Source organism: Dipodomys merriami, unplaced genomic scaffold, assembly GCF_024711535.1.
Source record: "Dipodomys merriami isolate MVZ:Mamm:240054 unplaced genomic scaffold, mDipMer1.0.p SCAF_151, whole genome shotgun sequence".
Lineage (NCBI taxonomy): Eukaryota > Metazoa > Chordata > Mammalia > Rodentia > Heteromyidae > Dipodomys > Dipodomys merriami.
In genome coordinates, this window is record NW_027202838.1 from 650,844 (window position 1) to 795,022 (window position 144,179).

A 144,179-nucleotide genomic window follows, 5' to 3' on the forward strand; every position below is an offset into this window, starting at 1 on the left:
GCGACTAGGTAGAGAATTCAGGTGACAAAGGCAAGAATATAAATCCCTGTTCAGTTAATAGGTAGACAGGTATAGACATTGGATGGGCAGGCTTCTTACTTCTACTGACCTCCCGGCTCAGGTTAATTTTGAAAGGGCAGGCACAAAGTAGCTGATGTGACATCATCTCCTCTTACTCCTTTCCACGTTCCCTTGTTCCCTAGACTGGCTGAGTCTAGGTGCTCGTTGCTGGGATGGCTTGTCCCAGTTGGTATTCAAGATTTGAACTCAAGGCCTGGGCACTGTCCCTGAGCGCTTCCGTTCAAGGCTAGCACTCTACCACACTGAGTTATAGTACCACTTGCAGAGTTTAGCTGGGAGATGGAGTCTTAGGGATTTTTTAGCCCGAGCTGGCTTTGAACTGAAATCTTTGCCACAAAAGCCCTTTATTATTTTCAATTAAAGCAACATGGAGATCAAGTAGAATAAGTAGAGCTTACCTGGTTCTTATCAAGAATTGACCAACAAATATTCTGAAATGACAAAACTCATTAGATGTGATGAAAATTTTAGCATAGATATGCCCAGTATTTTAGAACCATTTAGTCAGTAGTAGAATACACAACACAAAACAAAAAAGGCAAAACTTAAAACCTAAAATTTCAACTTGCTCACGGGTATATGGAATAATTAATTTATCTGGAATTTTTGCAAAATGCATTAAACAATACTTTATACCCAAAATTGCCTGCTTTTTTTTTTAATTTTTTTTTTATTTTTATTTTTTTAATTTAATTTTATTTTATTTTTCTCAGATCAAAATTGCCTGTTTAGCCACTAATTCAGGAAAATATTGAACAGTTTTTGCTCCCACAGAATCATAGCATTAATAGTTAGCCTTTGAAGCAAGGCAGTGGTATAATTGGCCGTCACTCCATAAGTCCTGACTGCCTCAACTAAATCCTTAAGCTGGAAGTAGGAAACCGGCTCAAGAATTCTCTCATTAGTAATGGGATTTTCAAAAACTGGAAAAGCGGCTGCTAACGGCGACCAGGTGCTGCCTTTTATAAAGTGACTCTTCCCTGCCGGCGGGCACGGCAGGGGGGCCGACGGGTGAGGGGCAGCTCCGTTTCCTCTCCCTGGCTGCTGCGGTACTCCCACCCCTAGGGGGCGCCACCCTCCATATCTGTCTGCCACGTGCTCCGCCGCAGCCTCTTCTAACTCTTCACTATCAGCTGGATCGAGCTGTTCTCCCTCCTCCTCTAACATTTCTTCCTCTGAGTCACTCACAAGATTACTATATTCTTGGTCCCGCCCTTCCACATGTAGGGCTGAGAACCGGTTTGCTTTTAAAGAAGGGCACGGAGGTCTCCTTGAGACCCCCTCCCTAAAACCCTTCTCCTTTTGTGAGGGCTGCAGCCCCTCTCGCTTCAATTCTTTAGGATCCTTCTGTCTTTTTTCCCTTTTTCTTTTAGGCCTCTTTTCCTCCCCATTACTGTATACTGACTCTGATAGACTATCCTGTTGCTGCGTTAGTACTTTGCGTCCTTCCTGGATTAAATCAAACCCTCCCTCCTCGAGGCAAGTGCGCACCATCAAAAAGACAAGCCACAAGGGAAGAAGCAATGCAAGCAACCAATAAATATCTAAATCTACAGTGAACAGCATACCGGGGGATGTTTACCAACGTCTCCTCTCCGCGTGTTGAGTTCTGGCTCCAATTCGGCCTCTCGCGCGGGTCCCGTCCCAGGTTCGTTCCCGGGTTTCGGCACCAGTTGTAGTGACCGCCTACTCGACCAGCGAGGAAAAACGACCACCACTCCAGGAGTCTTCTCAGATCACGCTTTATTGGAGAGCCTTTTAGTTGTAGGAGAGCTTGGGCGCGAGAGAGCGTGCACCTGAAATACAGCCGCTTATATAGGGAATTCGAACACGGGTCTTTTCTATTGTTGGTCGCCTGCCTTTTACCGTCACCAGGTGTCATGGGATTGGCTGGGGACACTACCTTGCTCGCGCACGGGCACAGCCCAGGCGTCCCGCCAAGCACCGTCTGGAGTGGTAATCCTCAAAACTGCAAGGGAGTGGGCGGAGTCTCGCCTCGGCTCCCTACAGTAATGCTGGCTTAATGTTTATGTATTCATTTAGTTTTTCTTTGCTATTAAAAGTTTTCAGTTCTCCATCAAATGTGAATGCTAGCTTTGCCGGGTAGATCAGTCTGGGTTGGCAGTTATTGGCTCTCAGGGCTCGTATGGTGCTTTCCCAGGCTTTTCTTGCATTCATTGTTTGTGTGGAGAGATCTGCAGTAATTCTTATTTTTTTCCCATTGTAGTATAGCTCCTTCTTCATTTTTGCTGCATGCAGGATTGTTTCCTTATTATTCAGATCTATCATTTTTACTATAATGTGTCTAGAAGTGTTTCTCCTGGGGTCTTGCTTGTTGGGTGTTCGATAAGCTTTTGTGATGTAGTTAAGATGGTCGTTTTTGAGGTGGGGAAAATTTTCATTGATTATATTGTTAAATAGGTGGTGCATTCCCTTGCTCTGGAATTCCTCACCTTCGTCCACTCCAATTATGCGAAGGTTAAATTTTTTAGCATTATCTGCTTGCTCTTGAATATCCCTTTGGTTTAATTTGAGTAATTTTTCCATATCTGTCACTTTTTGGTCCAGTTGGTGTATTCTGTCTTCTGTATCTGACACTCGACCTTCCATTTCATTCACTCTGTTGACAGTGGCTTCTATTGTGGTTTGCATGGAGGAAATGGATCCCTTTATGGATTCAATGTTGGTTCTCAGAGTACTGATCTCATCTCTCAATGAGGTATGCATTACCTCTAATTTGGCGTTTATCTCACTTCTTACTGAGGTTTGTGCAGCTTCTATTTTTGCATGCATCTCTTGTTTGATACCCTGTATCTCTTTGGATAGTTCATCCTTGTGCTCTTTCAATTTCTGATAAATTTCTCGCTTTATTTCTTGAGTCATTGCCTCCAGCAACCCTTGGAAGTAGCCTTTGTCTTCCATTCCTGCTTTGCTCCCACTGGGGCTCTCCCCTGTGTGGCTGCTGGCTTTTGAGGTGAGCTTGCTGTCCTGGGTGGTAGTAAACCTTGTGATTTTTCTCTGTGATTTTCGCATGGAGGTTCAGGAGACTGCTCTTCAATTTTGTTTTGGTGTGTCTGTCTTTGCTTGGTTGCTGATTCTGTATTGGTAGAGAGAGTCTGTGCCTGATCTGGGTTCTGTTGGGAGCCTATTTCCAGCTGCTATTCTGACTTACTTAGGATTCTCAGCTCTCTGCTGTAGATTGCTGGCAGTTCCCGCCTTTGGAAGGGTTGAGCAGCCTAGACTGCTTGTGTTTGCTCCTACGGGTGCTCTTGTGAAGAACAGATGCTCTGGATGCACTCTCCCAAATGCTGGAGTCTGCTATGGGCTCCTGATGTGTTTTTGTTTGTTTGTTTTGGGCTGGTTGTGGGCTTGAACTCTAGGTTTGGGTGCTGTCCCTCAGCTTTTCAGCTCAAGGCTGGCACCCTACCGTTTGAGCCACAGCACCACTTCTGACCCTTTTTGCTTTTGTGATGCTGAGGAATCAGATCCAGGGCCTCATACATCCAAGACTATCACTCTATTGCTGAGCCGCCTTAACAGTCTGAGCTCCTGCTTACTATCAGGTGCTGGCAGCCTGTGTTGCCCAATTCCCAGTCTAGGGTATATGGGTGGAGTTTTGGTGGGGTTTGGGCTTCTCTTGTCCTGGGCCTCCAGGTCTTTTGTTGTCACAGGCGTGCTTCCCCGGGGAGTGTTGTTTCCTGGCTTTCTCCCCTCTGTTGAGGCGTATGCTCAGCTTTTTACTTCAATTGGGAGGAGTTGGTTGTGTTGTTCAGGCGCCGGATCCCCGGGCCTGGTTCCGGCCCCAGCCTGGAGCGCGCTTGTTAGGCCTGTGCTGATGTGTATACCACCTAGGTTATGCAGCCTGGAGCGCACTCGTTAGGCCTGTGCTGATGTGTATACCACCTAGGTTATACAGCCTGGGGGACACAGTTCAAATTTCTTCTACTGTTGGTAGTCTTGACCCAGGGGCGCTGTTCCTGGCTTGGGCATTTAAGCTCCCTTCCAGGGGTGCTCTTGCTCTAGCCTGGCCAGCTGAGTGTGCTCCACGGGCTGGTGGAGCTCTCAAACAGTTCCCAGTTTTAGTGGGTCCTGTGGTCCGGGTGTTGGGGTAGGGAGTCTAGGTCAGGGTCTGGGGATTCCCTCCAGCTCTGGTCTCCCTTGAGGGATACACTTCCCCTGTGGGGTACTCACCCTGGAGCTGGTTGTTTCTGTGTGGTGTAGGTCGTCAGTTGTTGTTGCAATCCGGGCTGGGTTGGGCGGTGGTGGCTCTGTGTGATTCTTTTCTGTCTCTGCCTCTGTCGAAGCTGTCGGGTCAAGAGTGTCCCCGCTCAGACAGCTTCTTCGCGGTACCTCTGGGGCCCGAGTGGCCCCACCGGGTCGTTGCGATCGTGATCGGGCGGGCGGGTGGGTGGTCTGCAGACAGTTCCCTTTGCGCGCTGCTGGCGGTTTTGGCGGGATGGAACCTCTCTGCTCGGGTGGAGAGTGCCGGGTGGTTGCGATCGGGATCGGGCGGGCGCGCTGCTGGTGCCGAGCGGCTTTGGCGGGATGGAGCCTCTCTGCTCAGGTGGAGAGTGAGGGGTGGGGGTGGGATCCTCGTGGAGACTCCCGGCTGGTAGGCTTCTCTGTTCCTGGCGATCCGCTGTTCTGTAAACCAGTACCTGGTGATCTGAAAGCGGCCCCCTGTGTCTCTGCTGTGTCTCTTGGGGCTCCCGCAGCCCCCGCCGGGCCGGCTGGCCGGCGGCTTGGCGCACTGCCGCGCGGCCAGTAAAGGTTGGGGGAGGGGTCTTCGCTTTTCTTCTGAAATTCTTCTTTTCCTCTGTTTCTTTTTTGTTATTCTCCGCCTCTGGTTTTTCTCTGAGTGTTCGTCTTTTTGTTGTTGTCGGTCTCTTGGGGAGATTAAGCATTGGAGCTCGAACTCTCTTTTTGGTTGGAGAGAGCTGTGGCGTTTCCCTACTGCCCCGTCGCCATCTTGGTCCCCCCTCTCAAAGCTCTTTCTTAAGAGTGTTTGACGACTCCAATATCTGATGAGTGTCTTAAAAATATGACTAACCAGAGTTAAGTGCTACCCTGAAACCCCTCTTATGGAGGCTAGTAGACAAGCCATAAGCAAATATAAAAGTATTGGGGGTTTCACAAAGTCACTCCAGCAAAAGGAATTGTAAGAAATTTACAAGAAGCTTAGGCACGGCTAGAACAGAAGGAATGTATGGCAGTTGCTGAGATAACTACTTAGGAGAAAGAACTTCCTGGTACTCTCATTTACTAAGAGACTTGCTAGATCTAGGCCTCCGTAACCTTATAATTAAGGCCTTTATAGAAATAAGGTAATGGTGAGATGGTGACAAACGTCAAAACCCATTATATTTCTTAGAGATAAGCCGGAAACAAGTGCCTTTCAGGCGACCAGCTGGTGACCACCTAAGAATAAAGCCCTGCAGCAAGATTGTGTAAACTTTTGCCCCTTTTCTTATGAAGACTTCTGTTATAAAAGTTTGTTATCCTCTGCATTAAATCGCACTCAGCATCCACTCCTAATGTGTGTGAGTTGTCTGTTTGCCATCTCCCCATCCTATTCCAGGTTCCTCCCCTAGGTATCCTCCATCGTCCCGACAGAACCCGGTCCGCGGCACTGTGAAGCCCATATGATATGACCAATTTGTACCTTTGGCTTTTCTCCTAGGGATGCTGATCTTGTGGTTTTCCTAAATAAATATCTAACAACTTGACAAATCAGGCAGGGCCTTTGACAATTTTCTCTACTCTTCTCTAGAAACTTCTTGCTCAAAACCTTTGTGTGGTCCTGGATGCTTCATGGCTTCTGACTGTAACCCTAGTTACTCAGGAGGCTGAGATCTGAGGATCTCTGTTCAAAGCCAGCCTGGGCAGACAAAGCTGACAGACTCCTATCCACAACAAACTAGCAAACACTGGAAGAGGAGATTTGGTTCAAGTGGTAGAGATCTGCCTTGAGGGAAAAAATCAAGCAGGGTTATAAGACCCTGAGTTCAAGCCCCATTACTGGTACACACAAGCAAAAGTAAAAATAAACCTTTGTGTGGTCTCTCCATCCTTATAAGAACTAGAAGTTCTGCCTCAGCCAGCCTTTCCCTGGCCAGCTACCTAAAATATTCACTTCCTCTCCAGTTCCTGGATTTCTCCTCAGAGCAGGTCTGTTTGGACCTCCCTCTGGATAGTGTGAGCTCCAAGCTCACACTCGATTCTATAGCATCCTTATTTCTAATTTATTTATTTATTTATGTTTTGGGTCCTGAACTCTGGGCCTGGGCACTGTCCCTCAGCTCTTCAGCTCAAGGCTACTGCTCTACCACTTGAGCCACAGCGTCACTTCTGGCTTTTTGCTTTATGTGGTGCTGAGGAATCGAACCCAGGGCTTCATGCATGCAAGGCAAGCACTCTACCACTGAGCCGCCTTCCCAGCCCTGAGCATCCTTATTTCTAGCAGAACTACCTTACCTTTATTGAGAATCAGAAAACTAGAGCTCCTTCTGGGCAGAGGAGTTTGCAGCCCAAGTAATGCTTAGACCTGAAAATTTTAGCTCATATACCTCCCAACCATGGGAAGGTAAACTGAGGACCTTTCCAGGCTAGGCACATTGTAATTATTCAGTAATTACTGCTTGAGCAAAGGAAAGCAATCAAGGACAAGGAAGGAAACTATTTGGAGTCTCCTCTTCTAGCTCCCTGGAGGATTCTGAAGGAAATTGGAGTTGAAGTATACTTTGTTTTGTTTTTCTCTTCCCAGAGTCAATCGTTGATCAAAACTGTATACCAGCCGAGTCTGTCCACAATAGGGAATCTGCCCTACTGACACAGCTTTAATCTCAGCCCTCTTCCATCACTTTTGCAATCTAGGATGCACCAAGCAAGGGTAGGGGCTTCTAGGACTTTATCCTCTTCCCAGAAACAAGACTACTTTCAGGGTGAAATTGAGCTGACCACTGACTCAAACTGAAACTGAACCAGAACTGATCCTTTCAGACTGAGCCTTCCTATCAGGGATAATATATAAAGGGATAATATATAAGAAAGAGTTGCCTGGCTGTGGTGGCTCACACAAATAATCCTAGCTGAAGTCTGAGGACTGGGGCTTTAAGTCAGTGCCTGGGCCCTGTCCATGAGCTCTAGGCTAGTACTCTACCACTTGGGCCACAGCACCACTTCCAGCTTTTTCTGTTTAGTAGTTTAGTAGTTTATTAGAGATAAGAGTTTCATGGACTTTTCTGCCTGGCTGGCTGTGAACCACAATCCTCAGATCTCAGCCTCCTGAGTAGCTAGGATTATAGGCATGTGCCACCCGTGATAGACTGGGCCTCATCTTTCTAATGTCACCTACCCTCATTCTCTTTCTTACTCAGAACCAGCCATACACCCCCTTCCTCCTGGTCCTGAGTTCAAGCTCTGAGACTTTCACCCTAGCTATTGCCTCTGCCTGATAATTTTATCATATTGCCCCAAAGGCTGGTTCTCTCATATCCTACAGGTCTTGGCTCTTCAACACCTCTTTACAGAGACCCTTTGTATAGGTGGCGTTTGAAAAGGTTTGTGAATTATTGCCTACCTTTTTAAAAATCTCAATGCTGGTATTCTATCACTTGAGCCACAATTCCTACTTGTGACTTCTTGCTAATAAATGGGCAATAAGAATTTCACAAATGCTTTTGCACAGGCTGACTTTGAACTATGATCCTAAGATCTTAGTGTTCTTAGTAGTTAGGATTCCAGGTGTAAGCCCCCAGCAATTGACTCACAAGGACCATTTTAAGCCCTCTCACCTGTACTGTTTATCTTGCTATGGTTGTTTCATATATTTGTTTATTTCTTGTCACGAGGCTTCCCCAAATAGATGATCAGTTGTGCCTTGTTTGCTCCTAGCCTACATTGTGGGCAATTCATGCCTTGCATGTATCTGATGAATGATGAATCATTCCTCCTAATGACCCCATGCTACTTCCTTTTTTTATTATTATTTTTTTGTGGTCATTGGCCTTGAACTCACCATCCCTGAGGTTTTTCCTCAAGGCTAGCACTCAACAACTTGAGCCACAGCTCTACTTCCAGCTTCCTTGGTGGTTAACTGGAGGTAAGAGTCTCATAGACACCCAGCACTGGTGGCTCACACTCGCAACCCTAGTTACTCAGGAGGCTAAGATCTGAGGATCGTGGTTCCAAGGCAGCCCAGGCAGGAAAATTCATGAGACTCTTATCTCTGATTATTCACAAAAGATCCAGAAGTGGCTCTGTAGTTCCAGTGGTAGCATGCTATCCTAAAGCTTGGGACAGTGCCTATGTCCGAAATTTAAGGCCAAGGCTGACAAAAAAAGGAGAAGGAGGAGGAGGAGGAGGAGAAGGAGGAGGAGGAGGAGGAGGAGGAGGAGGAGGAGGAGGCGGCTGCGGCAGCTGCTCACAGGCATTCCTGCCCACACTAGCTTCATATTGTGATCCTCAGATCTCAGCCTCCTGAGTAGCTAGGATATAAACATGAGCCACCAATGTCCAGGTCCCATTTTATGTTTTTATTTTAATAAACTGCTTATTTACAGACTATGTCTTTAGTTTTCCATCTTATTTCCAGTAACTGGAAAAGTCAACTAGAGGTCTGTAACAGGTACAGCCCTTCAAACATCCTGGTAGGGATATGAGAACCTTTCATACAAGGTGTCCTTACCTTGGCTTTTTTAGGGACTTTCAATGCTATGCCATTCATCATGGAACCCAAGCTGAGGAAGCCAAAGTCTTGAGCCAAGGTTGTAAAAGAAGAATAGATCCACAGTCTAGAGGTGCTGGTTTATTTATTGATTGATAATTGATTGATTAATTGTGTGTGTGTGTGTGTGTGTGTGTGTGTGTGTGTGTGTGTGTGTGTGTGTGTTGGTACTGGGGCTTGCTCTCTTGCATTGCTTTTCTGATCAAATATGGTATTCAACGACTTGAGCCACCATTCCATTTTTGGCTTTTTTGCTAAGTGGTTGATTGGATATGAGTCTCATAGGCTATTTTGTTCAGACTGACTTCAAACCACAATCCTCAATCTCAGTCTCTTGAGTTGCTTGAAAAGTAGGCATGATCTACCAGTGCCTGGCTTGTTTTTTTAATATTTTTAATAACCTCCTGATTCACAGACTGGGTCTCTAGTTTCCCATCTCATCATCAGAAATCTTTAGCCATCATATAATCATCATGTAATGATGATTATAATGGTGTGATTTCCAGAATGTCAACAGAGAGATCTGCTTAGCCAAAAGCAAAGCCTGAAAATCATAAGTATGATCTTCTGGCAAAGATCCAGGAGGAAGGAGGAGGAATTGGAATGCAAGGGTTTAAGAACAATGTCTGTGAACTCTGGAGGAAATGAAGGCTCAGAAGAGGGATGTGACTTCTCACAGTCCCTCTGGTGGCAAGAGGAGCCTACATGCCCTGCACCCCAGGACATAGCATGCCTGTCAGGCATTCATTTAACTCCTTGGAGGCCTCCAACAGGGAAGTGGCATTTATCAGAAGCTCTAAAATTACTTGCACTCTGCCAGATGCCAGAGGTAGCAGGCTCAAATACCATATTGTCTATCCCAGGCTTATTGCCTTATGTTTGGCCTAGTTGTCATAACAGCATTGCAATAGATTCCTGGGATCAGAGACTGAATGACTCAGTCAAAATTGGAGGGAGTGACAGTCAACACCAATGATAGCAAGGGAGTGCAGAGCCAGGGCAGGAAGCTAGGGAGGATGGTAGATCTGTAAAAAGGACAAGAAGAGAGATGGAGTCAGGTGCTTGTGGCTCATGCCTGTAATTCTAGCTACTAAGGAGGCTGAGATAAGAGGATCATGGTTTGAAGTCAGCCTAGGAAGAAAAATCCAAGAGGTTCTTACATCCAGTTACCCATCAAAAAAATGGAAATGGAGCTGTGGCTCAAGTGGCAAAGCCTTGAGTGAAAAATTCAAGTGAGGTAGATGCTGGTGGCTCACTCCTGTAATCCTAGCTTCTCAGGAGGCTGAAATCTGAAGATCATAGTTCAAATCCAACCCAAGGAGGAAAGTTTGTGGGACTAATTTTTTGTGGTGTTGGGTGAGGAGAGGTGGGTGTTGGTGGAGAGTCAGTCTTGAGGCTTGAACTCAGTGCCTGGGAGCTTTTCTTGAGCTCTTTTGCTTAAGGCTAGCATTCCACCACTTTGAGCCACAACAACACTTCTGGTTTTCTGGTGGTTAATTGTAGATAAGAGTCTCATGGAATTTCCTGTCTAGACAAGCTTTGAACCAAGAACTTAATATCTCAGCCCCCTGAGTAGCTAGGATTACAGTCATGAGCTATGAGACTCTTTATTTCAACTACCAAAAAGCTGGAAGTACAGATATGACTCAAGTGGTAGAGTGCTAGCCTTAAGCATAAAATGCTCAAGGCCAGTGCCCAGGTTCTGAGTTCAAGCCCCAGGACAAATGTACACACACACACACACACACACACACACACACACACACACACACACACACACACACACACACACACACACACACACAGATGGATCCATTAATCACTAGAGCAATGAAGGCCATTAAGAGAATATTCATTCTCCTGTTTAGCACCCTAGGACCTTGCAGAACCATCTAGAACTGAGTACAGAGTTCCTCCTGCCTCCTCCCCTTTTGCCTTTCTCCCTTGGATTTGGTTGCTGGCAGTTTCTGAAGCTCCATTCCCAGGCCTTTAGGAGACCCTTCTTTCAGTTCTGTCAGAAAGGGTTCCCAGGCAGCCACCTCCTCTACACCCCCCCATTTGAGTGTGGGCACTCATGCTGGGACTGGAATTCTGGACCTAGGCACTGTCCCTGAGCTTTTGTACTCAAGGTTAACACTCTATTACTTGAGTCACAGCTCTGCTTTCAGCTTTTTAATAATTGGAGATAAGAGTCTCATGGACTTTATTTCCCTGGCTGGCTTCACACTATGACCCTTGGGCCACATTCAGTCTCCTGAGTAGTTAAATATACAGGTAATACCTGCACCCAGCATAAATACCTTTCTATCTATCTATCTATCTATCTATCTATCTATCTATCTATCTATCTATCTATCTATCTATCTATCTATCTATCTATCTATCTAACTATCTATCTAATCTACCTACCTACCTATCTATTGCTGGTACTAAGGCCTGAACTCAGAACGGGGGTGGGGGGGGTGGGGGTGGGGAACTATTCCTTAGCTTTTTTGATAAAGGCTGGCACTCTAACTCTTGAGCCACACCTCCACTTTCAGCTTATTGGTGATTACTTAGAGATGAGTTTCACACTATTCAGGTGTCAGTGGCTCAAGCCTATAATCCTAGATACTCAGGAGGCTGAGATCTGAGGTTCTCGGTTCAAAGCCAGTCTGGGCAGAAAAGTTTTCTTTTCTATCTCCAATTAATCCTGAAAAGCCTAGAAGTGGTGCTGTGTCTCAGAGTGCTAGCTTTGAGCAAAAGAGATCATGACTAGCACCCAGACCCTGAGTTCAACCCACAAGACTACCAAAAACAGAGAGTTTACAGATATTTTGCTCAGGCTTACTTTGAAGCCTGATCCTCATATCTCAGCCTCCTGAGCAGCTAGGATTATACAAAGGGCCCCTCTTATAGAGATTCTACCTCATATCACCTTGTCCTTGAGCAATCCTGTATGCAAGCCCCTACACTTCATCTCATAATGGCTTTCAGCAGTTAAGCATGTGGGCCCCTGGGTATCACACTGTGGCCCATCACCCCTGGAAGACTTGTACATGAACACTGGACTGATTGGACCCCAGAGGTGTTTGTCAGAATGGACATCCAGTCAGAAGTGTTAAAGGTTTCATGGAGAGCTGGTATAGACTGCATGGAATCTCTGATTGGGTAGAGACTGATGTGGCACACAGGTTTTCCAATGATCTTTAGAGTCACCATGCTCTCTCCCAGAGACAGCTTATCAATTCCTGCACAATGCACTCCAGGTGGTACCTTCCCTTACAACTGCTTTGGTCTAGTGGGAGGTTTCCTCATCTAGTTCTTCAATAAATACTGGCCATTTTACTTTCCCTCTGTGTCCATGGATTTTTTTCTTTAAAACCATAGAAAAAAAGGAACCTGATTCAAATATTGTAGTTTTTCACTTTCTTTTCCATAAAATTCCTGCTTGTTTCAAGTGCCACTGGAGAAAGCAAACAAGTCATTCCCTGTCATCAAAATGCCATTCTAAGCCTGACGTTGTTGGCTCATACCTGTAATCCTGACTACTCAGAAGGCTGAGATCTGAGGATTGTGGTTCAAAACTAGCCAGGGCAAGAAAATCTATGAGACTCTTATCTCCAATTAACCAGGAGAAAACACAAAGTGGAGCTTTGGCTCAAGCAGTGGAGCACTAGCCTTGAGCACAAAAGCTAAGGAACAGCATCCAAACCCTGAGTTCAAGCCCCAAGACTGGCATGTGCATGCGCACGCGCGCTGAAGAGCTTGAGGGACAGTGCCCAGGCCCAGAGTTCAAGCCCCACAACCGAACCCCCCCCCAAAAAAGAACATTCAGGCATATGTCAGGGCCCAATCAAGCCAGGCACATCACCTGTCTCCTCTGGAATGCTTGGGAAGTTCATTTCTAGCCTTGAGCTGAAGAGCTGAGGGACAGTGCCCAGGCCCAGAGTTCAAGCCCCACAACCGAACCCCCCCCCAAAAAAAAGAACATTCAGGCATATGTCAGGGCCCAATCAAGCCAGGCACATCACCTGTCTCCTCTGGAATGCTTGGGAAGTTCATTTCTAGCCTCCAACTCAGAGTGACTCTTCTACTGCCATCCAGATGCTGGACAGTGTCTGCCTGAGTCAGGATGAGTTCTTTCTTTCCTCTTCCAAAGATGCTGATGTTCATTAAAGCTGGTGGGCACTTGTTGAAATGCCTTAGCTTGGGGTGATTTCTATTCCGAAAGTTCACTGGATTTGGGTTGCCGCTGATGTCCAGGAACTGCCACACGTGATTTTGAGCAGGTGACTTTGAAAGACAGCTGGGCCTGCTTTGTCACTGAGTTGTAGTCTGCTGTTTGCCTCTCATGACTGTAGGTCAGCCCATGGGGAGGAAGAGCAGCTGTGGGCCTACTGGCCATTCCATAATCCAAGATACTACATGGACCTCTGAGACTGGCCATCCACAGAGCTACAGGCACTCTTGTCTGGTCATGGTAGGTATGTTTCTTCTTCCTTTTCTTTTCTCTTTCTTTCTTTCTTTCCTTCCTTCCTTCCTTCTTTCCTTCCTTCCCTCCTGGTACCCAGTTTTTATGTTTCTTAAGTCAAATAATGTCACTTTCTGAACCCCAGTCTTCAAGAGCTGTTTCAAAGCTGGGCATCGGTGGCTCAGGCCTGTAATCCTAGCTACTCAGGAGGCTGAGATCTGAGGATCGCAGTTCAAAGCCAGCCTGGGCAGGAAAGTCTGTGAGAGTCTTATCTCCAATAAACCACTAGAAAACCAGAAGTGGCGCTGTGGCTCAAGTGGTAGTGCACTTGCCTTGAGGTGAAGAGAGCAGGGACAGCGCCCAAGCCCAGAGTTCAAGCTCCAGACCGAGCAAAACAAAACAAAAAAATCTCTTACTTTCAATTCTTGCTCTGTCCTTCCCTTAGGACAGGGTGGAGATTACAGGAAACAGTAAAAATCTAGGAGTTTCAGAATAAAAGCCAAAGTCCCTACCAAAGCTTACAGGCCTCACCTTGGCTAGTGGTTCTCAAACTCATCGAGAGGGCTTGTTTGAAGCAGGAACCACTGGGCCCTAGCCCCTGACTCAGCAGGCCTGGGCTGGACCCACTACTGTGTATTTTTTTTTCAAGTGTTTGAAGATTATTTATTTTTTGCTGGTCCTGGCACCTGAACTCTGGGTCTGGGCGCTGTCCCTCAGCATTTCAGCTCAAGGCTAGCACTCTACCACTTGAGCCACAGCACTACTTCTCGCTTTTTTTTCTGCTTATGTGGTGCTGAGGAATCAAACCCAGGGCCTGATGTATGCAAGGCAAGCGCTCTACCACTGAGCCACCTTCCCAGCTCTACTAATGTGTATTTCTAGCAAGTTCCTGGATGACCTCACTGCTGCTGGGTGAAGACCACATTTTGTAGCTCACTGCTCTGCACAGGCTGGCCACTAGCTTGTCCTACAGTAAGCATCTCCGCTAGTCCCCTCCACTGGCTATGCTACATCCACACTGGTCTACTGACTCTAAAACAGGCTAGAAACCCTCACACTTTGAGGTCATGACCCTGGCTGATTCTTGGGCCTGGATGCCTTGCTTTGATTTCTTCTAAGTCACCTTACCAAATGAGGTTTTTGTAAATTCCTACTTTCTTGCAAATTGCCAACCCTCTTCCCTGGTAGTCCCTCATTTCTACTTTTTTTACATTATTTATTTATGTAAATATGTATGTGTGTATTTTCTCTAGATGCCCCCCACATACACACACTGAAGTATAAACATTCAAAAACAAAGTTTTGGCTGGGAATGTGGCTTAGTGGTAGAGTGCTTGCCTAACATGCATGAAGCCCTGGGCTCAATTCCTCAGTTCCATATAAACAGAAAAAGCCAAAGGTGGTGCTGTGGCTCATGTGGTAGGGTGCTAGCCTTGAGCAAAAGTTCAGGGACAGTGCCCAGGCCCTGAGTTCAAGCCCCAGGACTGGTAAAAAAAAAAAAAAAAGCTTTTCTTTTTCTCATTGCTATGTTTACAGTGTCTAATAAATACAACATGAAAGACCCCCGACTTCGGGTGTCCCCCATATCAGGACCTCCCTGCCCCAAGCACCAGTCAGACGACACCAGATGCAAAAGGCAAGAGGGTTTTATTTGGGCATGCCCAGGTTCCCAGGTGCACGTGACCTCGAGATCCACAAGGTTCGGGTCAGTGGCTGGGAACCCCGAGCAGTCCCGGGGATGGTCCTTTTATGGGACCCCTCAGTCCCTTACAGTAGAGCCCGCGCTTTTTCAGCCAGTAAATTTAAAGTGTTACAACCTGGTCTGCACGCAGGCAGCCAATCCTTTTAAAACAAATCATATGTTTTGGCCAATCACTGTTCGAGGGGGTCCCTCGGTGTACCTGCCGAGTTGTGTGTCTCCGGCCCTTGGTATGAGGAAGTGACCTTTGTCAGCACCTGTCGTTCGCTCACACCAGGGGGCTGACTGCGGGGTGGGATTAGTTAATAGGGTGTGGACTTATTGATTAACTGGTGAGGTTAGTTATCAAAGGGGGAGTGTGGGGATAATATAATTTTCTTAGCAAAGCATGTTACAGAAGCCAGAAATAGCTTGGTTAGATACAAAACTCTGTTCCCCTACAAAGAGGCTCAGGGCCTGGTTGGTTAGGGAGGGGGTCTTTCAAACAGAAATAACAGAATGAGCCAGGCACTAATATATTCATTATTAAAGTCCCTGAAGACATCATGCCCAAAAACTTTTCCATTTTTTGTTTTGTTTTGTTTTTTTGCTGGTTGTGGGGTCTGAACTCTGGGCCTGGGCGCTGTCCCTCAGCTCTTCAGCTCAAGGCTAGCGCTCTACCACTGGAGCCACAGCGCCACTTCCAGCTTTTTCTGTGTATGTGGTGCTGAGGAATCGAACCCAGGGCCTCATGCTTGCAAGGCAAGCGCTCTACCACTGAGCCACCTTCCCAGCCCAACTTCTCCATTTTTATTTAAAGCATGCACTTACATATATGAGAATTTCACAGCTCAACACTTCAAGTATGATAAACTCAGAAACCCACACTAACACACATTGTAATTGTTAAAGAAAGAGAACCTCCAAAGACACACAAGAGATCCTCAATGAGATTATGACCAGTTTTTCATCAGAAATCCAGGAAGCCAACAGACAGCAAGGGCAAGAGATTTACAGTGCTAGGGCTGGGATGTAGCTCAGTGGCAAAGCGCTTATCTAGCAAGTGCAACGTCCTGGGTTTGATCCCCAGTACCAAAAAAGAAAAGTCGAAAAAAATGCAGTTAAAAAAAGAAAGTTGATTTTGGGCTGGGAAGGTGGCTCAGTGGTAGAGTGCTTGCCTTGCATGCATGAGGCCCTGGGTTCGATTCCTCAGCACCACATAAGCAGAAAAAGCCAGAAGTGGCGCAGTGGCTCAAGTGGTAGAGTGCTAGCCTTGAGCTGAAGAGCTGAGGGACAGTGCCCAGGCCCAGAGCTCAGGCCCCATGACTGGCAAAAAAAAAAAAAAAAAAAAAAGATTTACAGTGCTAAAAGTAAAAGATTATCAACCAACCTTTCTAAAAGCAGAAAAGCTGGGCACCAGTGGCTCATGGCTGTAAGCCTAACAACTCAAGAGGCTGAGATCTGAGGATTAAGTTTGAACTCAGCTTGGGCAGAAAAATCCCCATGAGACGCTTATCTCCAAATAACCACTCAAAAATGGGAAGTGGCTTCCGTGGTAGAGCACTAGGCTTGAGTACCAAGAGGATCAAGGACAGTGTCCAAGCCCACAGTTCAAGCCCCACAACTGACAAAAATAAATAAAAATAAAATAAATAAAAGGAGAAAGTCTTCTCTTCAAAAATGACATATGAGCTGAGTACCAGTGGCTGGGACCTGTCATCCTAGCTACTCATGATGCTGAATTCTGCCAGATTAGTCAGAAAATCCAGGAGATCTCCAATAACCAGCAAAATGCCAAATGGGAGGTGTGGCTCAACTGATAGAGCAATAGGGGAAAAAAATCCAAACAAAGCTGGAAACTGGTGCTAGCTACTCAGAAGGCTGAGATAATAGAATGATCAGAAAACCAGTCTGGACAGGAAAGTCTACAAGACTTTTGTTAGGTAATTGGATAGATAAGTTTAATTAGGTAGCTGATAAAAAGAACACCGCGAGCTCTTCAGGAAGAGAAGTTTGTTTTACTGAACTACCTCCCTCCTCTTGCAAGGTAGAGACCACGTGGCCAAAAGGGGCGGGCTGAGGTCTGACCTGGGTTTAACTTGGTAGGGAGCCAGGAGCAGGTGCAGCCAGATGAGGGGAGGTGTGGCCTCACTGGATTCCGGTGTGACTCAGGGCCTGAGACCCTCCCCTGGTTCCATGGGAAGCATGGGAGGGGCGCCAGGATAGACCTCCAGGTGTGCCAGTTGCCTAGGTGGCACAGGTACTGGGCAGAAACGTAGCCAAGAGGAGGGTAGAGATTGTCTCCCCTTCCCAAGGCAAACCTTACAACTTTTATCCCATGTAACCACCAAAAAATAGTCAGAATGGAGCTGTGGCTTGAATGGTAGAGCTCTGGCCTTGGGCAAAAAAAAGCTCAGGGATGATCCATATGCCCTGAGATCAAGTACCTTGACTAACCCTCAATCCTCCCAAAAAGGAAAAGAGCATAAAGTAAAAAAATTCACTCCTCATCATCCTCCCACACAAAGATTGAAATAAAAGCAATGAAGAGGGTATGTTGGTAAATCTAAATAAGCCTGTGTGGGGGCTGGGAAGGTGGCTCAGTGGTAGAGCGCTTGCCTTGCATGCATGAGGACCTGGGTTCGATTCCTCAGCACCACATTAAGCAAAAAGGAAAAAGCCGGCAGTGGCGCTGTGGCTCAAGTGGTAGAGCGCTAGCCTTGAGCTGAAGAGCTGAGGGACAGCGCCCAGGCCAAGTTCAGGCCCCACGACTGGACCCCAAAAATAAATAAATAAGCCTTTGTGGTTAAAAACCCACAAATTTACATGATAACTAGTTAAAGATTTTTAAGAGAAGTTCTAGGTTTCAAACTGAGTCTCTAGTTTCAAACTAGATACCTCTTGCTAGGCAGGGGATCTAGCACTTGAAGCCCCCACTCTAGCCCTTGACCTTCATCAATTTGTACATAATCAACCTACTGCCTCTGAATTACACAGCAATTGATAAGGACCTGATCGGAAATGATGATGTTTTCTTTTACCTCATAAATGGTAGGAACTGCTGGTAGCTGCTAGTGGAAGTACATATTGACCAGAACTTTCTCCCACCAAGTGAAGTGGGAGAGAATGGAGACAGGCCCTGTAACCCAGTGAATCCAGTGTAGGGAATCCTGAATAAAAGGAAAGGTACAGACTTGGCTTTACCTCCTGACTCCCACTCCCTCCCCCACCCCCACCTCTGGGGTTGAATACTTCTTAGCCACATTTGTCACAATGTATCCTTTCTTTGAAGGCCTTCCATGCCTCAGCTACAGCTTTGAAGTTTCTCTTATTTTCAGGGTTTGTTCTTTTGTTCATTTGTTTTGTGATTTGATCTTTCGTTCTCATACTTTTAATTTTAAATCCATTTCCTCAAATTGTGTACCAAAGGTATGGAGTTGGTTTTTTTGTTTCATTTTTAAAATAAAATAATTTAGTTCCAAACATGAAAAATTGGGGTGTTTTTAAAGCTAGATGCCACTTTGCCCACCCCAGGCATGCCTAGGACTTCGTTGTGATCCACCATGGTTTCACAGATTGTTGGAGCAAGTCCCAGGACCTATGCACAAGAAGCCCGAGGTCCTTATGCCTGGAGCACAGGGACAGTGTCTCTGAGGAAACAGGTCCTAGGATCCAATGTCCCTGGAGGAGGGAGGCTCTTGAAACACTGCCATGATAGTGAATATAGCAGTCCAACTCCAACCCACCTGGAGCCCTTGACAACAGACCTAGAGACCTGGGAGCAAGACCTCCAAGGGATCCATGCCTGGCTGTGATTGGTCCATTCCTCCCTGATGTCACTAGGCTCAGCTGTGATTGGTCCATTTCCTCACTGACCTCACATGCCATTGTGACTTCTATAACCCCCTGCAGAGGGTTATAGAAGTCAGTTGCTCTACCTTTGCCAGGTACAGTGCTGAGAGCTCTCCTTTGGATGACCTGCTAGAATCAGAGCTAAGTTGATGCTTTCTTTTGCGGGTGGGAGGTGGGTGGGAAAGGAAGGCTTTGTGTTGTGTGGGTTTGGGGATTGCCATTATTCAGTGGTTTAGACTGAGCTAATTTTAGTTAAGATTTGCTACCCACTAAATTGATTCAGTTAACTTCAGTTAAGACTTGCTACCTGCCTTATTTATTGAGATAAGTTTAGTTAAGATTTACTACCCACCATATTTATTTATCTGAGTTAAGATTTAGGGGGGAGGCTGGGAAGGGATGGGAAAGGTAAACAAAGGAGGAGGCTACAATGCTTGATAAGAAATGTACTCACTATCTTGCCCATGTAATTGTAACCCCTCTGTACAGTATTTTCACAATTAAAAAAAAGGAAGGAAAAAAAAAAAAGGTTGACTCCCTGCCATCTTTCTAAGAAGGAGCCAAACACATTTGTTATACTGTTAGAATAACCCACAAGCAAGAAAATCCATGGAGGCACAATTGAAGGTAATAAAGGAGTTTTATTAGTCAGTCTGCAATTGCTCTGTCCTGGTCTACCTCAGAACTAGGAACAGCTGAAACCTCCAAGGAGGCAAGCCTTTTTTTTTTTTTTTTCATTTTTCCTCCTTCCTACAAGCCTCACCTCTCCACTCTCCAATGGCCTCTCCATGGGCCTCTCTATCTCTTGGAGGGCCTCTGTGATTTTCACGGGCCTCTCTGCTTTCTGTGGGTGTCTCTAACCATCTTCAGGCCTCCCCACCTCTCCACAGGCCACTTCAATCTCTGCAGGCCTCTTGGCTCTTCACAGGCCATTCACAGGCCTCTTGGCTCTGCATGGGCCCCTCAGCCTTGAGCAGGCCTCTGCACTAGCCCAGGCCTCCTCGGGCCCTGCGTGGGCCTCTCCACTGCTGTGCGCTTCCCTGGCCCCTCCACTGGCCTGGGTCTTCTGGGGCCTCTCTTCTGGCCCAGGTCTTCCCTCTTGATGGTAGGGGCCTCTCTAGGCCTCTCTGCCAGCCTGGGCTTCTGCTCAGGCCTGCCCAGGTTCTCCTCAAGCCTGAGGAGGGCCCAGCTACCACTCTACTCTGGAAGGCATATCTCTTGCCTTTTATCTCTTGTGGTACCTCTTCTCAGTCCCTTCCCCAGAACCACCTCTTCTCTATCCAGTGGCTTGCCCCCAAGCTACCCATTGACACCCCACCCCCAGTAGCCTGGCATGTGTGGAGGTCACATCAGTGTGGGGTGGGACTTCCCATGGGATTTCCCACCCTACACGTTCTCACATTCTCCATTGGTTTTTATGTCCAATCAAATCATTGATTTTTAGGTCCTTTTGGGTCAAATCTTAGACTGGCCCTGGGGGAGGAGGCAGCTAATAACAGGCCAGCAGATAATAACTTGTCATCCTTGAACTTTTTCCAAATGAAATCTCTAGGTTGGAAGAGATGGGGTGGATCTAGGCTGGGATGTGTTGGTGTCTCCCAGCAGCTTCGATGGATTTTACATTTCCTGCTGCATTTCCTGCAGATTTCTACATAAACTGGCTAAGCATACATTACATAGGCTTGGCAGGCTAACACCCCACTGGTTTTCAAGACAGTTTTAGGCCAAAGCCTAGGGCAATTTACCAGGGTGACAAATAACCAGATATAGACAGACACAGAAGGCTTGAACCAGTCACCATTTTCCACAAATGCAGTCTCTACACCTTCACACTTGTTGCCACTGTTTTCATTGCCTCTTTAATTTTATCCTGCCTCACTCTTCAAAAAATGAGTCTGGTCCCTTGACCAGAGTTGATGGGCAAAGATTGTCCATCTTCTGTAACTTCTTCAAGCTGACTCAGGGGTTCTGGCCCTACTTATCCAGGAACCTATAACCTTAGCCTATTTTACCAAGGGGTTTCCAGAATTAGATGTCATTAAAAACATATGTTACTCCAAACTGGAAATTATATACAACATTTAACTGCGCAGACTGAATACCTTCAGTTGGAGGAAGGCTGAGTGGGAGTCACTTGAAACTAAACTGGCCTGACTCTTGTCTTTTGTCTAATTTTAGACAAGCACTTTATGACTTTTTACATTGCCAGGACCAGCCAAATGTCTGAACCAGACCCACAGCAATCTCTTTAGCCAGATTGCTATAGGATCAAACCAGTCCTTCAGCCACCTGACTGCCACCACACAGGAAGGTGGACATTACAGGCCTGTAATTGGGCCCAGTGAGAGGCTGGAACTTTTATTTCCCTGGAGATGTCCAAATGAGCAACAAAAACATGATCCACATTTAAAAACTGGTACTAATTCCAAAAACAAGACAAGACAAAAACCAAAGGCTGAGTTGGTCCCAGTGGACCCCATTTCATCCCTGCTAAGTCTCTGAGTCTGCTGAGTGGGCCTGCCAATCCCATTCAGCAAGCCACACTGCCTGCTATATAGTATGAGAGCACTACCAGATACTAGGTGGGGTATGTAGAGATCCCCCCAACCATGGCTAGACCAGATGCCAGGTAGAATCCAACCAAAGCCAGACTAGATGCCATGATGAATGGTTTCCCTCAACCACAGCCATACAGAACAGAACCTCATGGTGCTGTTGCTCCCTTGATAGTGGATAGGTTACTGAGTGTGTCCATTCCCCATTATCTCCACTGTTCCACTCAAGGGAGGATCTCTCCCCTGAGGGCTGAGACACCTACAAGGGCGGTTCCTTGGGGCCAAGGTCTGGTGCTATCCATATGGATTATCTCACTGAAGCCTCCATATGTAATAACCCATCAGTGAAAAAAATCCAAAGAGCCATGGTTAAAGGTAATAAAGGAGTTTTATTACTTGGTCTGCAACTCTTTTGTATATTTCTTCAGAACCAGAAGCAACTGCAACCTCCCAGGAGGCAAGCATTTTTTCCTTTTTCCTCCTTCCTATAAGCCTTGCCTCTCTCTGTCTACACAAGTTTCTCCACTCTCCATTGACTTCTCCACTCTTTAATGGCTCAAATGGTAGAGTGCTTGCCTTGAGCTGAAGAGCTGAGGGATAGAGCCCAAGCCCAGAGTTCAAGCCCCATGACCTAAATAAATAAATAAATAAATAAAATACATGGTATAAATCTGTGAATTTTATAAATCTATGAATTTATGAATAATATAATCTATAAGAACCTGTGAATTCATTACCTTACTTATGTAATATAACCCCTCTGTACATCACCTTGACAATAAAATTAAAATTTAAAAACATGTGCTGAGTGCCAGTGGCACATGCCTGTAATCCTAGCTACTGAGGAGGCTGAGATCTGAGGATAGTGGTTCAAAGCCAGCCTGAGCAAGTAAAGTCCTTAAGATACTTATCTCCAGTCAACCACCAGCAAATCTGAAGTGGTGCTGTGGCTCAAGTGGTACAGCACTTGCTTTGAGCTGAAGACCTCAGGGACAGGACCCAGACCCATAGTTCAAGCTCTAAGACCAACAACAACAAAAAGAACCTATGAGTTATATAAGTAATTTGATAAGTATGACATAACTGTTCTTAAAAATCTAAAAAAATGCAAAAAAAACCCTTTATTTGTAAGGGGGGTTGAAGAACAAGGAGAGGGAGGGAGCTGGGAATGTGGCTTATTGGTAGAGTGCTTATCTAACATGCATGAAGCACTGGGTTCCAGTCCTTAGTATCACATAAACAGCTGGAAGTGGCACTGTGTCTCAAGTGGTAGAGTGCTAGCCTTGAGCAAAAAGAAGCTCAGGGACAGTGCCCAGTCCCTGAGTTCAAGATCCAGGACTGGTGAGAGAGAGACAGAGACAGAGACAGAGACAGAGAGACAGAGACAGAGAGACATAGAAAGAGAGAGAGAGAGAGAGAGAGAGAGAGAGAGAGAGAGAGAGAGAGAGAGAACAAGTGCATGACAGCGAGAGACAGCAGCATAAAGCATAAATCACTGCTGGTGAAGATGTTGAATGCTGTGAATTCACTCCTGTGAGCAAGAGACTCAAGAATGATGACCACTGGCTGTGGTCACCCCCTCCCTAGGCACATAAGACAAGGGAAATAAGGAAAGTCAAATAGTACACAGTCCATCAGTTCCCCCAAAGCTACATAGCCCAAGGGATCAGAGAATGAACATACATCTCAAGATAGGTCGCAAAATTTTAATTCTAAACAACTGACCTCCCTGACAGGAAGGAAAACGAAAGGTTTTATTTTTGTTGTTTTTGTTGGAGTAAAGTTTTGATCATGTCAGCTTGGTTTTTCTATAACCACCTTTACTTTGTTCTTTTCTTCTTTAAAAGAAATTCTTAGTTTTTCCTTGTATCTTATGAAATAATTCTTTCAGTTTTTTTTCTGTTTTCCCACTGACATTTTTCATTTTAAAATATTTTTTCCTCTCTCCAGCCTCCTCCCTGCCATTCCTTTCCCCTGGTCATAAAGCTTGAAATCAGGTTGTGGGTACTGTCCCTTATCTCAAGTTAAGACTAGTGCTGTACCATGTGAGCCACATCTCTACTTTTACTTCTGAATTTTTTGGTGATTAATTGGAGAGAAGTCTCATGGACTTTGGTTCTCATGCTGGCTTTAAAGCTCAAACCTCAGATCTCAGGTTTACAGGCATGATCCACCTGCACCCAGCAGTTTAGATACTTTTATTTACATATATCTGGTTATTTATGGTACTTAGATTTTGGTTTTTTGTACAGTACTGGGGCTTGAACTAAAGGCATAGGTGCTGTCCCTGAGCTTTTTTGCTCAAGACTAACACTCTAGAACTTGAGCCACATCTCCACTTCATTGCTGCTGAGTTGGAGATAATAAGCTCAATGTCTTCTTAACCTTGTCTGACTTTGAAACATGAGCCTCATAAATCAGCCTCCTGAGTAGAGGAATACAGGTGTGAGCCACAGGTGCCTGGCCCATTAATAAGTACTAAGACGACCTTGAATACTTGATAATGACCAACAGTTTTCTACTGGGTGGATTTCAGAAACATTAAGGTTGTAAGGGAGGGATAAGCTGTGTTGGAGAACCCGGAATACTTGCTCAGAGTGCTAATGTGTCAGAGATACTATTCACTGTGAGGTGAACTGTGCTTTTATTCTTTGAATCAACAAAATTCCTTTCTTTTTAGTTCTCTTCTTTGTAGAGATCTTCACTTCTTTGGTTTTCAGTCCCAAATAAAATAAACAAATTTGTCCATTTGAGAATTGATCACACAAAAAATGAGTTTCCTCTTAGGTGTGCCTGTTTTCAAGGCCCTGATATGAGTCATGTGTCCTGTTCCACCATTGCTTTTCCTCAGATGAGCTTCCTCAGGAGAGTCAATGATTGTGCAAAAGTACTGATAAGTTGACAGAGGTTATGGGAGAGCCTGGGTGGACTCAAGTAACTAGATCAGATTGTACTCATTTATACGTAGCACTAATTTAATATTTCAAATGAATGAAATCTAATCTGATTTCTCCAATGTGATGTATCCATAAATATGTATGTATATGTATCCATATATATGTATCCATATATATGTATATACGTATATACATATATATATATATATATATATATATGTCTGTCTTTGAAAGAACTGCAATCTTTTTATTTTAGGACTATATCAAACTCAAGAAAAGTAGAACTTGGTAAATTACCAACTAATATTTCAAATTAAGAAAGTTGGTTTGTTTTTTACATACCCTGTTATGCTTAACTCACACTGAAAATTTCACAATCAGTGAAAGTACATTTCAAAAGCTGCTCATTTTTGGTCATTTCAAAATGTTTTCGTATGCAGGTATTAATATAACGTGTTCCTGAGATTTATTGTTTTTCCATATATATCCATGGTGAACTGGCCACGGGAAGGAATTCCATGAACATTCCATGATGTGAACATTCCATAGTGACCTGTTGTGATGTGATGAAATGAGGCATGTCTTACCTTCTATTCCAACTCTCAGTCAGAGCCAAGACTCACATTTGTGAATAGTTGGGACATTCTGTTTCCTGTCAAAGTCCTGAGAGATGGAAAAATCTGAGATGCTGCTGTGTAGGTATGTACATAGTTTCTGAATGCTGCTTTTACTCACGAGACTGCTCAATGTTAATCCATATTCCTCATTTTTTTTACAATGTATAACTTATTTTTTAAATTCAATAGTCAAGATGATGTAGTTATTTCAGTTACATTTGTAATAACTACATTTGTAAATGTTACAAAATTCATTAACGCATTCAATCTTTATAATAGATTCTACTATGAAACTAATTGTTAAAATTCTAAATATTGTAGTTTTTCTGATGTAGATTTCATAAACATCTTGGAAGAGAAAAGGTAACAGGGAGCATGTGTACACTGCCTTCCATAGGTGAGGGGGCTTGTGATACTACATAGAACAATGTCAGAATTTGCGATGTGGCAAGCTTGAGCATAAAAACCAAAGGACGGGGTGGGAAGGTGACTCAGTGGTAGAGCGCTTGCCTTGCATGCCTGAGGCCCTGGGTTCAATTCCTCAGCACCACATAAGCAAAAAGAAAAAAGCCAGAAGTGGCACTGTGACTCAAGTGGTAGAGTGCTAGCCTTGAGCTGAAGAGCTGAGGGACAGTACCCAGGCCCAGAGTTCAGGCCCCACGACCGGACCCAAAACAAACCAAAAAAACAAAACAAAACAAAAAAACCAAAAGACACTAAAGAATCATAAGTTGAAAGCTAAGTATCAGCCCAAACAGAAGAAAAAGGTAAATACAGTAAGAAAATTTCATCAAACACAGATTATACATCACCTTTTTTCCCATGTAGATGTCCAAATAGAGAACATTAGATAGGGAAATCCAGAAATTTGGGGTGGGTTTTCAGGGTACAGTGACTGAGAGAGTACTAATAACTTAGTCCCTGTTAGGTGGCTAGTGGTGTAGTGATGACAAGAAGTAGTTGCCATCAGGACACCGCAGTGGACACTGGGTGATGGAGGGAAAATAGCTTGTATTGTCCTCAGTGAGTGGTTTGTGTCAGTTAGGGACTGTGGTAGTGACTGGGTTATCTACAAGGGAGATCCATTTCTGCTCCATTGTCTCGAAGCACCTAGTGAAGGCAAGATTTACTGGCTGGTGAGCAAGACCTGAGAAAAAAGATAACTGACCTTGTCAGCTGACCTTGTCCCGTTGCTTGTTCTTTGACTCATATCAGTAATCAGCATTAAGTTGTCATCCTTCAAGCATCAGTTCAGTAGTACTTGAGGACTACATCATTAATTAGATTTAACTGCTCAGCAGGGCTTATCAATTGGAGAAAAGTGAATTGACACACACTTCAAATGGCAAGTGGTTCAGGATGTTTTACGCTCTTAAGCCTTCTTGTGTGCCAAGTAGAACACTATTCACAGTTGGGATAATGAAGGCTCCCTAGAGGCCTTTGACACAGAGATGTTGGGAGAGGATTATTACTAGTTAGCTCTCCCTCATCTCTTTCAAAGAAACTCTGTTTAGAAGAAGGAATGGAAATGTAGAGGCAGTAGGCATAGGTTCATGATTTGTATCTTTCCATGGCTCAGGCCATCTCCTACAGCATCAGTCTTCCCAGAATCACTTTGTTGCAGATGGATTTAAGAAAGGGATTAAGACTTGCTCTTGGCTCTGAATTCCATGACATCATACAGAGGAATCAAGAGTTGAAGGAACTGTTTCTATCACCCAATTAGATTCTTTTCTCATTACAATCACTCAGGAGTGTTGGGAATCTGAGCAAGTGTTCAAAAATCTCTTACTTTAGCCGGGAGCCGGTAGCTCACGCCTGTAATCCTAGCTACTCAGGAGGCTGAGATATGAGGATCGCAGTTCAAAGCCAGGCCGGGGAGGAAAGTCTGTCAGACTCTTCTCTTCAATAAACCACTCTAATACCAGAAGTGGCGCTGTGGCTCAAGAGGTATCGAGCTCACCTTGAGCTGAAGAGTGCAGGGACAGAGCCCAAGCCCAGAGTTCAAGCCCCATGACCGACCAAAACAAAACAAAAAAACTCTTACGTTCAATTCTTGCTCTGTCCTTCCCTTAGGGCAGGGTGGAGATTACAGGAAACAGTAAAAATCTAGGAGTTGCAAATTATTTAACAAGATAAAAGAGTTAGGGACCACCTGCCTTTTCTCATGGTTTACCAAGTTGAGTAACTTGGGCAGGGATAACATTTCCACAATTCCAAATGTGGATCTTTGGCAGAGAGTAATCTGAACATTGTATTATTTCCATGTCAGATTTAAAACCAGGATATCAGTCCCCAACCGAGATTTCTGTCACCATTCTCTCTGTGTGATCTGTTCTTCCTACGTGACCTCCTCTCAGTGAGCGCGTTTGTCCACCTAACCACTCTGTAATGCTTAAGCACAATCTTCAAGAGCACATTCCCTCTTGGGTCAATTTGACCAAAGCATGAAGTCAACCAAAATCCTAAAGAGAATTCTGAAGGCATAGACCAATCTCTCCATGTCTCTTAGAACAACTATTCTACTCTCAACTTCTGTCACAAGTTGGTTCTATTTCTATTAGCTTCCATTTTTGAGATTGTTCAATGTCTTTCTCTGTCTGGCCTTTCAAGAGATTGCAAATGACAGCCTTCTTCTCATCACAAGAAATATATGTGTTCCAGGTGTTGGATATGAAGTCACTGCACAATGAAAACATGGAACATAATGTTGTAGATAAAAATACTATATGTATACCTACCTATGCAGTAGAAAGTGACAAGGATCCCTTTTTATCTGAATTTTACACTAAATTTCTATCATAGTTCTACCTCTATCTACTTGTCTCTCTCATCCCTTGGATTTCTGTAACCATCTTCTAACTAGCTTTAGTCCTCATTTTTTCCACATTTCTAAATTTTTAGATTAACCACACATTATGTTTAACAAAACCATGTCTTATGTTTTGGGGGCAACTGTCCTCAGGAAGCTGAAGAAAGACAGGCTCTTCACATAATCCACACTGGTGTTTTATTATAACTCACTCAGCAGAACAACAGAATGGGATAAGAATGAATCACCAGGGGCTGGGAAGGTGGCTCAGTGGTAGAGTGCTTGCCTTGCATGCATGAGGCCCTGGGTTCGATTCCTCAGCACCACATATGCAAAAAGAAAAAAGCCGGAAGTGGCGCTGTGGCTCAAGTGGTAGAGCGCTAGCCTTGAGCTGAAGAGCTGAGGGACAGCGCCCAGGCCCAGAGTTCAGGCCCCACGACTGGACCCAAAAAAAAAAAAAAAAAGAATGAATCACCAGAGGTTAATTCAATTTAAAGTAAGCACTGAAGTCATTTTGGGGTTACTCATCCTAAACCAAATGCTTACGACTCTTGTATTTATTTGCCCACCAAAGAAACCAGAAGTGGAGCTGTGGCTCAAATGGTAGAGCACTAGCATTGAGCAAAAATGCTTCAGGAAAGAGAAATGCGATGCCAAATATAAACCATTGGTTCAATACTAAAAAAAAAAAAAAAAAAAAAAGCTTCAGGACAGTGCATAGGCTTTGAGTTCAAGATGGAGGACTTGAATGTTTCTGAATGTTTCACAAACTTCAGGACAAAAGGTGATTAGTCCTGTGCACATTTTTTTGTTTGGTTGTGGGGCTTGAACTCTGGGTCTCAGTGCTGTTCCTCAGCTCTTCAGCTCAAGATTAGTGCTCTACCACTTGAGCTACAGCACCACTTCTGGTTTTCTGGCGGTTAATTGGAGATAGTCTCACAAACTTTCCTGCCCAGGTTGGCTTTGAACCCCGATCCTCAGATCTCAGCCTCCTGAGTAGCTAAGATTACAGGCGTGAGCCACTGGTGCCTGGCCCTGTGCACATTTTGTAACAAAGATCTTCGGATCAAAAGCTGAATGGGGAATAATGTATCATTTCTGTTATTTCATATGGATCACATATACAGTGGGAAACCTTAGGGGAGCAATGGAGAAATTGATGCTCTCATGGTCTTGGCTTAAATCACAACAGTGTTTCCCCAGATACTGTTCCCCAAACCACCTTGAGATAATCTGACTCCAGCCTCAAAGGGATGGACCTCTTATTTCTGAGAAGAATGTATAAAATATGTTGAAAAACCATTCCTAATTATAAAAGACACAAGTCAACAACTTTACTATCTTAATTACTTGACAAGTTGTAAGTAATTAATGCGCATCATTTGTATCCAAATCTTTTGGATAAACTTCAGTTCCATTATCCCTATTCAACACAAGGAAAGGATGAGAAATGTTGGTTTAGTGAGTGTAAAAAAGGGTTTCCCATTAGAACTCACTTACCTTTGCCATTAAGGATTTTTCTGTATAATTCACAGAGGTTTCCTACAAAGATTTTTCTGCATTGTTTCTTTCCCATGTGAGTCTTCTAAGGCTTGCTGAAGGTTACTTCAGGTTGAGACTTCCTCTAATGTTTTCATTTACAGAAATTTTGTCATTTCTCCAGGTCTCTGATACCAGTTGGAATATGACTTCTGGCTAAATGTCTTTCTACATTTATTATACTCAGTTTCTATTGTATCTGTTGTCAGATTCACTGAAGACTGACTTGTGATTAAAAGTCATTGCAGCCCTTCCTACTTTGTCTAGTGAATTTAAACTGCTCAGAAGTGTATGGTAGAACAAAAGAAGATGACAACCAGGGGAAATTGTGATTGTCTCACTGATAATATCAGGACTAAATTAGAGACTACTACTCAAACTTAAGTTTCCTATGACGGCTGTGAAGATGTTTCACATAAAGGCTTGGGTTGAGTATGTTGTGGAATGGGCTGCAAAGGACCCTTATGGTTTCCTTACAACAGTTATTTTGGCTTTCACCACACTATTCCTAGCAAGTGCCATCCCATCCTGGAAATTGGCCAAGATGATTGAAGCCAGAGAGGAGCAGCAAAATAAGAAACAAAAACAACAAAATATTGCAAAAGCTAAATAACTAAAAAAGGAATGGAGTGAACAAGCTCTGCACCTAGAGGAGAATCTTTTGGAAAATTATGCAGCTTTGGACTCATTGTTTTGATTTCATCATAGGATTATTTAGTAAACTAAATCTGATTATATAGAAGATTCATGTTCTGATCTCAATATTCATGTTTAGTTTTGTGTGTGAAAGTTTGTTGGTATCTATTGACATTATAAGTACATTGTATTAATCTGAAAATATAAAATCATAAATATTCCAAAATCTGAAACTTTTATGTAGACATGATTTACAAATGAAAATTCCACACTTGACCTTGTAAAGGGTTTTATTCAAAACACAGACACCCTAAAAATATTGTATGGAATTGCCTTTAGGCTATGTGAAATGGCAATGAATATGATGTCGAACTAAAACACTTCTGGTCCCAAGCATTTCAGAAAAGGAATACTTGCAGTACAGATTCTTTATCAATGACTTAATGATTTGCCATTTTGCAGGTGATATAATGAAGTCAAACATCCTGTGGAGAATGATGAATTTACATATGCACTCCATTTAAATAATGGCTTAAAATTGGGCCTTCTTCTAGAACAAGGATACTAGGAATGTACAAGTCAAAATTGCTCTCTTTGAGGTAAAGTTTGTTTTGGCTTCAAGACATACAGTGTATTAATCATATTTTTAAAATCATTTTTGCTAACGAATGGAGTAATTTCTGATTTTTCAGAGCAAAATGATATGAATGGGAACATCTATTTTTCTGTTAGTCTTTGAGACAACTGGTAGTTATGAAGATATTATGCATTTTTTCCAAAAGATTTATTATTTTGACTGTAAAATATCTACTGGATGTAACAGTTTTTGTATTTTTGCACACCACCATTTTCTTAGGTGAGGTGTTGAGTAACACTTTTTTTTTTTTTTTTGGGTCCGGTAGTGGGGCCTGAACTCTGGGCCTGGGCACTGTCCCTCAGCTCTTCAGCTCAAGGCTAGCGCTCTACCACTTGAGCCACAGTGAAACTTCTAGCTTTTTTTTTCTTTTTGTTTATGTGTTGCTGAGGAATCGAACCCAGGGCCTCATGCATGCAAGGCAAGCGCTCTACCACCTTCCCAGCCCCGAGTAACACTTTTTTAAAGCTTGTACCAAAAATGCCAAATACTACAATTTTAGTGTCCGTTTTTGTGTTTTTTTAATGCTAACTAGAGCTGTGGAAAAGCTAAAATGTCATAAGATAATCTGCTAACTTATGTATAGCACTCAGTTTTATTAAGTTTTTGACTCATGTACTGATATCACAAGTTTCAACACATTTGTGGTCAACAAGTTGGTGCAAACTAAAAATTCTGGTTATTTTGAAGAGTTCCCAAGGAGTTGTCATACTTCCTAAGCGGTTCAGAAAGGCTTAAAATTGAGAACAATTTTGATGGACACAGTAATGATTATATGAACTAGATAAACGAGAATGTGCTATAATTAGAATACAGAGCTAAAAGTCTTTCAGTTAAGCAATAATACTAGAATTTTTGTCTATTAAACATGGCTTTTCTAAATGCATACCCAAGTAATTTTAGTCACTGCAGTATTTGATAGCTTATATTGTGTTCTGACCTCTGATAAAAAGTAATTATCCAAAGCTCTTACTTAAAAAATGAAACTAGTTATTGAAATAAACTTTAATATGTTTAATAAAGAAATAAATAGGAAGTGGTGCTGTGGTTCAAGCGGTACAGTTCTAGCCTTGAGCAGAGGAGCTAAGGGACAGCTCCTAGTAAGGCCTAGAGGTCAAGCCCCACAACTGACAAAAGTAAATAAATAAGGCCTCTTAGGGGCGAGGGATGTGGCCTAGTGGTAGAGTGCCTGCCTCGCATGCATGAAGCCCTGGGTTTGATTTCCTCAGTACCACATAAACAGAAAAAGCCAGCAGTGGTGCTGTGGCTCAAGTGGTAGAGTGCTAGCCTTGAGTAAATTAAGCCCAGGAACAGTGCCCAGGCCCTGAGTTCCAGCCCTAGGACTGTCATTGCACATTTGTCATATTTGTTGATTTTCTTACTCCTATGTGAGCCAGTTCTTTGATGAAAACTGAGGTATGACTTCCAGGTAAAATAATTTCCACATTTGTTACATTTATATGGCTTCTCTCCTGTGTGTTTTCTGATGCAAACTGAGAAATGACTTCTTGAAAATCTTTCCACATTTTTTTCATTCATGAAATTTCTGTCCTGTGAGTATTCAATGATGTTCCTCAAGCTATGCCTTCTGAGTGAAAGACTGCACATAGGCAACATTCATAAGTCTTTAATCTGTGTGGAGTTTTCTTCTAGACGAAAGACTTCCCAAATTCATTACACTCCTAAGGTTTCTCATGTGTATGGATTCTCTTATGTGTGCTGAGGTGTGAACTCTGGTTGAAGCACTTTCCACATTTTTTACATTCATAAGGTTTCTCACCTGTGTGAATTGTTATGCCTGCCAAGTTGTGACCTACAAATAAAAGTCTTTCCATATTTGTTGCATTCATAAGGTTTCTCTCCTTTGTGTGTTCTCTGATGAAAAGTGAGGTCTGACTTCTGTGTGAAAGACTTTCCACATTTGTTACATTCATAAGGTTTCTCACCTGTGTGAAATCTTATGTGTATTGAGATGTGACTTCCAGGTGAAAGACTTTTTACATTTCTTACATTCATGAAGTTTCTTTCCTGTGTGTCTTTTCTGATGAAAAGTAAGTTCTGCCTTTTTGGTGAAAGACATTCCACATTCGTTACAATCATAAGGTTTCTATCCTGTGTGTTTTCTCTGATGAACAGTAAAGTGTGTCTTTTTGTTGAAAGACTTTCACACATTTGTTGCATTTGTAAAGTTTTTACCTGTGTGAATTCTGTTATGCTTGCTAAGGTATGACCACCACTTGAAGGTCTTTCCACATTTGTTGCAAGAATAAGGATTTTCTTCTATGTGTGTTATCTGATGCACAGTGAGGTATGACTTACGTCTGAAAGACTTCCCACATTTGTTACATTTATAAGGTTTCTCACCTGTTTGAATTCTATGTGTATTGAGATGTGACTTCTGGGTGAAGGATTTTTCACATTTCTTATATTCATAAGGTTTCTCTCCTGTGTGTGTTCTCTGGTGGACATTAAGGTTTGTCTTCTGTGTGAAAGACTTTCCACATTCATTACATTCATAAGGTTTTTTCTCACTTGTGTGAAGTCTGTTATGCCTATGGAGGTGTGATGCCCACTTGAAGGTCTTTCCACATCTGTTACATTCATAAGGTTTCACTTCTGTGTGAGTTCTCTTTTGCCTGCTGAGAGCCGACTTCTGAGTGGAAAAGGTGCTACATTCCTCATATTCATAGGATTTCTCTTCTGGAGGTGTTTTCAGTTTGCAACTCAGGTCTGACTTCTCAGAGATAGATTTTACACAATGGATATTCTTATTGGACTTAGCCTCTGGATATTTGCTCACAGGGTTTGTGAGGTGTATTTTTTTATTCAAAGATTTCTCATATTTACTACTTGTACAAGGATTCTCTGCCTTGTATATTTTCTGATATGTAGCAACTGTAGGTCTTATGTAGTATGCTTTTCCACATGCAGTCCATTCAGGTGTTTTCCTCCCACCGTGAAGTATTTCTGGAGAAAGGAAAGCAGTTATATCAGTCTTCTCTATATTCAAATGGTTATAGGAGGGCTGTCCCACAAAAACCCAATTGTGTATGAAAAATATGGTCTCCAAGTTTAATCCCTTCCTTCTCTACCATTTTCCAAATATTGCAGCTTATTTGGACTCTCAACATTTTGACTAAAATGCTCAGAAAAGGGGCTGGGATGTAGCTCAGTGGTAAAGCACTAGCCTAGCAATGTAACGTCCTGGGTTCGAACACCAGTACCAAGAAAGGAAAGATACACACACACACACACACACACACACACACACACACAAATACAGTTAAATGCTCAGAAAATCTGAAGGATTCTTCAATTACAGGAGACACATAAAGCCTATATGCAGCATGCATCTTATTAGGCTCACTACAGAGAAGCATGTTCTGGCACACAATAAACTCCTGAATCCTCATCTCTAAGGAGTTCCCATTAATTCTAATCAGCTGTGGCTTATGTTTTGAGCTCATATTAGCAGTTGTTACTAATCTCACATTTTCCTCCACTGTTACTATTTGTGACTGCTACTTCACACAGACATTCATCTGGACTTACCTGGCAGGTCTTAATCATATCCTCCATTTCTTGGACACTTAAAGTGAATCAGAGAGAAAAAGACAAAAATATAAATGAGGGGCTGGGAAGGTGGCTGAGTGGTAGAGCGCTTGCCTTGCATGCTTGAGGCCCTGGGTTCGATTCCTCAGCAACACATTAGCAAAAAGACAAAAGCCAGAAGTGGCGCTGTGGCTCAAGTGGTAGAGTGCTAGCCTTGAGCCGAAGAGCTGAGGGACAGCGCCCAGGCCCAGAGTTCAGGCCCCAAGAACGGACCCACCCCCCCCAAAAAAATATATAAATGAAATCCAAAGACTTTTTAATGTAAATGTAGACATTTTCTCCAATTCTAAATATTAAGAGATTCGAGATGCATGCTTTTTTCCCAATGTATTAAGACAGCAATACTGATATTTTACAATAGAAAATGTTTTTCTGTTTCAGACTTTTCTCTTTTTATGTCAGAAGAAATACTCAAACTCTCAACTGCGAGCGTTTTATACTGAAAACTAATTATCTGCCTTTAGTAGACTTTAAGTTGTTTTGCTCAAATATTGTTTTGTTTGGTCATAATACCTGCTTGGTTTTCTTTTATTTTCTAGAAATAATTTATATATTGTGTTGTTTTGCTTCTCAACAATTAGGTGAAGTACAGAAATTTTTCTATTTTTGGAGACCATAAGAGTGTTTTTTTTGTTGTTGTTTTTGGGTCCAGTCGTGGGGCCTGAACTCTGGGCCTGGGTGCTGTCCCTCAGCTCTTCAGCTCAAGGCTAGTGCGCTACCACATAAGCAGAAAAAAAGCTTATGTGGTGCTGAGGAATCCAACCCAGGGCCTCGTGCATGCAAGGCAAGTGCTCTAACACTGAGCCACCTTCCCAGCCCCATAAGAGTGTTTTATACATCCCTTTGCCTTTTATCTAAGCAGGAATGGTTCTTGAGAGTACGGTTTTATAGCTACATCTGTGCAGTACTAACTTTTCACTAAGAATTACTTAAGGTATTTGAGGGAATTTTAAAATTTGTTTCTCTCCCTCTTACAAAAAGTCTCATCCAAATTTCTTTTCTGACACTCCTACTGCTCAGAACCATGAAAGACCACTGATACTCCAGTTTAACACCCAGGTAATCATCCTATGTAGACTAGAAGCTTTGGTTCTGAATCTGAGTCTTTGCCCACCACCACTGATAAGCCATTTTTCTTATTGAAGGATAGCAGCCTTAGCATACATCATACGTGCATAGTCCTAGTTTCAAAGAAAATGAAATGTCATTTTTTATGTTTCTAAATTTCTTTTTCCCTTTCAATTCCAAACCTTAATCTACTACCACACTGAATTCATTTTATCCCCACATGAATTCTTTTTTTTTAATTTAATTTTATTTTATTTGTGAACATACTGTACAGAGGGGTTACAATTACATGGGCAGGATAATGCGTACATTTCTTACCAAGCATTGCAGCCTCCTCCTTTGGTTTACCCTTCACATCCCTTCCCAGCCTCCCCCCTCCCCCCAATCCCAATCCTTCTCCTTCCCTCCCCTTCCCCCCCCCCCCCCCGCACCGACGTTGTAAAGCTCGTTTTGGACATGACAACTTGTACTTCTCATTGTTGCAACAGGTCCACCTGTATCCTTAAACAATTGGTTTTTCCCCATCTCCTTCACAAGTTATACTGACATCAAATATAGTGAAAGCAGGGGTTATACTGTGGGGGAGGGACATACAAAGCAACAAAGAGATAATCTTATAAATGCGTTAGAAACACATGCATGAAAGAAAAAAACATTAAAATACATATCTAAGGGTTCATTTTCCTGACCTCACATTATTTGACCTTTTCCGCTTGACTCATACATATCCCACATGAATTCTTGATTCACAAGTCTTTGAGACAAAGGATCACCTAGTTCTCTGCCACACTGCAATCAGTGGAACTAGGAACATTATTGCTCTGTACAGTGAAAGATGAATTTACAAACTGGCTCCAATATCACTATGAAAGATACTGTAACTCACCTGTGAAATTCTTGTCTGAAGCTTCTCCTATCCATGATTCTGCATCTTGCGCCAAGCTGATGATCAATTTAGGTTGAGGAACATAGTGCCCTGTAAATAAGAAATATGGAGAACTTTTGCTCATGCTGGGTCATCATTTTTATAAAATCTCAGACATCCTATTCACAAAATAGCTACTAAATCTTGTTTCTCATTTTTCATTGGCTCCATGGTTGCCTTTCCCCCAAGTTTGGAATTATTTTGCCAGTTGTGTGGCTTGAACTCAACTCTTGCTCAAAGCTATCATTCTAACAGTTTTGAGTCCCAGCTCCATGTCCAGTTTCTGAGTGGTCAAGTGGAAATAAAATCCTCATGGGCACATTTTTTGCCTTTGCTATCCTTAATCCAAAATCTTCAGATTTCACCCTCTTGAGTAGCTAGGATTACAGGCATAAACCATTGCACCCAGCACCAGGCTTGGTTTATAATGCACATTTTAAATTAGTGGATTCCACATCATACTTCCAATAGTGATAAGCTTTCTATTCTAGATTGTATATTCACCTGCAACAATCACCTCAAGTTTGGGAAGACAGTCTCCTGTTACTGGAACATAGTTTAGAACTTTTCCCAAACTGCTGCTTTGGCCTCTTGAAGAGTAAGAATAAAACTGCCTCAGGAGTTACATAATTAAATCAAAGTTTTTCTTAGAAAGAAGTGATACTTCACATGGACTGGAATCTTACAACTTAATAACATACTCATATATTTACAAAAAACAAGCACTTGACCTTGGTAGCTAATTTAAGTGTTGCTCACCCAAGGACACCAGGTTGCTGTAGGTCTCTAGCATTACATCTCTATACAGGGTCCTCTGAGAAATATCCAGGTCCTGCCACTCCTCCCAGCTGAAGTCCATAGCCACATCATCAAATGACACCAGCTTCTGTAATGGTACATTTCCATGAAGTAATTAAGTAATTAGTCCTAAGTTATAAGGACACCAAATCTGGAATTTCCTTCTTCTACATGGATGCTCTTGTCTTACATAAAATATTTGGAGCTTGCAATGTTGTCTACTCAGTGAAAGAAAGAAAAATCAAAGTAGAAATAATTGCCACTATACTAACTTGGTAATTACTAATACAAAGGTTCCCTAATACATCAGTATATATTTCTGGTGCTAGCAATAGAGATAATATAACAATTCTAAAGCACTTGCAATCTGGCATGACATCAGTAAGACTAAGTAGGTGTCTGAAAGAGTATGTTTAGCTTATTTTGATAAAATTTACTACATATCAGGGTAACAATGAATAATTTTTCCTACATTTTCATGTTGAGCTTCACTGAAAATCCTATTTAGATCTTCTATTAAAAAGTGCTCTCCCGGGGCTGGGAAGGTAGCTCAGTGGTAGAGCACTTGCCTTACATGCATGAGGCCCTGGGTTCGATTCCTCAGCACCACATAAGCAGGAAAAAAAAGCCGGAAGTGGCGCTGTGGCTCAAGTGGTAGAGTGCTAGCCTTGAGCTGAAGAGCTGAGGGACAGCGCCCAGGCCCAGAGTTCAGGCCCCACGACCGGATCCCCCCCCCAAAAAAAATGCTCTCACAAGCAATTAGAACATATTCAGGACATCATATGAAATACATACCACATTAGTAGATCTACAAAAAGCACAGTGACCAGGTGAATGTTAAAGTAAGTAACAGTACTCAAGAAAGGAGGTGATGATTTGGCCCTTATATGATTTGACTGACTTATTTCCCACATAAAAATATCCTTGTTAACCATTTTTGTTATTAAATTTCTGGAGATTGTGGTCATAGAAACACTGATACTCTCTTCCTATGTAAAAAAGAACTGCTAGCATAAACTTTTGTGAACACTGTTTACATCCTACTATACACAATATGGATGGATAGAGGAATAAAATATTTCTTGACCGGATTTTAATAGGCCTTCATGGAAGGATGGAGGCAAATGGATAAAGGTTTAAGTAACATTTATGATAACAAAGCATGTGAAATATGACTACCTCAAGCAGGATAGAGAAAAAAACTATAAAGGGGGATGTGATCTAAAAATATAGAAGGAAATTTTATGTTAGACTGAAATATAGTACTGATTTGTTGTGCAGAGGCTAAAAAGGGATTTTTACTCCCATTTTGAACCCCATTACAGATGAAGAATGGCCAACAATACTATCCAATCCAGCCATGTTTGACAATACCAGAAGTGAGTGCTGAGTAAAACACCAGAAGGAAATATATCTGTAGTTTTTTTTGTCCAAAAATAAACAGAATATCTGTAAAGTTTTGAAAGAAAATAACCTTCAATTCACAACCCATTAGGCAAAGCAACTCTTCTAAAAATGTAGATTGAATATATTTTCAGAGAAAGATAATTTATTAATAGCACATTTGCATTTTAAGAGTGTTACAAGAAATTATACTTCAAGAAAATAACAAAAAGATGCCAATTATTGCAACTCACCTTCTGCTCCTTAGTCAACTGGGACCAGGAGCAACACAATAATGGAGACCAGACCCTGAGGTTTGGGGTACCAAGGAACCTGTAGCCTTCTGCAGCCTTCTACAACAGATCCCACGGTTCCATTAACCAAAATTTTTATTGGGCTTGTGCAAGGAAGTAAGGTATAAATTTCAACATGTGACATTCTTATTCTGAGAAAGAGGGCTAAACAGTAAATAGCATACAATTTGCATAAACCTAAGTCTACCCATAGCCTCCCATACAGTTTAGTGTGGAATCTGTGTTCTCTTAAGCCAGGACTGATTGATCTTTCTAGGAAACTCACAGTGTTGCAAGAGTGTACTGGGAGAAAGCATTCCAAACTCCCAATCCTTTCAGGGTCCCACAGCTTGAATTTTTGGGCTCTCCCACTAAGATAGATATACGCACAGGACAAGGTTATTAAAATGGTAAATATGTAGGTAAGTTTAAAAAATGTACAGAACATATACTTTGTATACTCTCTAAAATGATTTATGAAAGAAAAACGTATAGCACCATATTTATGAGTCATAATGCATAAAAATATCATATATAAACACAATTGTATTAAAAATATATGGACTGAGCATATAGATCAATTAATATTTTACTTACTTGGCAAATATGAAGGCCTGAGTTGAAAGAATTAATTCTACCAAAAAAATTTTAAAGGGTAATAGATATAGGGCTTGGAATGTGGCTTATGAGTAGAGTTGCTTGCTTAGCATACATGAAGCCCTGGTTTTGATTCCGCAGTACCACCTAAACAAACAAAAACAAACAAACAAACCTGGAAATAGCACTGTGGCTCAATTGTTAGAGTGCTATACTTGAGTAAATGAAGCTCAGGGACAGTGTACAGGCCCTGAGTTCAAGCCCAAAGACTCCCTCCCCCTCCAAAAAATAACTATAGAATTATAATTATGTTAAACTATCATTTCTCTTGAAAAAGTAATACTACTCTTGCTAACTGACAGGAAAAACCAGACAAAAAGTCTGCAGGAACACACACATCGATGGCATTATTTGAATCTAAATGCTGTTTTGTGGTGTTGCATTTACCAGGATTGAAACACTGATAGCAAATCTCAAGAAACATTTTCTAGAAATCAATATATAAAATGATAAGCCATAAACACATTACACTTAAATAATATATGTCTAATAATCAGTGAAATATACACAGGGAAATTAGAACAGATCTGGAAGAAATGTATGCTAACACTGCAACCTATGAAATATTAAAGGCAGTCACTTTCTTACTTCACCTTTTAACTAAAAACAAATGCTTTTACATATGTGTGGTGCATTCACATGAATATCTTCTGGAGGGTTGGGATAGCTATTGAACTCCAGGGAAACAAGGTGAAAAAGTACAGCAACAGAGGTCATTAGACAGTGATGTAAACTAAAGTGAAGCTAACTAAACCTATATATTGCCTCACAGTTGTCTGCTTACAAAGTAAACTTTACATCCAGGGAACCAAGAGCACCCACCAGCAGATGACTTTGCAGAACTATTATTTCATGTATTGTTAAGTTTTTTCAATGTATGTTTTAAGTGTAGAAAGATGTAAAAGAAATAAACTAGGAGATAAAAAAAACCCCACCACACTTCTAATGGAACTGTCAGCAATGGATGGTGATAATAAAGCAAATGCTGAGACATTTTTATGTCCTTCAATTATAAGTAGCTGTGCTTAAAATAGGCCAGATCAAACATGAATAAGGGATGTCAAATGAGCTAAAACAGAAACCCAAGTGCTCTATACCAGCTCAAGTCTCTGAGTTAGGATGAGAGAAGATACCTGAACAGTCAGTGCAGAGAACAGCAGGTAAAAGTTGGCATCTGAGACTCTTGTCTATAAAGATCTTCTATTAAAGATCTTCTCCCAAGCTGGGTTCCAGTGGCTCACGCCTGTAATCCTAGCTACTCAGGAGGCTGAGACCTGAGGATGGAGGCTCAAAGCCAGCCCCCGCAGGCAAGTCCCTGAAAGTCTCATCTCCAATTAACCACCAGAAAAAAAAACCTGGAAGTAGCACTGTGGCTCAAGCAGTAAAGCACTTTCCTTGAGCTGAAGAGCTGAGGGACAATGCCCAGACCTAGAGTTCAGGCCCCACAACCCACACAATAATAATAATAATAATAATAATAATAATAATAATAATAATATCTTCTTCCAGTACATGGGCTATCTAGTTATTTTGCTATTTATGTCATTTTCCATGCAGAAACTCTGCGTTTAGCCGGGCGCTGGTGGCTCACGCCTGTAATCCTAGCTACTCAGGAGGCTGAGATCTGAGGATCGCGGTTCAAAGCCAGCCCGGGCAGGAGAGACCGTGAGACTCCTATCTCCAATAAACCACCAGAAAACCGGAAGTGGCGCTGTAGCTCAAGTGGTAGAGCGCTCACCTTGAGCTGAAGAGCTGAGGGACAGCGACCAGGCCCAGAGTTCAAGCCCCACGACCGACAAAAAAAAAAAAAAAAGAAACTCTGCGTTTAATGCAATCCCAATTTTCAATCTTTAATTTGTTGTATTTCTGGATCTTAAGAAGTTTCAACCTGTGCCAAGGAGAAGTATACTTCCCCCAACCCTTCCTGTGAGATTTTTAGAGTATCTGATCTTACTAGCTATACAACAGACAAGGACCTCATATCTAAAATAATAACAGATGCTAGCTGGCATGTGGACAAAAGGGAACACTACTACATTGTTGGTGGGAATGTAAACTTGTTCAACTAGTCTAGAAAGCAGGATGGAGTTTCCTCAAGAGAATAAACATTGAGCTCCACTATGACCCAGCAGCAATCCCAGTCTTGGGCATTTACCAAATATCCACAAACAAGACCCCACAAAAGCTACTAGCACAACCACATTCATTGCAGAATTATTGATCACAGCTAAGATATGGAATCAACCTAGATGCTGCTTAGTAGATGAACGGACTAAGAAAATGTGATTTACACACTGGAATTCTATGCTTGCATCAGAAAATATGACACTGCCCCATTCATAAGGAAATGGAAAAAATTTTAAAAAAATTATACTAAGGGAAGCCAGACCCAAATAAAGGGTTCATGGTTTCCCTCACTTGTAAAATGTCAAAGATATTCTTGGCAGAGGATCACAATAGCTACGTGCATATAGCCATCTAAAATGATGCTTATCAAAATGAACTCCAAAAAATGGAAATAGGGCTTTTTTAAAATCACACTGTTGGGGCTGGGAAGTTGGCTCAGTGGTAGAGCGCTTGCCTTGCATGCCTGAGGCCCTGGGTTCGATTCCTCAGCACCACATAAGCAAAAAGAAAAAAGCCGGAAGTGGCGCTGTGGCTCAAGTAGTGGAGCACTGGCCTTGAGCTGAAGAGCTGAGGGACAGTGCTCAGGCCCAGAGTTCAGGCCCCACAACCGGACCAAAAAAAAAAATAAATAAAAAATAAAATAAAATCACACTGTTTGCAATTATTTCTTATATCTTCTTTTTTCCCCTTTGGTATATTCCCTCATTACTGTTTTTGATTTCTGTACCCTTTGTCTTTTGAAGGTAAGGAAAGTCACATATATGTTGGGACAATGGGTGAACCAATGCAAGTTATACTCACTAGATACCATGTTGAAAATGAAGTGTACACATGGGGAGAGGATTGGGGGAGAAGAAAATGAGGGAGGAAGTTACACTGTTTATAAAGAAATGTAACTTATTACCTTATTTATATAATTATATCCCCTCTATATATAATCTTTACAATAAAATTTAAAAATTAATTAAAAATTTAAAAAATAAGTGGGCAACTGGGGCAAAGGGAATCACACTAATCATTCTAAGGTCTGATTGCAAATAATAAAAGTACAAAAAGAAGATGAAGATGAGCAAATGTGGAATAAAAAAGGACTACAAGTAGACACTGAATGTTCAAGAAGGATGGTGAACTTGGGGAGTATACACAATACAGATCTGAAATAAAGCATCTTTTAATGAAATTATAGGATTTTGGTTTGGAATCTATAGTCATGTAAAGAATGAGAGTCAGACTGATGTTGAGGACAGATTGATGTGCTAACATCATCTACTTCAGGCTTACTTATGAGATGCCACTGATTCTGGTCTGTACTTTTGGTTTCTTAATCTTGCCTCATTAATAGACTTGAACAGTCTGGACAGATGTATTTTTTAACTGTAATTTTAAAAAAGTTGAGCGTAAACAGGCTATGCCATTAGACCTTAGAAAACAATTCTTCTAGTCCAGTTTCTCCAAATCCACTAGACCCCCTAAATATCCACTCAGACAATATCATTTCAAACATTTACTCAACCAATATAGATAAATCTTTCACTCAATGTCAGGTACTATTCTAGGCCTATAAGAGTGAATGATGCATTCTGTACAAGGAGCTTATCTCAGAGTAGCAAGTTGTAAGCAACCATTATATATGCTCTGGCTTATGAAGGTCTAAGATGAAGGATGTACTCCTCAGACTTGTTGCCCCTGGAGTGAATCAGACCTAAACGTTCTGGTTGGGGTAAGAAGAATCAAAATGGGCAATAATAGATTAGTAGTCATCGTCTTGGGGTTTATGAAATACATGGCGCATGCCTTAATATTTACAAAATACCACAGCTAACATTTACAGTCTGGATGTAGCCAAAGGGCATACAGCAAGTGAAGAAAGTATTTAAAAATTTGGGGCTGGCCACAAAAAATAAAATACCTAGGAATTAACTTAACCAAAGAAGTGAAGGACCTCTATGATGAAAACTTTTAAAACTTGAAAAAGGAAATCAATACAGAACTTAGAAAGGGGCAAAAACTCCCATGCTCCTGGATTGGAAAGATCAACATAGTGAAAATGGCAATACTTCCCAAGGCTATCTACAAATTCAATGCGATACCTATCAAAATTCCAACCTCATTCTTCAAGGAAATAGAAGAGGCAATCCAAAAATTCATATGGAACAATAAAAGACTCCGAATAGCAAAAATCATCCTCAACAGAAAGAACACTGCTGGAAGAATATCAATACCAAATTTCAAACTCTACTGTAAAGCCATAGTAATAAAAACAGCTTGGTACTGGCACAAGAACAGACCTCAGGACCAGTGGAATAGAATTGAAAACCCAGAAATGAACCTACAGACCTATAGCCATCTAATCTTCAATAAGGGAGCTAAAAAAATAGAATGGAAGAAAGACAGCCTCTTCAGTAAATGGTGCTGGCAAAATTGGTTAACTACTTGTAGAAAACTAAAGCTAGATCCTTATATATCACCCTGCACCAAAATCAACTCCAAATGGATCAAAGACCTCGGAGTCAAAGCAGACACTCTGAAAACATTACAGGATGGAATAGGAGAAACCCTAGGTCTTGTTGGCACAGGCTGAAATTTTCTTAATAGAGACACAGAAACACAACAAATCAAAAAAAGGTTGGACAAATGGGAGTGCATGAAATTGCAGAGCTTCTGCATGGCAAAGGACATAGAAAGCCCTCAGATTGAGAGAAGATCTTCACTTACCATATAACGGACAAGGGTCTCATATCTAAAATATACCTGGAACTCAAAAAATTAAATCCCCCAATGACAAATCTTCAAAGAAACAACTGCCCAATAAATAAGTGGGCTAAAGACTTAAAGAGAAACTTCTCTGAAGAGGAAAGAAAGGATGGCCAATAGACACATGAAGAAATGCTCAACCTCCATAGCCATAAAAGAAATGCAAATCAAAACAACATTGAGATACCACCTCACTCCAGTTAGAATGGCTAAAATCAAGAACTCTAATAACAACAGATGCTGGAGGGGATGTGGACAGAAGGGAACCTTACTACATTGTTGGTGGGAATGTAAACTTGTTCAACCACTTTGGAAACCAGTATGGAGGTTCCTCAAAAGACTCCACATAGAGCTCCCCTATGACCCAGCAATCCCACTTTTGGGCATTTACCCAAATGTTCACAAACAAGACCACACTAAAGCTACCAGCACAACTATGTTTATTGCAGCATTATTTACTATAGCTAAGATATGGAACCAACCCAGATGCCCCTCAGTAGATGAATGGATCAAGAAAATGTGGTATATAGACACAATGGAATTCTATGCCTCCATCAGAAAGAATGACATTGCCTCATTTGTTAGGAAATGGAAAGGCTTGGAAAAAATTATATTAAGTGAAGTAAGCCAGGCCCAGAGAAACATAGGTCCCATGGTTTCCCTTATTTGCAATATCTAGTATATGTCTGAGTCAAGCAAAAAAGGTCAGATAAGTTGATGTTAGGGAAATGAACCCTAAGATATGTATTCAAATGTTTTTTTTTCTTTCATGCGATTGTTTCTAACACATTTATAAGATTATTTCTTTGTTGTTTTGTATGTCCCTCGCCCACAGTATAACCCCTGCTTTCAATGTATTTCATGTCGGTATAATTTGTGGAGGGGAAGCGGAAAAACAAATCGTTTAAATAGGGATACAGGTGGACCCATTGCAACAATGAGATGTACAAGTTGTTATGTCAAAAACAAACTTTACAACTTTGGTGCGTGGGGGGGGGGAATAACTGGGTGGGGGGAGGATCGGATGGGAAGGGGAAACAAAGGAGGAGGCTACAATGCTTGATAAGAAATGTACTCATTATCTTGCCCATGTAATTGTAACCCCTCTGTACAGTATTTTCACAATAAAAAAAATCCAAAAAAAAATTGGGGCTGGGAAGGTGGCTCAGTGGTAGAGTGCTTGCCTTGCATGCCTGAGGCCCTGGGTTCGATTCCTCAGCACCACAAAAGCAAAAAGAAAAAAGCCAGAAGTGGCGCTGTGGCTCAAGAGGTAGAGTGCTAGCCTTGAGCTGAAGAGCTGAGGGACAGTGCCCAGGCCCAGAGTTCAGGCCCCACGACCGGACCCCCCCCAAAAAAAAATAAAACAAAAAAACACAAAACTTTGTAAGAACTTCTAAGTTTCTCAAGAGCTTTTTTGGTGTTTAAAGAATATAATTTAAAATAAAAAAGAATATAATTTCTGCCACATAACTAGCCATTTATATACTCGCACTCTAAGATACAGAAACTTCAAAGAGCAGGGATAAAGCCACAGAGGCATGTCCTCCCCCATGGCTATAAGAGGGATGTCTGCCTGCCAGGAATGGCAAGAGGTATCTCTCATCATCCTAATCCCCATTTTCCTTTCACTAGCAAAACAACAATCAGTATTAGTGGAACTTCTCAGTGTGGCAAGGGCAATAGAAGTAGCAGCTTGCTAGGCAAACCTTGAAGAGCCTGTGTGCATGCTCAACCCTTGGAATACCATTGTGGAAAAGCAGAATTCTCCCCAATAGTCTTTCAGTAACCAGAGAAATAAACAAGTCCTGTGCACAGTTGCTACACTATGTCATTTTAAATGTGCAATTTTTTTAAAAAAAATTATTAGATATGCAGAGACAGTAATTATTAGATATGCAGAGACGACTAGGGGGAAAGGTAGCGTGAGAAGCCAGATAACAGATTTAACAAAGATTTCAAAGCACTAAAAATAATAATGACATACAGGAAATACAGTCTCTGTTGGAAGATGAGCCCAGTGGCAGAGGTAGGGAAAATGATGAGAGTGGCTGAATGTAAAATGTGCATATAAAAACTGTATACATATCTATATGTCTGTAATTCTAGCTCCTCAAGAAGTTGAGATCTGAGGATCAGGGATTATAGCCACTCTGGAAAATCCATGACATTCTAAAAATGAATCAAAATGGTATTATTCCAGTGGTGGAGAGCAAGCCTTGAAGGCGAAGAAAAAACCTCAGGGGCAATGCCAAGAGAAACAAAAGAAAGTGTATACATTAGTTACATACTTAGGATTTCATTGTGACATTTGCATTCATGTGTAAAATGTATGATATTCAGTATCGCCCCTAAGTCACCTTCCCTTCATCATGTTGATAAATAGTTTCGATACATTTCATTGTTTTATTCTCATATGTTCAAACAATTAATATTGGCTATGTTTATTTCCTTCTGTCAAAGTACTACACAAGCATTTATAAAAATAGACCAATGGAATCTGTTGAAATCATTTTAGGAAGGAAGAAGGGAAGAGGAAGAATGATTGAGTTTGATGAAGTAAATTGTATTCTTTTTTTTTGGGGGGGGGGGTGGGTCCGGTCGTGGGGCCTGAACTCTGGGCCTGGGCGCTGTCCCTCAGCTCTTCAGCTCAAGGCTAGTGCGCTACCACTTGAGCCACAGCACCACTTCCGGCTTTTTTTCTTTTTGCTTATGTGGTGCTGAGGAATGGTCTAATGGATAAGAACTGGGAAGACAAGTTTGAGGTCCCCAGGGTATGTAACCTAGAGTTACTGAGAGGAACTTTAATGATCAGAGAAGCGTAAGGAATTAAAAAAAAAATAGAGCATGGAAAACAGAAGGACAAAAAACAGACTGGTTTGCGGCAAGTGATTGAGCTTCACATTAGCATAGACTTACCCTTAACTTCACTCCTGATACCCCCACACCACCATTTCTTTGAAGAGCAATGGAGGTTGATGTACCATGTCTGAGAAAACCCTGTGAGGAAACTTTTCACCAATTCACTGAAGAAATATTAAGCAAAAGGCAGGGGGAGCACAGCAAACACTCAAAACAGTGCCCAAGCTTTGAGTTCAAGCCACTGGTCCAACAGCAAAAAGAAAAAAAAAAACATTAAGAGAAAGCAAAATTCAGAAACAAGCAAAATTGCCTTAAGGTTTCATAGATGGAATTTGGGAGTTTCTGGGAAAGTAGTTGTTAGATTTTGAGAAATCTAAATTGACACAGGATTATGCAGTATATTTACCTAAGAATCTATTTTACTCCAGTGCAGACATTAGAGCAGTGGGAAATGATCCAGGAATCAGTGGCTCTGAATACCTTTTTAAAGTGAGAGGGGAGATACTCAAAACTTGAAGGCAAAACAGAGATAAAATTTACCTTCAGCAGAATGTAGGTTTTTTTTTTTTTTTTTTTTTTTTTGGGTCTGGTCGTGGGACCTGAACTCTGGGCCTGGGTGCTGTCTCTCAGCTCTTCTGCTCAAGGCTAGCACTCTACCACTTGAGCCACAGCGCCACTTCTGGCTTTTTTCTTATGTGGTGCTGAGGAATCGAACCCAGGGCCTCATGCATGCAAGGCAAGCGCTCTACCACTGAGCCACCTTCCTAGCCCCCCAGAATGTAGGTTTTGAACAAAAATAAAAACAAAAACATTGTCTCATAACCTCAACTACATTATTAGAATTAAGAAAGAAAAAGTCAACTTGTCTAGTGTTCTCAATACATTTCCATTTTCTAGTTGGTCTTACACTGTTTCAAGAAGCAAACAGTGATTTTCAAGAAGAATCACGTTAGATCCCGCTGGGAGAGGAAGGTCCCCATGCATCTATATACTCCTGGGATAGAGGATTTGACATTGGTGGAAATCCTGTAAAAAACCACTTCCCCCAGGATGATGCAGTGCATTGTGGGAGTTGTAGTTTGCGTTGGAGCACAGAACCTTCAAAAGTATGGGCTTTGTGGGGAGAAGGCAGGAAAGATCCCTTTGCACTTGCATCTATCTACCCATGGTTGGTGTTTTCAGTCTGCAAATTCCAGTTTTCCCTTTGTCTTGCTGCTGGAGGTGCTCGGAAGTACAATTTTACATTCCATAGGTTTGGGCTCTGAGACCATACCCAGCTTCTCTTCAGTGGACCTTAACAGCTCTAACTTGAACGAATCTCAGGTTTTGAACTGATATCAGGTACAAATGGCTAGCTGGGTGAAGGACTAACGTCTATTCACACATATCCCTCCACTCTTGGGTTGATGATTGGTTTGGGGTTCATATGTTTGTGCTGTCATTAGCTGGTATTCCAGATGCCAGAATATTTCTTCTTGGAGCTCCAAGAGCAAGTTGGGTGTTTCTCTAGACTAGGAGAGCCAGGAGCCGTGCTTTTATGCTCCATGACGTAGAGATTCTGCTTATTAAAAACCATGCAACTTTATTCATGCTGCCCAGATGTAACAAGAGTACAGAAATTCTAGTGAAATTGTAAAATATGTGTCTGCCTTGAGTCCTCTTATACTGCAATTTTATTTTGGGGTTCTGTTTGTTTCTCCCACAGGTGTCTCTGCTCTACCCCTGTGCCCTGTTGGCCTTCTTAGAACTACTGGCTTGGGTTCACACATGTTTGTACATGACCTTGTTTCTAGAGACAGTTCTACATGGGTTATTGAAGTAGTGTTTGCTGTTTGTGTAGTTTTAGGAATGAAGCCTAGCAATGTTTGAAGGAGGGCACCCTATGAATAGGAATCTCGCTCCTAAAAAGACAGACCTTATCAACTATGACAAGCCCTGAAGAGCAGTGGCAAAAAAGCACAGGAAAGGGAAAATGATTTTAGCTTTCCTTGCCTTAAGCAATAATAATTGGTTCTACTTCCCAGAGCACAAGATTCATGTGGTACTCTTTCCTCCAACTTTCTCAATCACTTGGTGCTGTTGTAAAATTTAGACCAATATTCAGAAGGGAAAGGGAGGTAGTCTCTGGAATAAGCTAGAGCTCACTGATCAAAGGGCACATGAGGCTGTGGTTTGTGGTGGAGAGATAACTGTCACAACTCAAAGTATCTGTCTATACTAATCACTAATCCTTTTCTTACTCATTTATTTAACCTCTTCCCAGTATCTGTTCTAGTAGTACATGATCTCTCAAATTTATCCTAAATGTCTTATCTAGCTGAAGCTAGCACTAACATATTGGTTCTTCCTGGAATTCAGGAAGTGTTGGTTAGGGATCTTTGGCCTTTTAAGAAAAATTACAGATGAAACTTGAGGAATGTATCTTTCTCAATGTTGTATGATTGGCAGATGTTACATACACTGAAGTTTTAACTAGTGTTATCCATTTTGTCACAATCTGCTTATTTCACTTAGGAAATTCATTTTGGGAATTGAAGTCAATAAAGCATAAACACTCCTTTAAAATTATCTTATAGTGCCAGGCGCCAGTGGCTCACACATGTAATCCTAGCCATTCAGGAGGCTAAAATCTGAGGACCACAGTTCAAAGCCAGTCTGGTTAGGAAAGTCTGTGAGATCTTATCTCCAATTAACCTCAGAAAACCGGGAGTGGTGCTGTGGCTCAAGTGGTAGAGTTTGCCTTGAGCTGAAGAGCTCAGGGACAGCACCCAGGCCCAGGATTCAAGCCCCACAACCAACAAAAGAAAAAAAAGATTTCTCTCATGTGGGTGTTCAAAGATGAACTCTGAGCTGTTCCTTCTGAGTAAGAGACCGCAAATTTTTTGTCTTTCTGTTTTCCATGCTCTATTTTTTTTGAATTCCTTCCTCTTCTCTGATCCTTAAAGTTCCTCTCAGTAACTCTAGGTTACACACCCTGGGGACCTCAAACTTGTCTTCCCAGGTCTTATCCATTAGACCGTGGAATAAATCTTTTGTTCCCCTCCCTCATATATAAGATCTTATGTGTTTCTCTTAAAGGTTTATTGTGATATTTGATGATCCTTTAGATGATTGGGAAGGACTATGTAGGAAACTTTCATGCCTGATATGCAATCTCCAGTGTATGGGTTCTACATGCCTTTTTGAGATTGTAGGTCATATTTTTTTTGAGGGGGGTCTGGTTGTGGAGCCTGAAATCTGAGCTTGGGCACTGTCCCTCAGCTCTTCAGCTCAAGGCTAGTGCTCTACCACTTGAGCCACAGCGCCATTTCCGGCAGGTTCATGGATAGGAGAAGCCTCAAACAAGAATTTCACAGGTGAGTTAATGCACCTTGCATAATGATATTGGATCTAGAGTCTAGTTTGTAAGTTCATCTTGTGCTGTACTGAGCAATAATGTTCCTAATGCCCATGAGTATTGTGTGTGGCAGGAAACTAGGTGATCCTTTGTCTCAAAGACTAGTAAATCAAGAATTCATATGGAGACATACTGAATTCTGTGTGGCAGTTATGTTCAACTTAGGAATTTGCTTATTCTTTGTAGAAAGTATACTGAAACCAAAAAGAAAAAATAGAAATGTAGAATATGAGATTATAGTTTCTTTGAAACTAGGACTATGCAGGTATATGGGGGAAAAAAAGAGTATGCCAGTGCTGGTATCTTCTGATAAGGAAAATCACTTAAGTGGTTGGCAGAGACTGAGATTCAGAATGAAAGCTTTTAGTCTAGAGAGGGTGATTAACTTGGGAGTAAGGTCAAGTATCTTTGGTCTTCCATGGTTCTGAGGGTAGGAGTGTCAGAAAAGGAATTTTGATGAGACTGTCTAAGATGGAGAGAAATTTCAAGAGGCAGTGATTTTCAAGAAGAAACACCTTACCTCCTGCAGCTGGGATAGGAAGGTCCCCATGCATCCAGGCACTCCTGGAACCCCTGGAAAAGCCCACTTCCTCCAAGTTGGCGTAGTGCATTGTGGGAATAGTAGTCTCCATTTGAGCAAAAATCCTTCGAAAGTGCATTTTTTCAAGTGGCGGGGAGAAGATCCTTCTGCGCATGTGTCTCCCCACCCACCTGGTGGTTTTTGCAATCTTCAAATTCTGGTTTCTTTCCCCTACCCTTGCTGGCTGAAGGTGCTCCAAAGTTCAGTTTTGCATTCCTTATTTGGGGTTCAGAGGCAGACGGCCAGCCTCTCTTCAGTGGAACTTGGGAGCTCAGGAATCTTTGGCCTTATAAGAAAAATTACTGAAGAAAACTTGAGGTAATGTGTCTTGTATGATTTGTAGATGTTACCTATCTTGAAGTTTTAGTTGTGTTACCCATTTGTCTCAGTCTGCTCAAAGAAGTATTATTTCACTTAGAAAATTCTTTTTGGGAATTGAAGTCAATGAAGTCAATTCCTTTAAAACACTTATAGAAACATGTTGATTTGATTTTTATCCTCTGCACTTCCTATGGCTTTTGTAACTTTAAAGTGCTACTAACATGGATATTCTCCACTTTATTTGTCCATTCTTGACAAATTACAATTCCTCCACTAGAATAGGGAAGCTATTTTACATCACTTAAAATGAGAGAGACTGCCTAAATATGTATTCTGAAACAATTGATAAAATATAATTTAAATAAAAATACAATGTCCTTTTTTTTTGTATGCTTGTCCTGATTCTTTAGCTTAAGGTCTGGGCACTGACCTTGAACTTCTTTTGCTTCTTCTGCTTATAATCTACCACGTAACCCACATCTCTACTTGCAGCTACTTTTGGTAATTTATTAGAGGTCAGAGTCTTCCAGATTTTCTTGCCCAGTTGACTTCAATCTGTGATCCTCAGATCCCAGACTTCTGAGTAGCTAGTATTATAGCCATGAGCCACCAGAGTCCAGTTAAAATACCCTCTTTTAAATACAGATTATATTTCTAATAAAATAATCTGTAATAGAAAACTTCAAATTTTTAAGGATGATTGTTCAGTTGCTAGTGTGTATGAGGATAGTCCACATATCAAAACAAAAAGAAAATATCCCAACCTGAAATCCTTAACACTCCTGATCCCAAATATTGTGAATGTGAACACTTAGTCTATAAAAATTCTTTTTTTTTTTTTTTTGTCAGTCGTGGGGCTTGAACTCTGGGCCTGGGCACTGTCCCTCAGCTCTTCAGCTCAAGGCGAGTGCTCTACCACTTGAGCTACAGCGCCACTTCCGGTTTTCTGGTGGTTTATTGGAGATAGGAGTCTCACGGTCTTTCCTGCCCGGGCTGGCTTTGAACCGTGATCCTCAGATCTCAGCCTCCTGAGTAGCTAGGATTACAGGCGTGAGCCACCAGCGCCCGGCTTAGTCTATAAAAATTCTTATTAAGTATTTTATTTGTTTTTTTTGGGGGGTGGAGTCCGGTCATGGGCCTGAACTCTCAGCTCAAGGCTAGCGCTCTACCACTTGAGCCACAGGGCCACTTCCGGCTTTTTTTTTTTGCTTATGGATGCTGAGGAATTGAACCCAGGGCCTCAAGCATGCAAGGCAAGCACTTTACCACTGAGCCACCTCCCAACCTAAGTATTTTAAAGTAAGAAAAAATTCTGTGATATAGAAAAACCCAGTACTAATATGCAAACATTGATTTTAAAGGATTCATATTGTCTTTCTAGCAAAAACACCCTCATTGAGGTATACAGGACAGATTTTAATTTTTTGTAAATATCACTGTAAAGTTGATGTTATTTTATATTAAGTTTTCATTCTACATAATTGTGAAAAACAACAGAAGTTTGGATAAGAATTTCCTTGTAATAAACCAACCAACAAGTACAAGCAAAAGCACATAGCTATTTAATATTTGTTTTAAGTTTTATAGATCCACATTTTGGAGTATCCACAGTTAGTATTTTGTCATAATATTGTTTACATAACATATAAAACTTTTAATCTTCTACTTTAATGGCTGAGGATGGTTGCTTGGGATTTTGTCACTCCTATAACACACTATTTTATTAGGCTCGGTATATCCAGCAGAATGGCCAAGGTTCTTCATATGACTATTTAGGAAAGTGAGTATTAGGGACTTCTCAAGACTGTGTTTACATCATCTTTACTGATGTCCCTTTGGCCAAAACAGGTTAAATGGCAAATTGCAAGTCATTGTACAAGGTGCTCTGAGTATTTGGATACAGATAAATGTGCCATTTGACAACCCTTATTGAAATATTATAACACAAGAAACATGTATTGCATATATTTTTCCTGTTAAATTTTGAGTAAAAAATACTGAATTAGGGCTGGGATGGTGGCTCAGTGGTAGAGCGCTTGCCTTGCATGCATGAGGCCCTGAGTTCGATTCCTCAACACCACATAAGAAAAAAGAAAAAAGCCGGAAGTGGCGCTGTGGCTCAAGTGGTAGAGCGCTAGCCTTGAGCTGAAGAGCTGAGGGACAGCGCCCAGGCCCAGAGTTCAGGCCTCACGACCGGACCCAAAACAAAACAAAACAAAAAATACTGAATTATAACATACATGGTCTTCATGGTTTTTAAATATGTAAATAAATGAAGTAAAGCACAAATACTCAATGAAGTCCTCAGATATCTTTGCACTAATAGAAAAATAGCTCATGCATTCCTCACTGTATTTCAGTAATTACTAGTTTTAATGAAGATGTGATATGTTTATTTGGTTTCAATTATTCAATGATGGTTTGTGTGAACATTAATTCTTAAGAATTCTATATGTATATTAACCTAGAAATGAGTTGCTTTCACAATATCTATCTAACAATGGACTGTGGATTGGAAATTAGGGGAGAGTTTAATGCTATCATTCTTAGGCTGCTCAGAGACAAGGGCATTTTTCTCTGATGTTTTCTCTCTGTTCCCAAAACAAGAGTAGCTAGGGGTCGTTGCTGAGCATGCTGGAAACACAGCAATGTGAACTTTCTGTGCAGACTCCTCTAGCAGCTCTTTTCTTCCCTACCAAGCATATCACCCAGGCCCCATTCCGGGCTCCTTGCAGCCCTGACTCTTGCTAACCCTACAGGCTCTGCTCTCATCCTGGCCCTGAGCACAGACAAGGGCTTTTGCTTTTGCTTTACAGCTCTCTCTCTCTCCTTATGGCTCCTCTGGAGGCAGCAGCAGTGGAGGGCAGCTACTGAATCATGCTGTAAGATGATGCTAGGGCTGGAGCTCCTCTGCTGGAAGCAGAGGAGAATGGCAGGCAGGGAGGCACTTCTGCCTCTCTTCTTCTCATCCCAGGTCAACACAAACTCAGATGAGGCAGAGCAGGTAAACTTGCTGTCCTCTATAGAGGGAAGGTGGAAAGGTTTGTGTGATCCAACACCCAGGTGGACTGGTTTCACTTTCAAAGCCTGACACACTCTAGCTTGAAGCCATCTTTTATCAGAAAGGTGATAGCCATGACTCCATCAAAAGTCCTCTGCAGAATAAAGACAACCCTGAGATACCACCTTACCCCAGTCAGAATGTCCCACATCTACAAATCAGCCAACGACAAATGCTGGAGGGGATGTGGAGAAAGAGGAACCCTATTACACTGCTGGTGGGAATGTACACTTATACAACCACTTTGGAAAGCAATCTGGAGGGTCCTTAGAAAGCTAAAGATTGACCTCCCTTACGACCCAGTCATACCACTTCTAGGCATCTACCCTGAACAAGAGGAACCAATATACAAGGACACGTGCACCTCCATGTTTACTGCAGCACTGTTCACAATAGCTAGGATATGGAAACAACCCAGATGCCACACCACAGATGAATGGATCCAAAAAATTATGGTATCTATACACAATGGAATATTATGCAGCCATTAGAAATGACAAAATAATGACATTTGCAGGGAAATGGATGGAGCTAGGAGGAATCATGTTGAGCGAGGTAAGCCAAGAGCAAAGAGACAAACGGTACATGGTCTCCCTGATAAGTGGATGCTAAATCCAAAATGTTAGGTGATACGACAAAACTAACAGGACTTAAGAAACAAAGAACTCCCACTTATCTGGTCAAACCACTACTAAATATTCCCATGCTGCTGATCACATGTATGGTGTATAACATGTGAACACCGTTATATGTTATAGACTGTGATAGACAATTTGCTCCAGGAAAGTTAGAATGAACTTGTGACTTTAAATGAGCATCATTATTCCACAATACTGTGAAATTCAGGAAATTATGTAATCACTTAATCACAATAAAAAAAAAAAGAACCTCGGGGAAGGTAGGAGGGAAGGGATGGTAGGGGGAAACAATGGAGGGGGTAACAATGCTTAACAGGAAGTATACTCATTACCTTACTCATGTAACTGTAACCCTCTGTACAGTATCTTTACAATAAAAAAATAACAAAAAAAAATCCTCTGCAGTACTGGTTTGCAGATATGAGGTTTGGTATATACCATGACACACATTGCAGTGACAATTGTGGGGTCCAGCTGGCTGGGCACTGGCTCTTCTGGATACAGGGAGCCTTCCTCACATTGATCAACCTATGGGTGCACCATGAATTGTATATCTGGCCTCTGCTACTGGTCTACAGTTAAAAGCTTCAAAAGGATGCTAAGTCCCTTTGTAGTCAAGTGAAATGATAGCATTGTACCTGCCCTGTGCAATTTGTGTACATAGATGTTTGAAAGTGGTCATTTTAAATGGGTATTTTCCCATAACCATGAAAAAAAAAGATAGTGCCCATGCTCCAGAGATCCACCTTAAAGTCATCATGTACTTGTTGCAGATACATTTCAGGGGCACAGAATATGAAGGTACTGAACTTTTCTGTGAGAACCTGCCCCAGGGTTATCCTGACACTCAGCCCCAAATCACCAACCTTGGCATTGCCATTTTCATCCAGTAGGATTTTGTCAGGCCTTAGGTCTCTGTTCTGGTATAAGTAAACTACACCACTGACTATCTGCTTCAGAAACCTTCTGGCTAAATGCTCAAAATGCAGCAGCGTAAGTCTATGAGCCATTCCAGGAGGTTTCCTTTGGTGGCCATTTCCAGCACTAGGTATACATATTTCTCTCCCTGGATCACTTGATACATTCTGATCACTTGGGGATGATGGAGATTTTTAACTATGTTGACCTCATTTTTCACCATGCTGAGATGCCCTTTTTTTGAGCATTCTCACTGCCACCTTGCTGTCTGTAAGACAGTGATAGGTCTTCACCACCACATCATAGCTACCACCTCCAATAATCTCATCAGCTTATTGGTTGAAAAGATCTCCAACACAACAGAGTATGACATATATTCAAATGTGCTTGGCTCCATCTTAAAAAGGATGGCAGGGAGTCAATCTTAACTAACTTAGCTAAATAAATATGGTGCATAGTAAATCTTAACTTATTTCAATAAATAAGGCAGATAACAAATCTTAACTGAAATTAACTGAATGAATTTGGTGGGTAGAAAATCTTAACTAAAATTAGCTCAATCTAAACCACAGAATAATGGAAATCCCCAAACCCACACAACACAAAGCCTCCCTTTCTCTCCCACCTTGTATCCCCAAAAGAATGCATCAACTTAGCTATGATTTAGTCTAGCAGGTCATTCAAAGGAGATCTCTCAGCACTGTTACTGACAAAGGTAGAGCAACTAACTGCCTTCTATAACCCTGCAGGGACCTCACAATGGCATGTGGGTGTCAGTGAGGAAATGGACCAATCACAGTTGAGCCTAGTGACATCAGGGAAGAATGGACCAATCAAAGCCAGGCATGGATCCCTTGGAGGTCTAGCTTCAGGTGGGCTCCAGGTGGACTGCTATGTTCACTATCATGGCAGTTTCAAGAACCTTGGGGACAGTGGCCAAGTACTTCCCTCCTTCTCCAGGGCCATCAGATCCTAGGACCTGTTTCTGTGAAGCACCTTCTCATGTTCCAGGTGCAAGTACCTCAGGATTCTTGTGCATATGCCCTGGGACTTGTTCCAACCATCTGTGAAACCATGGTGAATCACAGTGCACAATGAAGTCCTAGGCATGCCCGGGGTGTGCAAAGAGACTACTAGAGTGACATCTAGTTTTAAAAACACCCTTATTCTTCATGTTTGGTGCCAAATTAGTTGATTTAAAAAATGAAAAAAAAAAGATACAACAACTCAAAACCTACATCATTTGAGTAAATGATTTCAAATTAAAAGGCTACATGGAAAGAAAAGATGAAATCACAAACGAAAGAACAAACTGCGAGAATAAGAGAAAGTTCAAACCTGTAGCTGAGGCATAGGAGGTATTGCTAAGAAAGGAGACATTGTAACGAATATGTCCAAGAAGAATTAAATCCTAGAGGTGGGGGAGGGGGAGTCAGGAGGTGAAGCCAGATGCAGGCTGCTTTTCTCTGCCTTCTGTGGATTTCCATCATTTGCTTGTACCTTTCTATCCTTTTATTCAGGGTTCTCTTCTCTGGATTCACTTGGTCACAGGGCCCCTCTCCATTCTCTCCCACTTCACTTGGTGGTAGAAATCTGAACAATTTCTGGTCAATATCCACTTCCAATAGGAGTTACCAGCATTTCTTACCGTCTATGAGGTTAAATAAAACATCATCATTTCCCATCAGGTCTTCATCAATGGCTTTGTAATTCAGAGGCAGTGGGTTGATATGTATAAATTGATGAAGGGCAAGGGCTACAGGAGGGGCTTCAAGTACTAGATCCCCTGCCTAGTGAGAGGGATCTAGTTTGAAACTGGAGACTCTCAATTTGAGAGTAACCTGTAACTATCATTTATATTTATGGTTTTAAAACAACTTACTTATATGTATCAGCATACCTTCTTTAGTGCTTTTATTTCAATCTCTGTGTGTGTGGAGGATGCTAAGGACTGAATTTTTGAGTTTGTGTTCTTGATTGGCTGTCTTTTTCTTTTTGGGAGGGTTGAGGGGGCTGGTCATGGTGCTTCATCTCAGGACAACTGTGTCATCCCTGAGCTTTTTTTGCTCAAGGCCAGAGCTCTACCACTCCAACCACAGCTCTACTTTGGCCTTTTTTGGTGCTTAATTGGAGATAAAATTCTCATGGACTTTCCTATCCAGACTGGTTTTGAACCATGATCCTGATATCTCAGCATTCTGAGTAGCTAGGATTACAGGCATAAGCCACCAGCATCCATTTTTTTTCTTTTTTCACATTTTTATTAGAAGGTAAAAGATGTTTTAGAGTGAATATATACTTCCCATCAATAATTCTAGTTTTCAGCTTCCAAACTCTGAGGGTTTTTTTTTTTTTAATTGTATTTTATTTTATTTGAGAACATACTGTACAGGGGGGCTACAATTACATGGGCAGGATAATGCATACATTTCTTACCAAGCATTGCAGCCTCCTCCTTTGTTTACCCTTCACTTCCCTTCCCCGCCTCCCCCCTCCCCCCACCCAATTTTACCCCCCTCCCCCCACCCAATTATACCCCCCTCCCCCCCCCCCACACCGACATTGTAAAGCTGGTTTTGACATGACATTTTGTACTTCTCATTGTTGCAACAGGTCCACCTGAATCCTTAAACGACTTGTTTGTCCCCATCTCCTCCACATGTTATACTGACATCAAATATAGTGAAAGCGGGGGTTACACTGTGGGGGAGGGACATACAAAGCAACAAAGAAATAATCTTATAAATGCGTTAGAAACACAACCAGCATCCATTTTTGTTTGGATTTCTTGCTTTTGTGTATTGCTCTATCATTTGAACAACACCTCCAGTCTGGCATTTGGTGGTTATTGGAGAAGACATTTCATTGATTATCTGTCCAGCCTGGCAGAATTCAGCCTCATGAGTAGCTAGGATGACAGGCCCCAGCCATTGGTACTCAGCTCATATCTCATTTTTAAAGGATAGTTTTTTTTTTCTCCTTTTAGTTATTTATCTATTATCTTATTTATTTATTTTTGTCAGTTGTGGGGCTTGAACTCAGGGCCTGGTTGCTGTCCCTGAGCCTCTGTATTCAAGGCTAGTGCTCTACCACTTAAGCCACAGTGCCATTTCTTGTTTTTGAGTGGTTCATTGGAGGTAAGAGTCTATTGGAGACTTTTCTGCCAAGCCTGGTCTGGAACTGTGATCTGCAGATCCTTAGCCTCCTGCATAGCTAGTAATACAGGCATGGGCCACTGCTCATGTGAAACTCTTATCTTCAGTTAATCACCAAAAAGCCAGAAGTGGAGGTGTGGCTCAAGTGGTAGAGTGCTAGCCTTAAGCACAGAAACTAAGGGACAGCACCCAGGCCTTGAGTTCAAGCCCCAAGACCAGCAGAAAGAAAAGAAAAGAAAAAAAAGAGAATCTGAAAACTCCAAGCCAGGCAGACATAGGATATAGGGTAAGTCTACCTTGTTTATGTAGTAGATAGAGAGGGGGAGGCCCACAGAGGCCAGGGGTCTGTGAAGGAAGTGAGATACTTGCCCAAGTGTCTCATAGGATGAAAACATGCAGCACTTTGCATCTGCAGTAGCAGGTGGTACTAAAAGACAGAGCTAGGTGGGCCTGGTCGGTTGGGCTTAGGTAAAGAGCAGGCAACTTTGTACGTTTGCTATGTGTGTTGGGGTGGAATGGGGTGAGATAAGGGCCTTCAGAATTCACTTTCTTAATCCTTCCATTATCTTATTCATCATTCCATTTTGCAGATATAGCTTGGAAATATTTTTTTTAGCTAGTTAATTCATTTATTTGTGCTAGTAGTGGGGCTTGAACTCAGGGTTTCTTACTTTTACTTGGCTTTTCTGCTCAAGGCTGGCACTCTTCCCACTGGAGCCACATGTTCACTTCAGGTTTTTTTTGCTGGTTTATGGAAGAAAAGAATTGCTCAAATATATCTGGTGTGTCTGGCTTCAAACTGAGAACCTCAGATCCCAGCCTCCTGAGTAGCTAGGACTATAGGCTGAGCCATCTGTGTCTTGCTTTAGAAATTATTTTTAAAGTAATGCTTCTATGTTCATCTAATTTGTGTGTGTGTGTGTATGTGTGCATGTGTGCAGCAGCAGGGACATTGTCCGAACCCAGTTCAAAGGGTAAAACAGTGCTTTCACCCACTTTTTATTGTGTGAGGGTCTTGGATTTGGGGGTGAGGGGAGGAAAGCACTCTTTTAGCCCTTTTCCTTTCAGGCTATGCCCACTCCTTTCAGGTGACTGCCTTGTTCCTTATCACAGAGTCCCAGAACTCTCCTAGGAAGAAGTTCCTTTCCACCAGAATACGAGTTCAGGGTAGCCACCGCTAAGATCTTGCCTATTCTGTAGGGCTTTCTCATTATGGGAGGAACATGAGCTGCCCTGGGTAAGGATCTTAACTTAGCAACCTTTAGTCCCCTTCTTTGAAACCTGCCACATCCCTGGATGATTGCTGGACACACTGAACTCATTCATTCACTCCACAAGCCATTCCTGAACTACGCCATACATGACAGTGAGCACATGTCCTGTGCTCTGGGAAAGGTCTCATCACTTTCAATGGGCAAAAGCAGGTGAATACTAACAAACAGATATGGAAGATTCACACAGGAGAAAGGACTCTAGAGGCTGAAATCTAAGGATCATGGTTTGAAACCAACTTGGGTAGGAAAAGTCCCTGAGACTCTTATCTTCAATGAACCAGCAAACAGTACAAAGCGGAACTGTGGCTAAAGTGGTCAAGTGCCAGCCTTGATTTAAAAAAAAAAAAAAAGCTAAGGGCCGGGCGCCGGTGGCTCACGCCTGTAATCCTAGCTACTCAGGAGGTTAAGATCTGAGGATCGGGGTTCAAAGCCAGCCCAGGCAGGAAAGACCATGAGACGCCTATCTCCAATAAACCACTAGAAAACCGGAAGTGGCATTGTAGCTCAACTGGTAGAGCGCTAGCCTTGAGCTGAAGAGCTGAAGGACAGTGCCCAGGCCCAGAGTTCAAGCCCCATGACCGACTAAAAAAAAAAAAAAAAAAAGCTAAGGGATAGTGCCCAGGTTCTGAGTTCAAGCCTCAGTCAGTGCCAGCAATAGATAGATATTTTGGGTACTGGTATTTCACCCCTGTGATCCTAGTTACTCAGGAGGCTAAGAGTGAGCCAAGAATCCTGGTGTGCAGCCAGCCAGGGCAGGAAAGTGCATGAGACACTTATCTTCAATTAACTATCAAAATCCTGAAAGAAGAGCTGTGGCTCAAGTGATAGAATGCTAACCTGGAGTAGAAAAGCTCAGGAACCATACCCAGGTCCTGAGTTCAAGTCCCACATACACACAAAGAAAATGAGGAAGACGTGTTAGTGTGGCATAGAGGGGGTGGCTGGCTGGGAGTCCTGTTTGTGGTATGCTGCTGGAGGACAGAACTGGAGGAAGGGTCTCCTGGAGGCCTGGGAATGGAGGTTCAGAAACAGAAAGAGCCAGCAACCTAATCCAAGGCAAAAGTAGAGGAGGCAGGAGGAACTCTGTATTCAGTTCTAAATGGTTCTGCAAGGTCCTAGGGTATTAAGCAGGAGAATGTTCTCTTCATTGTCTTCATTGCTCTGGCTATTAGTGGATCCGTGTGTGTGTGTGTGTGTGTGTGTGTGTGTGTGTGTGTGTGTGTGTGTGTGTTTGTGTGTGTGTGTGTGCGCGCGCGCTTATCTTGGCACTTGAATTCAGAGACTGGGCATTAATCTTGAGCTTTTTATGCTCGAGGCTAACACTCTATCACTTGAGTCACATCTGTAATTCCAGCTTTTTGGTAGTTAAAACAAAACAAGAATCTCATAGCTCATGCTTGTACTCCTAGCTGCTCAGGAGGCTGAGATATGAGGATCATGGTTCAAAGCTAGCCCAGACAGGAGATTCCATAAGACTCATGTATAGTTAATCACCAGAAAACCAGAAGTGTTGCTGTGGCTCAAAATGCTAGAGTGCTAGCCTTGAGCAAAAGAGCTCAGAAAAAGCTCCCATACCCTGAGTTCAAGTCTCAGGACTGACTTCCCCCATCCCTCCCCCCCACCCCCTCCACAAAAAAGGAAGATTCTCATAAATTTTCCTGCTCAGGTTGGCTTTGAACAATGAGCTTAACATTTCAGGCTCCAAAGTAGCTAGGATTATAGGTATGAACCACATGTAGCTCACTTGACTTTTTCACTCAAGGCTAGCACTCTACCACTTGAGACAGCTCCACTTCCAACTTTTTTAGGTAACTGGACATAAGATTCAGTTGGATTTTCTTTCCCAGGCTAACTTCAAAGCATGATTCTCTGATCTCAGCCTCCTGAGTAGCTGGAAATACATGCATGAGCCACAAGCACTGGCTGCATCTGTCTTGTCCCTTTTTCAGGTCCACCATCTTTCCTAGCTTCCTGTCCTGGCTTTTCACTCCCTTTCTATCATTGTCACCCCTTCCTATTTTGCCTGAGTCATTCAGTCTCTGGTCCCAGCAATCTATTGCAATGCTATTATGACAACTAGGCTAAACATAAGGCAATAAGCCTGGGATAGACAGTGTGGTATCTGAGCCTGCTACCACTGGCATCTGCCAGAATGCAAGTAATCCTAGAGCTTCTGACAAATGCCACTGCCCTCTTGGAGGACTCCAAGGAGTTAAATGAATGCCCGCTCACTGCAGGCATGCCATGTCCTGGGGTGCCGAGCACCAAAGCTCTTCCTGTACTCTGCTGCCACCAGTAGGACTATGAGAGGTCACGTTCCTCTTCTGAGCCTTCATTTCCTCCACAATTCACAGACATTGTCCTTAATCCTTTGCATTCCAATCCCTTCTTCTTTCTCCTAGATCTCTGCCAGAAGCCTCATACTTGTGATTTTCAGGCTTTGCTTTTAGCTAAGCAGATCTCTTTGTTGCCAGCCTGGAACTCACACTATTATAATCATCTTTAGTTGGCAAAGAAAGGAAATGGGGCTAAAGGTTTTTTATTATGAAATGGGAAACTGGAGACCCAGTCTGTGAATCAGCAATTTGCTAAAGAATACTACAAACAAGCCAATCATTGGTGATGCATGCCTGCCTTTCAAGTGACTCAGGAAGTTGAGATCAGAGGATGGTAGTTGGAAGTCAGCCTAGGCAAAAAAGCCTGTGAGAGCCTTTTGTTGTTTTTTTTTTTGGGGGGGGGGGTCCAGTCGTGGGGCCTGAACTCTGGGCCTGGGCGCTGTCCCTCAGCTCTTTAGCTCAAGGCTAGTGCTCTACCACTTGAGCCACAGCGCCACTTCTGGCTTTTTTCTTTTTGTTTATGTGGTGCTGAGGAATGGAACCCAGGGCCTCATGCATACAAGGCAAGCGCTCTACCACTGAGCCACCTTCCCAGCCCTGAGAGTCTTATTATTATTATTATCTCCAATTAACCAGGTTAACAAAGATAGAAATGGAAATATGGCTCAAGTGATTAAACACCAGACTTGAGCCGAAAAGCTAAACAAGAGAACAAGTCCTAGTACCAGCTCGCTCTCTTGCTTTCGTTCTCTCTCTCTCTCAAAATCAATAAAATATGTTTTAAACTCTGACCCATACACCAGCATGTCTAGACTAGTGAATTTATTATTCTTTCACAACCCTTGGCTCAAGGCTTTGGCTTTATCAGCTTGAGGTCCCATGACAAATGGCGTCAGCATTGAAGGTCCCTAAAAATCCCCGAAGTAAGGCCACTAGTAGGAAAGTTTTTGTATCCACACCAGGAAGGTTGAAGACACAGCCCATGAATAATTGGTTTGTTAAAATAAATACATAAATAAAAAGGGACCTGGACGCTGGTGGCTCATGCTTGTAATCCTAGCTACTCAGAAGGCAGAGATCTGAGGATCACTATTTGAAGCTAGTCTGGGCAGGAATGTCTTTCTTTTTTACTTTTTTTTTTTTTTTGCCAGTCTTGGCCCTTACACTTTGGGCCTGGGCACTGTCCCTATGTTCCTTTTGCTAAAGGATAGCATTCTACTACTTGAGCCACAGTACCACTTCTGGTCTTTCTCTGATTAATTAGAGATAGTCTCATGAATTTTCCTTCCTTGAATGGCTTTGAACCCTGATTCTCAGATCTCAGCCTCATAAGTAGCTAGGATTATAGGTGTGAGCCACCAGTGCCAGATGTTTGTGAGTCTCTTATCTCTAGTTAATGACCAAGAAAGCTGGAAGTGGAGCTGTGGCTCAGGTCGTTCAGTGCTAGTTTTGGGGGTTCTTTTTTTTGGGGGGGGGTCCGGTCGTGGGGCCTGAACTCTGGGCCTGGGCACTGTCCCTCAGCTCTTCAGCTCAAGGCTAGCACTCTAACACTGGAGCCACAGCGCCACTTCCGGTTTTTTTCGTTTTGCTTATGTGGTGCTGAGGAATTGAACCCAGGGCCTCATGCATGCAAGGCAAGCGCTCTACCACTGAGCCACCTTCCCAGCCCTCAGTGCTAGTTTTGAGCAAAAAACAAACAAACAAACAAACACCTCAGAACAGGGCCCAGACTCTTAATTCAAGGCTGGGGACCACACAAAAAAGGGAAGTAGCAAGGAGACAGTGGGAGGAAAGATTCACAATTAAATAGACACATGTCAGGCATGAATGGTCCACAATGTAGGCTAGGAGCAGACAAGGCACCTAACCCATGGCAAAACCAGTCATCTATTTGGGGAAGCCTAGTGAAAATAAACAAATATATGAAGCAACCATAGTATGATAAATGGTACAGGTGAGAATGCTTAAAAGGATCCTTGTGAGTCAAATGCTGGTGGCTCATACCTGTAACTAACTACTCACGAAGCTAAGACCTGAGGATCGTGGCTCAAAGTCAGGCTGGGCAAAATGTCTTTGAAATTCTTATCTCCCATTAATTAGCAATAAGTCATCAGTGAGAACTGTGGCTCATGTGGTAGACTGCCAGTCTTCAGCTTAAAAAAATAAAGCACTAAACAACAGTGCCCAGATCCTGAGTTCAAATGCATTCAAACCCCAGAATCCACATACACAAAAGGCTCTCTGTGAAAAGGTGGCATTGAAGCCAAGACTTGTAGGATGAGAGGGAGCCAGCCTCAGGGGCAGAAGCAATAGCTTGGGTGAAAGTCTTAGGGATGGAATGAACTCAGGGCCATAAGGGAGAAGGTATGGATGGCTGGTTCTGAGTGAGAAAGGGAATGATGGGAGGTACATCAGTAAGGTAATCAAATCTCAGTAAGGTAATCAAATCTCAGGAGGCTGAGATTTGAGGATTCTGTTTCAAAGCCAGGTGAGGCAGGAAAGTCCACGAGACTCTGATCTCCAAAAAACTACTCAGAAAAAAAGCTGGAAGTGGTGCTGTGGCTCAAGTGGGAGAGTGCTAGCCTTGAACTCAAGAACAGGGTCCAGGCCCTGATTTCAAGCCCCAGTCCTCAGCTTCATGAGTAGCTAGGATTACAGGTGTGAGCCACCACAGCCAGACAACCCTTTATTATATATTATCTCATTTAATGCCATAACTGCCCCAATAGGAGGGCTCAGTTTAAAAGTATCAGTTCTGCTCCATTTTTCCCCTGAAAATAGTCTTGTCTCTGGGACTGGAATAAAGTTCTAGAAGCCCCTTCCCTTGCTGGGTGTATCCCATATTGCAAAAGTGATTAAAGAGGCATGAAATTAAAGCTGGGTTCTTAGGGCAGAGTCCCTACTGTAGGAAGCTGGTTTGCAGCTTTGATCAATAAGTGACTCTGGGAAGATAAAACCAACAGAAAACATACCGCAAATCCAATTTCCTTCAGAAACCTCTAAGGAGCTAGAAGAGGAGATGGGAAGAGAGAGACTCTAGTTTCCTTCTTTTTATGACTTTGATTGCTACATTTTGCTCAAGTAGTAATTGCTGAAATATAGTAGTTACAGTGTGCCTAGCCTGGGAAGGTCCTCAGTTTATCTTCCCATGGTGGAGAGGTATATGAACTAAAATCCTCAGGTCTCAGCTCTACTTGGGCTGCTTGGCCCAGGGAAGAGGGGGGCCCTTTTTGCAAACTTCTCTGCCCAGAAGGAGAGCCAGTTTTCTGATTTTCAATAAAAGGAAGGCGATGCTGCTAGAGATAAGGATGCTATAGAATAGAGCATGAGCATTAGCGCTCACACCCTCCAGAGGGAGGCCCAAACTGAGACCCGCTCTGAGGAGGAATCAAGCAACTGGAGAGGAAGTTCATATTTTAGATGAAATGGCCAGGGAAGGGCTTGCCGAGGCAGAACTTCTCATCTAGTTCCTGAGAAGATGGAGAGAACCACAGAAAGGTTTATTTTTATGTATGTGTGCGCATATGCCAGTACAGGGGTTTGAACTCTGGGTCTCATGCCCTTGCTTGGATTTTCCTGCAAGTCAGAACCTCTACCACCTGAGCCAAATATCCACTTCAACTTTTTTTTGATAGTTTATTGTAGATAAGGGTCTATCAGGTTTTGGCCCAGGTTGGCTTTGAACAGAGATCCTCAGATCTCAGCCTCTAGAGTAGCTAGGATTACAGGCCGGAGCCATCAAGCATCCACATCTACACAAAGGATTAGAGGAAGAAGTTTCAAGAGAAGAGGAGCAAATTTGCAAAAGCCTTCCCTGATTTGTCAACTTATTGAATATTTATTTATTTATTTAGGAAAACAGCAAGATCAGCATAACTAGGAGAAAAGCAGAAGGTGTAATTCAATCATACCATATGGGACTCACAGGCTGGAAGGATTCTCATGAATTGTTCATGTGAAGGAAAGCCACAGGTGAGTCTCCACAGTTCACCTGGATTTCTTATGAAAGGATGCCTTTGGCTACTCTGCTACAGCACTGCTCTCAACATAAAATCAGTATATTATTCATGACATTATTCACAGTAGGGGAAAGGTAGAAACAACCCAATGTCCACAATAAACAAAATGTGGTATATCCATCCAATGGAATGCTATTCAATGACATTCTGACCCATACTACAACATGAAGGAATCTTTAAAATGTTGTAAGTGAAATAAACCAGATATAAAAAAAATTATAATTTGTGGGGCTGGGAAGGTGGCTCAGTGGTAGAGTGCCTGTTTTGCATGCACGAGGCCCTGGGTTCGATTCCTCAGCACCACATAAGCAGAAAAAGCTGGAAGTGGCACTGTGGCTCAAGTGGTAGAATGCTAGCCTTAAGCTGAAGAGCTAAAGGACAGAGCCCAGACCCAGAGTTCAGGCCCCAAGACCGGCAATAAATAAATAAATAAATTATAATTTGTGTTCCCATATCCATGAGATATAAAAAAAATACTCGATTTTGCTGGGTACCCGTGGCTGACACTTAAAATTCTAGTTATTCAGAAGGCTGAGAACTGAGGATGGAGGCTTGAAGCCAGAATAGGCTGAAAACTGTCTGAGACCCTTCTCTCCAATTAACTACCAAAAAGCCAGAAGTAGAGGTGGGACTCAACAGTAGAACGTCAGCCTTGAACAAAATAGTTCAACTTCAAATGGAGAATGAATGAGATGGCCAGTGCCGATGAGCAAGAACAGGCTTTCTGGGTGCAAAGATCTGCCTGGTCAACAGCACTGTTGCAGAGAAGAGCACATAAAGCCAGCACTAGGCTAAGAATGAAGGACAGGGAAGATAAGAGAGGTCTGATTACTTTTTTTTTTTTTTTTTGCCAGTTCTGGGGCTTACACTCAGGGCCTTGGTCCTATTTCTGAGCCTCTTTTTCCTTAAGGCTAGTGCTCTACCACTTGAGCCACAGCACTGCTTCTGGCTTTTTCTGAGTAGTTTATTGGAGATAATAGTCTCATGGACGTTCCTGCTAGGCTGGCTTCAAATGGAGACTGATGCTCAGATTTCAGCCTACTGAATAGCTAGGCTTACAGGCATGAGCCACTACTCCCCAGTTTGATTAACTCTTATGTGTGTATCATCCCCAGGAATGTGGCCTTGAGTCCAGGTGACCCATGCCTTCAAAGTTTTGTTAAGGATGTTAAGACTCAAACTGTGCTGTCAGAAAAACCAATCCCTTACTGCTCAAACTTGTGCTAGAAGAAATGGGAAGAGAGTCATCAGGATGCATGTATAGGGCTGGTGGAAGTAAGTTACCAGGATCAGTGGGTGGGCTGGCAAAGCAGAAAATCAAGAGGGCATGTGTAAAGTATGGCAGACAAGAGGGCATCAGGGAGGAAATAGTGAAGGGCTGAGCATTGGAGCATGGGGCCCAGATTCTCTGTGATCAGACAGTCTGTCTTCATTGTCCTCACCACAGTGATGCACACATTTCCCCATCTTGGGTGATTGCACATTTGTTTAGTGTTTCAGCCCTCATTGTTTCTACTCACAGGGGTTCAGACTGCTTGCAAGTCCTCCTGGTGCCTAGCACAGGGCCTGGCACACGTGGTGCTGGCTGATGGCTTGCCAAATAGTGCTGAATGGAGACAAACCCTAAATCAGAGGTTTCAGGGAGGGCTCAGGATGTGCTGAGAGTCGAGAGAATATGTGGGCCAGGACCTGTGTGAGGAAGGTGCCCAAAGACAGGCTTGGGTCACCTCTCCACCACTTTGGGAGGCATAGAAGACAGGTGTCATAGGGCAGTGCTGTTAGAGTATATTATATTTGCTAAAATATAGAGTATAGTATATAGAGTATAGAGTATGGTATATTTGCCAGAAAACCATGCAGATATCCAGGTACAATGAACAAAGACAAGTTTATCACTCAGAAATTAACAAAGGAAAGTCCAAGAACTGGTGGACAATGCCAAGAAATCTAATCTTCTATAATTGGGATCAATGAAGGAGAGGAACACCAGAAAGGAGGGATGCAGCACTTATTCAAAAAGAACAGAAGCATACAGAACACTTAGAAGACAGGATCTTAGAAGAAACACTTCTAGACATATTGTAGTAAAGACACTGGACCTGAATTGCAAAGAGCTGATTTTAAATGCTGTAAAATCAAAGAAAGAGCTATACTACAATGTAAAGAAAATTAGTATCGCTGCAGACCTCTCCATACAAACCCTCAATGCAAGGAGAACCTGGAAAAGTACCATCCAAGCCCTAAAAACCAGTAACTGCCAACCCAGACTGGAATATCCAGTGAAACTAGCATTCACATTAAATGGAGAAACTAAAAATTTTAATAATAAAGAAAATTAAAGGAATTAATGAACAAGAAGTCAGCACGACAAAAAAATACTAACTGGAGGAACATAGCCTGAAGGAAATAATCAAGACCAGGGAATCACATCAGACAGAACCCTAATGGAGAGTTTGCTTTATTAATATGAAATGCCCTTGTTTTTTCTAATTGTAATTTGAAATATGTCTTATCTGATAGTAGTATTACTACCCCAACTTGTTTATGAGGGCCATTTTCTGGGAACACTTTGTTCCAGCCTTTCACTTGAATAGCTAATATTTGAAAGATTCAAGGCTATAGTTAATGAAAGACAAGGAAAGACAAAGGAATTGGTGCAGATTAGGCAAGCTAAGTAAACAGAATAAGCAGGCTAGATTAGGTTTTGTGATGGAAATAGAGTATTAGTGAAAAATGCTGGTATTAATAAAGCCAATGAACTAGAGCAGTTTAGTTTAAAGCATTACATCTCTTGGTAATTATACTAACGTTCTGTGAGTTTTTAGCCTTAGGAGATGCTGATGAATGACAAGTAGCTATTTGAAATATTTTTGTAATTCTATAAATCTAAAATTATCTCAAAATACAAATCAAGAAACTATGTTTTCCCCAAGTCCCTTAAGTAGACTATAGGAAACCTTAGTGGTTTGAGAGGGTAGAAATTTGAAATGTATTATGATATTGAAATTAGTTATCATGATCCTTACAGAAATCCTTTTACTCTCTTATTGTACATTCTTCAAAGCACACCTAAGCCTCAAACTTGGAACCAGTTACTGGTCAGTGGTCTTTGTGTCTTGGCAGATACTTATTTAGTATTTGGGGACAATTTATCACAGTAAGTATACCTTCAGGTTGTTGATGTTTTTTTGGGGGGGTCCGGTCGGGGCCTGAACTCTGGGCCTGGGCGCTGTCCCTCAGCTCTTCAGTTCAAGGCTAGCGCTCTACCACTAGAGCCACAGCGCCACTTCCGGCTTTTTTTCTATTTTGCTTATGTGGTGCTGAGGAATCAAACCCGGGGCCTCATGCATGCAAGGCAAGTGCTCTACCACTGAGCCACCTTCCCAGCCCAGGTTGTTGATGTTTTGCATTTATTTAATTTATTGAATTTGCATTTTTGTTATTTTTGTGTTATTAGCATATTCTTTTCTTTTCTTTTTTCTTTTCTTTTTCTTTTGTTGTCAGTTGTGGGCTTGAATTTTAGGCCTGGGAGCTGTCTCTCAGCTTTTCAGCTCAAGGCAAGCACTCTACCACTTGAGCCACAGTGTCACCTCTGCTTTTCTGAGAGGTTAATTGGAGATAAAAGTCCCACAGAGTTTCCTGCTTGGCCTGGGTTTGAACCGAGATCCTTAGATCTCAGCCACCTGAGTAGCTAAGATTATAGGTGTGAGCCAGAATGCCTGGCAGAATTCTTTTCACCGCCATGCATCAATAGCTTCAGAGATTTGTAGGGGTGTAAAATTTCAGACAGAAATGTTAATGAATTAGCTCAGAATTGCTAACACACATGTAAACTGAGAAGAGTAATCCATTAAAAGGAAAAATTGCAAGAAGTACGTTCTATTGAAAAGTTGAATTTTAACAACTTGTTGCATCAGTATGTTGTCTGAGCTGAAATTCTGTAGAGTAGTTGCAAGAACTATGATGTGTTCCTTAATGACATCTCCAAAGACTGTTTCAGGACATATTTAGTAAACTAAGGGTATGGCTAAAAATCAAAATTACTACCAGAGACTTTGTCTCCAGAAACCTAGACTTAGTTGTGTAAATTTGGAAAATAAATTAAATTCTAAAAGCCTTAATTTGCTCACTAATAAAGTGGGGATAATGAAATACTTAAATCATAGCAGTAGTGAAGATTAAAATAAATAATACTTAGAACAAATACAAACGTTTCAATAAGCATCTTACAAGAAGAAATATTGTTATTGTTTTCATTATTATCAGTGTATTATTGTGACATTTTGGAAAAATTACCTGTAACAATGTGCATAAATTTAAAATAATTTTAAGCATGCAAAAGGAAAAAAAAGAGAAAATTTTATTGCCAGGGACCAGCAAGACCCCTTCTCACAAGAGAGAAATGAGAAGTAGAGTTGGTTATTGTCTTTGGTGACCTATATAACCTAGGAAGTTTAGGAGGCAGAGACCCTGGTATGGATATGTGGACTAGGGGTCCATCATGGTGGACTAGGATTTATGGCTGCTGCCAAAATAGTAAAGAAGAGGCCTTGCAGCTGCCCAGACCTGAAGGTCATACTAAGGACCTCTTGTTTCCTTATATGGTGGTAGTTGCCCCAAAGGAGTGCCATTTCAAAGTAAAGGTTGGAGGCTGATTATTTATTGCCTTTGCTAAATGGGCCTAGTGTTGCCTAGGATAGGAGCACGCTAATTTGGGGAAAGGGGAAGGAGCATGCTAAGCCATCAGAAGGGAGTTTATTGGGCTTACAGGTGGGCACTGACTGCACTCTTGTTAAGGTATGGGCGTGAACATATTCAACATCTTCTGTCTTCTACAGGAAGAAACCTAGGGCCGTGGGAAGAACTGCATAGGGATTACAGTGTGGATCCAATTTCACAGCTGAGGACACTGAAAGAATCCATCCCGGCCATCCCAAGGGACCATGCAGAGGCAGGCACATACAGAAGGAGTGTTATTGAAAGGAATCCTTCACATCCATCCCAGGTGAACTATGTGGAGGTTAGCAGGCACAGGAGAGGAAGCACAGGGCATCTGTCTCTATGTAGCCGGAAGGTCTGGGGGCAGGAACTGAGGTAAGTGCATGCTCAGGTGGGTCTGGGCAGAGTGGGCGTGGCCAGCTGTATGGTAGGAAATCTATGGCTGGGAGGAGCTAAGGTATGGGTGTGGCCAGCTGTATGGTAGGAAATCTATGGCTGGGAGGAGCTAAGGTATGGGTGGAGCTGAGGGCCAAAGGTGGACATAATGCTAATAGTTGTCAAGAGATTAGTGTGGCCATCTTGCCACGGGGAGAGGGAGTAATATGGCGACTACCCCTGGCTAGAGGTAGAGCAGGTTCTCTGCAGGCCCAGGCAGAGCTGGGTGGAGAGTGGGCGTGGCCAGCTATCCTGGCTGGAACTCTAGGGCAGGGAGGAGCTCAGATCTGGGTGGAGCTGGGGGGGGGTTACAGCTTGGGAAAGACCGTGGGAGTGGCTAAGGCCCTGAAATGGAGGAATGCCCACAGACAGAGATCCTGGGGTCAAAGCAGGTCTTGGTGTCCTCAGGCCCAGGCCAAGAGGAAGAAGGAGCCCCAGACCGCGGGGGGGGGGGGGGTGCTGGTAATGGAGGGGCTCCAGCACTATCTGCAAAGCCCAAGGTGCTCGACTCCTTCTCCCCCACTCCCCATAGATCGTAGCAGCAGCAGAGGAGGCCAGGATCGGATACTGGAGCGCACTCAAACCGTGCCCAAACACACCTTTCCCACCAGTGCCTAGCGCGCACCAGTTAGCTCCCAACATCCAATCAGACTTCTTTCTGACCGCCCTGGGAAGGGGGGGTGGGGCGGGGGAGGAGCGGGATGCACCATTGCAGCTCCGGAGGGGGGAGATCTCTGATGTCAAACCCCCAGGTCGCACCAGGATAGATTGGAACGCTCCAGGAGATGGTAGAGGTTGACAGGTACAGGTGTGTGCTAGCATGTGTAGCATAAGGTCTGATGGCTCCCCCAATCCCGGCGTTGGCGGCGGCGACACCCCCTGCGGCGGTGACTCTGTGGTATCATCCGGCAGGAAGCGGAAGTGCTGCCGAGTTGGAGGCGGGGTCGCGCCTCCTCCGCTGGTGAGTGATGGCCTGTGTCTACGGTGGGACACGCGACGAATGCGTGGTGGGGCGCGGCGGGGCTGACTGGGTCTGAAGAGGCGGGAGGAGAAGCGGCTTCTGCAGGCGGTGGCTCTGGAACTGGCGGCCCTGGTCTTCCCGCCCAGCGTGCGGCTGCGGGCTCTGTTCCGCCCGACTGCACCCCCCCGGGGTACAGGAGTTGCGCTGGTCCCCGCGGCCGGCAGGTAAGTGTTTGGGTGCGGTGGGGCTGGGAATCCCGCTCCCCTCTCCCCCCCAAAACGCTGGTCTGTGGCTGCTTCTCCTCCTCCTCCTGTCGGAGTCCTCAGAAGTAGCATGGGAAAAGTCTGCCCTTCTTCCCGGTTTTTTTTTCCCCAGATAGGGTATATTGAGGCTCCAAGGACAGAAATGTGTCCACTCACAATAGAGTCAGAATTAGAACCCAGGGCCCTTGGTGCCCCAGTCTGGGACTCTTACTTCAAATTTCCATACTTTACAGTCAGTCCTCCTTTCTGTTGTCCTCTCCTATCTCCTGACCTCGTCCCAGGGTTCTCTTTCTGGGGAGAACCCTGTCTGCATATGCCTGTATCTCAGGGTGTGATGGCTTCTGTAGGACTGGTTCCCTCCCCATCTCTGCTCCCCTCCCTCACCCCCACCAGCTGATCTTGGTGCTTCTGCTCAGGTCAGTCCCTTTTGCTTTTACCATTTGCCCCTGGGCCTTCCCGCTTCTCTCTCCGTATTCAGCTCCCCCATTCTATTTCTCAGTTCCTGTGGATTCCTAGGGGAATCCACACCTCTTGGAGCTTCAGGTCCTTTGGATGGGGTGAAAGATGAGTTTCTAGTTCTTGAGGAACTTTCCACCTTTGACTCCTCAGGAGTATAGAGGTGTCCCTCTGGAGGGATCCCCCAAAATGTCCCAGAGTGCAGTTTCCTGAGGGTAGAATGCCACATGACTTCTCTCTCCTCTGAACTGATGGGACATAGTATTTGGGGGGGGGGGAGTCGGTTGTGGGGCCTGAACTTGGCCTGTGCTCTTCAGCTCAAGGCTAGCACTCTATCACTTGAGCCACAACACCACTTCCAGCTTTTTCTGCTTATGTGGTGCTGAGGAATTAAACCCAGGGCCTCATGCATGCAAGTCAAGCACTCTACCACTGAGCCACCTCCCCAGCCCCAGAGCTGGATTTTTTTTTTATCCTGGTCTTTCCAATTGCAAAGCTTACCCTTAAATAATACTCCATCTGTATGTGGACTTTGTCATCCCCTACCCTCACATTCCTGTAGCAAGGAATCAAAAACACCCACAGATTTGATTAAGTACATGGCTCGGTCTGGTGAGGAGAGTGTCTGGGTTTGAGTGTCATCTTCACTACTGAAGTTGGATTGAGATGTTTGTGGGACCAAGATTCAAGTTTTGTGATCTTGGCCCTGGCCAATCATTCATTCTGTGTTCCAGTTTCTTTGTCTGGAAAACTAGGATAATGATTACCTATCTCATTAGTTTATTAGCAAGTTCACATAGCAAAAGGTGGGTTGGTGCCTAGCATATAGCCAGCAACCCATTAAAGTCAGCTGTTTGTTTCATTGAGTAAACCAACCTATGGCTGGGTGTCTAGTTCAGTGGTAAACCCTATACTTACTTAGCATGGTGAGGAGGAAGAACCAAGAGGAAGAGGTGAAGGTGGCCAGGCACTAGTAGCTCAAGCCTGTAATCCTTGCTACTCAGGAGGCAAAGATCTGAGGATGGAGTTTGAAACTAGCCAGTGCAGGGAAGTCTGCACTGTGAGACTCTTTGATCTAAAAAAAAAAAAAAACTACTCAGAAAAGGCTGGAAATGGTTCTGTGGCTCAAGGGGTAGAACACTCGCCTTGATTGAGCACAAAGGGGCTCATGTATGTGGCTCAGTCCTGAGTTCAAGTTCCAGAACCAGTAATAAATAAATAAATAAACAAATAAGTAAATAAATAAATGAAATAAGAGGTAGAAGAAGAGGAAGATTCGGTTGTGGGTTAGTCATAGTTTTTTGTTGTTGTTGCTGTTATTGTTATGTCAAAATACTTGATAGAAATAATTAAGAAAGGATTTATTTTTCTCAGTGTCACAGATTTCAGGCAATCATAGCAGAGTAGAACAACTCATTGTGGCCATGCAAAAGGAGGGGGGTGGTGTAAGAGAGGGAAAGGGAATGCCTCAATTGCAGGATTCTCTTTTTGTCCCCTTTAATTCCATATGGAAAGCCAGCCAATGGGATGGTGCCACCTACAAGCAGGAGGGATTTCTGCTTCAGTTAATCTGCTATGGAATCCCTCCAGACACCCTCAGAGGTGCGCTTTACTTATCAGCTGGGTGCATCTAAACCCAACCAAATCAAACCCAATTAAGTTCATACTCAAGATTAACCATCACAGATTCACAGATGTCAACTTCATTTGCCTCCAGATTTACCTTCCACGTTCTCTCACAACCCACCTATCATTTATCATTCTTTTTTTTCACTCAGACTATTTTGTGTGTGTGTATGCATACACATGCACGCACATATGCATGCACTCAGGCTGATACTGTGGCTTGCACTCCGCCTCTGGCTTTTGTATTCAGGATAAAGCCAATGCCCTACCATTTGAGGCCTGCCTCCACTTCTCTGTGCTTTGGTGGTTCATAGGAGATAAGAGTCTCACACCACAGGCTCTCATGGCTCACACCTGTAATCCTAGCTACTCCGGAGGCTGAGATCTGAGGATCAAGGGTCAAAGCCAGCCAGAGCAGGGCTCTTATCTCCAATAAACAGCTAGCTTTCATTCACAGTGGTAGAGCACTAGCCTTGTGGAAAAGGAGCTCAGGGACAGTATACAGGTCCTGAGTTCAAGCCTCACAATGGACAATAAAATAAAAAGTCTCACAGACTTTCCTGCCTAAGCTGACTGAACTCTGATCCATGGATTTCAGCCTGGTGAGTAGCTAGGATTACAGGTGTGTGTGAGCCACTGGCACCCACCTTTTAGACCCTGGGATAATTTATGTTCCTAAAATTTCCAGAACTTTTTGTCTTTAATGGAGCCTGCAAGATGCAGAACAGGGTCAAAGCTGGGTGTAGAGTGGCTCTGCCCAGTGGAGAGGGTAGAGCTGGTCATTCCCATAGGCTGAGTGGCTCAGACATTTGTCTCCCCTCTCCTGGGGCCTGCATCAGTCAGGTCTTGGTACCTTTCAGAGTAGCTCTGTAAGTCAGTAGGGGGTGTTGTAAATGAAGTTATCAGTCAACTAATAAACAGGATCACCAGGGCCCAGGAGGATTTATGGGCTGCCAGAAGGCATTTCACTGAAGGAGATGTGCCTGGTTGCTGCTCTTCTGCTCACCACTGACCAGGCTTGAACTCAGGACCTGAGCACTGTCCCTGAGCTTTTTTGCTCAAGGCTAGCACCCTCACACTTAGAGCCATGGGTCTACTGGTTTTCTAGTGGTTAATTGAAGATAAGAGTCTCATGGATTTTCCTGCCCAGCTGTCTTTGAACTGTGATCTTTATACCCCTGCTTCTTGAGTAGCTAGGATCACAAGTATAAGGTACCAGCACCCGGCTTTTTTTTTTTTTCGAGCCCTAGTTCTGTGTGGCAGAATGGTGATATTCTTAATATGTTTTGCAGTGTTCTTATTAGTGTGTGTGTGTGTGTGTGTGTGTGTGTGTGTGTGTGTGTGTGTGTGTGTGTGTGTGTGTGTGTGTGTGTGTATGCTGGACCTGGGGTTTGAACTCAGTGCCTTGGTACTGTTTCTAAGCATTTTTAATTTTTTGCTCAAGGCTAATGCTCTACCATTTGAGCCACACTCCATTGCTGGCCTTTTGGTAACTAGTTGAGTATCTAGGAAACAGGCCTAAGCCACCAATTCCCAAAGAGAAAGGTACATTTTACCAAAACAAATATGTTTACATCCAACAAAAGCATGGGCATTTCATATCCGGTGCCCGTGGCTCATGTCTATAATCCTTTACTGTGTAGGCATTGTAACAGGCTCTACCTCAGGGAACATCAATTATTTTTTCCCAATGTGTCAAGAATTCTTGCATTAAAAAAAAAAAGAATTCTTGCATTAGCTGGACACTAGTGGCTTATGTCTGTAATCCTTGCTACTCAGGAGGCTGAGATCTGAGAGTCACAGTTCAAAGCTAGTGTGTACAAGAAAGTCCCTGTGAGACTCTTATCTCCAATGAGCCACTCAAAAACCAGAATTGGAGCTGTGGCTCAAGTGGTAGAGTGCTAGCCTTGGGCACAAAAAATTCATGGACAGCACCCAGGTCAAGAGTTCAAGTCTCACGACCAGAAAAAAAAATTATTGCATAGTGCAGAAGTAACCATACATACCAGTAAGCCCAACAGTAAGGAGGCTGAGGCAGGAGGATCAAGTGTTTGAGGCCAGCCTGGGCTACATAGTTTAGTTTGAAGCCAGCAGAGAACACATAGTGAGATCCTGTTTCACAAAATACAAACAAAAGAATGCCTATGTGATTAATACAATGTACCTTTCCCTCCAGCCTTCCACGTAGATTTGAAAACAAAAAAAGTGTGTCTTCTCAGGATAGCTGACAGGGGTATCTGTGGTCTAAGCCAGCACTGGCAGGAAGAATCCTATCCAGTATTGATTAAGGTGCGAGTGGCTCACACCTATAAACTAGAACTACTCAAGGTTCAAAGCCAGCCTGGGTATGAAAGTCTGTGAAGCCCTTATCTCCAGTTAACTACCCCCCAAAAGCCAGAAGTGGAGGTGTGGCTCAAATGGTAGAACACCAGCCTTGAGCACAAATGCTCAAAGAGCTGGCCAGGCCTTGAGTTCAAGCCTATGGGCTCTCTCTTCTCTTTGGGCTCTGCATACAGGCCATGAAGCAGGGCTGGTGTAGATTCAGAACCACCGTTACCTGCATGGGCACCAATGATGCCCACTGAATAACTTCTGTTGACTGTTTTACTAGTTCCATGGTTCCTCCGCCAACTGTGGGTTTTTCTTCTCACCTCAACAGCTTTGGCTTTCTTCAGAAGAGAAAGTGAGCTAGACAGGTGACCAATTTGATTAGGGCAGGAGGACAGGCTTGTTTACTCCAACTCAGGCCCTCCTGCAAGATCAGGCTTGCAGGGAACCCCAAATTACCTCCTGTCCTGCTTCTGAGCCCTCTGGAACATCACTAATTTTACATATAATCATTTTGGGGGCTCTCTGGAAAGCTGGAGGCAACATCACTTCTCCATTGCTGTCTAGCCTTTCTATGCACATACTATCTTCCCTGAGTATACTATCTCCCCCTTCCCCAGCATTCCTTCCCTTTCCTCATGGAAGAGCATCTGAGGAATATAGGCAGGCAAATGGGAGTCATTGCTCATATACTCTGTGTGTGTGTGTGTGTGTGTGTGTGTGTGTGTGTGTGTGTGTGTGTGTGTGTGTGTGTGTGTGTGTGTGTGTGTGTGTGTGTGTGTGTGTGTGTGTGTGTGTGTGTGTGTGTGTGTGTGTGTGTGTGTGTCCCCGTGTGTCCATGTCTTAGGGCTTGAACTCAAGGTCTGGGTGTTGCCCCAGAGCTTTTTTGCTCTACCACTTGAGCCACAGCTCTAGGTCCAGCTTTTTGGTAGTAAATTGGTAGTAATATTCCACTGACTTTTGGTAGTAAAATTCCACTGGCTTTCCTTCCCAGGCTGTCTTTAACCAGGATCCTCAGATCTCAGCCTCTTGCGTAGATAGGATTATAGGTGTGAGCCACTGAGACCCAGCTCAGTAATTTTTTTAAGTCCACTTTAGTGATCTCATCTTCATTACATCTGCCATGATAGTATTTCCAAACAACATCATATTCTGAAATACTGATATTAGGCTTTCAAAATACGAATTTATGGGGGGACACAAGTCAAGCCATTCAACAGTGTATTACAGCCCATGTTAATCAATACACAGATTTTGCTTTTCATGCTGGCTTTGTTTTTTTTTTTTTTGTACTATTCCTGCAGCTTGTACTGAGGTCCAGTGTGCTGTCCCTAGCTTTTTTCCTGAGGCCTACCATTCTACCACTTGAGCTACAGCTCCACTTCAGGCCTTTTCCTGGTGAATTGGAGATAAGCATCTCATGGACTTTGTTGCCTCGGCTGACTTTGAACTATGATCCTCAGATCTCATCCTAATGAGTAGCCAGGATTACAGGTGTGAGCCACCAGCACCTAGCTTCATGCTACTTTAAAAAATTTTTCATTTTATGAAATTACATATTTCCTCATGGTCACAAAATTAATAAGAAGGAAAATTTGAATTGTCATCTAGATTTTTTTATTCAACAACCTGTGCTTTCCCTTGTAAATGACTAATATCTGATTGTCTAAGAACTTTCTAGTTTTCCACAGTCCACACTATTCCCACTACCTCCTAGACTGAGCTATGTGTTGTTTGTCTTTATGACTGTCTTGTTGGCTTTCCTTACACAATTACATAACCTCTTTTCTTCCTGTGGACATTGCATTTGCCAACTTGTCTCATGCCCTACTTTATCTTCCTATTACTGCTACCATCATCATCATCATCATCATCATCATCACCACCACCACTAGCTTGAGGTAGGAGTGTTGTTATGTTGTCCAGGTTGATTTCAAACTCCTGAGCTCAAGCGGTCTTCCTCCCTCAGCCTACCAAATAGCTAGGTACACAACATTATGTTGTTTTCTCCTTTATTACTAAAAAGATAATCCATGCCTTTTTTGTTTCATCTTGTTTTCATTTTATGATGGCCCTGGACCTTTAACGCAGGGCCTGGAGGCAGTTCTTAAGTTTTTTGGTCCAGGCTAGTGCTCTACAAATTTAGGCCACTTGTCCACTTCCAGATTTTTGGTGTTTAATTGAAGATAAGGATTTCATAGGTTTTCCCGCTTAGGTTGGCTTTGAGCCATGATTCTCAGATCTCAGCCTCCTGAGTAGCTAGAATTACAAACCAAGTGAGAGCCACTGTAATCTGACCTGAGCACTTTCTTTATGAAAGCCTCTACCTATGGTAAGGGACTCAATCAGATGACCTTTTTGCCACATTCTTCATGTTTAAATCTCCCAGAAGAAAGAAAAGAAGGCATAGGTTTGTACAGCTTATAAACAGGCAGACTCACATGAGCTCTTCAATCCTTTACTGTCTTCTGCTTCTAGCCTTTCTTGAAGATGATGTCTTTTTAAAATCCCTCACCAAGGAGCTGTATGTGTGTGTGTGTGTGTGTGTGTGTGTGTGTGTGTGTGTGTGTGTGTGTATGCCCATGTGCAATGCATGCATGCACATGCTGCTCCTCGTTAACTTGTTTTTTTCTAAGCTCTCACATATCTCTTTGAATTCATTAGCTCAGAGCACATGGAGCCACCAAATAGGCATGTTCAAATAGACATATCCAGGAGAGCCTCACTGCAGACCTTTCCCAAATGCCAGTCAATGAGACACACATTATATGTACTCTAATTTTATCTTTCATTTTGCTGGCTGCCTGACAGCCTCTGTCCCCAGATTCAATTTCTGTAATTAGACTCATCTTAATGCAGCAAATACCAAGATTATAGATAGAAGCGCACTTACCTTTCTAAGATCTGACTACAAACTATTAAGTAGAAAGAAAATGAAGATCAGCATATGTGGTATTAAAGGACTACACTAGACAGTGAATGTTCAAGACACCTGGTAATAGAGATATGAAATAAAGCATCTTTAAATGAAGTTGTAGGAATTTTGGTTTGGAATTAATAGTCATTTAAAGAATGAGAATGAGAGTCAGACTGATGTTAAGGACAGATTGGTGTGCTAACCAAAAGCACAACCCAGCACAGAAGTAGTTTGATGATAACAGTGGCATCACAGACTAGAGAAGAGTAAGTAGGACCTGCAATGGGTGATGTTAGAAGAATAAGTAGGGCCAGGCCCTACTTACTCTTCTCTAGTCTGTGATGCCACTGTTATCATCAAACTACTTCTGTGCTGGGTTGTGCTTTTGGTTTCTTGATCTTGCTCCATTAAGTGATTTGAACATTCTGGACAAAACTATTTTTTAATTGTAATTTAAAAACTAACATAAGCAGACCGTTCCATTGAGACCATAAAAAAAATTTTCCCAGTCTGTCTCCATTTTCACTTAAGCAATATCATTTCAAACATTTGCTTATCCAATATGGATAAATCTTCCATTCAATGCCACCTACTATTCCAGGACTAAAGGATAGAACAACACACCTAAGAAATAGACCCGGGGGGCTGGGAAGGTGGCTCAGTGGTAGAGTGCTTGCCTTGCATGCATGAGGCCCTGGGTTCGATTCCTCAGCACCACATAAGCAGGAAAAAATAAAAGAAATAGACCCAGGGAGCTTATCTCAGTGTAGTGAGAAGTAATCAACCATTATATAATTTCTGGCTTATGAAGGTCCAAAATCAGGTATGTTATCCTCAGACTTATTGCTCCTGGAGTGACTCAGACTTGTACTTTCCACTTGGGGTAGGAAGAATTAAAATGGGCAGTAATAGGTTAGCAGTGGTCGTTGTTGAACTACATGGAGTTGGTTATGAAATATATGCGGAATAACCCAATATTTATAAAATACCACAACTACCATTTACAGTCTGGAAGTAGCCTAAGGGCATATAGCAAATGAGGAAAACACTAAAGGTTGTTAAGAAATTTCTTTTTTGAGAATTTTTTTGGTGTTTAAAGAACATAATTTAAAACAATAAAGAACGTCATTTCTGCCACATAACCACATATATCCTCCCTCTCCAAGGGAAAGAAATTCCACAGAGCAGTGGGAGACAGGCACCTCCTCCCCAGAGCTGTAATTTTAAGGATGTCAGCCAACCAAGAGTGCAAACAGGTATCTCTCATCTTCCTAGGCTCCCATTTCCTCTCACAATTAAGACAGCAATCAGCTAGTATTAGTGGAACTTTTCAGTGTGGTGAAGGCAATAGAAGCAGCAGGTTTCTAGGAATACCCTGAAAAGCCTGTTTGCATGCTCAGGTTTGGCCCCTGGAACAGCTCTGTAGAAAATCAGAATTCTGTACAATAGTCTTTCAGTAACCAGAGAAATAAACAACAAGTCCTGGCTACTTTATAGATGTTCTTTTTTTCTTTTGTCAGTCATGGGGCTTGAATTCTGGGCCTGGGTGCTGTGTCCCTTAGCTCTTCAGCTAAATGCCAGTGCTCTACCACTTGAGCCACAGTGCCACTTCCAGTTTTCTGGTGGTTCCTTGGAGATTAGAGTCTCACAGACTTTCCTGCCAGGGCTGGCTTTAAACCGTGATCCTCAGATCCCAGCTTCCTGAATAGCTAGGATTATAGGCGTGAGGCACCAGCGCCTAGCTAAATGTTCTATTTTTATTAACAATTATCAGATATGCAAAGAGACAGTAAATGTCACATCCAGGGGGAAAGATAGCTATTGGGAGAGAAGCCTGATAACAGATTCAATAAACATATTTCAAAGTAATGAAAAAAACAACATACAGGAAATAGAGTATTTGTTGGAAGATGACCCCAGTGGTAGAGGTAGGGAAATGGTGAGGGTGACTGACTATAAAATGAACATATCCATATGCTGGTGACTCATGCCAACAATACTAGCTTGTCAGGAGGCTAGTATCTGAGGATCAGGGAGTAAAGCCAACAATAGGCAGGAAAATCCATAATACTCTAATCTCCAATAACTTAATCAAAATAATGTGGTTCAAGTGGTAGAAAGCCATGCTAGATGGGAATAATAAAAGGTCAAGGACAGTTCCAAGACAGGAACAAAAGAAAGTGTATACATTAGTTATATTCTTAGTATTTCATAATGGTATTTTCATATATGTTTATAATGTATTCTATTCCGTTTATTACCCTCCCTTCATCATGATGTAAAATAGTTTGGACATGGTTCATTGTTTTATTCTCATATGTGCAAACAATTAATATTGACCATATTTATTCTCTGTCAAAGTACTTTAGAAGCATTGATAAAAACAATGCAATGAAATAGGCTAAAATTATTTTAGGAAGGAGAGTGGATGAGGAAGAATGATTGAGTTAGGTAGATAAAGTAAATTATATTCGTGTATTAAAATGTCATCATGAAACTCCCTATACAATTAAAATATGTTAATAAAAATATTTGTTTTTAAAAAAGAACAGTTGAGGAGCTGGGAAGATGGCTCAGTGGTAGAGTGCTTACCTTGCATGCATGACGCCCTGGGTTTAATTCCTCAGCACCACATAAGCAGAAAAAGCCGAAGTGCGCTGTGGCTCAAGTGGTAGAGCACTAGCCTTGAGCTGAAGAGCTGAGGGACAGCACCCAGGCCCAGAGTTCAGGCCCATGACTAACAAAAAGAAAAAGAAAAAAGAACAGATGATAGCCAACCTCCTACATAAAGATGAAACCGCATGTATTTATCTTTAAAATCAGCAACAAGATAAATATATCTAATCACTTTTTAAGTTGCACTGTACTGGAGTTGTTAGCATGGTCATTTGACAATAGAAATATAATTATTAGGTGGATAGGAAGGAGCGTAATTATCTTTTGTGCAGATAACATCTTTTTTGTGCCATCCTGGGCCTAGAATTTAGGGATTGTATGCAGTCCCTGAGCTTTCTACTCAAGGCTAGAGTTCTCCCAATTGAGCTGCAGCTCTAATTCTGTTTTTTTTTGATGAGATAAAAGTCTCATGTACTTCTTTGCCCAGGCTGGCTTCCAACTGCAATCCTTAGAAGTCAGCCTCTTGAGCTTGGATTAAAGGCAGCAAACACTGGCTCCTAAAGCTAACATCATCTTTTATTTAGAAAATTGCAAGGATTCACTAAAAATTATTATGGTTAACAAGTGAGTTCAATGAAGTAACAGGGTATAATGTGAGTATAAAAATAATTGAACTTAGCCGGGCGCTGGTGGCTCATGCTTGTAATCCTAGCTACTCAGGAGGCTGGGAGCTGAGGATCGCAGTTCAAAGCCAGCCCGGGCAGGAAAGTCTGTGAGACTCTTATCTCCAGTAAACCACTAGAAAACCAGAAGTGGTGCTGTGGCTCAAGCAGTAGAGCGCTGGCCTTGAACTGAACAGCACAGGGACAGCACCCAACCCCAGAGTTCAAGCCCCACGACCGACAAAAAAAAATAATAATTGGACTTATATTTGTGAGCAATGACCAATTTAAAACTAATGTAGGGCATCAGAAATAAATATCAAAAATGTAACCTTTAGCAATGAAATCTATATTACACAGCAAATCTTTCCTTTCTCTTTTTTATTTTCAAGGTGATGTCCAGAGAGGTTACAATTACATAAGTAATGAGTACATTTCTTGTCAACCTTGTTAGCCCTTCCCTCAATTTTCTCCTACAACATAGATTCATAACCACATAATATAATTATTATAACAAGAATTAAAATGAAAAATTATTATGCTCCCAATGCATTTCCATTATCTGGTTGGTCTCACAATGTTTCACCAGGCAAACTGATTATCAGGAAGAAACTCACCTTAGCTACCAGAGTTGGGAAGAAAGGTTCTCAAGCATCCAGGCACTCCTTAGACCTGGGGTCAGGCCCTGTTCTAAGCCCACTTCCTCTAGGGTGGAACACCACATTGTGGGAATTGTAGTCTCCATGGCAGCACAAATTCACTGAAAGTAAGGGGTTGTTTTTGAAGGGTATGGTAGAAGAACCTTCTTCATGTGTGTGTGCCTCCCTGCCTATTTTTGTGTTCACGCTGCAAATTCCAGTTCCTTTCCCTTTGCCTTGCTGCTGGAAGTGCTCAGAAGTCAGTTTTGCACTTCAAAGTTGGAGCCCTGAGCCAGGCGCCCAGGCTCTCTTCAGTGGACCTTGAGAGCTGTAACTGGAAGGGATCGCAGGCTATGGAACCCACGTCAGGTAAAACCCCCGAGGTGGGTGGAGGACCTGAATCTGCCCTCCACGTGTTCCTCCAGTCTGGGGTTGATGATTCCTTTGTGGCTCATGAGTTTGCCCTGCTATTAGCCTGTGGGCCTCCGGACACCTGAAAGTGGCTCCTGAAGTTCTGAGAGCAAGTTGATTGGTGCTCCAGACTAGGAGAGCAAGGAGCTGTGTGTTTGTACTCCATGACCAAGAGATTCTGCTGTTAACCCATGTAACTTCACTTTGCCCAGCTGTAGTGAAATTGTGAAGTGTGTGCCTCCCTGGAGTCCTCTTATATTGCAGTTGTATTTTGGAGTTCTGTGTTATTTCTCCTACAGGTGTCTCTGCTCTGCTTCTGCTTTGTTAGCCTTCTTAGCACTCCTGGCTTGAGTTCACACATGTTAGTACATGACGTTGTTTCTAGAAACAGTTATATATGGCATAATGGAGTAGTGAGTGCTGGTGCTGTATTTGTAAGAGTGAAGCCTAGCAATGTTTGAAGGAGGGCACCCTGTGAATAGGATTTTTCTTCCTAAAAGAACAGACCTTGTCAACTTTGAAAAGCCCTAAAAAGCAAAGACAGAAAAGCAAAAACTAGTTCTACTTCCCAGAGCACAAGATTCATATGGTAGGAGCTGGGAAGGTGGCTCAGTGGTAGAGTGCCTGCCTTGCATGCATGAGACCATGGGTTCAATTCCTCAGCACCGCATAAGCAGAAAAAGCCAGAAGTGATACTGTGGCTCAAGTGGTAGAGCACTAGCCTTGAGCTGAAGAGCTGAGGGACAACACCCAGGCCCAGAGTTCAGGCCCATGACTGACAAAAGAAAAAAGAAAAAGATTCATGGGGTATTCTTTTGTTTGTTTGTTTGTTTTGGCCGGTCATGGGGCCTGAACTATCTATCATGTCCTAATCCCTAATCCTACTCTCACTGATTTATTCAGCCTCTTCCCACGATCATTTCCAGTATGTGATCTCTCAAACCACATAAGCCAAAAAAAAAAAAAAAAAAGCCAGAAGTGGCACTGTGGCTCAAGTGGTAGAGTGCTAGCCTTGAGCTGAAGAGCTGAGGGACAGCATCCAGGCCCAGAGTTCAGCCCCACTACCGGACCCCCCCCCACACACACAAAAAAAAACAAAAACAACAACAAAATAAAAAAACAAAAAAAAACAAATTGCAATTTCTCCAATATAATGAGCCTACTTTACATCACATAAAATGAGGCTGCCTAAACATGTTTTCTAAAACAATTCATAAAGTATAACAAATACAATACAATAACTTTTTATTCTGTACTAGTCCTCCTTCTTAAGCTCAAGGCCTGGGCACTGACCATGAGTTTCTTTTGCTCAAAGCTAATGTTCTACCACTTAAGCCATATCTACACTACCAGCTATTTTGTTAGTTTGTTGGAGATCAGAGTGTCCCAGACTTTCCTGCCCCAGCTGGCTTCAATCTGTGATCCTAAGTTCTCAGACTTTTGAGTAGCTCAGATTATACCCTTCAACAGCCAGAGCCCAGTTACAATGCCCTCTCTTAAATACAGATTATATTTCTAATAAAATAATCTGAAATAGAAAATATTAAATTTTTAAGGAGGGATGTTCTATCACTAATAAATATGAGACTAGTCCAAATCACAAAGCAAATATAAAATATTCCACCCTGAAATTTGTGACATTCATGGTCTCAAGCATTGTGAATATGGACATTTAGTTTACAATAAATTCTTTTTAACCTTTTTAAAGTAAGAAAACATTCTTGTGATGTACAAAAACACAATGTTAATGTGCAAACATTGCTTTTAAATGATTCATATTGTCTTTCCTAACATAAACCACCTAACAAGTCTACAGAGTAGATTTTCAGTTTTTGTAAATGTCACTGTAAAGTTCATTTTATTTTATATTGAGTTTCCATTCTACATTATTGTATAAAAAACAAACAGAATTGTGGATAATAGCTTTTCCTGTGAAATAAGCCAACCAAGAAGTACAAACAAAAAGACAAAGCTATTTAATTTAATAGTTTTAAGTTTTACAGTCTACATTTGGGTGTCCTCAGTTTGGTATTTTGTGTTAATATTATTTAAGTAACATATAAGACTGATCTTCTGCTTCCTTGGTTGAGAATTGCTGGTTGGGATTCTGTTACTCCTATGACCAGTATTTCATGTTGCATCTTTATTACATCCTGTATATCCAGCAGGATGGCCAAGGCTCTTAATATGAATGTTTAGGACAGTGAAGGACTTCTTAAACTGGTGTTTATATCATTCTTACTGATATCCCTTTGGCCAAAGCAGATTAAATGGCAAATTGCAATTTCACAAGGGTGCACTGAGTATTTGGGTATTTAGGTAAATATGCCATTTGATAACCATTATTGAAATATTATAACACAAGAAATAGGTCTGTATACATTTTACCTACATAACTTTGGGTAAAAAATACTAAGTTATAACATACATGCTTTCCATGGCGTTTAAATATGTAAATGAATGAGGTAGAGCACAAATGCTCAATGGAGTCCTAGGATAGCTTTTCATTAATTAAAAAAAAATAACTGTATACATCCCTGAGTGTATTTCACTAATAACTAGTTTTAATGAAGATGTGATGTGTTCTTTTGGTTTCAATTATTCAATTATTTTTGTGGGAACATTAGTTTTTACAAATTCCATATGTATATTAACTAAGAAATGAATTGCTTTTATACTATCTAGTATATAGTATATGGATAGACTGGATTCATCTTTAGTAAAGAGTTTAATGTTCTACTTGACACGGACAAGATTCTTTCCCAAGAAGGCTTTCTGCTTTTCCAGCTTATGTATAATATTTTGAGGAGGAAAATCTGGGGCACAGTCACACACATTCTTTCCTGACCACTTCATTTGCCTTCTCTCCCCCATGCTTCCAGAATCTTCTATGCATTGTCAACAGCAAGAAAGAATGAAAGGATCTGTGGTGAGTTGCATTTTATTTCTCGTGTTTTTTGTGTTCCATTTTATGAATCTAACGGTTCATTGAAAGGGTTCATTGAAAAACAGAAAGACAGCTTCAGCTTCAGGAACATGTTTCTGAATCAGGTAAAGATGGCTTGTAGATGTAGCAGATTATGAAATCTTATATTCTGTCTAAGTTGAATGCAGCTTTGCTTCAGTTTGTTTCTAGTTTTTCTGATGTGAGAAAAAGGAGTTATATTTGTTACGTGATTTAAAGTTGGTGACTTCTCATGAAAGATGACGACAGTTCACTAGCAACTTGTTGGAGACCCTATCCTCATGAGTAACATTAAACTATCTTAATAAAGTTTTACTAGAGTTGCTGAAACAGTGTGGTCCCACACAACTTTTTATATTCTAAGGGATTGAGTAAGCTATATGAACTTAAATTACTCACTGTACATACTTCTTGGACTGTTTCATGTTCTTTTTCTTACTTGATACTTAGGTATATTTGATGATATAGTCTATGGCCTTTTTAGAAATCCCTCTGTTTTATTCTAAGGTATCTTCACAAGACTTGTCCTAAAATTTTCCCTCTTCATACTGTTTCTTGCTCACTAGGTTTCTTTATTTCTTTTTCTCTCTTTGTATTTTTCTCTCTGTCTCTTTTTCTCTTTCTTTTTCTCAGTTCCTCTACCTCCATATACCTCTCACTTTTTTTCTTTTCTTCAAATGTTCTATCAGGGAAGTAGTTTTCTTACTGATCAATTTTCCTTTGCTGATGTAACTCTTAAAATTGACATTTTTCTTACTCATTGTAGAGGAAAATTGCTACTAACTAAAACCCCAGGCGGTTCTACAGGATTCTGGAGGCAAATAAAATTACATAAACACAGACATAAACTGATAGATAGGGTGAAACTGGGAGTCTCAAGATTCACTAACACTTGGGCCCTGAGTCTCTAGGATCAAGCATATTTGCTTGAATTTACATAGGGAAAGTTACCATGAATACTTGGAAAAAATAAACCACCTAGTTGGGCATCAGTGGCTCACACCTGTAATCCTAGCTACTAAGGAGGCAGAGATATATGGATTGTAGTTCAAAGAATGGTTAATGTAGCCACACAGGATGGTAGGTTTAAGAAATTATAATTCTATGGCCTTTTAAACATGGCCTTGGAGACTTTGGGTTTCAGCATTCAGCTTTTACTATCCAGATGTAAGATCTGTCTGTTATTATGAATGGTTTGTGTCAGTGACCATACAATTAGGGCTGATGTTTTTTTCATTTCATATTAGTATTTGTGTTTTCCATTATTCCATTATTGAACTCTGGGCCTGGGTGATGTCCCTCAGTTCTTCAGCTCAAGGATAGTACTCTACCACTTGAGCCATATACTTCCACTTCTGGTTTTTCTGAATGATTTATTGTAGATAAGAGTTTCACGGAATTGCCTGCCTAGGCTGGCTTTGAACTGCTATCCTCAGATCTCAGCCTCCTGAGTAGCTAGGATTATTGGCATGAGGCACTGGCACCGAGCTTCCATTATTGATTTTTACTTATGGTATCTTTGTATTTACTTATTTTTCTTTCTCTATATTTAGTATATATCTCTTTCAAAGGCTTATTGAGTTTTTTCTTTCTGTTCAAGTCAGATATAAACTGCAGGCATTCCTCTCTACTCTGTAAACCACCTATCATACCTATTACAACTTAAATCCTATATAAATAGTTTTTATACTGAATTGTTCATAGGATAATGATGGTTTATTCAAAGACTGCAGGTTTAGGGGCTGGGAAGGTGGCTCAGTGGTAGAGTGTTTGCCTTGCATGCATGAGGCCCTGGGTTCGATTCCTCAGCACCACATAAGCAGAAAAAGCTGGAAGTGGTGCTGTGGCTCACGTGGTAGAGCACTAGCCTTGAGCTGAAGAGCTGAGGGACAATGCCCAGGCCCAGAGTTCAGGCACCATGACTGGCCAAAAAGAAAAAAAGACTGCATGTTTAATACGGGTGCCATACTTTTTCAAATATTTTCACTCCATGGTTCACTGAATCTGGACAACTTATAAATATGCAAGACCTATATATTCCTTTGAAAGGTTATGAAGTACCTATAATCTTGTCTGATAGTTTCACTGTTTTCTTCATAAAGAAGGATTTAGAGATTTTTTTGTACAGAACAAAGGCCGTCCTCAGACTGAAGCATAGAGCTTTGGCAGAAGTAAACCATGCACAAAAATTGTTGTTACACTGGGCTGGGAAGGTGGCTCAGTGGTAGAGTGCTTGCCTTGCATGCAAGAGGCCCTGGGTTCAATTCCTCAGCACCACATAAGCAGAAAAAGCCAGAAGTGGCACTGTGGCTCAAGTGGTAGAGTGCTAGCCTTGAGCTGAAGAGCTGAGGGACAGCACCCAGGCCCAGAGCTCAGGCCCCATGACTGGCAAAAAAAAACAACAACAACAACAAAAATTGTTGTTACACTGAAACTGCAAGAAAATAAATTTCCTGTCCAGTCTGATTCATTTGTATGGCAGACAAAGGACATTGAAATGCTCAGTATAGTTCACTGTATTACTACTATATAATATATACTATATATACTATATACATTATTCTCACAGTTCTACCATATGACATCATATATTTACTTTTCAATGGAATAAATTCCATTGATCATATAGTTACTTTTCAATGGAATAAATTCCATTGATAACCTAACACTACTGACCTTTTCATTTCTTTTTTGGTGGAATTATTTCTTTGAACTCAGGCCCTCATACTTGCCCAGGAAGTACAATATCAATTGATTCATTTACCTAACCCACATACTTTATTTTTAATACACTTATGTATTTGTATAGTTTTATGAATCATGAATATGGTACTATGTTTTCCTCGCACAAATTGTTTTAGAGAGGTTACATAAAATGTACGTTCTATACATTCATACATTCCTTTATCCTTACTAAATGTTCACTGTTGTTTTTTGTTGCTGTTGTTGGTTTTGTTGGTTGTGGAGCTTGAACGCTTGGCCTGGGCACTGTCACTGAGCCATTCAGTTCAAGGCAAGCGCTCTACCACTTGAGCCACTGTGCTACTTCTGGCAACCAGTTGTCTGGTGGTTTATTGGAGATAAGAGTCTCACAGACTTTCCTGCCTAGACTGGTTTTGAACTGCAAGCCTCAGATTTCAGCCTCCTTAGTAGCTAGGATTAGAAGTGTGAGCCACCAGTGCTTAGCACATTTACCATTTTAATGACTTTGTCATATGTATATATCTATATTGGCACCTTTTGTTGTTCTCCTGAGGGAGAATAATTTCTTGAAACACTCTTAAATGCAAATGTGTTTTAATGAATTATCTTTCCCCTGAAAATGTTTTCTTTTTTTTTTTATTGTGAAAATACTGTACAGAGGGGTTATAATTACATGGGCAAGATAATGAGTACATTTCTTATCAAGCATTGTAGCCTCCTCCTTTGTTTCCCCTTCCCATCCCTTCCCATCCTCCTCCCGCCCCCCCACCCACCCAATTCTCCCCACCCCTGCACCAAAGTTGTAAAGTTCGTTTTCGACATAATGACTTGTACATCTCATTGTTGCAATGGATCCATCTGTATCCCTATTTAAACGATTTGTTTTTCCCCTTCCCCTCCACAAATTATACCGACATCAAATACAGTGAAAGCAGGGGTTATACTGTGGGGGAGGGACATACAAAGCAACAAAGAAATAATCTTATAAATGTGTTAGAAACAATCACATGAAAGAAAAAAAAAACATTTGAATACATATCTTAGGGTTCATTTCCCTAACATCACCTTATCTGACCTTTTCTGCTTGACTCAGACATATACTAGATATTGCAAATAAGGGAAAGCATGGGACCTATGTTTCTCTGGGCCTGGCTTACTTCACTTAATATAATTTTTTCCAAGCCTTTCCATTTCCTAACAAATGGGGCAATGTCATTCTTTCTGATGGAGGCATAGAATTCCATTGTGTCTATATACCACATTTTCTTGATCCATTCATCTACTGAGGGGCATCTGGGTTGGTTCCATATCTTAGCTATAGTAAATAATGCTGCAATAAACATAGTCGTGCTGGTAGCTTTAGTGTGATCTTGTTTGTAAGCATTTGGGTCAATGCCCAAAAGTGGGATTGCTGGGTCATAGGGGAGCTCTATGTGGAGTCTTTTGAGGAACCTCCATACTGGTTTCCAAAGTGGCTGAACAAGTTTACATTCCCACCAACAATGCAGTAAGGTTCCCTTCTGTCCACATCCCCTCCAGCATCTGTTGTTATTAGAGTTCTTGATTTTAGCCATCCTGAAAATCTTTACAATCTGCATTTTTAGAAGAGTCCTTTGGCCCAATGGATTGAGAATTGAAGGTTATTTTCTTTCACCACTTACCAGATATATTTCTATTTTCTGTTAATCAGCCTTTAACTCTGATATTATCAAGAGTGGCTGGATTGGAAAGATTCTTGTACATTCTTTATCTGTAATGGGGTCAATATGGGCATAAAAAAATCTCCTTTTAGTCTCTACACAACAAATTAATGCTATATTTCATTCCATCTTTAATTTCTATATTTTTTAGATCACATGCCTCTTTATTTTATTTTTCTTTTTTTTAACTGTATTTTTTTGTCTTTTCTTTTTTGGAACTGGGGATGGAACCTGGATGTTGTACTTGCTAGACAAGCACTTTGCCACTGAGCTACAGCCCAGCCCTATTCTTACTTTTCTCTCTCTTGCTTGTGGTGATCATATGTCACATTTTTTGTCAGCTTGAATATTCTTAAGCCTCTATCCATTTGCCTTCCTCCTTCTATGAAGGCCTATTAAAATATAAATCTTAAAAAAATCATTTTATTCTCCTCCCACCTAAATTCTCTATTGTAGTAGGTAGGTGATGTTTGAAGACAGTGTCAGGATATGTATATCCATACGTTCATCTGTAGAAATGTGAGAACAAAAACGATTGACCTGGCTGCTAGGTAGACTCAGTAGTACAGTGCTTGCCTCACATTTGTGAGGCCCTGGGTTCAAATCCTCAGCACCACATAAGCAGAAAAAAAGCCAGAAGTGGTGCTATGACTCAAGTGGTAGGGCTAGCTTTAAGCTGAAGAGCTGAGGGACAGCACCCAGGCCCAGAGTTCAGACCCCGTGACCAACCAAAAAAAAAAAGAAAGAAGAGGTTGACATAGGATATTTTTATTTTGTGGACTAAGTCAAATCTTATGAGGGCCAAATCAATCATTAGCTACTTTCTTGACTATTGTTACTCTCACATTCACCTGGACAGTGTTTTGTAGATCTACTAATGTGATGTCCTGAATGTGTTATGATTGCTTATGAGAGCGTTTTTTTTTTTTTTTTTTTTTTTTGCCAGTCATGGTGCCTGAACTCTGGGCATGGGCACTGTCCCTCAGCTCTTCAGCTCACTTCCAGCTTTTTCTGCTTATGTGGTGCTGAGGAATCGAACCCAGGGCCTCATGCATGCAAGGCAAGCACTCTACCACTGAGCCACCTTCCCAGCCCCTATGAGAGCATTTTTAAATAAGATCTAAATATGCTTTTCCTTGAGGCAGAATATGAACATGCAGAAATAATTATTTACTTCATTGTTACCCTGATATTTAGTGAATTTTATCAAAATAAGCTAAACACACTCTTTGAGACACCTACTTAGATTAAATGTTGTCATGCCAGAGTATTAGCTCCTTAGAATTGTCATCTTGTCTCTATTGCTAGCACCAGAAATGTGTTCTGATGAATTAGGGAATCTTCATATTTATAATTACCTAATTAATATAGAGGCAAACATTTCTACTTTGATTTTCCTTCTCTCATGGTATAGATAATACCTCAAGCCCCAAATATTTTATTTAAGACAAAAGCATACATGTAGAAGAATTATATTCCAGACTTGATGTTCTCATAAGTCAGGGCTTTTACTTCAAATGTGTCATTACAGAAACTGGTGTCATTTGATGATGTGGCTGTGGACTTCAGCTGGGAGGAGTGGCAGGACTTGGATTTTTCTCAGAGAACTCTGTATAGAGATGTAATGCTGGAGACCTACAGCAACCTGGTGTCTTTGGGTGAGCAAAAGTCACATTCATTTTCTAGGTCAAGTGATTTGTTTTCAGTAGATATTTGAATATTTATCAAATTTTCAATGCTATTTGGATGGTAGATTCTAGTCCATGGGAAGCATCATTTCTTTCTAAGGAAAACTTCAACTTCATTATGTAACTCCTGAGGCATTTTTATTCTCATTTTTCATGCTGCCAAATCAGCAGTTTGACAAAAGTTCTAAACTATGTTCCAGTAACAGGAGACAGTCTTCCCAAACTTGAGGCGATTATTGTAGGTTGACATACAATGTAGAGTAGAATGCATATGACTATTGGAAATATGATCTGGAAAATCATAGTTGAAAGTGGGTATTTATCATTCAAATATCGCACTGGGTGCAGTGGTTCATGCCTATAATCCTAGCTAATCGGGTGGCTGAAATCTCAGGATTTCAGTTGGAAGCCAGAAATTGCACCAAAGTCCCCACAAGACTCTTATCTCCAGTTAACCACTCAAAAACTGGAAGTGGAGCTGGGACTCAAACTGGTACTAGCCTTGAGCAAAAGAACTGAGTTCAAGCCACACTACTGGCAAAATAAGTACAAACTGGGGGAAAGTCAACAATGGAGCCAGTGAGAAATGAGAAACAAGATTTAGTAGCAACCTTGTGAATGGGATGTCTGAGATTTTTTTTTTTTTTGGTCAGTTGTGGGGCTTGAACTCTGGGCCTGGGCGCTCTCCGTCAGCTCATCAGCTCAAGGTGAGCACTCTACTGCTTGAGCCACAGCACCACTTCTGGTTTTCTAGTACTTTATTGGAGATAAGAGTCCCATGGGCTTTCCTGCCCATGCTGGCTTTGAACCATGATCCTCAAATCTCCAGTGTCTTGAGATTTTACAGCAGTGATGACCCAGCATGAGCAACAGTTCTCTACTGGTTCTTATTAGCAGGGCCCTGTGTTCCTAAACCTAACTTGATTGTCAAGCTGGAAGAAGGTGCAGAACCATGGATAGGAGAAGCCTCAGACAAGAATTTCACAAGTGAGTTAATGCACCTTGCATAGTGATGTTGGATTGACAGTTTGGTTGGTGAGTTCATCTTGCACTATACTGAGTAATAATGTTCCGACTTCCCCTGAGTCCTGAGTGTGGCAGAGAACTAGGTGATCTTTTGTCTCAAAGACTTGTGAATCCAGAATTCATATGGAGACATACTGAACTCTGTGTGGCAGCAGAGTTAAAGTTAGCAATTCTCTTTCTCTTTGCAAAAATCGTTCCGTAACAAAAAATTAAAATGAGAAATTTAGAATATGAGAATTCATTTTCTTTAAAACTAGGATTGTGCTGGTATGAAAAATAAGTAGTATGCCAGGGTTGCTATCCTTTAATAAGGAAAATAGCTTATCAGTGGTGGGCAAATATTGGGATTCAGAAGCAAAGCATTTAGTCTAAAATGGATGATTAATTAGGTGGTAAGCCGGAGTATCTTTGGTCCGCCAAGGATCTAAGGTAGGAGTGTCAGCAAAGGAACTTTTTTGAGGGGTGGGTTTGAACTCTGGACCTGGGTACTGTCCCTCAGCTCTTCATCTCAAGGTGAGCACTCTACCACTTGAGCCACAGTGCCTCTTCCAGTTTTCTAGTGGTTTATTGGAGATAAGAGTCTTAGGGACTTTCCTGCCCAAGCTGGCTTTTTTTTTTTTAATTGTGAAAATACCATACAGAGGGGTTACAATTACATGGGCAAGATTATGAGTACATTTCTTTTTTTTTTTTTTTTCTTTGGCGGTTGTGGGGCTTGAACTCTGGGCCTGGGCTCTTCAGCTCAAGGCGAGCACTCTACCACTTGAGCTATAGCATCACTTCCGGTTTTCTAGTGGTTTATTGGAGATAGGAGTCTCACGGTCTCTCCTGCCCGGGCTGGCTTTGAACCACGATCCTCAGATCTCAGCCTCCTGAGTAGCTAGGATTAACAGGCGTGAGCCACCGGTGCCCGGCATGAGTACATTTCTTATCAAGCATTGTTGCTTCCTCCTTTGTTTCCCCTTCCCATCCCTTCCCATCCCCCCCCTTCCATCCCTCCTCCCACCCAAGCTGGCTTTGAACCATGATCCTCAGATCTCAGCCTTCTGAGTAGCTAGGATTACAGGTGTGAGCCACTGGCGCCCGGCTAAAAAAGGAATTTTGATGAGACTTTGTCTAAGCTGAAAAGAAATGAATTTTAAAATTCCCACAGATAAAACTAGTAATTCTTACTGAGAAATTAAAACAAAAGAGATTTAGGTAGAAATACTTACTTTCAAGAACCATTCCTGCTTAGGTGAAAGGCAAGGGTATGTATAAAATACTCTTTATGGCCTCTAAATCTAGTAATTATTCCTGTTTCTCATCTAATAGTTGAAAAACAAAGTAGCAAAATGCATTTTTCAAGAAAATAAAAGGAAACAAAGTAGATATTCCCCTATGATCAAACAAAACAATATTTGAAAAACACAACCACGAGAATACTAAAGAAAGAAGGTCAGTACTCAGCTTAAATCTCTAGCCATACAAAGTTGAATTGAGTAAATATTTTTCCTGATGTAAAAAGAAGAAAAAACTGAAACACAGAAAAAAGTAGTTTCCATTGTAAAATACCAGTTTACTTTCTTAATTAATATACTAGGTAAAAGACTATATATTTTTTCATAAATCTATTCCTACTTTGATACATTGTTTTTTGTCAGTCCTAAGGCTTGAACTTAGGGCCTGCGCACTGTCCCTGAGCTTCTTTTGTACAATACTAGCCCTCTACTACTTGAGTCACAGTGCCACTTCTGGCCTTTTCTGTTTATGTGGTACTGAGGAATCAAACACAGGGCTTCATGAATGCTTGGCAAGCACTCTAACACTAAAACATATTCCTAGCCCCATACTTTGGTATTTTAAGTCTATCAGGATGGGAGAAAATGTCTTTACCTTTACATAAAGGGATTTTTTGGTCTTATTTATGTTTTTTTTTTCTATGACTCATTTTAGATGTTCAAGAAATGGAAGATATGATTAAGACCTTCCAGGAAAGTCCAAATGAATATCTTTGTAAAGTATCTGTCACAAATAATAACTCAATAGAAGAAAGTATGAGAACTTTCAATTCGAGTTTAAAACATAAGCCAGAGCTGATTAGTAGTAGTAGTAATGGGAACTCCTTAGGGATGAGGACTGAAGAGATCATTGAGTTTCCTGTAGTTGAAAAATCCCTGAGATATTTGGAGTATTCTAGTCAAACTGATGAGCAGCAATTTTTTGAATATGGTGGAGAAAGAAAGGTATTTAAATCAGAGACCATATTTTTTAGACATAATTGTATTTATATGGGACAGCTTTCCTATAACCATAATGAATATAGAGAAGACTATGATAAGTCTATTCTCCTTGCCCAAGAAATACTTCATGGACAGAGAAAAACACCTGAATGCAATGGATGTGGAACAAGTTTCTATTTAAGTAGTACAGTCACTACACATCAGAAAATGTGCACAGGAGAATATCCTTATACATGTAATGAATGTGAAAAACCTTTCAGTAAGGAAATTCACCTTGCAAAACCCCAGAGCAAATATGCAGAGAAGTCCAATGAGTGTATCCAATGTGAAAAATCTATCTGTCAGAAGTCAAACCTGACTTTCTCACCTCAAACACCCACAGAAAAGAAACCCTATCAATATGAGGGATATAGGTCAATTTATACCCAGAAGTCAGCTCTCAACCAGTATCAGAGAAGTCATACAGAAGAGAGAACTTACGAATGTGACAAATGTGGAATGTCTTTCAGACTGAAGTCATACCTCACTTTACATGAGAGAATACATGCAGCAGAGAAACCTTATGAATGTATCAAGTGTGGAAAGTCTTATACCCAGAAGTCACAACTTACTGTCCATCAGAGATTACACACAGGAGAGAAACCTTATGAATGTAGCATGTGTGGAACATCTTTCACCTGGAAGTCACAACTTACTGTCCATCAGAGAACACACACAGGAGAGAAACTTTATGAATGTAACAGATGTGGAAAGTCTTTCAACTTTAAGACAAACCTTATTGTCCATCAGAGAAGACATACAGGAGAAAAACCTTATGAATGTAATATGTGTGGAAAGTCTTTCACCCAGAAGATACACCTTACTAATCATCAGCGAAGACACACAGGAGAGAAACCTTATGAATGTAATGTATGTAAAAAGTCTTTCACCCAGAAGACACACCTTACTAATCATCAGCAAAGACACACAGGAGAGAAACCTTATGAATGTAATGTATGTAAAAAGTCTTTCACCCAGAAGACACACCTTACTAATCATCAGCGAAGACACACAGGAGAGAAACCTTATGAATGTAATGTATGTAAAAAGTCTTTCACCCAGAAGACACACCTTACTAATCATCAGCGAAGACACACCGGAGAGAAACCTTATGAATGTAATGTATGTAAAAAGTCTTTCACCCAGAAGACACACCTTACTAATCATCAGCGAAGACACACAGGAGAGAAACCTTATGAATGTAATGTATGTAAAAAGTCTTTCACCCGGAAGACACAACTTACTAATCATCAGCAAAGACACACAGGAGAGAAACCTTATGAATGTAATGTATGTAAAAAGTCTTTCACTAGGAAGGGAGACCTTAATGTCCATCAGAGAGTACACACAGGAGAGAAACTTTATGAATGTATTGAGTGTAGAAAATCTTTCATCAGTAAGTCATACTTTAACATCCATCAGAGAATACACACAGGAGAGAAACCTTATGAATGTAGCATGTGTGGAACATCTTTCACCTGGAAGTCACAACTTACTATCCATCAGAGAACACACACAGGAGAGAAACTTTATGAATGTAACAGGTGTGGAAAGTCTTTCAACTGGAAGACAAACCTTATTGTCCATCAGAGAAGACACACAGGAGAAAAACCTTATGAATGTAATATGTGTGGAAAGTCTTTCACCCAGAAGATACACCTTACTAATCATCAGCGAAGACACACAGGAGAGAAACCTTATGAATGTAATGTGTGTGGAAAGTCTTTCACCCGGAAGATACGCCTTACTGAACATCAGCGAAGACACACAGGAGAGAAACCTTATGAATGTAATGTATGTAAAAAGTCTTTCACTAGGAAGGGAGACCTTAATGTCCATCAGAGAGTACACACAGGAGAGAAACTTTATGAATGCATTGAGTGTAGAAAGTCTTTCATCAGGAAGTCAGACCTTAACATCCATCAGAGAATACACACAGGAGAGGGACCCTATGAATGAAACAGGTGCAGAAAGTCCTTTACCAAGAATTCACACCTCATCAAGCATAAGAGAATTCACACTGATGAGAAATCGGGAATGTAAGAAATGTGGTGAGTCTTTGACCTGGAAGAAAATTAAGTTTACATCAGAGAACTCACACAGAAGAGAAGCTTTATGCATGTAGCAAACTTGCAGCCTTTTACCCAGAAGTCATAGCTCTGATTTCTTCATTGAACACCCACATTAAAGAAATTTTATGAAGAAACAAATGTGGAAAGTTTTTGAAGAAGTCATACCTCAGTTTGCATCAGAAAACACACACAGGAGAAAAACATAATGACCATCCTCTCAGCATCTTATCACTGTCAAAAGCCTCGAGGGAGCCTTCATGATTCATAGGTGACCCACCTGTGACCAGTGTTCTATTTGGCTCCCAAGATGGCTCAGCACACAGAACATCCTGAGCCAATTGCCACTTGATATCTGTGCCAAGAATGAACTTTTCTTCAACTGATGAACCCTGATGAGCAGTTAAACTAAATTATGGATGCCTTGTGTCCTACTGAACTGATGCTTGGAGGATGGTGACATGTTTCTGTTAATTACCGATTTGCACCAGAGTTAGCAAGAGGACAAGGTCAGCTGAGAATAGGTACTCTCCTGGTCAGGTCCTCCTCACCAAACAAGGGCTCAGTCTTACCCTGACTAGTGCTTCTGGACTAGAGAGCAGAAGCTGATCTCCTTTGTAGATAACCCGTCACCTTCACAGACCAACCACTCACTGATAACAACCAAAGGTGTTTTCACTCTATTACCCAGTGTCCATTGCACTGTTAGAATGACACTACTGCTTGTGATCACATACCCTGTAGTTCTCTAATAACAGTTACTAAGTTATTTCCCTCTCTAACACTGTACTTCAACATGTACATGAAGAAGAAGGCAATGATGTATAATTTCTTTTTCATGGAATTCTATTACTATACTTTTGCTTTTGTTTGTGTTTGTAGTTAGCCTTGAACTCATGGCACTTTAGTCTCCTTTTGCTTTTATGTTCAAGCATGGCACTCTATTTCTTGTGCCACATCTCCAATTCTGACATTGTTCTATTTAGCATCATGGGTCCCCTCATGTAATGAAGGCACTGCTGGTCTTTGAGCTAGGAGTCCACCATGCAGTCACCAGCCTTTCAATAAAGACTCCAACATTCGACCACTCAAAATGTAGCTTGTCTGTTTTTTCACCTTAAAACATAATAACCTCTAATAACATTTATATTTTTTCCTTTGAATAATATCTGTGTATACTATGCTGAACTTATTTTTACATGTGAACCTCCTTTTTAAAAGATCACTAAAGAGGGCTGGGAAGTTGGCTCAGCAGTAGAGTGCCCTGGGTTTGATTCCTCAGAATAGACATAAGCAGAAAAAAGCCAGAAGTGGCTCTGTGGCTCAAGTGGTAGGATGCTAGCCTTAAGCTGAAGAGCTGACGGACAGCACCCAGGCCCAGAGTTCAGCTCCCACGACTGCCCCCGCCCCACAAAATCACTAAGGAATATCAAAAAGGTTCTATTAGTATTTATTTCTAACTCAGTTTCCAAAAATAATGAAGGTAAGAAAGAAGAACATTTCTTTTGGATCCAGGGGTTGGATAAAACTTCATGTCTGACATCTAAGCACACACTTGTCAATGGAGTTGTATTCTAGATACAGAAGACCTTCATGGGAAGATCTGGGATCTACAGGACTCAAGCACTATCAGTAATGTTAAGTAGGAATCAGCTGTCATTGATAAAACCAATTATTCTGAATGTTGATAACATCAAGAAATGAACTGAAAACTTGCTCTGAAACGTGATTCAAACACTAATAAGAAATGGTGAAAATTTCTGGGAGTGAAATGAAGACTGATTTACTAGAAAACAAAGTCAAATAATTCAGAAAGGACATGTCTTATAGATAAAATATCTAAAGTTTCAGAAAGTTTTTGAAGATCAGTACAATTTTAGGGGAAAGATGACAGGCCTAGATAATGTGATAGCAGTTGTTTCCTTGTAAGACATGCCTCACACAATGGAGCAACAAGCAGGGGTAGGGGCCCAATATAGAAGGCCTCCTGGTGGGGTGATTAGAGTCAAATCTTACGGTAAGGAAAGGGGGAAGAGTAAAACTCAAGGCAGCTTTCTGAGAATTCTATAGACACATCAGAAAGAAGCTGTGTTGTGCTGGAAAACTGTTGATGAATGTTGCACTCATAAAAAGTCCAGTGAACAAGTTTCATACAAAAGTGAGCTACAGAAGAGTATTGCCTATTCAATACAAAACAGGTTTTTTTGTTTGTTTTTTATTTTCTTTCCTTGTCTTTTTTTTTCCTTGTGGGGTTTCAAATCACAGATGGCCTGCACACACTCAAGACTAGCACTGTAACACTTTGAGCCACTGCACCACTTCCAGTTTTCTGGTTATTGGCAATTCATCTCACTGACTTTCCTGCCTAGACTGGCTTCAAACCAAAATCCTCACATCTTGGCCTTCTGAGCAACTAGGATTACAGGTGTGAACCACTGGCATCTGGCTCAAAATCAGTTTTGTATATGATCTCTACTAAACCATTTGTAGTAAAGCAACATCATCCACATATCAAAATGCATCTATGAAAATATCAAGTTCATATTGTTAAGCATGTATCACTATTATGTTTACACATTCATAAACCTAGTAAGAGTTGAACTCAGCCTCACACAGGTGGAGCACATGCTTTACCCCTGAACGACCACACCCATTTCTCTAATAGTAGACAGGTAATTTTGTAATATGACTAAACAATGCTTTTGTGTGTGTGTGTGGCCTACAGCTTGAATTCAGGGATTGAAGGTCGCTGTCTCTGAGCTTTTTTAGTGAAGGCTAGTGCTCTAATTCTTCAGTCACAACTCAACTTCCTACTTTTTGGGGTTTTTTCCCCCTTTGGTGATGAATTGTACATGAGAGTCTCATACACTTTCCTTACTGGGTTGACTTGGAACTGTGATCCTCAGATCTCAGCCTCATGAGCCACCAGCACCTGGCTTGTTTTATAGTCTACAATTTTTGACTATGTTATTTTCCCTTATACTTAATTAACATGTATTAGCTGAACAAAGCAGGATTGTGATATTTTTATATATGCATGAGTTCATCCTCTTCTATTCCTCATCCCCTTTCTTAAAACAATCAGCTGAACTAGGAATTTGGTTTAGTGGTAGAGTGCTTGCCTAGGATGCATGAAGCTCTAGGTTCAATTTCTTAGTATCACATAAACAGAAAAAAAGTTGAAATGGCACTATGGCTCAAGCATTAGGTTTTGCTCTTGGGTTTTTTGTTGTTGTTGTTGTTTTAGTTTTTGTTTTTTTTCTGGGTCCAGTCATGGGGCCTGAACTCTGGGCCTGGGCACTGTCCCTCAGCTCTTCAGCTCAAGGCTAGCACTCTACCACTTGAGCCACAGTGCCGCTTCTGGCTTTTTTCTTTTTGTTTATGTGGTGCTGAGGAATCGAACCCAGGGCCTCTTGTATGCAAGGCAAGTGCTCTACCACTGAGCCACCTTCCCAGCCCCCTAGGTGTTACTCTTGAGTACAAAGTTTAGGGACAGTGCCACACCTGTGTTCCAGGACTGGCAAAAAACCATCAAAGAAACAATGTCAGCAAATCCCATTGTGCTGTGTGTGTGTGTGTGTGTGTGTGTGCGCGCGCGTGTGTGCACGCGCGTGCGTGCGCGCGTGCATGTGTGCGTGTAAAAGTGTGTAGTATATGTAGAGCGAGAGGGATATATATGTACATATACCCATGTATAAGCATGTAAAACTATTACATTTATACATTCATATATGTATCCATAGATATGGAGAAAGTTTTTTGAGCATATTCACTTTACCCTATCTGTTTTCTATCTCATATTCGATTGCTACCTACATTCTCAACATAACCTATTTTAGGTCCAAGGGGTCACAGATTTATAAGTCAAGCATTGAGTTCATCTCTTTGAACTGTACTGTTATTTGTTTTTATTCATATTAGTTGTGCAAATTGGTTTCACTCTGGTGTTTCATAAGGCATATACTTTCATCAGATGAATCAATTGCTCTCTTTGCTTGTCTATACCCTCCCCCACTTCTATTACTCAACAGCTTTTAGTGAATTTCTATGTGCAGTCTTCATATATACATGCCATGTATATTAGTGCTATTTAGTGTGTCATTCTCATTCACTTTACTGCCTCACCTTGGCATCCTCAAATAGACCCACTATTACAATTTTGGTTTGAGGATATAATTATACATATATGCACACATTACATATATAAGAGGAAACATAACTTTTGCCCATATGAATCTAATTTAGTTCATTTGGCAAGTTGATATCTAGTTCTTTTTGACAATGAATGATGGGACTTTGTTGTTTATAACTGAATAAGGGTACAATATGTATGTATACCACATTTTATTTTCTTTTATTTAAATAGTTGTACAAATAGTTGCTATTTAACAAATCAGGAGTACAATATATCTTGATCCATATCACATATTTCATTATTCTCACACATCCCTTCCCTCCCTCATTTTCTAACATGTACATTGGATTCCTTCACTACATTCTCTCTCTCTTCTCTTCATTTGTCTACTACTTTCTACCTGACTTCATGCCTTTCAAGTTCCTACTTCCTGATGTTTTGCCAATCTAAATTTTCAACCCTTGTAAAGGCACTCTGCTTATTTTTTCATTTCAAGATGAGAAGTACCATCACCCCCTAATACCAAAATGGAAGTTGAGTTGTGATTCTTTGCATCAAAGTGACTGGCACAAGCAGTGATAGCCTAATCACTAAATGTGCAACTCCTCAAATTATGTGAGAAGTCAGGACTCCAGAATGTATTCCTGATTTTCAGTATCTATTCATTCACCAATGCAACAAACATTAAATTGCTTGGAATTTTGTGAAATATTCAATCCTTTCTACTGTCTTTAAAATCTTCAGGGGCTGGGAAGGTGGCTCAGTGGTAGAGTGCTTACCTTGTAAAATCTTCAGTCTTCCCTGACACTAGCTGACTGCATAGATTACAGTTCACTGAGGCAATTTGATTAACACTGAGACTCAAGCATAGTTCAAAACCTTTTGGGCCTTGATTTCCCTTCTATGCAATGGGAGAAGTAATTGCATGCCTCTGTAATCTGGGTATTGATAGTTCTGACATATTACTGTGAGCAGAAGTGAATAAGATACCACATATAAATTGCATAGAATATGGCATGTCTAAGCCACATTTCTTTTTTTCTGGGGGGGGGGTCCAGTTGTGGGGCCTGAACTCTGGGCGTAGGCACTGTCCCTCAGCTCTTCAGCTCAAGGCTAGTGCTCTACCACTTGAGCCACAGCGCCACTTTTGGCTTTTTTCTTTTTGCTTATGTGGTGCTGAGGAATCGAACCCAGGACCTCATGCATGCAAGGCAAGTGCTCTACCACTGAGCCCCCTTCCCAGCCCACCACATTTATCTACTCATCAACTAATGTTTCTAGACTGCTTCCATTGGTTGCCTACTTGGAATAGTATCTCAATGATGATGGATATGAACATGACTCTCTTCTAGCCTCATATAAATTCCTTCTGATCTATGTCCATGGTAGTATTGCTGGATCCCATGGTAATTCCATTTTTGGGTTTTTGAAGTACTTTTTATACTTGCTGATTTCCACTCTGACTGAGGGTTAACTGAAGATAAAAGTCTCATGGACTTTCCTGCCCAAGCTGGCTTTGAACCATACTCTTCATACCCATTTCTCTTTTTTTTTCATTATTTAGAGAATATTAGTTTCTATAATCAAACCCATGTAGATAAGACCTTACATACTTAATACAGTGTGTTTGCCCCTGTACAAATGGAAAAAAATTAAGTTTAACATTTCTAGACCAATATGGCTATTAATTTCTGTACAACGCCAGCTCAACACGGTAAACTGGGATACTTTTTCCAAAGTTGACAGCACAGCTAAAGTTTCCAAAAATTCAAATTATATATGTTTGTATATATATTTATATTTATATAAAAAGACCAATAATAGCAGTATATTATGCATCAATAGCAGCAACAGCGTTTCCAGGTTCTGCAGTCCTCTGAACAAAATTAGACATCCAGCACATCCATAAAATGCTAAGTTCTGTTACTGTTGTGGTACCTTGCACCATTTTTAAAAATTAACTTCTCAGTCATCATCTGCAAAGAAAACATTCTTGAGTAACATCATTAAAAACAGCTCTGATAAAACACAGTCACTACTACGTATCATAAAGTAGGTATAAGGTATTTATATTCTCAAAGGGATGATACAGTACTGTACTATGTCTATAATACTAGAGGATACAATTAAGGCATTTTTGAGACTTGATTCCACTTTTCCAGCAGAGGGCCAAAGGATGGTATGACACAGCTCTGTGAAGAAATGCACTTTCTTAGATAGGAGTTCCTTCTATCAGTGGGACAGTTCCAAGTACTCAGTCTCTTAGTGAACATCAGCTACAAACCATTTGAAAATGGAGGTGCGGGAGCAAGAAGGGAAAAAAAAAAAACCCAAACAACAAAACAAAAACCATATCCCACAACCACTGGACTCGTACAAAGATGACTAAGTAAAGGCAAGCAAGACTCAACCTAACAATATTTTACCGAGTCTGTTGTATGTTTGAATGGCGAGAACCTCACAGAGCCAGATGCCAGAGTAGCCAGGTACTGCACGTTTGGATGCTGTCAATAGTTCACCATTTGCTCACTCATCCAGGAAGGGGAGATCAGTTACAACAATCCAATTGCCATGCTATAAAAATAGCAAGCTGCCATAATAGAAAATAAGGCTCCTCTACCCAGCACCAGTTATCTTTAGTTTACTTCCAAACCATCCACATCATAACAATCTCCAAAGAATGCAAGGAAGGGAGGTAAAGAATCAGCCTTCTGATGTATTAGCTGGGACCAACACATTGTTCAGGTTGAACTGTTTATCCTCTGTGGTATTACTTTCTTCCTATTTTTGGTGTTCACTTAACTATTAAGAGATTTTTTAGATCTAAGTTGTATGCACTCAAGGACTATGTGCATGTATCTGTATATACATTCTGACTGAAGATGCATGTCCAACAACTGAGTGAAAGTTGCATAGGTGTTAGCTTGGGAAGGTTCATTTTAACTGGTAACAACAGCTGTGTGTCAATGTAATTGCTCCTGTGCTCCATGTGCATCTCTCTAAGCTCTACACAAGGTAATGTCACAGACCAATTTTCCTCTGTGGCTGCTAGCATTATCAGACTTCATTCTCCCTATTCTCCCTCCATACCCTGCAGGAAACTACAGCCTTTACAATTTTGTTTCTTCAGTTTTGATTGCCTGAGGTTTGATTGGTCCAGTTCTAACAGGCTTGGTAGCAGTTTTTCTTCTATTTTTTGCCTGACAGACACCAGGAGGGTCAGTCTATGTTTGAGGAGTTTTACTTGAATCACTGTCCACTTTCTGAGTGCCTCCTATGTGTTTGCTTTGTTGCTGTTCAGCGAAGAACTGCTGTTAGACTGAAGAACCTCTGCTCTCTGCTTTGCCTGGGGAGCACACTGTTTAGGAAATGGGTGTGTCATTCTCACAGCCGCAGGGACTGACTAGAACTGCTTCTGATTAGACAATGCTGCTCATTTTGCTGGGTTGGCTGTTCAGACTTGTTGAAGTAGCCCAGAAGGGACTAGATGTTGGTGTGGTGCTTTTACTACTCTGATTGGAGGTATGCCAGGTTTTATATCAATGCCACTTCCAAAGGCTTCAGTTTCATTTCAGACATTTTTCCTGTGGTCGCAATCATACTATGCTGAGTTCCAACAGGGATTAATCCTCAGAAAGGCTGGCTTACTTGTGGAGGACAGCTCAGGCTTGGAGCCTGTGTTTGTGGGGTCATACCCACTTCTTAAGTAGCTAGGATCACAGGTGTGAGGTTCACCAACACCCCGCTTTTTTTTTCTTTTGAGCCCTAGTTGTTCTGTGTACAGAATGGTAATGTTCTGAGTACATTTTGCAGTGTTGCTGGCGTGTGTGTGTGTGTGTGTGTGTGTGTGTGTGTGTGTGTGTGTGTGTGTGTGTGTGTGTGTGTGTGTGTGTGTGTGTGTGTGTGTGTGTGTGTGTGTGTGTGTGTGTGTGTGTGTGTGTGTGTCTGCTGGTCCTGGGTTTGAACTCAGGGCCTGGGTACTGTCCTTAAGCTTTTTTTAAATTTTTTGCCCAAGGCTAATGCTCTACCACTTGAACCACAGCTCCATTGCTGGCCTCTTGGTGATTACTTGAATAGCTAGGAAACAGGCCTAAGCCACCAGTGCCCAAAGAGAAAGGTGCATTTTACCAAAACAACACAAGCATGTACATTTTATGTCAGGTACCCATTGCTCATGTCTGTAATCTTAGCTACTGTGTGAGTCACTGTGACAGGCTCTACCTCAGAGAACAGCAGTCATTTTTCCTCACTCTGTATCAAGAATTCTTGCATTAGCTGGGCGCCAGAGTTTCATGCCTGTAATCCTAGCTACTCAGGAAGCTAAGATCTGAGGATCACAGTTCAAATCCAGTCTGTGTAGGAAGGTCCGTGTGAAACTCATATCTCCAAGGAACCACACAAAAACCAGAAGTGGAATTGTGACTCAAGATGTAAAGTGCTAGACTTGAACACAAAAATTTATGGACAGCACCCAGGTCAAGAGTTCAAGCTCAGCCGGGCGCTGGTGGCTCACGCCTGTAATCCTAGCTACTCAGGAGGCTGAGATCTGAGGATTGTGGTTCAAAGCCAGCCCGGGCAGGAAAGACCATGAGACTTCTATCTCCAATAAACTACCAGAAAACCGGAAGTGGCGCTGTAGCTCAAGTGGTAGAGCACTCGCCTTGAGCTGAAGAGCTGAGGGACAGCGCCCAGGCCCAGAGTTCAAGCCCCACGACCAACAACAACAAAAAAAATGGGGCTGGGAAGAGTTCAAGCCCCACGACCAACAAAAAAAAAAAATGGGGCTGGGAAGGTGGCTCAGTGGTAGAGTGCTTGCCTTGCATGCCTGAGGCCCTGGGTTCAATTCCTCAGCACCACATAAGCAAAAAGAAAAAAGCCAGAAGTGGCACTGTGGCTCAAGTGGTAGAGTGCTAGCCTTGAGCTGAAGAGCTGAGGGACAGCACCCAGGCCCAGAGTTCAGGCGCCTGACTGGACCCCCCCCAAAATTTTTTTGTTCTATTTTTTTTAGATCACATCCTTTTTTTTTGGTCATGGGGATTTAACTCGGCCTGAATGCTGTCCTTCAGCTCAAGGCTAGCACTCTACCATTTGAGCCACAGTGCCACTTCAGTTTTCTGAGTGGTTAATTGGAGATGAGAGTCTCACAGACTTTCCAGGCTGGGCTGGCTTTGAACTGTGATCCTCAGATCTCAGCCTTCTGAGTAGCTAGGATTACAGGCGTGAGCCTCCAGTGCCCGACTTCATCCTTCTTTATTCTTGTTTTTCTCTGTCCTGCTTGTGGGGGTCATATTTCACTTTTTCTTTCTTCTTTTTTTTGGTATTGTGAGTGTTCCTTCAGACCATATCTATTTACCTCCATCCTTCCATGAAAGCCTATTAAAATGCAAATCTGGTCAAGAAATACTTTATTCCACTCTGCCTGTATTGTACGAGATAGGTGATATTCACAAAAGTTCATGTGACTTCTTTGTTTACTTATGAAGAAAGTATCATGGTATCTTTGTCCACACTTCAGTCTTTAGAAATTTAATAACAGAAACATGATTAATATGGGATATTTTTATTGTGGGAGCTAAGTCAAATCTTATAAGTACCAAGTGAATCATTAGCTACTTTCTTTTTTTTGGGGGGGTGGTCCAGTCGTGGGGCCTGAACTCTGGGCCTGGGTGCTGTTTCTCAGCTCTTCACCTCAAGGCTAGCACTCTACCACTTGAGCCACAGCATCACTTCTGGCTTTTTTTTTCTGCTTATGTGGTGCTAATGAGTCAAACCCAGGGCCTCAAGCATGCAAGGTAAGCGCTCTACTACTGAGCCACCTTGCTAGCCCTCATTAGCTACTTTATTGAGTACTGTTATTCCCTTTCAAATTCACCTGGACACGATGCTTTTTGTAGGTGGACAAAATAGGGAATATATTGCATGAATTGCTTATGATACCATTTTTAATATAAGATCTGAATAGGCTTTTCAGTAAGCCAGAATATGAAACTGCAGGAAAAATTGTTCGTTTCCTTCATTGTTACCCTGATACGTGGTAAATTTTATCAAAATAAACACACTCAGACACCTACTTAGACTTAATGTTGTCATGCCAGATAATTCACTTCTTTTTTTTTTTTTTTGGTCAGTTGTGGGCTCAAGGCTAGCGCTCTACCACTTGAGCCACAGCAACACTTCGGCTTTTTTCTTTTTGCTTATGTGGTGCTGAGGAATCGAACCCAGGGCCTCATGCATGTAAGGCAAGCACTCTACCACTGAGCCACCTTCCCAGCCCTAGAGAAAATATTTCTACTTTGATTTTTGTTTCTACCACTCTGAATAACACAGCAAGCTCCAAACATTTTATGTAAAACAAAGCCTACATGTAGAAAAATGAATTTCCAGACTTAGTGTTCTCATGACTCAGGGCCTAATTGCTTAATGGAAATGTGCCTTACAGAAGCTGGTGTCATTTGGTGCTGTGGATGTGGACTTTGGCTGGGATGAGAGGCAGGACCTGGATGTTTCTCAGAAGACCCTGTATAGAGATGTAATGCTGGAGACCTACAGCAACCTGGTGTTCTTGGGTGAGCAAAAGTCACATTAATTTGTAATGTCAAGTTATTTGTGTTTAGTAGATATGTGAATATTTACCAAACTTGTAATGCTATTTAGGCATAAGACACTTGAAAAGTGTCCTTTTTTTATGAGGAAAACTTCAACTTGATCATATAACTCCTCAGGATAGTTTATTCTCATTCTTTTTTTTTTTTTTTTTTTTTTTTGGTCGGTCGTGGGCCTGGGCACTGTCCCTCAACTCTTCAGCTCAAGTCTAGTGCTCTACCACTTGAGCCATAGTGCCACTTCCAGCTTTTTCTGCTTATATGGTGCTGAGGAATCGAACCCAGGGCCTCATGCATGCAAGGTAAGCACTCTACTACTTTGCCACCTTCCCAGCCCTATTCTCATTTTTAAGAAGCCAAATCAGCAGTTTGCCTAAAGATCTAAACTATGCTCCACTAACAGGAGACCGTCTTCTGAAACTTGAGGTGATTATTGTAGGTGGATATACAATCTAGAATAGATGTATATGACTATTTTAAGTATGATCTGGAAATCACTTGTTGAACATGGGTATTTATAATCCAAACCTGGCACTGGGTGCAGTGGTTCATGCCTAAAATCCTAGCTATTCAAGAGGCTGAAATATGAATATTTTGGTTTGAAGCCAGCAATGGTTCGAAACTGCCCAGGAGACTCTTATCTCCAATTAACCATTCAAAAACTGGAAGTGGAGCTGGGTCTCAAACTGTTAGAATGCTAGCCTTGAGCAAAAGAGCTGAATTCAAGCCACACAACCAGCAAAATAAATTCAAAGCTGGGGGAAAGTCAACCATGGAGCCCGTGAGAAATGAGAAACAAAATTTAGGAGCAACCTTGTGAACAGGATTTCTGGGATCTTACAGCAATAATGACCCAGCATGAGCAATAGTTCTCTACTATTTCTTATTAATAGGGCACTCCTAAACTTGAGTTGCTTGTCAAGCTGGAGCACAGTGTAGAACAATGGATAGACGAGGCCTCAGACATGTATTTTACAGGTGAGTTAAAGCATCTTGCATAGTGATGTTGGATCCAGAGGCCAGTTGGTAAGTTCATCTTGCACTGTACCGAGCATTAATATTCTTCATTCCCCTGTGTCCTCTGAGTGACAGAGAACTAGGTGACCCTTTATCTCAAAGACTTGTGAACCAATAATTCATTTAGAGACATACTGAACTCTGTGTGACAGTAAAATTAAAGTTAGCACTTCTCTTTTGCTTTGTAGAAACCATTCTGAAACAAAACAAGAAAATTAGAAATGTAGAAAATGAGATCTCATTTTGTTTCAAACTAGTAATATACAGGTACGAGGAAATATGGAGTATGCCAGGGCTGTTATTCTCTGATAAGGAAAATAGCTTATTGTTGGCAGGCAGAGACTTATTCCAAACCAAAACTTTTAATCTAGAGAGGATGATTAAGTAGTGAGCTGGAGTATCTTTGGCTTTCCATGGTTATGAGGGGCAGGAGTTTCAGAAAAAGAATTTTGATGAGTCTAAGATGAAGAGAAATGCATTTTAAAATTCCCACAGATACCTCAAATAATTCTTAGTGAGAAATTAGAACTGAAGAGATATAGGTATAAATCCTTAGTCTCAGGAACCATTCCTGCTTAGGTGAAAGGTAAAGGAATGTATAAAACACTCTTATGGTCCCCGATCCAAGAAAATATTTCTGTTACTCATCTAATGGTTGAGAAGCAAAGCAGCACAATTATTAAATTATTTCAAGAAAATAAAAGAAAACAAAGCAGCTATTTTTCTCTGACCAAACAAAAGCAAAAAAAAAAATCAACCCTAAGAATACTAAAAGCAGATAGTAAGTACTTAGCTTAAAATTCTAGCAGTATGTAGTTGAGTCATTTGAGTAATTATTTTCTCTGATACAAAAAGGAACAAACCACAGAAAAACATTATTTTCCATTGTAAAAAATCTGTATTGCTTTCTTAATTAATACCTTAGGGAGAAAAACATATATTTCTCACAAGCCAATTCCTACCTTGATATTGTAAAATCTGTAACAGAATGAGAAAAAAAATGTCTTTACTTTTATGTTAAGGACTCTTTGGATCTCATTTATGTTTTTGTCTTTTTTCTATGACATTTTTTAGATGTCCAAGAAATGGAGGATGTGAAGAAGACCTGCCAGCAAAGCCCAGATGAATGTCTGTGTGAAGTAACAGTCATGAATAGTAACCCAGCAGAGGATAGAGTGAGATTGATAACAACTTTTAATTTGAGCTCAATTTATAAGCCATTAAGGAATAATGGGAACTCCATAGAGAAGAGGATTGAGGAGTTCATTGAATGTCAGAACATGCTTCCCTATAATGAGCCTGATGAGATGCATGCTACATATACATCCAGTGTGTCTCCTATAGTTGAACAATCCATCAGATATTCAGAGAGTCTTAGTCAAAATTATGAAAATCCAAATGAACTGTAGTATTTAAAATATGGTGGTGAGGGGACGATATTAAACTCAGTGACTATATTCTTTAGACATAATTGTGTCTGTGCAGGAGAGCCCTCCTATAACTATAATTAATATTGGGAGGACTATGATAAATCTGCTCTCCTTGCCCAAGAAAAACTTCAGGAAGGAAGAAAAACAGCTGAATGTACTGTATATGGAAAAACATTCTACTTAAGACCTACACTCACTACACATCAGAAAATGCGTACAGGACAGAATCCTTTTGCATGTAGTAAATGTAAGGATCTTTCTTTTTTTTTTGAGGGGGGGGGTCTGTTCGTGGGGCCTGTACTCTGGGCCTGGACTCTGTCCCTCAGCTCTTCAGCTCAAGGCTAGCGCTCTACCACTTGAGCCACAGCGCCACTTCCGGCTTTTTTCTTTTTTGCTTATGTAGTGCTGAGGAATCGAACCCAGGGCCTCATGCATGCAAGGCAAGCGCTCTACCACTGAGCCACCTTCCCAGCCCCAAGGAATCTTTCAATAAGTAAATATACCTTACAAAACCTCAGAGAAAATATCAGAAAAAGTCCGATGGGTATAACAAATGTGCAAAATCGATCTCTCACAAATCAGACTTGACATTCCCACTTCAAACACCACCAGAAGAGAACCCCTATGCATATGAGGAATGCAGGAAATTTTCTACCCAGAAGTCAGTTCTCAGCAGCCATCAGATAACTCACATAGAAAAGAAGCCTTATGAATGCAATAAATGTGGAAAGTCTTTCAGACTGAAGCCAAGGTTCACTTTGCATCAGAGAATACATTCAGGAAAGAAACATGAATGTAAGAAATGTGGAAAGTCCTTCACCAAGACTTCAAAACTCAGCAGCCATAAGAGAATTCACACAGGTGAGAAACCTTATGAATATGTAACAAATGTGGAAAGTCCTTCACCTGGAAATCAGATTTCAACAAACATAAGATAGTTCACACAGGAGAGAAACCTTATGAATGTAACAAATGTGGAAGTTCTTTCAGACAGAAATTAAAGCTCACTTTGCATCAGAGAACACACACAGGAGAGAAACCTTATTAAAGTAAGATGTAGAAATTTTTTTAGACAGAAGTCATACCTCAAGTGGCATCAGAAAACACATACAGGAGAGAAACTTTTTTTTGTCAGTCATGGGGCTTGAACTCTGGGCCTGGGTGCTATCCCTCAGCTTTGCAGCTCCAGGCTTGCACTCTTCCACTAGAGCCACTGTGCCATTTCTGGTTTTCTGAGTGGTTTACTGGAGATAAGAGTCTAACGGACTTTCCTGCCCAGGCTGGCTTTGAACCATGATCCTCAGATCTCAGCCTCCTGAGTAGCTAGGATTACAGGCGTGAGCCACCAGCGCCCAGCTAGAAAGTGTTTTTGTTTTTGTTTTGTCATTCCTGGGCTTGAACTCAAGGCTTTAGCTTCTTGTGCTCAAGGCTAGCACTCTACCACTTTAGCCACAGCACCACTTCTGGCTTTTTCTGTGTATGTGGTACTGAGGAATCGAACCCAGGGCTTCATGCATGCTAAGCAAGCACTCTACCACTAAACCACCTTCCCAGCCCGAGAGAAACTTTATGAATGCAACAAATGTGGAAAGACCTTCAAGCAGAGGTCATACCTCTGCAGGCATAATAGAATTCACACATGTGATGAACTGTATAAATATAACAAATGTTAAAAGTCCTTCAATTTGAATTCAGATTTCAACATACATCAGAGAACACACACAGGAGAAAAACCTTATGAATGTAAGAAATGTGGAAAGTCTTTTACCCAGAATTCATACCTCCACTCACAAATTTGGGTTTACACAAATGAGAAACCTTAGGGATATAATAAATGTGGATAGTCTTTTACCTGGAAGAAAACTCAGTTTACATGAGAGAATGTACACACTTTATAAGCCTTATGAATGTAGCAAATGTGCAGTCTTTCACCTGGAAGGCACAGCTCAGAGTTCAGCCTTGAAAACCTACAGGACGGACATGAATGAAACAAATGTGGGAAGTTTTCAAGAAATCATACCTCAGTTTACATCAGAAAGCACACACAGGAGAGAAATGTTGTGAATGTAACAAATGCGGAAAGTCCTTCACCAAGAAGGCATGCCTCAGTGTTCATAGAACACACACAGGAAGAGAATACTTGTACTTATTACAAATATGGAAAGTCTTTCGCCTGGAAGGCATACTTCAGAACTGACTCAATAGGAAAAAAGAATATAACAAATGTGCAATCACTTTTAATCAGAAGTCAGTCCTCACTGCATCTGAGAACATACACAGGAGAGACAATCTGAGTATAAAAGATATAGATAAATGTTTAAGCAGAAGTCACATTACAGGTATTAGAGACCAGGAGACATGACAGAATCTCTGTAAATGTAAACATCAGAAGTCTTTCAACCAGAATACAACTTTCAACAAGCATTGGAGCACTCACAAAGGAAATAAACCCAGTGTAGGAAAATCTTTGTCAGAAAACTCTGTAAAATATACAGAGGAATCCTTCATGGCAGAGGTAAGCTAGGTGTAATGGGAGACAATTCTTTATACTTGGGTACTTGCTGAACCAATACTTCACATCCTTTCATTGTGTTGAGTGAAGATGATGTCCCTGATATTATCCAAATGATTTGAACACAAGGGATGGTCATTAATTACTTCCAGGCTCGACAAGTAATGAAGAGAGTGAAATTGACTTGTGTCTTTCATAGTAAGGAATGGTTCATCAAGGTAACTGTATAAACTCATCTCAGAAATTAGAGCTCCAGACCTTTGAGACACTACTCAGGTCATCTCCAAAGTGGTTTTGGGAGTGATAGATAGAAACAGACTGCCATGATTTGAGCCAAGGACATGAAATCATTGATTTTTTCACTGTCCCCCTAAAGTCACCCATTAAATGTGCAGACCCTGAAATATAATGCAAATGACTATTTCCAAATAAATTGTGCACAGTAGGAAAATCTGTCTCATTGACTTTTGTCCCCAAATTAACTCATGAAACATTCATAGAACATGGAAGGACACATATTTGGAGATATATATTTTTGGGGGGTCCGGTCGTGGGGCCTGAACTCTGGGCCTGGGCACTGTCCCTCAGCTCTTCAGCTCAAGGCTAGCACTCTACCACTTAAGCCACAGCACCACTTCTGGCTTTTTTCTTTTTGCTTATGTGGTGCTGAGGAATTGAACCCAGGGCCTCATGCATGCAAGGTAAGCACTCTACTACTGAGCCACCTTCCCAGCCCCTGGGGATATATTTGCTTTTTGTATGGGTACAAATCCTGCAGCTTGAACTTGGAGCCTACACACTCTCCTTAAGCATTTTTGTTCAAGGCTAATGCTATACCACTTGAGCCATAGCTCCACTTCTGGTTTCTTAGGTGGGTAAATAAAGACAAGTGTCTTAAGCATTTGGTTTTGAATGAGTAACCCCAAAATGATTTCAATGCATATTTAATATTTAATTAATCACTAGTGATGAGTCACTTGTGATTAATTCACTCTTATACATTCTGAGTGAGTTATAATAAAACATCAGTGCATGATGTGAAGGGCCTGGAGGCTGAAATTGCAGTTCTCAGCAGAATGGATATCTCTATACAACCACTACTATCCCTTTGTCCCTTTGCCCAGATTTCATCAGATAATTGTATCAAAACAATTAAAATATGTTTTTCTTAGACTTAATTCTGGATGTAATGTAAAAAATTAGAAATATGAAAAATGGGGGGAAAAGATTAGTTAGAAGAGGGTTACAGAAATCAATGGAATGGGGGCTGGGAAGGTGGCTCAGTGGTAGAGCACATGCCTTGCATGCCTGAGGCCCTGGGTTCGATTCCTCAGCACCACATAAGCAAAAAGAAGCCGGAAGTGGCGCTGTGGCTCAAGTGGTAGAGCACTAGCCTTGAGCTGAAGAGCTGAGGTACAGCGCCCAGGCCCAGAGTTCAGGCCCCATGACTGGACCCAAAAAACAAAAAACAAACAGAAATCAATGGAATGAGAGAGACAAGTAGATAGAAGCAGGACTGTTCTGGACATTTGGTACGGTAAAACAGGCAAAAATTGATCCTCAATGCTTTCTGCTGCATAGGTCTGTAAAGACAGTATTTTGAAGTACAGTTTTATGTGCCATGTTTTCATTGTGCAGTGATTTCATATCCAACACTGGAACACATATTTTTCTTTGTGATGAGAAGAAGGCAGTCATTTGCAGTCTCTTGGAGGGCTGTGGATAAGAATATATTAAGCTGGGGCTGGGAAGGTGGCTCAGTGGTAGAGCGTTTGCCTTGCATGCTTGAGGCCCTGGGTTCAATTTCTCAGCACCATATAAGCAAAAAGAAAAAAGCCGGAAGTGGTGCTGTGGCTTAAGTGGTAGAGTGCTAGCCTTGAGCTAAAGAGCTGAGGGACAGTGCCCAGGCCCCACAACTGGACCCCCCCCAAAAAAAAGAATATATTAAGCTAAATAACCAGGTACAGAAAGATATTGAGTAAAATCACACAAAACAGAAGCTAAGAAAAATAGAACCAACTTCTCCTAGAGGTTGAAAGTAGTATAGTTGACCATAAGTAAAGATATTGCAGAACTTTTTAAATGGTGAGGAATATAGATTAACATTGAGAAGTCCCATGTGTAAAAGCATTCAGAAGCTCTGTATTAACATACCTATACAGCAACAGCTCAGATTTCCCTTCTCTCAGGACTTTAGACAGGAAGCAGAGACTGTCTCAACTATTCAGAAATATGAGCCTCTTGGGTCTGAGTAACAGTTGGAGTAGAAGGCAAGACTGCATCATCTCAGAGAGGTCATCATAGAATGTTCACATTGAGCACCCGCCACCAGACATTTTACCATGGGCATTATTGTTTCAAAAAAAGTGAACCACACAACCATACGTAATAATAATGTCTACATATGAAATCATTTAAAAATGACAAAAAGTGAGCAGCATTCAAAATGCACTTTCACTGATAGTGAAAATTTCACTGTGAACTAAGGATAAATGTGATGTAAAAAATTAAAATCTGCTTTCTTGATTTGAATTTTTTTGGTCGGCCGTGGGGCCTGAACTCTGGGCCTGAGTGCTGTCCCTCAGCTCTTCAGCTCAAATCTAGAGCTCTACCACTTGAGCCACAGCACCACTTCTGGCTTTTTCTGCTTATGTGGTGCTGAGGAATTGAACCCAGAGGCTCATGCATGCAAGACAAGCATTCTACCACCGAGCCACCTTGATTTGAAATATTAACCTAACCAATTTCAACTTTCTTTAAGTTTGAAATCATTCTAATATAAAATGTCTGCAATTCTTTCAAAGACAGATATGTATATACATATGTATATATGTTTGTGTATATACATGCATACTTATATTTGTGTGTATTATATATATGTATATACACATATTGCTTTGGAGTAAGCAATAAGATAACATTTCATTCAACTGAAATATTAAATCAGTGCTATGCATAAATCAGGACAAACTCATGCAGTCATTTGAATAGACCCAGACTCCCCAATACCGCTTGCCAACTTGAGACCTTTTGAACAATCATTGGCTCTCCTGAGGGAGCTCATCTCAGGAGGAGCCATAGTGGAACAGGACACAAGACCCATATTGGTCCCTGAAAAACAGGCACACAAACAAGGAAACTCATTTACTGTTTGATAAATTCTCAAAAAAAAACATATTAGTAAGATTATTTATATGATTTAGAATTGAAAACCAGCTGGGCGCGGTGGCTCACGCCTGTAATCCTAGCTACTCAGGAGGCTAAGATCCAAGGATCATGGTTCAAAGCCAGCCAGGGCAGGAAACTCCATGAAATTCTTATCTCCAGTAAACCACTAGAAAACCAGGAGTGGTGCTGTGGCTCAGAGCTAGAGTGCTCGCCTTGAGCTGAAGACCACAAGGAAAGCACCCAGGCCCAAAGTTCAAGTCCCACGACCAACAAGAAAAAAAAATTGAAAACTAAAGATGTGAAGATCTCTACAAAGGAGAGGACTAAAAAGAAAGGAATTTAGTTCATTCAAAAAATAAAAGCACAGGGGCTAGGAAGGTGGCTCAGTGGTAGAGCACTTGCCTTGCATGCCTGAGGCCCTGGGTTCGATTCCCCAGCACCACATAAGCAAAAAGAAAAAAAGCCGAAAGTGGCGCTGTGGCTCAAGTTGTAGAGTGCTAGCCTTGAGCTGAAGAGCTGAGGGACAGCGCCCAGGCCCAGAGTTCAGGCCCCACGACCGGACCCAAAAATAAATAAATAAATAAAAGCACAGTTCACCTCACTGAATAGTTTCTCTGCCACATTAGCACTCTGAGCAAGTATTCCTGTTTCTCCTACTCAGCTTGTTTCTCCCTTACAACCCAAAACGTGTCTGAAACCTACAAAATGGAAAAGTGTTGGTCATTATGAAGTATTCAAGAAGGTGGCTCACACCTGAACTATCAAGGAAGTCATTGAGATTATGATCTCCCAACTCACCACTAAAAAGTCTGATGTGGCTCAAGTGCTATGCTGGTCTTGAGCAAAAATGCTCAGGGACATCACCTAAGCATTTAGTTCCAGCCACTGGACCAGCACAAAGACAAACAAATTATTTTAAGTACCAGAAATAACCTGATACATATGAATAAAAAAATATCTAAAGCTGCTAAGCCCAGGTGGTTCACTCCTAGAAACTTGAGTTCTGAGGATTGAGCTTTGAAGGCAGCCTAGGCAGAAAACTCTATGGGCCTCTTATCTCTAATTAGTCACCAGAAATCCCAAAGTAGTAGAGATGTGGCTCAAGTGGTAAGGCCTTAAGCAAAGTAGTTCAGGGACAGCACTCGGGCAATGAGTTCAAACCCTTATATTGGCGTATTGGCTGTGATATACGGAAATTAATACCAGCCATACAAAGTGCATGTTTGTGCATAAATGCACACTTTTAAGGAATCCTCTTTGCAGAAAATGAGGTTTCTATAGTAGAGATGTGGAGGTATTTTATTGTTTACTTCCACTAAATACTTCCTTAATAACTAAAAGCTCATTTGATTTGAGGACAGTAGTATACTCATTTCAAGTAATATTACTAAGCCAGGTGTGTTGGTCAGGCTTATAATTTAAAACTTAGGAGGAGGAGACAGGAAGTTTACTAGTTTGAGAGCAAGCAGGGCTACACTGTAAGGCACTGCCTCAAAACGTGTATCTATCTGTCTATCTATCTAATCTGTGTGTGTGTGAGTGAATGTACATAAATGGATGTGTCTATGTGTGTATATATAGCCACATATACATGTGTGCATACATATACATTTTATGTGTACATAAAATACTACTAGGTTATTGTAAAGAATGTTCACAGTCATGGTTAGCCAAAGAATGCCTTTAGTTTCCTTCTCCTCCTCCTCCTTCTCCCTCTCCTCCTCCTCCTCTTTCTCTTCCTCCTCTTTCTCTTCCTCCTCTTCCTCTTCTTCCTCCTCCTCCTTCTTCCTCTGTCTCTGTCTCTGTCTCTGTCTCTGTCTCTCTCTCTCTCTCTCTCTGTCTCTCTCTCTCTCTCTCTCTCTCTCTCTCTCTCTCTCTCTCTCTCTCTCTCTCTGTATACATATAGGTCCAAATAGAAGTAGACATACTTTTATAAAACTGAGCACTTGAAAATTCATCTTATTTTGAACTGCAACAGATATAAAAGGAAAGAAACATATACGTACTGGTGGCTTTTGCCTCTAAGCCTAGAGACTCATGAAATTGAGATCTGATTATCAAGTAATAGAGCCAGCCCAGGAAGAAAAGACTACAAGACTTTATCTTGAATTAATCAGCAAAAAGCTGAATTGGAGGCATGGTTTAAAGGGTAGAGAGCCAGCTGTGAGCAAGGAAACTGAACAAGCACAAAACCTGCATTCAAACTCGGGTACTGGCAAAAACAATAATAAGGAAACTAGCATTGGAGCCGATCAAATCTAAAAACTGGGTATATGGAGAAGATAGTGTGCACAGATTTTTGTATCATGGAAATAATCCAGTATTTATGTAGTAAATAACAAGGTAAGGTCTTTAATTATTTGGATGATGTTATTACAGATTTACTAAATGTAGATTAAAACATGGCCTAATAGACTACAGAATGGGAAAACATCTTTAACAGCAGTATATCTGAAAATAGAAAGATAATCAAGATACAACGAAAGCTCAAATATCAAAACGTGGATAGAACCAATGATCCAATTAATAAATAGGCAAATGAACTGAAGAGACAAAAGACTGAACTAGATGGGCACCCATGGCTCATGCCTGTAATCCTAGCTACTCAGGAGGCTAAGATCTGAGGTTCAAGGTTCAAAGCCAGCCCAGGAAGGAAAGCTCTTGAACCCCTAATGTCCAATTAACCACTAGAAAACTGGAGGTGGCTCTGTGGCTCAAGTGGTAGAGTGCTAGCCTTGAGCTGAAGAGCACAGGAACAGAGCTCATGCTGAGTTCAGGCCTCATGACCAACAAAAACAAGGACTGAGTTCCAAAAGAAACAAATGAGAATATCTGTAGATGGACCAATACTCAGCATCATTGGCCATAAAGGAAATGCTAATAGAAATGACATTGAGGGGCTAGGAAGGTGGCTCAGTGGTAGAGCGCTTGCCTTGCATGTTCGAGGCCCTGGGTTCGATTCCTCAGCACCACATAAGCAAAAAGAAAAAAGCCAGAAGTGGTGCTGTGGCTCAAGTGGTAGAGTGCTAGCCTTGAGCTGAAGAGCTGAGGGACAGCGCCCAGGCCCAGAGTTCAGGCCTCACGACCGGACCCCCCCCCCAAAAAAAAGAAAAGAAATGAAAGTGGCTTATGAATGTATAGACATAACAGTGATACATGCTTAATAATATGAACTTGAAATTTTCAAAGATCCATTTGATGTCATAGTTGATGATGATGCTTCATTAAAAATGAACTGATCACTGATAAAGTTGATTTAGTAGAGAACACATGCAAAATTGATTTTCAGCCAGGCATTAGTGGCTCACACATGTAATCCTACTTAGGAGGCTGAGATGTGAGGATTGTGGTTTGAAGCCAACCTTGGCAGGAAAGTGAGACTAATCGCCAATTTACCACCAGAAAACTGGAAGTTGCACTCTAGCTCAAAGTGGTAAAATGCTAGCCTTCAGTGAGAAAGCTCAGGGACAGCTCCCAGGTCCCAGGCACTGAATTCAAACCCCACAACTGAATTAAAAAACAACCAATCAATCAAACAAACAAAAAATCGAATCTCTTACTCATTGTCTTTGTTCTATTTTTTTTCACTCATCATCCTTTTTTTATTTAGTTGTAACTGGATACTTCATGTCATTCCATTTTCCACCTTCTTCCTTTCCAATTTTGGGCATCAAACCCTTTGCCCAGTACATGGAAGGTGGATACCTACCAGCATATTCTTTCCTTTTTTCAGATAAAAAGGTCTGCTTATTTAAATTGGTCAATGTTTCCCCACTTACAAGTGACTTTAGTTCACTTTCAATACTACTGTCCTCCTCTCTTCTACAGCCTCCAAGGGTACAATGGCACTGTGAAGGTACAGAGGGCCATGGTAGCAGAGCAGAGAGCCCTGGGAGATTACCTGGCATAGGGCAGTGGTTGGCAGGGGGTTCCTCCACCCTGCTGCCTGGTCTGGCTGTAGTTGGGGAGGGGACCACTCACCACAGCATTTAGTCTGGCCTTGGCAGGCACATGGTTTGGCCATGGTTGGGGTGGGCCACCATGGCATCTGGTTCCGCCATGGTTGGGAGAGACGCCTACCTGGCATCTGGTAGTGCTCTAATAGTGTATAGTGTGGAGTTGGGCTTGCTGAATGGGAGGGGCTGGTCTACTCTCTGGTTCCAGTTCACTGAGTGGGAGTAGCAGTGGCAGACTCAGAGTTCTGGTAAGGATGAGCTGGAGGACTACTAGGCCCCAACTCAGCCTTCACTTTTTGTCTTGTTCTGTTTTAAAATTAGTACCTATTTTTGCCCGGCACAGTGGCTCACATCTGTAATCCTTGCTATTCAGGAGGCTGAGATATGAGGATTGCGGTCAAAGCCAGCCCAGGCAGGAAAAGCTGTGAAATTCTTATCTCCAATAAACCACCAGAAAACCGGAAGTGGCACTGTGGCTCAATTGGTAGAGTGCTTGCTTTGAGCTGAAGAGCTGAGGGACAGTGCCCAGGCCCAGAGTTCAAGCCCCATGACTGATAAAAACAAAACAAAATAGCATAAGGAGCAGTGTTCCCCTGGGGCTACTACAGTATCTACAGTTAGTTCCCCAAGGCTGGGCCCTCCTGTCCCTACCCATGGAGCTAAACATCTATAATTCAAAGGATGGCTTATAGGCCTTGGAGCTGAGGGGACAATTTCCTATCTCCTGGCTAGTCTACAGGCTGTCTATGAAATCAACAGCTCCAGCCCCTGGCCAGACACAGGGATGGCTGTGACTCATTTTCCCCATTACAGTATCACTATTATGTTTATACATTCATAAGGCCACTTTCCATTCCTTTGATGATTGTGGTAGTAAGGGTCAAACCCTGGGCCTCATACTGAGGAGCACATGCTTTACCCCTGAACCACCATCCCCCATTTCTCTAGTTCCAGTCATGGGACCTGAACTCTGGGCCTGGGCGCTGTCCCTCAGCTCTTCAGCTCAAGGCTAGCGCTCTACCACTTGAGCCACAGCGCCACTTCCAGCTTTTTTCTTTTTGCTTATGTGGTGCTGAAGAATCGAACCCAGGGCCTCATGCATTGCAAGGCAAGTGCTCTACCCCTGAGCCACCTTCCCAGCCCCATCTTTACTTATTTTTAAATGTGTAACAAAATTCCATTAAGTTACACAATTTTTATTATAGATTCTACTATATTTTCCTAATTTAAAAATACTGTAGTTTTAGTAAACATCTTGGAAGAGAAACAATAACAGAGAATACACCTTCACTTCCTTCCTTAGATGAGGGGAATCATGATTGTAAATAGAACAATGTCAGAATTTGAGATGTGACACAAGGAGTAGAGTGCCAAGCTTGAGCATAAAAGCCACAGGACACTAAAGTGCCATGAGCTTAAGGTTAACTACCAGCACCAACAAAAGAAAAAGGTAAATATAGTAATAGAATTTAATGAAACAAATCTATCATCTTCTTCAGATATCCAAATAGAGTGTTAGACATGGAAATCCAGAATTTTATTTATTTATTATTTTATTTTAGTTTTTTGTCAGTCGTGGGGCTTGAACTCTGGGCCTGGGCGCTGTCCCTCAGTTCTTCAGCTCAAGGCCAGCACTCTACCACTTGAGCTACAGCGCCACTTCCGGTTTTCTGGTGGTTTATTGGAGATAGGAGTCTCACGGTCTCTCCTGCCCGGGCTGGCTTTGAACCACGATCCTCAGATCTCAGCCTCCTGAGTAGCTAGGATTACAGGCATGAGCCACCAGCGCCCAGCTAGAATTTTATTTTTTTGTTGGCCGTGGGGCTTGAACTCTGGCCCTGGGCGCTGTCCCCCAGCTCTTCAGCTCAAAGTGATCTCTCTACCACTTGAGCCACAGCGCCACTTCCAGTTTTCTGGTGGTTAATTGGAGATAAGAGTCTCACAGACTTTCCTGCCTGGGCTGGCTCTGAACCATGATCCTCAGATCTCAGCCTCCTAAGTAGCTAGGATTACAGGCGTGAGCCACTGGCACCCAGCTACCTCTTTTGTGTGTGTGTGTGTGTGTTTCTTGACCTGATTTTATTTTTATTGTGAAAATACTGTACAGAGGGGTGACAATTACATGGGCAAGGTAATGAGTACATTTCTTATCAAGCATTGTTGCCCCCTCCTTTGTTTCCCCTTCCCATACCTTCCCATCTTCCCCTCCCCCTCTGCCAAAGTTGTAAAGTTCGTTTCTCAACATAACGACTTGTCCATCTCATTGTTGCAGTGGGTCCACCTGTAGCCCTATTTAAACGATGTTTTTTGCCTTTCCCCCCACAAATTATACCAATATCAAATACAGTGAGAGCAGGGGTTATATTGTGGGGCAGGGACATACAAAGCAACAAAGAAATCATCTTATAAATATGTTAGAAACAATCGCATGAAAGAAAAAACATTTGAATACTTATCTTGGGGTTCATTTCACCTAACATCAATTTATCCGACCTTTTCTGCTTGTCTCAGACATACTAGTTATTGCAAATAAGGGAAATCATGGGACCTATGTTTCTTTGGGCCTGGCTTACTTATAGTTTTTTCCAAGTCTTTCCATTTCCTAACAAATGGGGCAATGTCATTCTTTCTGATGGAGGCATAGAATTCCATTGTGTATATATCCCACATTTTTTTTTTTTTTTTGGTCCGGTTGTGGGGCCTGATCTCTGGGCCTGGGTGCTGTCCCTCAGCTCTTCAGCTCAAGGCTAGGACTCTACTACTTGAGCCACAGTGCCATTTCCAGCTTTTTTCTTTTTGCTTATGTGGTGCTGAGGAATGGATCCCAGGGCCACATGCATGCAAGGCAAGCGCTCTACTACTGAGCCACCTTCCCAGCCCATATCCCACATTTTCTTGATCCATTCATCTACTGAGGGGCATCTGGTTTGGTTCCATATCTTAGCTCTGGTAAATAATGCTGCAATAAACATAGTTGTGCTGGTAGCTTTAGTATGGTCTTGTTTGTGATCATTTGGGTAAATGCCCAAAAGTGGCGTTGCTGGGTCATAGGGGAGCTCTATGTGGAGTCTTTTGAAGAACCTCCATACAACTTTCCAAAGTGGTTGAACATATTTACACTCCCACCAACAATGCAGTAAGGTTCCCTTCTGTCCACATCCTCCCCAGCATCTGTTGTTATTAGAGTTCTTGATTATAGCCATTCTAACTGGGGTGAACCTCTCTAGCCATAAAAGAAATGCAAATCAAAACAACATTGAGTTACCAGCTACTTCTATTTTTCTTAACTTGTTTTGTGTGAGATTGCTCAATATCTTTCTATACCTGGTTATTTAGCTTAATCTTTTATCTCCCATAACCCTCGATGAGATTCCAAATGACAGTCATCACAAAGAAATGTGTTCTGGGTTTTGGATAAGAAATCACTTCACAATGAAAATATGGAACACAATATTGTACTTCAAAATAATGTATGTACATACCTATGCAGTAGAAAGCAATAAGGATCACTTTTTACCCAAATTTTACCCTATCAAATGTTCTAGCACTGCCTTACCTCTATCTAGTTGTCTCTCTCATCACTGGGATTTTTTTTTTTGGTGGGGGGTCCAGCCGTGGGGCCTGAGCTCTGGGCCTGGGCACTGTCCCTCAGTTCTTCAGCTCAAGGCTAGCGCTCTACCACTCAAGCCACAACACCTTTCCCGGCTTTTTTCTTTTTGCTTATGTGGTGCTGAGGAATGGAACCCATGGCCTCAGGCATGCAAGGCAACTCACCAGTGAGCCACTTTCCCAGCCCCATCACTTGGATTTCTATAACCATCTTCTAACTAGCTTCATTTTTTCCATGTTTCTAATTTTTTACATTTCTTCCAGAATTATGTTTAAAACCATGTTCTCATTGTGTTTTGGTACAACTATCTAAAGGCAGCAGAAGGTACAGAAGTGGTGGTAGAGAGCTATTTGTCCTCCTAAGACCTTCACTTTCAGCCTATAGAACAGTGAGACGCTGCAAGCTCTTCAGATCTTACACCCTGGTGTTTTATTATAACTCATTCAGCAGAACAGAATGGATTAAGGGTGAACCAATCACAATTGACTCATCACCAGTGATTAAATATAAAGTGAGCACTGAAGTCATTTTGGGGTTACACATGCAAAACCAAATGCTTAAGAAATTAAGCTGTGTCTCAAGTGGTAGAGCATCAGCCTTGAGCAAAACTGTGTATGGGCAGGGTGGAGGCACTGACTTGAAGCTGCAGGACTTGAACCCACACACAAAGAAAATGTACCCCCACGTGTATGTCCCTCCATGTTCTCTGAATGTTTCAAGAGGTGATGTGGCAGATTTTAATCCTGTGCAAATTTTGTAATACACAAGTAGTGGTACCTTCAATTCAAAAAGTGAACAGGAAATGCCATTTGTCTTATAATGCATAGACCACACATATAGTGGGAGACATCAATACTTTCATATCCTTGGCTGAAACCATTACTGTCTTTTCCCATCTACTGTTCCCCAAATCACCTTGGAGCTATTTCTGAAATTTTATAAAATTTCCTTGAAAACCCATTCTTTTTTTTTTTTTTGCCAGTCATGGGGACTGAATAAACTGGGCACTGTCCCTAAGCTCTTCAGCTCAAGGCTATCACTCTACCACTGGAGCCACAGCGCCACTTCTGGCTTTTTCTGTTTATGTGGTGCTGAGGAATCAAACCCAGAGCCTCATGCATGTGAGGCAAGCACTCTACCACGGAGCCAACTTCCCAGCCCATGAAAAACCATTCTTTAGTAAAAAGGACACAAGCCAATAACTTCCCTCTCTTCATTACTTGTTAAGCCTGGAAGTAATTAATGCCCATCACTTGTGTCTAAAAGCTTCGAATAATATTCAGGTACATCATCCGCACTCAACACAATGAGAAGATGAGAAATACTGTCTCAGTACTGGCCCAAAAGTAAAGACCAGTTTCCCACTACACCTAGCTTACCTCTGCCATGAAAGACTTCACCATAATTTATAGAGGTGTATGACAAACTTTCCTCCACTGCATTTCTTTCCTGTGTGAGTGTTCTAATGCTTGCTTAAGTTTAATTTCTGCTTGACAGATTCCCTCTTATGTTTACATTTACAGAGATTCTGTCATGTGTCTGGGTCTCTGAAACCTGTAAAGATATGACTTCTAGCTAAATGTTTCTCTACATTTATTATACTCAGATTCTCTCCTGTGTATGTTGCCAGATGCATTGATGACTTCACTTCTGATTAAAAGTCACTCCACATTTATTTACTCATTTATTTTTATTTTTGTCGGTTGTGGGGTCTGAACACTGGGCACTGTCCCTCAGCTCTTCATCTCATGGTGATTGCTCTACCACTTGAGCCACAGTGCCACTTGCAGCTTTTTCTGCTTATGTGGTGCTGAGGAATCAAACCAGGGCCTCAGGCATGCAAGGCAAGCACTCTACTACTGAGCCACCTTCCCAGCCCATTGCACATTTATTATATTCATTAATATTTTCTCCTACATGTGTCAGTTCTCTGATGAACACTGAGGTATACCTTCCAGGCGAAAGACTTTACACATTACATTCCTAAGGTTTCTCCCATGTGTATTCTATTATGCCTCCTGAGATATGATCTCAACAGGAAGGTCTTTCCACATTTCTTGCATTCATAAGGTTTCTCTCCTGTGTGTGTTCTCTGATGCGAAGTGACATGTGACTTCCGTCTGAAAGACTTTCCACATTTGTTACATTCATAAGGTTTTTCACCTGTGTGAATTATCTTATGCCTGCTGAGGTGTGAACTCTGGGTGAAGGACTTTCCACATTTGTTACATTTATAAGGTTTCTCACCAGTGTGAGTGTTGTTATGCGTGCCAAGGTATGACCTCCGCTTGAAAGACTTTCCACATTTTTTGCATTCATAAGGTTTATCGCCTGTGTGAATTATTTTGTGCCTGTTGAAATCTGATTTCCGGGTGAAGGACTTTCCACATTTGTTACATCCATAAGGTTTCTCTCCTGTGTGTGTTCTCTGATGGATAGTCAGGAGTGCCTTCTGTACGAAAGACTTTTCACACTTGGAACATTTAAAAGGTTTCTCTCCTGTGTGTGTTCTATGATGAACACTAAGGTATTTCTTCTGGCTAAAGGACTTTCCACACCTGTTACATTCATAAGGTTTCTTTCCTGTGCATGTTCTCTGAGGATCACTAAGAAATTCCTTCTGCGTGAAAGCCTTTCCACATTTGGGTTTGTCTTCTGTCTGAGTTCTCTTATTAGTGCCAAGAGCTGACTTCTGGGATTTTCCACATGGGATACACTCATCAGACTTCTTTGGGTATTTGCTTTGAGGTTTTATAATGTATATTTCTGTACTTAAACTTTCCTCACATTCACTACATGTAAAGGGATTCTCTCCTGTGTATGTTTTCTGATGTGTAGTGACTGTAGGTCTTAAGTAGAATGTTTTTCCACACGCAGTACACTCAAGTGTTTTCCTCCATCCCTGAAGAATTTCTTCGGCAAGGACAGTAGATTTATCATAGTCTTCTCTATGTTTACTGTGGTTATAGGAGGATTCTCCCACACAAACGCAATTATGTCTAAAGAATATGGTCTCTGAGTTTAATACCTTCCCTTCTTCACCATATTCAAAATACTGCTGCTCACTTGTACTCTCATAATTTTGAGTAAAATGCTCTGAATATTTGAGGGATTGTTCAACTACAGGAGACACACTAGTCCTATATGCAGCATGTATCTCATGAGGCTCACTATTGAAAAGCATGTTCTGACACTCAGTGAACTCTTCAGTCCTCATCCTTAAGGAGTTCCCATTATTCCTCATTAGCTCTGGTTTATGTGTTGAGCTCAAGTTAAAAGTTGTTACTAATCTCACTCTTTCCTCCACTGTGTTACTATTCATGACTGCTACTTCACACAGACATTCATCTGGACTTTCTTGGCAGGTCTCAATCACATCCTCCATTTCTTGTACATCTAAAATGAGTTATAGAACAAAAGACAAAAACATAAATGAGATCTAAATATTCCTTAGTATAAAGGTAAAAACATTTTCTTCCATCCTAAATGTTAGGGATTTTGAAATATCAAAGGAAATGATTCATTCTCCCTAGTGTATTAAGAAAGTAATACTAATATTTTACAAGGAAAAATAGTGTTTTTCTGCATTTCTGTTTTTCCTGTTTGTATCAGAGGCAATATTTACTCAAATTACTCAACTACATATTGCTACAGCTTTAAGCTGAGTAACTACCATCTGGCTTTAGTATTTTTGGTGTTGTTTTTTTCAAAATACTATTTTCTTTGCTCATAGGAGAAGAGCTGCTTTGTTTTCTATTTTCTTGAAATAATTTGTATATTGTGCCACATTGCTTTTCAAATATTAGGTGAGGAAACTGGAATATTTTCTAGATTAGGAGACCATTAGAGTATATAGCCCATCCCTTTGTCTTGCCCTGAGAAGAAATGGTTTTTGAGAGTAAAGTTTTATACCTACATCTGTTCAGTTGTAAAATATCACCAAGAATCACTTTAGTTATCTATGAGAATTTTAAACTTCTTTCCTCTCCATTTTATATAAAGTCTCACCATAATTCCTTTTCTGACATTTCTGCTCCTCAGAACCATGGAAAACTAAACATACACCAGCTAAACATCTAGTCATCCTTCCTAGAGAATTAGCTTCAGTTCTGAACCCTAGTCTCTGGCCACCAGCACTGATAATCTATTTTCCTTATTGGAGATTATCAGCCATGATATACTACATAGTTCCTCATACCAGCACAGTCCTAGTTGTAAAGAAAATGAAATTATGATTAGCATGGCTCATTTTCTTTTTTTCTTTCAGAATGATTCCCAAAAGAGATCACTGCTAATTTTAACTGGACTGCCACAAAGGATTCAAGATATCTTTCAGACAAAGGATCACTGAGAATTATTGCTCAGTACACAGCAAGATGAACTAACCAATGTCCACTGGCTCTAACTTTACTATGCATGATGATTGAACTCACCTGTGAAATTTTTGTCTGAGGCTTCTCTTCTCCTTACTCCACCTTGCTCCAGCTTGACAATCAATTTAGGTTTAGGACCACAGTACCCTGTTAAAATAAGAAATACTGGGGAACTATTGCTCATGCTGTGTTATCATTTTTGTAAAATCTCAGACATATTGTTTACAAGATTGCTCCCAGCAGGGAGCTAGTGGCTCACACCTGTAATCCTAGCTACTCAGGAGGCTGAGATCTGAGGATCACGGTTCAAAGCCAGCCCGGGCAGGAGAGACCATGAGACTCCTATCTCCAATAAACCACCAGAAAACCGGAAGTGGCGCTGTAGCTCAAGTGGTAGAGTGCTGGCCTTGAGCTGAAGAGCTGAGGGACAGCGCCCAGGCCCAGAGTTCAAGCCCCACGACCGACAAAAAAAAAAAAAAAAGATTGCTCCCAAATCTTGTTTCTCATTTTTCACCAGCTCCATAGTTGACTTTTCTTCAGTTTTGGATTTATTTTGCTGGTTATGTGGTTTGAATTTAGCTCTTTTGCTCAAGGTAGCACTCTACCAGTTTTAGTGTCCAACTCACAATTGGAGAGAAGAGTCTCATGGGGACTTTTCTGCCATTGCTGGCTTCAAATCCAAATCCTCAAATTTCAGCCTCCAGAGTACAAGTGTGAACTTGAACACTCAGTGCCAGGTATGGATTGTAAATACCCACTTCAAACTAGTGATTTCTAGATCATACTTGCAATAGTGATAAACATTCTATTCTAGATTGTATATCTACCTATAATAATCACCTCCACTTTGGGAAAACAGTCTCCTATTTGCAAACATCATTTAGAGCTTTTGTCAAACTACTGATTTAGCTTCTTGAAGAATGTGAATAAAATTGCTTCAGGAATTACATAATCAAGCTGAACTATTCCTTAGAAATCTAGGACTACCAATTCCCATGGACTGGAATGTTATGCCTAAATAATGTAAATATTCATATAGCTACTAAAAAGAAAGTACTTGAAAGTTAAAGTGACTTTAGCTCACCCAAGAACACCAAGTTGCTGTAGGTCTCCAGCATTACTTCCTTATACAGGGTCCTCTGACCAATATCCATGACCTGCCACTCCTCCCAGCTGAAGTCCACAGCCACATCATCAAATGACACCAGTTTCTGTAACAGCACATTTCCATCAAGTAATTAGCCCTGAGTCATGAGAACACTAAGTCTGGTATTCCATTCTTCTGCATGAATGCTTTTTATCTTACATAAAAAATTAGGAGTTTGATGTGTTATTTATTAAGTGGGAGAAAGAAAAATCAAAGTAGAAATAAATGTCTTCATATTGACTTGGTAATTACAAATACAAAGTTATCCTAATACATCAGAATACATGTCTACTGCTATCAGGAGAGGGAAGATATCAATTCTAAGGAGCTAATCAACTGGCATGACAACATTAAGTATAAGCAGGTTTCTGAAAGAGTGTGTCTAGCTTATTTTGATAAAATTTACTACATATCAGGGTAACAATGAAGTAAACAAATAATTTTGCCTGCATTTTCATATTCTGCCTCATTTGGAAAGCCTATTTAGATTTTCAATTAAAAAGTACTCTCAGGGCTGGGAAGGTGGCTTAGTGGTAGAGTGCTTGCCTAGATGCAGAAGCCCTGGGTTCAATTCCTCAGTACCACATACACAGAAAAAGCCAGACGTGCTGTGGCTCAGGTGGTAGAGTGCTAGCCTGTGTAAAAAAGCTCAGGGACAGTGTCCAGACCCAAAGTTCAAGCAAAAAAAAAAAAAAAAGAAGAAAGAAAAAAGAAGTACAAAAATAAAAATATTTAGCAAGTTAAAAAAAGTGATCTCAAAGCAATCAGAACAGATTTAGGACATCACATCTACTGATGTGGTATACTCAGTAGATCTATGAAAAACAGTGTCCAAGTGAATGCTAAAGGGACTAACAATACTCAAAAAAACACTGAGGAAGTAGCACTGTAGCTCAAGTGGTAGAGCGCTAGCCTTGAGCTGAAGAGCTGAGGGACAACGCCCAGGCCCAGAGTTCAAGCCCCACGACCGAAAAAAAAACAAAAAAAAACACTAATGACTAATCTGACCCTTATAAGATATGACTTAGTTTCCACAATAAAAATATTATATGTGGGCTGGGAAGCTGGCTCAGTGGTAGAGTGCTTGCCTCACATGCATGAGGCCCTGGGTTCCATTCCTCAGCATCACATAAACAGAAAAAAAAAAAAGCCAGAAGTGGTGCAGTGGCTCAAGTGGTAGAGCACTAGCCTTGAGCTGAAAAGCTGAGGGACAAGGCCCAGGCCCAGAGTTAGGCCCCATGACCGCACCAAAAAAATAAAATAAAATATTATATGTTAATAATTTTTGTTTTTAAATTTCTGAAGATTGAAATGTGGTCATAGATATCCTAATACTTTCTTGCTAAGAAAAAAAGAACTACTAGCATGAACTTCTGTGAACATCACCTACCTCATACAATACAGAATACAGTTGGGAGGGGAATAAAATATTTCTTGAGTAGATTTACATCTTATTAGACCTTCATGGAAGATGTAATGTGTTGAAAGAAATTAACCTTAATTCACAATTCATTGAGCAGAGGAACTTTTCTAAAAATGTAAATTGAAGAAAAAAAAAACTTAGTAAACTATCCAGAGACATGTACTAAATATCAAGAAATAAAAATAAATACATACAAAGATATCAAAGCAATCAAAATGAAAAATACAAATAGTGGTAACATGAAAGAAAATAAACATCCAATTGTATGATCACAGATACAGACCACTGATAATAACTGACAGAGCATACATCTGGATATTAAAAGTTGTATGCTAGCCGGGCACCGATGGCTCACGTCTGTAATCCTAGCTACTCAGGAGGCTGAGATCTGAGGATTATGGTTCAAAGCCAGCCCCAGGCAGAAAAGTCTGTGAGACTCTTATCTCCAATAAACTGCTAGAAAACCAGAAGTGGTGCTGTAGCTCAAGTGGTAGAGCACTAGCCTTGAGCTGAAGAGCTGAGGGACAACGCCCAGGCTCAGAGTTCAGGCCCCATGACCGGACCCCCCCCAAAAAAATTAAATTAAATTAAAAAAATTAAAAGTTGTATGCTGAAAAGCAAGGGCCTGTTTTACAAGGGCATAGAATATTAATTTATTTAATCTGCCATTACTATTAGAGAACTGATAGTCCTTTTACTAACTGATAGAACAACCAGGCAAAAAGTCAGCAGAAACACACACATAGATGGCATTATCTTGACCTAAATGCTGTTTATAAAGCACTGTGTTGTTACATTTACAAAGACCAACACACTGAGAGAAAATCTCAAGAAAAACTTTCTGGAAATCAATAGGAGCAATGCAGCTATAGCTTATAAATCCATTAAAATTCAATAATATATTTTGATCTCTCAATGTGTAAAATAAACACAGGGAAACTATACCAGATTTTGAAGAAATGCACCCTATCCTTGTGATTTATAGAACATTAAAAGTCACCACTTTCTTCACATTTGAAGTAAAAACAAGTGTTTTTAATTAGGTAGGGTATATTCACAGGTATATCTTCTGAAGGGTAGGGGAAAGTCATAGAACTCAAAGAAAATAGGGTGAAAAAGTGCAACAGAGAAATACTGATGAAAGTAAACAACTCATGAGTAGAGACGGGAGGCAGGGATTAGGAGAACATTAGAATCGAAGACACTGTATGAAAGGAAATGTATTTTCATTCCCTGACTCATGTAACTATAATCACCCTGTACATCACCTGTATAATAACAAGAAACTAATTATAACACAAATCCTCCATGGAGTTGTGCTAACCTAAACTATTTGCAAGGTGAAGAAAATCTACCACGATTAGAAGAACAGTTACCATTATTAGAAATAAAATACAACACTTAACTTGAAACATGAATATTAATTTTAATAAACCAGTAGCAATAATCTTGTTTTATTGTGGTATCCAATTAACTGTTAATGTTAAATGTTCAGGTAAGAAAAAGCAAAACAAGTGCTTCTTTCTGGCTCAAAATTTTATCCTACTCTAGCTAATAAGGAGGCTAACAGCTGGAAGCCAGCCTGGGTAGACAACTCAAATTAAGCAGCTAATCAACAGGTTAGAGGCATGGCTCCAGTGATAGTGCCAACAGTGAATGAGGAAGCCTGTGAATTCAAGATCTAGTACTAGCACAAGAAAGGCATGGTGGAGGCTGAGGTAGGTGTATCACATGAGTTTCTAAGTTAGACACCAATTGTGACAACACAGCAAATCCTCATCTCAGATATAAAGATAAAGGAAAATGAGTGGAGTGGGGAGAAAAGGAAAGTAAAGGGACAGGGAAAAGAAGGAAGAAGTGGGGGACGAGAGGATTGGAGAAGAGGGGGGAAAAGGGAAAGGGAAAGGAGGATAAGAGAGGAGAGGAAAGCTTCATGACATTAGATTTGACAGTTACTCCTTGGATAGGATACCAAAAGTTCCTGATGCAAAACCAAACAAGATTAAAGCAATTAAACCCTTGTGTATCAAAAAGCACAATTTAAAAAGAAGAAAAACCATGGTATGAGAAAAATATTTGAATATCTCTAAATTAGATTACTAACTGGAATATGAAAATATAAAACAAAACTCTACAATTAATACCCCCCCCACACAAAACGATTTTAAAATGGGAAAAAGATTGAAGAAGTTTTTCTAAAAGAACACATACAAATAGTTGATTAAAATATTAAAAAGTTCAATATCAATACTCATGAGAAAAATCCAAATCAAAAATTAAAATGAAATAACTTCTTTCCCTCCTCCTCCTCTTTTTCTTCATCTTCTTCTTCTTTTTGCCAGTCCTGGGGCTTATACTCAGGGCCTGGGCACTGTCCCTGAGCTTCTTTTGCTTAAGGCAGTACTCTATCACTGTGCCACAATGCCACTTCAGGGTTTTTCTGTTTATGTGGTAATTAGGAATTCAACTCAGGGCTTCATGCATGATAAGCAAACACTCTACCACTAAGCCACATTCCAAGCTCCCAAATAACTACTTCATACATATTAGTATGGACAAAGTTTTAAACAAAAACAACAAAACACATTCCAAAATCTAACAATTGATAGGAAGGATGTGAAAAAATGTGAACCTTGATGCATTTCTGGTAGGAATGTAAAACAATCAAAGATGGTATGGAGAGTCCTAAAAAGAACTATATGTAGAATTAAATAGGAATATGCTCCAGCACTTACTTCTATTTCTAGATATGTACCCAACAGAAGAGAACGCAGGAACTAGAATATTTAGAGAAACTACTCACAATAAGCAAAAGATAGAAGCATATAAAACCATAGATAAGGCTGGGAAGGTGGCTCAGTGGTAGAGCGCTTGCCTTGTATGCCTGAGGCCCTGGGTTCGATTCCTCAGCACCACATTAAGCAAAAAGAAAAAAGCTGGAAGTAGTGCTATGGCTCAAGTGGTAGAGTGCTAGCCTTGAGCTGAAGAGCTGAGGGACGGCGCCCAGGCCCAAAGTTCAGGTCCCACGACCAGACCCTCCCCCCCCCCCAAAAAAAAACATAGATAAGTGTGTTGAAAAGGAAGAAAAATTTACTACATTTTACAGCAGGGATAAACCTTGAATTCAATAAGCTGAATAAAATACACCAATCATAAAAGAACAGCCATGGTATGGTTTCTCTTACTGAGCTTCCAAGGATCAACAGATTCAAACCCATAGAATCAAGAAGTGAGATGGTTCCAGAGACTCCGGTAAAGACAAACAGAGGCGGCATATTTAATGATTATACAACTTCACACATGGAAGATGAAAAATGCAGTAGATGGATGGAAGGGATGGCCACACAACAATGAAGCCATATGTAATACTATTGAACTGTACATATAAGACTTGTTAATGTAGCCACACAGGTTGGAACATACCTATACTACCTGAACTTAGGAAACTCTAGAATGATTACCAGACAGTCTAGGATATTTAACAAGTCCAAGAGTAGCCTGGACTATATAGCAAGACCTGTCTTCAAATCAAATTTTGGATTCTGTGAATTTTAGCAGAGATAGAAGTGACATATGTATCTATTTTTCCTAGTAAAATAACAAGTAAATTAAAGTGGCTGAAAACATGTGAAACTGTTTTTAGCCAGAAACATATTCCTGAATCAGTTCTCCTAGTAAATTCCTAAGGATATATTGCCACACATGTTAGCTAGTAATGAAGTTCCTGAGAGATCAAAGTCTACTAATGAGCAAATGTCTGTCAGATTTTTCCACCGGTGATACTTCAAATATGAAAACCCTAGTCACTGTATTATTTATTATCAAAACCAGCTTCTACCTTATACTGTCAGTGAATGAAAATATTGAAATAGAGCAAGACGGAAAATACAAAACTGCAGTAATGCATGAAATGAAGCCAAACCAGACAAAGAAAATAGAATCAGGAAAAGAAAATTATTTTGCTGTGTATAGATGGTTAGAAGGCAGTAATTTTCTGTAGGGAATCTGACATTGAGCTGAAAGTAGAAAAGGTTTGAGAGGTTGGAACTCCAACCTCACCGCATTCAAAATGCTGCAAGCTGGTCACAGAAGTGTTAAAACAGACAGCTCTGGAGAAAATTAAGTCACTGGATTGCCAATCCCTTTTTTTTTTTTTTTTTTTTTTTTTGTCGGCCGTGGGGCTTGAACTCTGGGCCTGGGCGCTGTCCCTCAGCTCTTCAGCTCAAGGCGAGCGCTCTACCACTTGAGCTACAGCGCCACGTCCGGTTTTCTGGTGGTTTATTGGAGATAGGAGTCTCACGGTCTCTCCTGCCCAGGCTGGCTTTGAACCGCGATCCTCAGATCTCAGCCTCCTGAGTAGCTAGGATTACAGGCGTGAGCCACCAGCGCCCGGCACCAATCCCTTTTTCTTAGTGCTGGAAAGGCTGGGAACTGAACCTTGAATGCTGCTGACCTTGAAGGCTAGGTAAGATGGACTTGATGTCTAGACTTTCTCTGGGATGCAGTCTCTTGTCTCAAAAGAATAAGGGAACAAGTGTCTCACCAAAACTCTGTTTTGGCCCTGGTTGTAATATTAATAGAAATGCTTTCCTTTTTACATGTATCCATGATAATTTTCCCTTGTAAACTCAAGCAAGTATGTTTGCTTGTGGGAATTCAGGGCCTACATGCCAGTGAACCTTGGGACCCCTTGTTTCCCCCTCATCTTCCTATCTGCTTATGTCTTTGTGTTTTTCTAATAGTCTTTGGTTTTGGAATCCAATTGAGCTGCCTTGAGTTATGGTTAGCAACAATTTCCTCTATTATGGGTAAGAAAAATGTCAACTCTAAGCTGTATCAGCAAAGGAAAATTCATCAGTAAGAAAAATAGTTCCCAGATAAAGCATTTGAAGAAAAGAAAAAAGAGTGAGAGAAGAAAGACTGAGAGAAAGAAAAAGACAGAGACAAATAGATATGAAGAGCAAGAAAGAAGGTAATAAAGCTTGTGAGCAGGAAACAGAGAATGAAGTCAGATAACAGAAATAAACTGGGATTTCTAGAAAGACCATAGATTCTATCATCAAATATAGCCTAAGTTTCCAGTAAGAAAAAGACAATGCAGCAATCCAAGACATATGTCTGGAGAGGAATTTAAGGATATATAACTTACTCAGTCCTCTAGAACATTTGAAGGTATGTGTGACCACATTATTTCAGCAATGCCAGTCAAACATTAGGATACTTTAATGTTACTCATGAGGATTTGATCTCTGCTCAGTTGCTAACAAACCTTCATATTCCAAGAGAAGTCACCTCCTCAATGTATTTTATAATCTGCTAAATCCACAAACCATCTTTGTGTGACTTATGAACATGTTCCTTGTTCTTCAACCTTGGACACCCTTTTGTTCATAAAATGGAATATAAAACAAAGTGAGAAATAAAAACAACTCACCAGAGATCCTTGCATTCTTTCTTGCTGTTGACAATGAACAGAAGATTCTGGAAGCAAGGCTGGGAAAGAAGGCAAATGAGGTAATCAGGAAAAATAACCTGTGTGATTTTGCCCCAAATTTTCCTGCTCAAAACATTATAGATGGGCTGGAAAAGCATAAAGCATTCCTTTTTATTTGTTGGTCATGGGGCTTGAACTCTAGGCCTGAGTGCTGTCCCTCAGCTCTTCAGCTCAAAGCTAGTGCTCTACCACTTGAGCTACAGCGCCTCTTCCAGTTCTCTGGTGGTTTATTGAAAATAAAGAGTTTCACGGACTTTCCTGCTGGGGCTGGCTTTAAACTGCAATCCTCAGATCTTAGCCTCCTGAATAGCTAGGATTACAGGTGTGAGCCACTGGTGTCCGGGGCATAAAGCATTCTTATGGGAGAAGAACTTTTTATATCTCAAGTAGAACATTAAACTCTCCATTACACTCAAATCCAGAGTCCATTGTTAGGTATTATGAAAGCAATTCATTTCTAGGTTAATATACATACAGAATTCATAAAAACTAATATTCCCACAAAAGATAAGGTGGATTGAAACCAAATAAACATATCACATCTTCTTTAAAACTAGTTGCTTTAAAACTAGTTGAAATACAGTCCAGTTCATCTCCCCTTCTGAAAGTTGGTCTAAACCTTCCAACACACCAAGTGACTGAGAGTGTTGGAGGAAAGTGTACCATGTGAATCTTGTGCTCTGAGAACTACAACCAATTATTGCATAAGGCAAGGAAGGCTAAAAAACATCATCCCCTTTGGATGTTTTTCTGCCTCTGCTCTTTAGGGCTTGTCAGAGTTGACCAGAATTCTCCTTTGAGGAGAGAGATTCCTATTCATAGGGTGTCCTCCTTCAAACATTGTTAGCCTTCATTCCTAAAAATACAGCACCAATGGGAAGGTGGATCAGTGGCAGAGAGCTTGCTTTGCATGCCTGAGGCCTTGGGTTCGATTCCCCAGCATCACATAAGCAAAAAAAAAGAAAAAAGCCGGAAGTGGCACTGTAGCTCAAGTGGTAGAGCGCCAGCCTTGAGCTGAAGAGCTGAGGGACAGCGCCCAGGCCCAGAGTTCAGGCCCCACGACCAGACCCCCCCCCCAAAAAAAACCCCAGCACCAACACAATCTACTCCAATATCTCAGGTAGAACTGTCTCTAGAAACAAGTTCATGTACAAACATGAGTGAATTCAACCCAGAAGTGCTAAGAAAGCTAAAAAGGCAACAGCAGTGCAGACACCTCTGGGAGGAGCAACACAGAACCCCAAAATACCACTGCAATATAAATGGATTCAAGGGAGGCCCACCCTTGCCAAGTTCACTTGTTTTGTTACCGTGCTCATCTTACAGCTGGGCAAAGTGAAAAAAAAAAATCACACGAGTTAACACTAGAATCTCTCAGTCCTGGAGAATAAACACACAGCTCCCTGCTCGTCAATCTTGAGAAACCCCCAACTTGCTCTCAGAAGACAGTTTCCGGCCTGTGGAGGCACATAGGCTAATGGCAGCACAGACACATGAACTCCAAACAAATAACCCCAGACTGGAGGAACACGTGGAGGGTAGACCCCAGTCCTGGGCCCAGGTCAAGGTACCTGACATCAGATGGGAAGCTTGCGATCCCTTCAAGTCACAGCTCCCCAGGTCCACCGAAGAGCGGCTGGGCGCCTGCCTCCGGGGTCCAACTATGGAATGCCAAGCTGTACCTGAGAGCACTTTCAGCAGCCAGAGCCAGGGAAAGAAACCGGAATTCGCAGGCGGTAAAAACCAACAGTGGGCGGGGACGCACATGCGCAGAAGGGGCTTCTCGCCGCCCCCTGGGGGAAAAAAACGCACTTTCCAAGGATTTGTGCTTCCATGGAGACTACAATTCCCACAATGCACTGCTCCAATCTGGAGGAAGTGGGCTTTTTTTTTCTTTCTAGGGATTAGACCAGTGCCAGACCTCAGGTCCAAGAAGTGCCTGGGTGCCTGGCAACCTCTCTCAGCTGTGGGAGCTAAGGTGAGTTTCTTCTTGAAAATCACTGTGTATGGGTTGGGAAGGTGGCTCAGTGGTAGAGTGCTTACCTTGCATACATGAGGCCCTGGGTTCGATTCCCCAGCACCACATAAGCAGAAAAACCCAGAAGTGGCGCTGTGGCTCAAGTGGTAGAGTGCTGGCCTTGAGCACAGACAGGCTCAGGGACAGTGTCCAGGCCCAGAGTTCAAGTCCCACGACAGACAAAAAAAGAAAATCACTGTGTTCCTTCTGAAACATTGTGAGACCAAACAGAAAATGGAAGTGTATTGGGGCCATCAGATAAGCTGGCTTTTTAATTCTTAGTTCTAATAATTGTGGTTATGAGAGTACGTTTTTGGTTTTTGTTGTTCAACACACACGTTCTGCTGAATGTAAATTATGTCTGTTTTGCCTTGGGTTTTTGTTTTGTCAATTCTGGGGCTTGAACTCAGGGCCTGGGAACTGCCCCTGAGCTGCTTTTGCTCAAGGCTAGCAGTGTACACTTGAGCCACAGTGTCTTTTGCGACTTCTTTTTTTTCTGTGTATGTGGTACTGAGCAATCTAACCCGGGCTTCATGCATGCTAGGCAAGCACTATACCACTAAGCCACATTCCTAGCCTTGCCTTAAAGTTTTGAATATTTCCCCTCTCACTTTAAGATGGTATTCACAGCCACTAAACTCCACTAAACTGATTCCCGGATCATTTTCCTCTGCTCAAATATACACACTGGAAGAAATTAGTAGGATATTTTAGGTAGATATACAGCACAATCAATATAGATTTCTCAAAATTTAACAATTAATTTCCCAGAAACTACCAAATTCTATCTTTGAAATCTTAAGGTATTTTTTGGTTGCTTCTGAATTTTGCTTTTCCTTTAAACGTTTTTTTCCCCTTTTTTTTCTGTTGGTCCTGTGGCTTGAACTCAGAGCTTAGGCATTGTTTGTGAGTGTTTGCTGTGCTCTTCTTGCCTTTTCTTTAATAATTTCTTGAGCTAAGTAGTGAAAAGTTTCCTTACATGGGTTTCTTCAAGAATGGTACTTCACCTCCATTCCTCCATTGCTCTTCAAAGAGATGGGGGTGGGGTGGGACGCGATCAGGATGAATGTGGGTGGGAGGAGTAGAGGAGTGAAGTTTAGGGAAGGTCTGTGTTGATGTGAATGAAGCTGGATCACTTGCTCCAAACCAGTCTGTTTTTATTTTCCCATTTTGCCTGCCCTAGTTTGTTTTGAATTCCTACCTCTTCTCTGATCCTCTAAGTTCCTTTCAGGAACTATAGTCAACATGTCTAGGGGACCTCAGACTTGTCTTCCCAGACCTTATCCATTAGATTGTGGAATAAATCTTTGTCTTTCTCCCTCATATCAGAGATCCTATGCTTCTCTTTTAAAAGTTTCTTGTGATTTTTGATGGTCCTTTACATACAACATGATTGGGAAGGTTTGGGTAGGAAACTTTCATGCCTGATTTCAGTCCTCCAGTGTATGAGGTCTGCATGCCTCTTTTGTGGACCTGAACTATTCTTCATGAAAATTGAGATTGTAGGGCATATTTGGATGTATAGACTTCAACTTGAGAGAACCTATAACAATATAAAGGAAAAAATAGAATTTATTTCTGTAAAAGTTGAAAGTAAATTCCTGAGAGGCAAGTACATAAGATAAAAATGGGTGCTTCCAAGATTAGCTGTGTAGTGTAGTTTTCATAGTTCAAGGTTACATGTTTGATAACTGTATTTCTGTTTTATTTTTATACTAATGTAAATAGAATCGACTCCCTATATTATTTTTAATTGTTCATTGCTCACAGATGTAAATCCAATTATTTTTATACAAATATTATATCCTATTCCTTTGTTGAACTCACTTATGTAATTATATTAATTTTTAGTGAATTCTTGTGAATTTCTGAATAAAAGATGTTAGCTTTAGGAGCCAGTGGCTGCTGCCTGTAATCCTAGCAACTCAGGAGGGTAACTTCTGAGGATTGCAGTTGAAAACCAGCTTGGGCAGGGAAATATATAAGACTCTTACCTCCAATTAACCATCAAAAACCAGAAGTGGAGTTGCAGTTCAAGTGGTAGAGCTCTAGCCTTCAGCGAAAAAGCTTGTCAGGGGCACAGTCCCTGAGTTCAAGTCCCGTAATGGCAGAAATATAATGCTATCTGCACATAAAGATAATTATACTCCTTCCTGTCTACATAGATGCAATGTTTCTATTTTCAAATTGACCTTGCTAACAAATCCAGTACACTGCAACTTAAAAGTAATGAGAGTAGATTAATTTATCTTGTTGTTGATATTACAATACAAATACAAGTGGATTTACCATTAAGTAGGATATTGGCTATAAACTGTTCTTTTTTAAAAGCAAATATATTTTAGTTGTATTGGCGAGTTTCATGGTGACATTTTAATATAAGAATACAATTTACAGCCAGGCACCTGTGGCTCATGCCTGTAATCTTAGCTACACAGGAGGCTGATCTGATGATCACGGTTCAAAACCAGCCCAGACAGGAAAGACTCTTATCTCCAGTAAATGATTCAGAAAACCAGAATTGTCACTCAAGAGATAGAGTGCTAGCCTTGAGCTGAATCACTGAGGGACAGCTCCCAGACCCAGAGTTCAAGCCCCACAACTGACAAAAAAAAAAAAAAATACAATTGACATCATCAAAATAGGTCATTCTTCCTCATCCCCTCTCCTTCCTAAAGTAATTTCAAGATTTCATTGCTCTGTTTTTATAAGTGTTTGTATAGTACTTGGAGAGAAAGAGCATAAATGTAGTTAATATTGATAGCTTGAATATATGAGAATAAAACAATGAAACATGTCAAAACTTTTACATGATAAAGGGAGTGTGACATAAGGGTGATACTGAATAGAATACATTATAAACATGTATGTCACAGTGAATTCCTAAGTACATAAATAATGCATACATTTTCTTTTTTTCCTATCTTCTCATTGTCCTTAAGCTTTATAAAATTTTCCCCTCAAGGCTTACTCTCTACCACTTGAACCACACTTTCACTTCTAGCATTTTGATTAGTTTATTAGGAATTAAAGTGTCATGGGTTTTACTGTCCAGGCTGGTTTTAATCCCCAATCTTCAGCTCTTAGCCTCCTGAAGAGCTAGACTTAGTGGTCTAGTGGCATGTATACATTTTTATATGTATATGATACACTCAGTCATCTTCACCATTTTCCCAACCTTTACCAGTAGGCTCATCTTCTGACAGAAGCTGTATTTACTGTATATCATTATTATATTTTTAATATTTTGAAATTTGTCTATTAATTCTGATATCTAGCTTCTCTCATAACCATTACCTTTTACTGTCTCCTTGCATATCTGATCATTTTTCGTAACAATAGCACTTTTAAAATGACTTAGTGTAGCAAGGGGGTAGGACTTGTTTATTTCTCTGGTTACTTAAAGACTTGTGAAAAACTACTTTTCTACATAGCTATTACAAGGGCCAAACCTGAGCATGCACACAGGCTCTTCAGGGTTTACCTAGCAAGCTGCTGCTTCTGTTATCCTCACCTCACTGAGGAGTTCTACTGATACTAGCTGATTGTTGTCTTGTTTGTGAGAGGAAAATGGAAGCCTAGAAAGCTGAGAGATACCTGTTCCCACTGTTGGCAGACAGACATCCCTTCAGTTACAGCTATGGGGAGGAGAGGCCTCTGTGCCTATCCCCCACTGCACTGTGGGATTTTTGTCCCATGGAGAGGGAGACTATAAGTGGTTAGTTACATGGTATAAATGATATATATTTTTTGTCTTAAATTATGTTCTTTAAGAACCAAAAAAGCTCTCAAAAAACTCAGTTCTTACAAAGCTTTTATGTTTTCTTCATTTGCTGTATGCCCTTGCACTGTTTCCATTACTGTTAATCTTTAGATCTCAGCCTCCTGAGTCACTAGGATTACAGGTGTTAGCCACTGGCACCTGACTAGAATTCAGTTTTATATATGATCTCTACTAACCCAACTATATTAGTAATCAGTAACGAAGTCATTGATAAAGTAACGTCATAAACTATGATGTCAAAGTCCTCCTTTGAAAATTTCAAGTTCATCTTGTTAAGCATGTATCACAATTATGTTAATACATTCATAAGGCCACTTTGCTTTCTTACGATATATGTAGTAGTAAGTTTCAAACCCTGGGTCTAAGACATGCTAAATGCATGCTTTACCCCTAAGACAAGATTCTCCATCTCT

General features: G+C 41.4%; 4 protein-coding genes across 5 annotated transcripts in view; 2 read left to right on the forward strand and 2 right to left on the reverse strand.

The window, feature by feature from the left end:
- Positions 1–18,850: 18,850 nt before the first annotated feature.
- LOC138827138 (small integral membrane protein 15-like) lies at positions 18,851–29,999 on the forward strand. Of its 2 annotated transcripts, none has more exons than XM_070022621.1 (3): positions 18,851–18,884; positions 24,682–24,940; positions 29,419–29,999. In XM_070022621.1, exon 3 carries the CDS (start codon positions 29,601–29,603, stop codon positions 29,820–29,822), a length of 222 nt encoding a protein of 73 aa, XP_069878722.1. In that variant the 5' UTR covers positions 18,851–18,884; positions 24,682–24,940; positions 29,419–29,600; the 3' UTR covers positions 29,823–29,999. The 2 variants fall into 2 exon arrangements, with proteins under 2 accessions (XP_069878722.1, XP_069878720.1); XM_070022619.1 differs by lacking the exon at positions 18,851–18,884 and adding an exon at positions 18,985–19,416.
- Positions 30,000–31,090: 1,091 nt separating this feature from the next.
- LOC138827157 (zinc finger protein 25-like) lies at positions 31,091–56,606 on the reverse strand. Its single transcript, XM_070022638.1, has 6 exons — positions 56,528–56,606; positions 36,844–36,970; positions 36,046–36,135; positions 32,799–33,446; positions 32,297–32,425; positions 31,091–31,212 (listed from the first exon to the last, which is right to left on the reverse strand). Exons 2-6 carry the CDS (start codon positions 36,941–36,943, stop codon positions 31,091–31,093), a joined length of 1,089 nt encoding a protein of 362 aa, XP_069878739.1. The 5' UTR covers positions 36,944–36,970; positions 56,528–56,606.
- Positions 56,607–96,714: 40,108 nt separating this feature from the next.
- Positions 96,715–99,991, forward strand: LOC138827158 (zinc finger protein 665-like). The gene has a single exon (XM_070022639.1). The coding sequence runs from the start codon at positions 96,715–96,717 to the stop codon at positions 98,986–98,988; it is 2,274 nt and encodes a 757-aa protein (XP_069878740.1). The 3' UTR covers positions 98,989–99,991.
- Positions 99,992–127,389: 27,398 nt separating this feature from the next.
- The window catches only part of LOC138827159 (zinc finger protein 570-like), a 23,938-nt gene continuing 7,148 nt past the window's right edge, over positions 127,390–144,179 (reverse strand). The window contains exons 4-8 of the mRNA XM_070022640.1: positions 139,537–139,758; positions 137,906–137,964; positions 130,986–131,112; positions 129,962–130,048; positions 127,390–128,924 (exon numbers count right to left, since the gene is read on the reverse strand). Coding sequence (XP_069878741.1) covers positions 127,504–128,924; positions 129,962–130,048; positions 130,986–131,112; positions 137,906–137,964; positions 139,537–139,758 — 1,916 coding nt within the window. The 3' untranslated portion in view covers positions 127,390–127,503. The remainder of the gene's footprint in view (positions 128,925–129,961; positions 130,049–130,985; positions 131,113–137,905; positions 137,965–139,536; positions 139,759–144,179) is intronic.

Bases quoted from the DNA above. Each gene is read 5' to 3' on its own strand.
- LOC138827138 (XM_070022621.1), top strand. From the start codon at position 29,601: ATGACGGCTGTGAAGATGTTTCACATAAAGGCTTGGGTTGAGTATGTT.
- LOC138827157 (XM_070022638.1), bottom strand. From the start codon at position 36,943: ATGGACTTCAGCTGGGAGGAGTGGCAGGACCTGGATATTTCTCAGAGG. The intron at 36,136-36,843 runs GTGAGCAACACT...TCTTATTTACAG, and splicing joins CAGCAACCTGGTGTCCTTGG to GGCACTATGTTCCTCAACCT. The intron at 32,426-32,798 runs GTAAGTCATACC...GATTTCACACAG, and splicing joins ATGTGGGAAGTCTTTCAGAC to GTGAGAAACCTTATGAATGT.
- LOC138827158 (XM_070022639.1), top strand. From the start codon at position 96,715: ATGGAAGATATGATTAAGACCTTCCAGGAAAGTCCAAATGAATATCTT.